The sequence below is a fragment of the Globicephala melas genome, chromosome X (genome assembly GCF_963455315.2).
Source record: "Globicephala melas chromosome X, mGloMel1.2, whole genome shotgun sequence".
NCBI lineage: Eukaryota > Metazoa > Chordata > Mammalia > Artiodactyla > Delphinidae > Globicephala > Globicephala melas.
In genome coordinates this window covers 84717112-84858317 of record NC_083335.1, presented here as the reverse complement: position 1 = coordinate 84858317, position 141206 = coordinate 84717112, and the positions used below count along the sequence as shown (strand labels likewise).

Genomic DNA, 141206 nt, shown 5'->3' with positions numbered 1-141206 from the left:
CACTCACATACTGTGATAAACACTCACAAACAGATCAGGGACCTCACAACCTGAGATAGATACCAACAACCAAATCAGAGATCTCAAATCCTGCAATATACACCCACCATCAAGTCAGAGACCTCATATGCTAGGAAAAAAAGGACCAGAAACCAATCATAGACCTGAGATCTTACAACATATGCCCATTAAAAGGTCAGAGAGCTTGTATTTTGGGACATCCTCCCAAACAGGTCAGAGGTTTCAAAACAAGGGAAATGACCCACCGGGAGCTCAGTAACCTCACAGCCTGGACATACACACCTTCAGATCAGGTAAGTATATAGATATAGACATAGATATAGATATATAGACACAGACTCACACATATATCAGCAAACAAACCAGAAATCTCATAAGCTTGGAAGTATCCTCCCCAAATATCAGAGATCTGACAACCTGGGACGTGCACACCCCAAGAGCTCAGAGAACTCACATCCTTGGGATGAACATTCATAAAGAGTTCAGAGACCGAACACTTCCTAGGACAAGCCAAAAGCAAATGGACTAGAGAACTCAGGTCCTGGGAGAATACCCTCCTACAGGTTGGAGACTTCACACTCTGGTTCACTGGCCAGTGAACACATCAGACATTTCACACCATCAGATGCTACCCACAAACAGATCAGGGCATTCACATCCTGGGACACAGACCAACAAAGGGATTACAGACCTCACCACCCGGACATGTAGCCACAAACAGATCAGAGACCTCAAACAAATAGTTCAGAGGCCTCACACCATGTGATATACACCATCAAACAGATCAGGGAGCTGAAATCCTGGGATATGCATCCACACACAGATTAGAGACCTCACAACCTGCACATGAAGTCACAAAAAGACCACAGACTTCAAACTCTGCAACGCATACCCACAAATAGATCAGAAACCTCAAGCCCTGGGTCATATATAACAAACAAATCAGAAAGTTCACATCCTGGGATATATTCCACAATGTTGAGGTCATAGATACCTGAGACCCACAAATGGATCAGAGACCTCAAGTCCTGCAACCCACAATCACAATCAAGTCAGAGATCTTTCAGGGTAAGAAAACATCAGAAACAGATCAGAGACCTCACATACTGGAATGTGCTCCCCAGATCAGCTCAGACACCTCACATCCTAGGACACGCACACACAAAGAATGTGTGGAGACCTCACATTCTGAGACATATCCCCACAAACAGCTACAAGACCACAAGTTCTGGGACACACATCCTCAAACATTCAAAGACCTTTCAATATGGTTCATACACCCGCACACAGATCAGAGACCTCCCACCATCAGACACACACTCACAAACAGATCATGGAGTTCACATCCTGGCATGTGTACCGACAACCAGATAGAGACATCACAACCCGGCACACTGTTCATTTCCTATCGCTGTTGTAACAAGTCACAATCTTAGTATCATAAAACAACACCAGTTCATTACTTTACGTTTCCACAGGTCAGAAGCCAAAAAATGGGTTTCAATGGGCTAAACTCAAGTTGTGGGCAGAGCTTCATTTCTCCTGGAGGCTCTCTGGGAGAAGCTGTTTCCTTGCCTTTTCCAGTACCTGAAGCTGCCTGCGTTTCTTAGCTCGTGGCCCCTTCCTCCAACTTTAAAGCCAGCAGCGTTTTCATCTTCAAATCTCTCTCTCTGATTTCTATTTCTGTCATCACATCTGCTTCTCTGACTGACCGCTCTGTCTCTCTCCTATAAGCACCCTTGTGATGACACTGTGCTCACCTGGAAAATTCAGGATAATCTCCTCCATCTCAAGATGATTACTTAATCACATCTACAAAGGACTTTTTAACTTGTTCCAGAGATTAGGACATGGACAGCTTTCAGGGACCTTTATTCCACCAACCCCAGATATACTTCCACAAGCAATTAAAAACACCCCATCCTGAGATGTATGCGCATAAGTAGCTCAAAGACCTCACATTCCATGCCATACAATTCCAAGTAGGTCAGACACCTCCCAACCTTGGCCATACATCCAAAAAAGAAGTGAGGCACACGTTCTGTGTCATCTACCCACAAACAGGGTAGGGACCTCACAAACTGGTACATATAACCACAAATAGAAGACATCTCACATCCTTGACAAACACACACAAAGAGATCAGAAACAAATACTGAGATAGAAAGGCAAAAACAGAACAGAGACCTCATCTGAGAAATGCGCCCACACACAGAAGAGAGACCTTGTATCCCAAGGCATACACCCACGATCAGATCAGAGATCTCAAGTCCTGCAACACACACCCACAATCAAAGAAGAGACCTCACATTCTAGGAAAAACACCTCGAGGCTGACTGTATACCTGACATCTTCACAGAACACCCACAAAGAGTTCCGAGGGTTCATGTCTTGGGACACAGACCCACAGAAAGATCAGAGACCTCAAGCCCTATGAAATACAGCCATAATGAGCTTCAAACCTCACACCTGGATATACACAGCGAAACAGATCAGAGACCGCTCATCCTGGTATGTATATATGCATATACATATGTATTTTTATATATGTATATGTATATATGTGTATCTATATATGTATATACATACATCACCAAATGAATCAGAAATCTCCTATTTCAGAAATACCTGTGAAACATCCAAGACCTACCAACCTAGACATAACTCACAGACATCTCAGAGACCTCATATACGTATACACAAAAACAGTGCAGACAGACTTAGAGAGCAAACTTATGGTTACCAGGGGGGAAGGGTGGGGGGGTGGGATAGTTAGTGAGTGTGGGATTGACATGTACACGCTACTATATTTAAAATGGATAACCAACAAAGACCTACTGTATAGCACAGGGAACTCTGCTCAATATTATGGAACAACCTAAATGGGAAAAGAATTTGGAAAATAATAGGTACATATATATGTATAACTGAATCACTTTGCTGTACATCTGAAACTAACACAACACTGTTCATCAACTATACTCCAATATAAAAGAAAAAGTTAAAAAATAATCAGTGCAGAGACCTCATATCCTGGGACATGCACTCACAAACAGACCAGAGCCCGCATGTCCTGGGATGTACACCCACAGAAATCTCAGAGCCCACAATTTTAGGGAGACAAACACTCTCAAACAGGTCAGAGATCTCTCGCCCTGGTTCACACAGCCACACACAGTTCAGAGACCCCCACCATCAGACACACACTCACAAACACTGTGGAGTTCACATCCTCGGACAGCCAGATAGAGACACTGCAACCCGGGACACCGTATTCGTTTCTTATTGCTGTTCTAACAAATCACCACAATCTTAGTATCATGAAAAAACACAAATTTACTTATTATATTACATTTGTGTAGGTCAGAAACCCCAAAATGGGTCTTACAGTCCTAAAGTAAGGTGCAAACACAGCTGTCTTCCTTCTGGAGACTCTAGGGAGAATCCATTTTCTTGCCTTTTCCAGTTTCCAGAACTGCCTGCATTCTTGGTCCCTGGCCCCTTCCTACACCTGCAAAGCCATAATCACTTCATCTTCAAATCTCACTGATCTCTGACTCTGCTTCCATCATCATATCTCCTCCCCGATTAGGGCTCCCTGGTCACATGCCCTTTGCTGGGACCTATTATTTGCCCAACTACAGACTTATATGCACAAACAATTAGAAATGTCACATCCTAGAATATACTCCCAACAACAGCTCAAGGACTTCACAAGCTGGGACACATACCCACAAACATCTCCATCATGAGATCACTGTATCTGACCTGGCCCATGTCATTACTTTGTGTTCCTGACAATAACCATCCTGTCGCCCTCATTTCATTGGATTACATTGGACCCACCTAGAAAACCTAAGAAAATCTCCCCATCTCAATATGCTTAATTTAATCACATCTGCAAAGTACCTTTTAACATGTAAGGTCACATCTTCACAGTTTCCAAGGATGAGAACATGAGACAAGGATTACGACATCTTTAGGAGGCCTTAAGTCGGCAGAGCAGAGACATACACACACAATTAGAGACCTCACATCCCAAAACACACACCTCCAAAAAGCTCGAAAAGCTAAAATCCTGGGGCATGCACCAGAAATAGCTCACATCCCTCATCCGGAGTCACACATCTAGAAAGTAATCAGAGACCTTCTACCCTCAGACATATATCTAAAGAGAGCAGAGAGATGTACATTGTGACACATACCCACAAACAGACAGACCTCACACCCTTGACTAACACGCAAAAGAGACCAGAAAAAAAAACTTTACATACTGTGATACACACACAAATGGATCAAAGACCTCATCTGAGAAATACAACCAAAAATGGCTCAGAGACCTCAAACCCAGCAATAAGAACCTACAACATGTTAGAGAGCTCATATAAAGTAATGAGCTCATATAGGTAATTAAAGATACTTGACATCTTGGAGAATATACCGACAAGGAGATGAGAGAGATCAAATCCTAGGGCACATACCTGCAAACAGATCAGAGACCTCAACCCTGAGATATACATCCAAAAAGAGCTTGGAAACCTCATACCTTGGATATACACACTTTAACACATAATAAACCTCTCATCCTGTTATATGTTTGAGCATATAAATCAGAAATCTCATACGCTTGCAAATAACACCAAAAGCATCAGAGATCTAACACCCTGCGGTATACAACCTCCAACAGCTCAGGGAACTCACGCCTGGGATGTACATCCACAAAGGGCTCCGAGACCTCACGTCCTAGGACCTGTATTCAGAAACAGATCAGAGAACTCACATCCTGGGAAAACATCCTCAAACACATCAGAGTCGTTCTAACCTGGTTCATTTACCAGAAAACAGATCTGAATCTTCACACCATTAGACATATACCACCCCGCCCCCTCCTGACACACACACAAAGATCAGAGAGTTCACATCCTGGGATACACCTCAACAAACAGATTAGAAACCTCACAACCTGGACATGTAACACAAAGAGACCACAGACCTCAAACCCTGCAACCTATGCCTTCAAAAAGATCAGAGAGCGGCTTCCCTGGTGGCACAGTGGTTGCCGATGCAGGGGACACGGGTTCGTGCCCCGGTCCAGGAAGATCCCACGTGCCGCGGAGCGGCTGGGCCCGTGAGCCATGGCCGCTGAGCCTGCGCGTCCGGAGCCTGTGCTCCGCAGCGGGAGAGGCCACAACAGTGGGAGGCCCACGTACCGCAAAAAAAAAAAAAAAAATGAGAGATCTCAAACTCTGAGAAATATACCAACAAACAGAACAGGGGACATCACGGGATATACTCCAGAACACATCAGAGACCATATACAACCAGACACCCACAACTAGATCAGAGATCTCAAATCCTGCAACGTACACTCACACAAGTACGTCAGAGACCAGACATGCTATGAAAAAGAGCCAGAAATAGATCACAGAACGAATATCTTGTGACATATACCTGCAAAGAGATCAGAGAGCTCATAGACAAGGACAAGTATTCACAAGAGATCAGAGGATTCGGGCCAAGGGACATACACTCACAGCGAGCTCTTTGAAACCTCACAACTTGGATATTCATAACTAAACAGATTAGAGACCTCATATTCTGGTAGATGTACCACCAAGGAAAGCAGAAAGTTCACTATCATCAGAAATACCTCCAAAACACACCAGAAACCTAATAACCTGGAATGCAAACCACAGACATCTTAAAGACCTCATATACTATGGGAGTTCCCCAGCAGTCCAGTGGTTAGGTCTCAGTGCTTTCACTGCCATGGACCTGGGTTCAATCCCTGATCTGGGGAACTAAGATCCCACAAGCCACAAGGCCAAAAAAAGACCTCATATACTGGACATACACCCTGAATCAGCTCAGAGACCTAGCATCCTAGGACACATACAGATTAGAGACCTCACATTCTGAGACATAAACCAACAAACAGCTCAGAGACCACAAATTTGGGGACACACACCCTCACACCATCAGACGCACATTCACAGATGATGGAGTTATCATCCTGGGATGTGCACTTACAACCAGATAGAGACATCACAACCCGGGACACTGTGCTCATTTCCTATCACTGCTGTAACAAATTACTACAATCTTAGTGTTGTAAAACAACACTAATTTATTATCTTACATTTCTATAGGTCAGAGACCCAAAACTGAGTCTTACAGAGATAAAATCAAGTTGTTGGCAGAGCTACCTTCCTCCAGGAGGCTCCAAGAGAGAATGCACTTCCTTGCATTTTCCAGTTTTAGAGGCTGTCTGCAGTCTTTGGCTCATGGCCCCTTCCTCCATCTTCAAAGCCAGCAGTGTTTCATATTCAAATGTCTCTCTTATCTCTTTGCTCTCTGCTTCAGGTGTCATATCTCCTTCTCTGACTCTGCTTCCATCATGACATCACCTTCTTTGACAGCTCGCATTGTCCCAGTGTTATTTCTGACTCTCACCATCCTGCCTCCCACACGTAAGGACCTTAGTGATTACACTGGGCCCACCTGGATAATCCAGGATAAACTCCCAGCATTAAAGTGATTAACGTAACTGCATCTGCAAAGTCCCTTCTGCCAGAAAGTTAACATAGTCACAGGCTCCAGGGATTGAGACATGGATATCGCTGAGGGCCAGTCTTCAACTGAACAGAGACATACGTGCATAGACACATATCTTGGGATACACACATCCACAAACTAATCAGGGAGCTCACACCTGAAATACACACCCACAAACAGATCAGGGACCTAAAAACCTGGAAAATATAGGCATAAAGAAATTACAGGGACTTCCCTGGTGGCGCAGTGGTTAAGAATCTGCCTGCCAATGCAGGGGACACGGGTTCGAGCCCTGGTCCGGGAAGATCCCACGTGCCGTGGAACAAGTAAGCCTGTGCACCGCAACTACTGAGCCTACGCTCTAGAGCCCATGCGCCGCAACTACTGAGCCCACGTGCTGCAACTACTGAAGCCCATGCACTACAGCCCGTGCTCTGCAACAAGAGAAGCCACCGCAATGAGAAACCCACACACCACAACGAAGAGTAGCCCCTGCTCACTGCAACTAGAGAAAGCCCACGTGCAGCAACGAAGACCCAATGCAGCCAAAAATAATAAATAAATAAGAAATCACAGACCTCAAATCCTGCAACATAAGCCTAAAAACAGTTCAGAGACCTCACGTGCGGGGTAGTACACCCAGAAATAGATTAGCATTCTCACACCAGCACATATACTAACAAACATGTGAGAGTCCTCAAAGCCTGGTACATACACTCATAAAGAGTTCAGATATATCACTTGCTGGAATTCACTTCTAAACAGATCAGAAACCTCACAATATATACCCACAAACCCATCACGGCCCTCCCTCCCTGGGACATACACACACAAAGAGCTCAGACACCTCACTCTGGGACATTCACCACCAAGCAGATGAGAGACTTCAAGTCCTGGAATATAAAACAAACAGATCAGAACACCCACAACCCCGAAAAAATTCGTGAGCAGACATCACATACTGGAACAAAGGAATGAACAGAGAAGGAACTTCATACCATGAAACACAACCACAGAGAGGTCACAAACCTTACACTCTCTGGACATACACACCCTAAGAGATCTAAGACTTCATATGCTATGGTATGTACCCAAAAACAAATCAGAAATCTCAAATCTTGGGAAATAATCCTCCTAGCAGATCAGAGAACTCACAGCGTGAGATGTACACCCATTAAAAAACAGATAGGGCTTCCCTGGTGGCGCAGTGGTTGAGAGTCCACCTGCCAATGCAGGGGACACGGGTTCGTGCCCCGGTCCGGGAAGATCCCACATGCCGCGGGGCGGCTGGGCCCGTGAGCCATGGCCGCTGAGCCTGCGCGTCCGGAGCCTGTGCTCCGCAACAGGAGAGGTCACAACAGTGAGAGGCCTGCGTACCGCAAAAAAAAAAAAAAAGTAGAGAAACACACAAATGATCAGAGACCTTAAATCCTGGGAATTAGGCCCACAATGAGATCTGAGACCTTACATCCTGGGATATGTACCCTAAAACAGATTAGAAATCTCACCCATGGACAAACATACCCAAACAGATCAGAGACCTCACATCCTGGGACAAATGCCTACAAACAGCTGGGGTTCTTACATCCTGGGACATAAATGCACAATCAGATCAGGCCTTACACCCTTGATAAACACACACAAACAATCAGAGACCCCCATTCTGTGATGTACACCCACAAAGAGATTAGGAACCTCACAACCTGGGACATACATACATAATATACCAGAGAACTCAAATCCTGCAGTATCCACCAAAAACAGATCAGAGACCCCACATACTGGGAAAAACATTCAGAAACGAAGCAGAGTCCTCTCAAATTGGAATATATCACTCAAAAGAGAGGAGACAGCTCATATCCTGGAAATACACCTACAAATAAATTAGGGGCCTCACATCACAGGACATACACCCTTACACAGGTAAGAGACCTTACCTCTCTCATTGGGGAAATACATTGAGGAATAGATGACAGCCTCACGTCAAGGGATATACACCCCTGAAAAGATAAGAGACATCACATGATGGGACATATGCTTGCGAACAAGTTGGCAATGTCAAACTCTAGGAATTAAACCCATAAATCAGCAACCTTACACCCAAGGACTCACAACCACAGATAGGTCAAAGACAACATTTTTTTACACACACCCATGTAAGAGACCTCACATATAGGAACATACAATGACAAACAGTCACAGACCTCACATCCTGGAACATACAATGACAAAAAAGGTCATAACCCTCAAAAGGTCATAAACTAGTAAATAATCCCCCAAACTGATCAGAGACCTCACACCATGGGACCTATACCCAAAAAGACCTCATAAGCCTCACACACTGAGACATAACCCACAAGAAAAAGAAACCTTACAACCAGGTTCATTCAACCCACAAACATATCAGAGGACTTACATTTTTGACATACACCCATGAACAATACCTCACATACTGGTAATTATAGTGACAAGAAGATCACAGATCTCAGATCCCAGGACCTATATGCACAAACAAATCAGTGACCTCTCACTCTGCGACAGACATCCACAAACATATCAGAGCTCTCCCATTCTGATGAATATACCCACAAATAGATCAGGACCTCACAACTGAGACCTATACACACAAAGAGATTGGAGACCTCACATCCTGGGATATTGCAGAAACAACCCAGATACCTAAAATTCCAAGACATAAAGCCACAAACACAACACAGACATCACACCTCGGAATTATAACCATAAGAGATGAAAGACTTCAAACTCTTGATACGGCTATGAAAAGATCAGAGACCTTACATACAGAGACTTATATGGACAAACAGATCAGGGACTTCTTACTGTGGGACATACACCCAGAAACAGATCAGAGTCCTCATGCTCTGGGAAATACACCCACCAACAGACCTTGACATACACCAAGGAAGACAGACTTACACAGTAGTGTACAGCAACAAAACAGATCAGAGACCTTACATTCTAGGAAATATACCACCCAACAGACCAGAGAACTCACACCTTGGGATATATACCAACAAGGAGCTCAGAGACTTTTCACCATGGGACACACATGCCCAAAGAGGTCAGACACCTACATCATAGGTCATACAGCCACAAACATACTTGAGAACTCACATTATGCAACCCTCCCAAAAAAAAACACAGGTCAGAGACCTCATTCCCTGGGACATATGAACACAAAAGTATCAGAGAGCTCATATCCTTGACATATACCCATGAAGAGAGACCTCACATACTGAGACATATACAGGGACAGAGAGATCTGAGACCTCATTCTGGGACATATACCCAGAAATAGATGACAGATTTCACATTGTGGGACATACACCCACAAAGAGTTCAAGGAACTTACATACGGGGAACTATACCCACAAACACTTTAGAGACCTCATACCCACACCCACAAACACAGCAGAGACCTCACACTCTGGGACATACACCCTCAGATAGAATAGTCCTCATATCCTGCAACACACAATTAACCAACAGATCAGAGTACTTATACCCCCAGAAAACCACAACCAAAAAAGCTCGGAAATATAACAACCAGGGAAATATATCCACAAAGAGCTCAGAGACCTCATATCTTGGGACATATACCACAAACAGATCAGAGAGCTCACACACAGGCACATATACCCACAAAGAGATCAGAGCTCTAACATCCAAGGGCATAAACCCCAAAAACAGATCAGAGACTTTATACATTTGACATACACCCAAGAAGAGAGATCTCACATCCTGTGACATACAATGACAAACAGATCAGAGTTCTCATACCCTGAGATATATACCCTCAAGCAGATCAGAAACCTTATACCATTGGACATATACCCACAACAGAGCAAAAACCTCATGCCCTGGACATATACATCCAAATAGATCAGAGAACTCACATCCTGGAATATACACCCACAACCAAATCAGAAATCTCTCATCCTGGGAAACAAACACCCAAACAGATCAGAGAGACATCATAACCTGAGACACACACTCAAAGAGCTCAGATACCTCACACCCCGGTATATATACCCATGAACAGAGACGTCATATACTGCAACATTCAGTCACAGTCATGTCTGGGATCCCACACATTTGGGACGTACATCCACAAACAGCATAGGAACCTTATAACACCCATAAACCGTTTAGAGAGCTGAAGCCCTAGGACACAGATTCCCCCTGCCCTCAAAATCAGTAATATCAATATCTGGACACAGACCCTCAAACACCACAGAAACTTCATATCCAGGAACTCAGTGGCCCAAACAGCTCTGACACCCAGTGCCCTGGATGCAGCCTCTAGTCACCTTGGTGATATTGCTTTCTAGGACATAAAAATCCATATAACTCAAAGAAGAAACAAAACCTGTACACAGTCCTTCAAAGAGTTCAAGGCTGTGAAACCTGAGACACAGACTCCCAAACACCTCAGTGCCCTCATATCCAGAACAGACTGCTAGAGGGCTCAGAGACTTCAAATCCTGGACCCAAGTACAAAGTATTTTAGAGATGTCATACCCTGGGATTAAGGATCCCAAATAGTTATGATCACATTCTAGACATGAACAGAAAAACAGCCCAGAACTCCCTTAATTTTGGACCTAGATCCTCAAATAGTTCAGAGATCTAAAACACAGAGAGAGAACCCAAAGAGATCAGAGACCTAAAAATGTGAAACACAGAATGCTTAAAACATGCAGATATGGATACAGGTTACAAAAAACTCAGGAAACTGGAACCCTGAACAGAGACTCTCAAAGAGCTCAGAAACACCACAAATTACCCCAAAATTTAGCAGCTTAAAACAATGGTAAGCATTAATTATCTCACACAGTTTTGGGGAGTCAGGAACTCAGAGCAGCTTAGCTGCATCATTCTGGCTTTGGTCTCTTGGGCTACAGTCATCTGAAGGCTGGAGTGGGGCCAGAAGCTCCACTTCCATGTTGGATCACTCACATGGCTGGTGAGTTAGTGCTGGCTTTTGGCTGAGGTACTTCAGTTTTGTGGTACAGGTGTCTCCCCAAGGGGCTGCTTGAGTGTCCTCACAACATGGTGGCTGGCTTCCACTAGAGCAAGAGATCCAAGAAAGAGCAAGGCAGAAGCCAAAATGCCTTTTAAACTTCCCTCTAAGTAAACACTGCTCTGCTGCATCCACAAATTGGTAAATTTTATTATCATTTTCATTTCATTCAAACTATTTTTAAAATTTCTCTTCAGGCTTCTTTGACTCACTGAGCCTCTGCACCCTCCCCCTCAGCCCCTGCCTCTTGAATAAATGCACAAACCTGTCTCTCTTATAATCAGACTTACAGTTTTCACAAAAGGAACAATGTTTTTTCCTCACTGTGTACCCTTGCCTCATGGTATACAGCCTATTATGTCTGTTCTCAAGAGAACAGCTGAAGTAAAATTGTGGATTTCGTAGAGATGGAGACACAATTCTGGAGAGTGTCTACTCTTTCTTGAACCCAACATACATTTATAGTAAATGATATGTGCACGTTACTCCTACATTCCAACTGAGACAATCTCAGACCCACACTGGCCCCTGGCCAGAGAGGGCACTTACCTGGATTGCATCCCTCCCCTGACCCCTGAATTCTGCTTTCAGAAGTCAGGGGACTGTAGGTGCGTGGATTGTACATTGTCCTATTGACTCAGAGAAGTCTTGTAAAACCTCAGCAAATTAAGGTTTAGAAAGATGATCCAAAAAATTAGACTCTCCTACCATCCAACCAGGACTTGGGGGTTCCAGACTCTGAAATAAGGTCTACCAGCCTCCAAAACCTATGTGTACTGGGTGTGAACTGGTAGTACTAGGTGTGAACAAGGCCTGAGGGGAGATGGACCCCAACATCCATATGAGCAATGCCCATCCTGAGAGACAGGGGTCTCCACTCTGGAGCTGATGTCAGGAGACACAACAAATACCTCCCTATAATACGATCTCCACAAAGAGTGTCAAAGGAGACCCTGTGACCTCCAGAACAAAGGGCAAGACAGGTTCTGAAGGAAGCCGACCACCTATACTTCATGATCCAGACGAGGAAGCTGGGCTTGCTATGAATCCATGTGAAGGAGTTCACAACCAATCACGTGACCCCCGCCTCTCACTGCCTTCATGAAATGGCCAGGGATGGTGGGGGTGCCACAAACACCTCATGTCTGGATTTTGGTACATGATGAGGTCACTCATTCCTGACACAGCACCCCAAAAAGCTCAGAGCTTTCAAACATTGGGGCAGAGACCCTGAGACAGACCAGAGACTTCCCATCCTGAGACACAGATCCAAACATCTCTCAGAGAACACAAACCTCAGAAAAAGACCCCTAACTGCTCAAACACGTCACACCCTAGCCCCCAGGGAATATGTGGCAATATCTAGGCACAGTTTTGGTTGTCAAGGCTGGGAGGGCAGAGGTGCTATTGGCATCTAGTGAGTGGAGATCAGGGGTGATGCTTGTCGGTGCTCTTTAGCCAAAGACCCCCACCCCCAGGAACATACCTGTAGTTAAACAAGTTGGGCTTATTACTCATTGCAGTGAAGAAGAACGTGGGGAACCATGGGACATCTTGGTAAGAGGGTGTTCGAAAGAACGGATCACAGAATCTGGGCTTCAGTTGAGTGGTTTGGGGGAGGGTCTAAGGAAGTGGGGGCTCACTCTAGATTGGAGGCTGTCAGAAAGTGAGGGAAATTTTGATTGGGTATCTCAGTAAACCTTTAAATCTATGGGGAGGGAAAACTAGAGTAAGGATAAAGCTGAAATTGATAGAGGAGTAGCAGTCACTCATTTTAACCAAAAGAGGGAAATATTTGGTATCTTGTGGGTGGCAGAGCGAACTTGTTTTTGTCTGTGCTTAGATAACATTATAAAGTGGCTTTGCTTTGTCTCATTTTAGCATGGTCTTAGAATAACCTTGTCTGAGGTTAGTATTCTGTGAGATTGTTTATGTCTAATAAGAGAATAACATAGCCTAGCTGTGAGTTCCAGGATAGCTTCTGAATGTTGGGGGCTGCTCCCTCTCTCTCTCCCTCCTTTCCTTTCTTTCTCATGCTAAACATCTGTTATGGGTTGAATTGTGTCCCCTCAAAATTCACATGTCGAAGTCCTAATCCCTAGGACCTCAGAACGTGATCTTATTTGGAAATAGGGTCATTGCAGATGTAAGACGACGTCATACCGGAGTGGGGTGAGCCCCTAATGCAGTATGACTGGTGTCTTTATAAAAAGGGAAATTTGGGCACAGAGACACACACAGGGAGAACGCCATGTGAAGATTAAGGCAGAGATCAGAGTGATGCAGCAAAAGCCAAGGAATATCAGACTGCCAGCAAACCACCAGAAGCTAGGAGAAAGGCATGGAACAGATTCTCAGCCCTCAGAAGGAACCAACGCGACTGACGCCTTGATCTCGGACTTCCAGCCTTCAGACTGTGAGAAAATAAATTTCTGTTGTTTGAGATACCTAGTTTGCGGTACTATTTTTTACAGCAGCCCTAGCAAATGAATACAACATCCTACAATGCCCTCCGTAAAGAATTTTCCAATTCAAAATGTCAGTAGTGCGTGGTGATCATTTTGTAATGTATAGAAATATCAAATCATTATGCTGTACACCTGGAACTAACATAGTGTTGTAGGTCAATTATACTTCAATTTAAAAATGTATTACTTAACTGCTTATTCTTTTTTTTTAGTGTATTCGTCTTTTTTTTGTTGTTTTTAAGTTTAACGGTTGTTTTAATTCTGCTTTTAATAACAGAAATCTATTCACACTGGCTTAAAACACAGAGGTTTTTTCTTATTCTTTCACACATCTTAGTTAGTTTTTTAATTTAATTTTTTATTTTATATTGGAGTACAGTTGATTTACAATGTTGTGTTAGTTTCAGGTGTACAGCAAAGTGATTCAGTTATACATATACATATATCCATTCTTTTTCAGATTCTTTTCCCATATAGGTTATTACAGAATACTGAGAAGAGTTCCCTGTGCTATACATATCCACTTATTCTTGATTTGGGGAAAATTCATCTAGAATACCATAATCCAAACATTCAAGGTCTGAGTTTTCACTTACATAATAAATTTCAGCAATATCCAAAAAAGAAAAACACAAAATTGTCAATAGTGCGGAGGCTGAGAAACCCTGCCTTAGATACAGAACCCGAAAGTACTTACTAACCTCAGAATCTCTGATAAAGACCAATAAAAAGTAACTGAGAGTACACACAGCTTTGGACATAGACCCCCAAAGTGCTCAAAGACCTCACACCCTGAATACAGAAGCCTAAACAGCTCAGAGAAGACATGCCCTCAAGAGACCCCTAACAAGTCAAAGACAACATTCTCTGGGGCAGAAACCACCAAGAAGATGAAAAACCTAGCATCTAGAAACAGACACCAAATGCTCAGAGATATCATAGCATGGGACACAGATCCCAAGAGAGCTCTGGGTCTAAAGAGCTCAGATATTTCACACCTTGGACACACAGCAAATAGGTGAACAACACCTCACGAACAATAGTATCATTCATTTCCTGCTTTTAAAATTGTATTATGGTTATGTAAGTTCTTTACATTAGGGGAAGCTGGGCAAAGGGTATACAAGAACTCTGCACTATTTTTGCAATTTTTCTCTAAGTCTAAAATGATTTTAAAATAAATTTTTAAAGAAAAAAAAGATCAAAGAACATAAAAGGGAATTTATAAAACTTAAATACATCGTTCCACAAGCTCAGAAAACAATATTAAGCCCCTTTAGTAGTCAGAGAAATGCCAAAAACAAAAATGAAATTCAACTTTAAGGAAAAAAAAAAACCCGGCATACCCAAGGACAAAGACCCTCAAAGAGCTTAGAGACTTCACACCCTGGGACAGAGATCCACAAACGTCTGGAAGACCTAAACCCCTGTGATGCAGACCCCCAAAACAGCTGAGAGAAATTTCGCAGTCTGCTCATAGATGTCATGCCCTGAACTGAGATTCCAAAAAATGAGATTTCACATTCTGGACACGGTCCTCCAAACTGCACACAGCATATAATAACCACCTTATGAGTTGACTGAATTGAGAACCACTCTCCTCCTACTCACACTCAGCCAAACACCTCCCCTGCCTGATGCTTAAAATCCCATCATTAAAAAGTTTACTCCTTTGACTTAAGACTTGCCTCCCTTCAAAATTCTCCTTTAACTGCCACACACCCCTCTATCCTAGAGCATGAAATCACGCATTGCTCTCTAGTCATTTATGGCCCAACCCCTCACCCTACTACACACACACCCCAGTCAGGCCTGGTCCAGAGGGGGCAGGAAACCTCCAAGTCATCCTCTCTGCGGGGAGGAGGGGATGGCTTGAAGAAGGATCATGAGATCGCCTTGAACCTTCGCTGCAGGGCTCAGACCTACAGAGGCAGCCTGATACAACGATGTCATGAACCCTGGAGAAGAATTTTTCTCAGTGCTGTTGTGAATGGTGAATGGATCCTCTAATCAATATAATGGGACGTAATAAGCATTGTTTTAAAAAGAGAAAGAACAGGTAGAAGAGAATAGAAAAGATTACCCGACACATTCTGTGCCAGCCAATAATGCCAGCTTCTTTTACAGGTGCGCAAACTGAAGTTCCTAGATAGGATTCGAACCTATAGTCTCCAGTAGCCAAAGCCCTGCCTCAGCAACCCCGAACTCCAACCCGGGAACCATAGCGCCTGCGCCGAACCAGCAGCCAATGGCAGCCCGGAGCCGGAGGACCCAGCTCGCAGCCTATACGTGATTCCGGAAAACCTCGGTACCCTGGAAGAGCTTGGGTAAACAATCTAGCGGCGGCCAGTCAGAGCCTCAGAGCAGGACTTGATCCCGCCCTACTCATTCAGGAGCCAATCACCGCTCCGCACCCTTCCACCCACTCCACACCCCCGCTGTTGATTAGAATCGGTAGAGCCAACGCAGGCGGGACCAGAAGGCGGCTTCCAGATAGGTGGGGGCTCTATGCTGAGGGTGGGGTTATCCCCACCCTGGCCCCCGGGGCCAAGGCCAGTCAGGGCATCGCCATTCTCTCCGTCTGGGGTAGGGGCCGATCCACGCGTGGGATCTTTCGTGTCCCCAAACATACAGTGGTTTCTTCCAAAATACACGACCCCTCACCCCCGTGGTACCTCCCAGAGCAGACTGTTCCATCTTCGCATCACGCAATAGTGTGTCCCGGAGCTGCAAAGTCTCATCCTTAACTCTTCATTCCCAACCCTCATGCCCTTCGTGTATGCGATCTAAGAAGGGCTGTTTCATGTCAATGTCCTGAGGGTCATTCAAACTTCGGTTCATGCCAAAACAACTAGACTCTCTCTCTTTTTCATATCTTCCTCCCCCGGCCCATGTTCCATCCCCGTCTCCCTCTTACACATCCCTCGATAGACTGTTCCAGCCCCATAATCTGATGATCTTGTTGAGAGCCATGCCAAGGGATCCGACCCCTTGCTGCAGAGCAGTGGCCTGTAAGAAGGCATTCGTTCCCCTGATGCCACTGATGGAAGTGTGAATTTGTGTGCCAGTATCTATCAAAATAAAAAAATGACACCCCCTTCCCACTAGAATGACAGTACCAGCAGGGTGTATATGGATTTCTAGTTCCCCTGTGTCTCCGCAGCACCTAAAACTGTGCCCTGTACACAGTAGTTGCTCAAAGGGGGGGGGGGGTTGTTGAATAAGTGACTCCTTTGACCCGGCAGTTCCACTTCTAAATATGTGTTCTAAGGAAATACACATGCACAGGTCTGTGTGCACAAGAATGGGAGGAGCACACAACTGGCGGGGAAGGGTGATTCATCTTATGCCATGGAGTACGGGCTGGCTGTGAGACAGAATAAGACCCCAACACTGGAAACATACCCCAAATCGCTCAGGGTTGTCACATCTTTGAACACAGAGCACAGAAGAGCTTGGAGAACTCACACGATGAGGCATAGATAACCAGTTAGTTCATAGATCTTACCCTCCAGTCACAGACTCCTACAAACATCTCAGAGACTTCACTCCCTGGGACACCAAAACACCTCAGGGACCCTCCACACCGGGACGTGAACCCCAAATAGTTCACATACCTCATACCACGGACACAGGCCCCAAAACAGCTCAGACACCTTGCCACCTGAGATTTACATTAAAAATCTGGACAGGACTTCCCTGGTGGCGCAGTGGTTTAAGAATCCGTCTGCCAATGCAGGGGACACGGGTTCGATCCCTGGTCTGCGCAGATCCCACGTGCTGCGGAGCAACTAAGCCCACAAGCCACAACTACTGAGCCTGCGTGCCACAACTACTGAAGCCCGCGTGCCTGAGCCCGTGCTCCACAACAATAGAAGCCACTGCAGTAAGAAGCCTGTGCACTGCAACGAAGAGTAGCCCCACTCACTGCAACTAGGGAAAGCCCACGTGCAGCAGTAAAGACCCAACACAGCCAAAAATAAATAAATAATAAATAAATAATTTTTTTTTAAGAATCTGGACAAAGACCTCACGCTCTTGACATACACCACAAAACAATGCAGAGGCCTGGACACAAACAGAATGAGGGTGCCACACATGTACCTGCAGGAAGGACTGTCTAAAGGACATAATGTTAATGGGCGAGCAAGTGGGAAAAAAACGCTCAGAGATATAAGATGAGCACGGCCCTGCAAAGTGCTCTGAGACCTCACACCCAAACAGCTCAGAGAGCCGTGACACAAACTTTGTGCCCCAAATCATAATCACTTCAGTGATCCCACTTGCTGTGATATTGACCCCAAACATCTCAGAAAGGTGACATCCTGCACATAAGTTCCTAAGCAACTCAGGAGCCTCACACCCTGGGACAAGACACAGAACCAAAAATAGTACAGCGACCTGAGACTCTGGAAACAGAGCTCTGAACAGCTAATGAGACTTTATACTCAGGAACGCAGACATCCAAACACTCAGAGACCCCACACCCTGGAAGAAAGTTTCCAAAACAGTGCAGAGACTTAATACCCTCTAACAAAGGCCCCTAAACATCTCAGATACCCCAAAACCCTGAGACACAAAGTTTACAACAATGTAAAGACCTCATACCTTGGACACAGACCTGGAAACATTTCAGAGACCTTACAACTTGGCACACAAGTTAGATAAATAAATAGATCAAAGATTTCAGACCCTAGAAACAAACCCCAAATAGCCTATGAGACTTTATACTTAAGCACTCAGACACTCAAAAAACACAGACACCTCACACCTGGGAAAAGGGACACTGATACAACTCAGTGACCTCACTGCCTGGACACAGACCCTAATAGATCAGACATATCACTCTCTGCAACCGAGACCACCAAAAAGTTCAGAAACCTCATGCCTGGAAACAAAACCCAAATTACTCAAAAACGCTACATCATGGAACTCAGGATGCACATGAGCTTGGAAAACTTGCACACGAAGACCAAGAATCCCAAACCACTCACAGATCTCCAGACACAGGTGCCCAGAACCTGATAGACTTTATACACTAGACACAGGCCTCTAAAACATTTCCCAGATCACACATTCTGGGAAAAAGACCTGCTGAGAGAATAGAGATGCCCTACCTAGCATGACACATCCCCATAAATAATTTTGGAAACTAACCCCAAATAGGGCAGGGATATCACAATCAAGAAAGTAATCCCTACCCTCCTACACTGTTGGTGGGAATGCAAATTGGTGCAGCCACCATGGAAAACAGTATGGAGGTTCCTCCAAAAACTAAAAGTAGAGTTGCCATATGATCCAGCAATCCCATTCCTGGGCATATATCTGGAGAAAACTCTAATTCGAAAAGATACATGCACCCTGTGTTCATAGCAGCACTATTTACAATAGCCAAGACATAGAAACAACCTAAATGTCCACTGACACGTGAATGGATAAAGAAGATGTGGAGGGAGACGCAAGAGGGAGGAGATATGAGGATATATGTATATGTATAGCTGATTCACTTTGTTATAAAGCAGAAACTAACACACCATTGTAAAGCAATTATACTCCAATAAAGATGTTAAAAAAAAGATGTGGTATATATATACAATGGAATATTACTCAGCCATAAAAAAGAATGAAATAATGCCATTTGCAGCAACATAGATGGACCTAGAGATTATCATACTAAGTGAAGTAAGTCAGAAAGAGAAAGACAAATACCATATGATATCACTTATATGTGGAATCTAAAACTTATCTACGAAACAGAAACAGACTCACAGACACAGAGAAGAGATTTGTGGTTGCCAATGTGGGGGTGGGGGAGGGGTGGATTGGGAGTTTGGGATTAGCAGATGCAAACTATTATATAGAGAATGGATAAACAAGGTCCTACTGTATAGCACAGAGAAATATATTCAATATCCTTAATAAACCATAATGGAAAAGAATATGAAAAAGAATATATATATATATATATATAAAACTGAAACTGAATCATTTTGCTGTGAAGCAGAAATTAACACTGAGAATAAACTATACTTTAATAAAATAAATTATTTTTTTAAAAAAGGAAGTAATCCCTAATAGGACAGAGAAACCACGCCCTGAGACTGACATCTCTGAAAGGAAAAGAAATTTCACATCCCAAACGAGCTCAGAATCCAAAGACCTTGGACACCTCACACCCTGGAACACAAAGGCTGAAACAGCTCTGGGGACTCACACCTTGAACACAGACCCCAAACAGCTCAGAGACCTCACACGTCAGGACACAGACCCTGAAACACCTTAAAGGCATCACACCATGGCATGACACACTCAACAACAATACAATAACAGAAACCCCAGGCTCTGGAAATATACCAGAAATAAATACAAGACCTCATTCTTGTAATTGAGACCCACACAAACATCAAAGACCTCACACGTGGAAACATCTGCCAAAAGGCTCAAAGATTTCACATGATGGGATTTAGATTCATAAGAGTTATGAGGTCTCATATCCTTGACAGAGACTTCCACAAAGTTCAGAAACCTTAAACTCTGAACCCACATCCCCCCAAAACCCAAATCCTCACAAGCATGGGGAAAAATACATCCCAACAGCTCATAAAACTTACACTGAGACAAAAAGAAATATAAACACCTCAGCAATCTCATTCTGTGGTACTAGGCTCCCAGACCACAAAGAACTCACACACTTGGACACAGAACATAAAACAATTCCAAGTCCTTGTACACTGATTCCCAAGAAGCTCAGAGATTTCATAGGCTGGGACAATGACTCAGAAACACTGCAGGGAACTCACACCCTGAGACACAGCGTCCCAAAGAGCGCAGAGATCTCACACTCAGGGCATAGCAGAAAACATTTCTGAGGCCTTAAGCTTTGGACCTGGACTCTCTCCACCCCCTACTCCCACCCAACCTCACAGACCTCGCGAGTTCACAGAAAATCCAGAACAGAGATCTCACATCTTGTCACACAGAATACTAATACCTCAGAGATCTTCAGACCTGAACACATACCCCAAAAAGGTTTGACAACTCTTACCCTAGGATACACAACCCCCCAAGGGCTCAAACAATTCACTCTGGGGCATAGATGGAAAGTACCTCAGTGATCTCATCTCCTTGAGATTCAGCTAACCCAAACAGCTCAGAGGACATGACACAAAACCCCAAACAGCTCAGAGATCTCATGCTCTGGAACCCCAATCCATGAACAGACAGTGATCCCACACAGTCACACAGATGGCTAAATAGACCCCATCCCTTGGAAACAGAATAGAGGTCAGAGACATCACACCCTTGACAGTGACTGTCAATAGGAACAGACTCTTCACACCTGGAAACATCCCAAATGGCTCAGAATTCCCATCATGTGACACAGAACCCCAAAGAACACAGAGACTTCATAGCCTGAACTCAGATCCCCAAATATTAGAAAGTTCACATCCTGGGACCCAGACCCCAAACAGCTCAGAGAACTCACACCCTTGGACACAGGCCACAAAACAATTCAGAGACCTCAGGCCATGAACACAGATGCCCATGAGTTCACAGACCTCATGTGTTGGGACCAGGATCCAAAATTTCCCAGAGATTTCACACTATGGGGTACATGCCCCCTAGAGAGTCTTTGCAGCCTAGACATAGTCACCAGTCACCCAAAGTGTTCAGACATCTCACACCTTGGACACAGACCACAAAAAAACCCACAACAAACAAACCTATTCAGAAACCTCCTACCTTTGTAACAGATTTCAAACAGGCTCCTAAATAGCTCACAAACTTCATGGAAACCAATTGGCAAAGAAATCTCCAACTTGAGACATAAACCTGATCAAATTCTAACAGACCACTTAGTAGTCAGAGGCATCACACCCTTACACAGAAACCACCAAAAATGTGAGAGACCTCACACTTTGGAACATACCCCAAGTGACACAGGGATTTCATGGCATGGTACACAGACCCAGAGGAACTCAGACACCTCATACCCTTCAGACAGTTCAGATCCCCAAACAGCTAAAAGACCTCATTTCTTGGACCCTGACTAAAAAATAATTCATAATCATCATAACATTAACAAACAACCCAGAGAAACTCAGAGACCTCATGTGTTGGGACACAGATATGCAACCACTTCCAAGACAGCACACTGTGGAACACACCCAGGGACACAGTAATTCAAACAGCTCAGAGAGCTCATATCTTGGGACAGAGTCCCCCACCCCAACGACTCAGTGGCCTCATGCTATTGGACAAAATCCTACACATGCTGTAGTTCAGAGACCTCAAACTCTTAAGAAAAAATGCACAAAATTTCAGATATCTCATACTCTGGACACACATTCCAAAAGAGTTCAGATACAACATACCATAAGGCACAGAGCATCAGCCTTGGAATTAAGATTTTCCAAAAGGAACAGAAACATCATGCCTAAAAGCATACCCCAAATGGTTCAGGAAACTCACACTATGCAAGACAGATGCCGAAGGAGTTCTGAGAATTTACATTCTAAGATCTGGACACCAAAATAGCTCAAAGACCTCACACCCAAGTATACAAATTACAAACACCTTAGAGCTGTCATTCCTTGGGATTCTGGCTCATAAATGGCTTAGAGACTTCAGTCACTAGAAACAGTACTTTAGTAACATCACACCCTGGGACTGATACCCCGAAATGGAAAAGAAACTTAACACCTGGAAATATACCCCAAACAACTTAGGGAACTCACGTCATGGGATACAGAAACCAAAGGTTCTCAGAGACCTCACCCACTGGACAGACACACACACATAGTTCAGAGTTCTCAAATTCTTTGCCACAGGTGCCCAAATAGTTGAAATAAATCCTAATTCAGATAGAAACCCCAAAAGAGTTGAGAGATCACATATTCTGGAAAATGATCTTCAAACAGTATAAGGATCTTCCACCTAGAACCATGATACCCAGAACCACAATACCCAACTGTAATCTGAAGAGTGTGGGGAGGAGTTGGGGTGGGAATCTCTGGGGACTTGTTTTTCTTTTTTCTCTCCTGGCTTTCCCCCAGTGGTGGCCCCAGTCCAGAACCATATGGCAGTAGTGTAGGCAGCTAAATCTCCAAGAGAAATGACATCATTCTGGCCAGAGGACCAGGAAAACAGGCCCCTGAAAGCTGGAGAATGTGGAGGGCAATGCCATAGAAGAGAGAGCTGGAGAAAGGAATCCCCTAATTCTGTGCATAAACTTACACAAGTCTCCAGCTTGCTCCTGAGCTGTACATGCATGAGCAGACCCAAACAGGATAGCAAAGCTTTGAAAATGGAACTGACATCAGAACTACTGTCCACAAAAGGCGAGACAAAACTTGTGGTTTGAACCCAAACAAGGGGATTGTCTGGTAAAAGAAATAAATCATTACTTTAAGGAACTTAAGAAGACCTAGGGACTACCCTCATGGTCCAGTGGTTAAGAATCCACCTTCCAATGCAGGGGACATGGGTTCGATCCCTGGTCTGGGAACGAAGATCCCACATGCAGCGGGGCAACTAAGCCCACGCGCCGCCACTACTAAGACAGCACGCCACGACTAAGACCCAATGCAGCCAAATAAATAAAAAAAATTTTTTTAAAGTGACTTCCCTAGTGGCACAGTGGTTAAGAATCTGCCTGCCAAGGTAGGGGTCATGGGTTCGATCCCTGGTCTGGGAAGATGCCACGGAGCAACTAAGCCCGTGTACCACAACTACTGAGCCTGCACTCTAGAGCCCGCGAGCCACAACTACTGAGTCCGCGCACCTAGAGCCCGTGCTCCACAACAAGAGAAACCACCGCAATGAGAAGATAGAAGAGTAGCCCCCACTCGCCGCAACTAGAGAAATCCCGCGCACAGCAACAAAGACCCAGTGCAGGCAAAAATAAATAATATAATAATAATAAAATAATTAAATTTTTGAAAAAGATTATGAAAAACCTTTATCAGATAAGATGTTTTTATCTGAAAGTAACAGAAACCAACTTGAACCAGCTTGACCAATAAGAGTCAATAAGATCAGCTCACAAAAGAGCAAGTGGGCTTTGGGCTCACTTAATGCTGACCTAGAGGCCCCAGATTCCTCTTACCTCTCTCCCCTGAAATATCCCGAGGCTAACAAGACTTCTTGGCGTCCATAATTACTAACATTTGCAAAGTACCTACTACCTTGAGTGCAGGAAAGGGAGGAGGGGACTCCAGAGTGGCTAAGCAAATTGCCCGAGGTCATCCTGCCAGGGTGTGGCAGAGCTGCGATCCCGGCCCAGGCCATCCAACGTTAGAAGCCAGGCTCTTAACCACTGTCAGTCCACACTGACCTGTGCTGGTGGGGGCACCCCGGTCCAGAGACCTGCCTTCCTGAGTGAGTGAGTGGGGGCTGGCGGACCAAGTTTCCCGGTCTGGTGAGGGGCTGCGTCTCTCAGGCACAAGCCAGCCCTCAGCCTGTCCATCACACACGACTTTGGAGCTGCACTGGGATATTGTCAGGCTGCCCATTTCCTTATCTTGCCTCTGCCTGGCTGGGCTAATCTGAGCCTCTGCAACCCGCCTATTGCTCTACGGTCCAGTCTGCTACCCTCAACTCCTTGGTTTTCCCACGTTAAAATTTTTCATTCTCATCTCCAAGAGCTTTACACGTGCCACTGGCACATTCTGTCTCCCGGTCTTCTGTTCGGTTAACTCCTTATCCTTCAGATTTCAACTGAGATGTTACCTACCCAAGGACTCCTTCCTGGCGTCCCCAACTGTAGGAGGTTAACTAATAGCCCTACAAAGTTATCCACCTCCTAATCCCTGGAACCTGTGAATGTTCACTTATACGGCAAAAAAAAAAGACTTTGCAGATGTGATTATGTGAGGGATCTGGACACAGGGAGATTATCTTGATTATCTGGTGGGCTCTAAATGTAACCACAAGTGTCCTTATAAGAGGGAGGCTGAGGGAGATTTGACATAGACAGAAGAGGAGAAGATGCACACACAGAGGAGGCGGCAGTGTGACCATGGAGGCAGAGATTGGAGTGATGGGGCCACAAGCCAAGGAATGCCAGCAGCCACCAAAAGCTAAAAGAAGCAACAAATAGATTCTCCCCTAGAGCCTCTGGAGGGAGTGCAGCCCTGCCCATACCTTGACTTAGGACTTCCGGCCTCCAGAGCTATGAGTGAATAATTTTTTATGTTTAAGCCACCATGTTTGTGGTACCTTGTTACAACATCCCTTGGACACCAGTATACCCTCTTTGGCTCTGTTGGTTGCCCCCCTTTAGAACATTCCTGATGAGGAATATTAATGCTTAGCTGCAGACTCATCCAGCAGATTCTGAGCTCCAGGAGAACAGAAGTGGGTCTGCCAAGTTCCCTGTTGTATCCCCAGCACCCAGCACCAGTGCACCCAATAAATAATAAAAAGGGAAGAAAGGAAGGAAGGGAGGCAGGCCATCCACAAAAGTTCTGGTTTTACTGAGAGGGAAGCTGTGGGGACAAAACCTCAAGACGAGAAGAACAGCTTTGACTGAGCCCTGCTCTCAGGTGGCAGTGAAACAGTGGACAGAGGGAGGCTGGAATGGGCACCAGAGAATCTGCCCTTCCCGCAAGGACTCTGAGGCACGAGTAGGAACACTGAGTGGGCATCAGCTTCAAAGCTTCAGCTGCAATCACTGGAAGTTCCTAACTCCCCCATCCCTGCCTCCAAGGGCCTCCCAAGGTCCCAGGAATGCAGACCTCATCTTTCTCTTCTGTCTTTCTTGAGCCCACTTAGCCTCAGCAGTTTAGGGCTGTAAAGTCCAGCAGAGGCCATCCTATCTAAACTCCTCACTGAACAACTGGGGAAAATGAGGGACAGAGAGGGCCAGGGACCTTTAAAGGTCACCTACTGTGACATCAGTAACAAAACTGAAGCTGGAAGCTGAAAACTGGACCCAGATGTGAGCCCCTGCTCTGCCCCAGGAGTCCCTTGTACACACTCAGAATGACCTCTTCAAGGACAACCAAAATGATCTTGATCCCAGAAGGACGAGAGATCCTTGCCCCTGCCAGGTGGAAGGAGACAAGAGCCAAGTAGCTTCTGGACCTTCCCCAATGAAGGAGTCAGTGGACCTTCGCTGTCATGTAGTGAATTCCAGAGCCCAGCCCCCATGTCCAGGTCAAGTCTACAGGGCGATCAACCCATGGTGTGCCCTTTGAAACCTTTGACCTCAACTCCCTCTGGTACAGAAGAGAAACCAAGGCCCAGAGATTGCAAGGGACAAAACAAGCCACACAGCAACTCCAATGCAGAACTAGGGCTAGAACTCTACTCACCTTGCCTCCCACTCTGTGGTTCTATGGTAGATGCTTCCCACCGCCTCCCCTACTGTCCTTACCCCATTCCCTCCCTCTCTACTACCTCGTTCCCACTCTTTTCAGATGGTAGATGGAGATCCCCAGTCCTTAAAGAGGATAAGTTCTTCCCCCAGACCAAGTGAATAGATTATGATTGATCTAAATCAGTCATAGTTATTTTGCCTCCTTTGGAGAGTTATAAATTGGGGGAGGGGGACATATGATGCTGCTTTGGCCAATGAGATATGAAGGATAATCTATAGGGAGGGTTGTCCATCTCAAATAAAAAGACAATGCGTCATTAAGAGAAAGCTTTGTCCAGATCCCTTTTTCCTGCATTGGATACAGATGTCAGGGCTGGAAGTGCAGCAGCCATCTTGTGACCACAAGGCAATAAGCATGAAGACAAAAGTCAGCATGCTTAAAGACAGTCAAGATGAAAGAGGGAAGGAAAAATTTGATGCTGCTTACAATATCATTGAGCCTGGGACTGCCCACCTCAAATTTTCTGGTAATGGGAGGACATAAACCCCTCTCACTTGAAGGCAATCTAATAGGGCTTTCTGTTACTTGCAGGGAGAATAATGCTTTACTGAGAAAGACACTTTTCACATAATCTCTTTTTTTTTTAACATCTTTATTGGAGTATAATTGCTTTACAATGGTGTGTTAGTTTCTGCTTTATAACAAAGTGAATCAGTTATACACATACATATGTTCCCATATCTCTTCCCTCTTGCGTCTCCCTCCCTCCCACCCTCCCTATCCCACCCCTCTAGGTGGTCACAAAGCACCGAGCTGATCTCCCTGTGCTATGCGGCTGCTTCCCACTAGCTAGCTATTTTACGTTTGGTAGTGTATATATGTCCATGCTACTCTCTCACCTTGTCACAGCTTACCCTTCCCCCTCCCCATATCCTCAAGTCCATGCTCTAGTAGGTCTGTGTCTTTATTCCCGTCTTACCCCTAGGTTCTTCATGACTTTTTTCTTAGATTCCATATATATGTATTAGCATACAGTATTTGTTTTTCTCCTGACTTACTTCACTCTGTATGACAGACTCTAGGTCCATCCACCTCACTACAAATAACTCAATTTCGTTTCTTTTTATGGCTGAGTAATATTCCATTGTATATATGTGCCACATCTTCTTTATCCATTCTTCTGTTGATGGACACTTAGGCTGCTTCCATGTCCTGGCTATTGTAAATAGAGCTGCAATGAACATTTTGGTACATGACTCCTGGTTTTCTCAGGGTATATGCCCAGTAGTGGGATTGCTGGGTCATATGGTAGTTCTATTTGTAGTTTTTTAAGGAACCTCCATACTGTTCTCCATAGTGGCTGTATCAGTTCACATTCCCACAAGCAGTGCAAGAGTGTTCCCTTTTCTCCACACCCTCTCCAGCATTTATTGTTTCTAGATTTTTGGATGACGGCCATTCTGACTGGTGTGAGATGATATCTCATTGTAGTTTTTATTTGCATTTCTCTAATGATTAATGATGTTGAGCATTCTTTCATGTGTTTGTTGGCAATCTGTATATCTTCTTTGGAGAAATGTCTATTTACGTCTTCTGCCCATTTTTGGACTGGGTTGTTTGTTTTTTTGTTAGTGAGCTGCATGAGCTGCTTGTAAATTTTGGAGACTAATCCTTTGTCAGTTGCTTCATTTGAAAATATTTTCTCCCATTCTGAGGGTCGTTTTTTGGTCTTGCTTATGGTTTCCTATGCTGTGCAAAAGCTTATAAGTTTAATTAGGTCCCATTTGTTTATTTTTGTTTTTATTTCCATTTCTCTAGGAGGTGGGTCAAAAAGGATCTTGCTGTGATTTATGTCATAGAGGGTTCTGCCTATGTTTTCCTCTAAGAGTTTGATAGTGTCTGGCCTTATATTTAGGTCTTTAATCCATTTTGAGTTTATTTTTGTGTATGGTGCTAGGGAGTGTTCTAATTTCATACTGTTACACATACCTGTCCAGTTTTCCAAGCACCACTTATTGAAGAGGCTGTCTTTTCTCCATTGTGTATTCTTGCCTCCTTTATCAAAGATAAGGTGACCATATGTGCATGGGTTTATCTCTGGTCTTCCTATCCTGTTCCTTTGATCTATATTTCTGTTTTTGTGCCAGTACCATACTGTCTTGATTACTGTAGCTTTGTAGTATAGTCTGAAGTCAGGGAGCCTGCTTCCTCCAGCTCCATTTTTCGTTCTCAAGATTGCTTTGGGGCTTCCCTGGTGGTGCAGTGGTTGAGAGTCCGCCTGCCAATGCAGGGGACACGGGTTCGTGCCCCCGTCCGGGAAGTTCCCACATGGTGCGGAGTGGCTGGGCCCGTGAGCCATGGCTGCTGAGCCTGCGTGTCCGGAGCCTGTGCTCCACAAAGGGAGAGGCCACAACAGTGAGAGGCCCACATACCGCAAAAAAAAATTTTTAAAAAAGATTGCTTTGGCTATTCGGGGTCTTTTGTGTTTCCATGCAAATTGTGAAATTTTTTGTTCTAGTTCTGTGAAAAATGCCAGTGGTAGTTTGACAGTGATTGCATTGAATCTGTAGATTGCTTTGGGTAGTAGAGTCATTTTCTCAATGCTGAGTCTTCCAATCCAAGAACATGGTATATCTCTCCATCTATTTGTATCATCTTTAATTTCTTTCATCAGTGTCTTATAATTTTCTGCATACAGGTCTTTTGTCTCCTTAGGTAGGTTTGTTCCTAGATATTTTATTCTTTTTGTTGCAATGGTAAATGGGAGTGTTTTCTTAATTTCACTTTCAGATTTTTCATCGTTAGTGTATAAGAATGCCAGGGATTTCTGTGCATTAATTTGGTATCTTGCTACTTTACCAAATTAATTGATTAGCTCTAGTAGTTTTCTGGTAGCATCTTTAGGATTCTCTATGTATAGTATCATGTCATCTGCAAACACCCCACTTTCACCAATGGACAGATCATCCAAAAAATAAATAAATAAGGAAACACAAGCTTTAAATAATACATTAAACAAGATGGACCTAATTGATATTTACAAGACATTCCATCCAAAAACAACAGAATACACATTTTTCTCAAGTGCTCATGGAACATTCTCCAGGATAAATCATATCTTGGGTCACAAATCTAGTCTTGGTAAATTTAAGAAAATTGAAATCGTATCAAGTATCTTTTCCGACCACAACGCTATGAGACTAGATATCAATTACAGGAAAAGATCTGTAAAAAATACAAACACATGGAGGCTAAACAATACACTATTTAATAACGAAGTAATAACTGAAGAAATCAAAGAGGAAATAAAAAAATACCTAGAAACAAATGACAATGGAGACACGATGACCCAAAACCTATGGGATGCAGCAAAAGCAGTTCTAAGAGGGAAGTTTATAGCAATACAATCCTACCTTAAGAAACAGGAAATATCTCAAATAAACAACTTAACCTTGCACCTAAAGCAATTAGAGAAAGAAGAACAAAAACCCCCAAATTTAGCAGAAGGAAAGAAATCATAAAGATCAGATCAGAAATAAATGAAAAAGAAATGAAGGAAACAATAGCTAAGATCAATAAAACTAAAAGCTGGTTCTTTGAGAAGATAAACAAAATTGATAAACCATTAGCCGGACTCATCAAGAAAAAAAGGAAGAAGACTCAAATCAATAGCATTAGAAATGAAAAAGGAGAAGTAACAACTGACACTGCAGAAATAAAAAAGATCATGAGAGATTACTACAAGCAACTCTATGCCAATAAAATGGACAACCTGGAAGAAATGGATGAATTCTTAGAAACGCACAACCTGCCGAGACTGAACCAGGAAGAAATAGAAAATATGAACAGAGCAATCACAAGCACTGAAATTGAAACTGTGATTAAAAATCTTCCAACAAACAAAAGCCCAGGACCAGATGACTTCACAGGCCAATTCTATCAAACATTTAGAGACGAGCTAATACCTATCTTTCTCAAACTCTTCCAAAATATAGCAGAGGGAGGAACACTCCCAAACTCATTCTACGAGGCCACCATCACGCTGATACCAAAACCAGACAAAGATGTCACAAAGAAAGAAAACTACAGGCCAATATCACTGATGAACATAGATGCAAAAATCCTCAACAAAATACTAGGAAACAGAATCCAACAGCACATTAAAAGGATCATACACCACGATCAAGTGTGGTTTATCCCAGGAATGCAAGGATCCTTCAATATATGCAAATCTATCAATGTGATAAACCATATCAACAAATTGAAGGAGAAAAACCATATGATCATCTCAATAGATGCAGAGAAAGCTTTCGACAAAATTCAACACCCATTTATGATAAAAACCCTGCAGAAAGTAGGCATAGAGGGAACTTTCCTCAACATAATAAAGGCCATATATGACAAACCCACAGCCAACATCATCCTCAATGGTGAAAAACTGAAACCATTTCCACTAAGATCAGGAACAAGACAAGGTTGCCCACTCTCACCACTCTTATTCAACATAGTTTTGGAAGTTCTAGCCATAGCAGTCAGAGAGGAAAAAGAAATAAAAGGAATCCAAATCACATAATCTCTTAACTACCCTTTGAGATGGCTAGGCTAGGTTCTAGCATGTCCTTTTTATGGACAAGGAAACTGAGCTACAGAGCGTATGTGGTTTAAATGTCTGGATCTGGTGGAAAGGCAGGCATTTTCTTTTCTTTTTTTTTTTTTTTGTCCGTGCCACACTGCTTGCAGGGTCTTATTTCCCCAACCAGGGACTGAACCCGTGCCCTTGGCAGTGAAAGCGCAGAGCCCTAACCACTGGACAGCTGGGGAATTCAGGCAGGCATTTTCTTTGGGGTAGAAATAACATTCCTTAAACAAGCACTGTCCCAGCACACTGTGTGGGCCTGTGTCATAGGAACATCAAATGGCCCTGAAAGTTGCATGGTTTGGGAAACCCTGGCTGCTGCCCCACTAGCCCCAGGGGCTTTGTCCAAGAAGAAGCACTGGGGCCAGCACTGGTGGGGGAAGAGCATGGTAGGTCTCGGTTACAACAGCAGAAAGTGCCTTCATTCTAAGGAGAAGAAGAAATCCACTGTTGGAGACATTTAGTGAAATCAAAGCTGTCTTTAATCCATCTATAGAAGGTTGTGGCTGAATTCTACCAACTCTAGATGTACCCCGAAGCCCATTATTAAAGCCAAACCAAGCTTCGGAGCACCAGCACTTCATTCACCTCTGGGTCTCTGAAGAACAGGGTCCCATGTCCAGGGTCCCCCCAACCCCGGCAGGGGAGCCAGTGTCCAGCTTGGAGGTTCAAATGCCCTCCCAGCCCCTCACCCTGGCCAGAGTTCTGCCTGCTGTAAAGGAAGGACAAGCAGCTCCTAGAAGCCAGTAGGACCTCCCAGAAGAAGCCTCTCCTGTCCATGGGCTCCTCAGCTTGCAGAGCCCATTTCCACAGAGGATTCGATCCACACAACACTGTGTATGTGTTCAGGAATTAATTCTCTTGCAGTAACAAACCAACACCACAATGTCAATGGTTTCACACAATAATAAACATCACAGACTACTGTGAGTGTTCCTGGTTGATAGGTGGACTTCCATGTGGTGGCTGAGAACCCCGGGGTCCTTGTACACTGTGGCTTCACTCTCTGCTGGGGCTCTAGACCTCCAAAAGATGGACAAATGCAAATGGAGAAAACACCACTGTTTGTTAAGGACACATGTCATTTTAGCTCAAGTTCCATTCAGCAGGACTGGTCATATGACCCCATCCAGGTGCAAGTGGGGGTGGGAAATGTAATTTCTGGCTGGGCAGCTGCTTTGCAACAGCTCAACATTAGGGAAGATGAAGTATGACTTTTGGGGACAGCCAACTGTCACTGTGATACCCTGTCAGATGGGTATTATCCCCAGGAATCTCAGGCTGGTGCAAGCAAGTGACTTGTTCAAGGTCACACAGTTAGATCCGTGATTACAAACTTGGTGTCCACTCTCCCAGCTCCTTGCCCCATGCCACTGCACCAGCCAGTTCACTGCTTTGAATTTTAGGAAAAGTCTTAGGCCTGGTGCTTTATTTTACAAAGCAGTTTTAACTTGAGAACTTCACTTCACCCTCAAAATGTCTTGGCAAAGGAGGTGGGAAATAAGTGATCCCCATTTCACAGATGTCGGGAGCCACATAGGAAGTGCCTTTGAGTCTCAGCACGGACGAGACCCTTAGTGTCAGCAAAGCTGGTGCTGTCAGGTATAAATATGGAGAGGCAAAGTTCTCCTCTGCAAAGCTGATGCTGTTGGACATAAAAATGGAAAAGCAAAGCTCTTGTTTGCAAAGCTTCCTGAACACAGGGTTTTCTACACTCCCCCTACCCTGTTGTTCCATGAAGAGCAGCTCCCTCCTGGTGGCTGGTGCCGTGTAATTGGTCTCTCTTGCCCAGTGCTGTAAGCTGGGCCCTCTCTGGAGGAGAAACCTGGGTTCCCGAAGACATGTGATCAGAGCCGGGGCCCCGCCAGTTGGCGAGGGAATCCCAGGGCAGGTGCTGGGCGTGGAGGCCACGGGGGCATAGGCTACCAAGGTGACAGAGAACTGACCTTCTCTGGGGGCGCTGCACCTCGCTCACTCGCACACCTCACATCTCCCTGCTTGGCCCCGGAGGATGGCTGGTTAGCCAGAGACGGGTAAGATTCCTCAGGGAAGGAACAACCTAAGACAGGCACAGTCGCAGAGGGGCCATCAGGAGAGAACTTGGGGGCCAACAGAGGTGGGGCACAGACCCTCACCCCCCCAACTTGTCCCCATGGCTGCTTCGCTTCCCACGCCCAGCTTAGATGGGAACCCAGGTGGCAGATAAGAGACCTGGCCAATGGCAACTGCTCTCCCGCCGCAGCAGGGCTTTGTTTCCCATTTTCTCCGTGGACCACAGCTTTCCTCTGTGTGGAAGCCAAGCTTTGCTCTGTGTGATTCCCCTTGTTTTCCCCTGCCTTTGCCTAAGGTGATTTTTATAGGATTGCTATTGGTGTTGGGAAAAATGTATAGTTTTAATGCAGGGGTTTAGGAAAGACCCCAATTTAGGGTAAAAACCAAGAGAAGGATTATAGCTACTTTGGCTCCTTTAATGATTATATTTGTTGGGGAAATATAATGGTGGGAACATTTTTGCAGCAGCTTTGTATTTTAAAAGAAAAATTGCAAGAGTTATGGCCTCCCAGTGGAGTTATAAACATGCTGGGAAATACCTGGGTATGGTGGCAAGGTTTTATGCAACAGTGGGTTTAATCAATGAGTTCATGGTACAATGTCCGTTTCCATGGCCTTCTAGAAGTATAAAAAATAATGTACATTGTTTGGATTATAATGATAGGGTTAGAAAATCTGTGGATGAAATGTTATATTTTTGCTTTTAATTGTTAATAGAATTATTTGCTTAAGTTTATAGCTTGATTGAGCAGAATGTGCAGGTACAAGAACACCTTAATCTTTTGAGAAGAATGAAGAAACCGTAAACAGAGTTCCTGACGTAGATGTGACCAACATGGACCTAACCACAGGAGATGAAAGAGACTCTGGGCGATGGGAAAATTACCTAATCTGTTTTGAGAGACTCTGGGCGATGGGAAAATTACCTAACCTGTTTTAATCAATCTGCTGATGTAAATTACCTTTGTTTTGTGGCCTATATGGGGGAGTTTTTGGTGTGGGAATGAGGATGTTGAATTTGAAAATGAGATCACTTTATAGTATAAATGCTTTGAAATCACGAAGAATAAATTTGTCAGAGCCTTGCATCCTTTGAGGTGTCTTGTGCTCTGTCCACGCCGACTCCGTCTCCCCTTTGGTCGAAACCTGTCCGGCTGGGGCTGGTCCCCGGCACACAGATAAAGAAACAGTAAGATAGGGGACTTCCCTAGTGGCACAGTGGTTAAGAATCTGCCTGCTAATGCAGGGGACATGGGTTCGAGCCCTGGTCCGGGAAGATCTCACATGCTGCAGAGCAACTAAGCCCATGCGCCACAACTACTGAGGCTGCGCTCTAGACCCCATGAGCCACAACTACTGAAGCCCATGTGCCACAACTACTGAAGCCCACGTGCTCTATAGCCCGTGCTCCGCAACGAGAGAAGCCACCGCAATGAGAAGCCCACGCACCACAACGAAGAGTAGTCCCAGCTCGCTGCAACTAGAGAAAGCCCGCGCGCAGCAACGAAGACCCAACACAGCACCCCCCCCCCGCAAAAAAAGTATATGTTACATTCAAAAGTCCTAAATACAGTAGATTTCAGTGTCCTTGCTCTCCTAATCTCAGTGGTGGTGTAAGACTGTACAATGAAATAAAAACATAAAAAAAAAGAAACAGTAAGATAAACTCTGAAGATAAGTGAGAAGCCCCAGGTCACAGGCACTACAGACCTTCCAAGCCATAGATTATAGATGTTTCCCTTCCTCAGGCATCACCAATATGGACCAAAAGAGGCAGTCTGTGGGTCTTACATGGTGATTAAAAGTGAAGCACACATTCTAGAGCCTGTCATGTGTGTGGCTTACGTGTGTTAAAAGATAAACTGAGGCACATTTAAATTTTCAGGAGTTTATTTGAGCAAACATTGGAACTGGGCAGTGCTTGGAAGTGGTTAGGAGTGCTCCACGACAGGAGCTCCAGGCAAGGCTTTTTTTTTTTTTTGGTACACGGGCCTCTCACTGTTGTGGCCTCTCCCGTTGCGGAGCACAGGCTCTGGACGCACAGGCTCAGCGGTCATGGCTCACGGGCCCAGCCGCTCCGCCGCATGTGGGATCTTCCCGGACCGGGGCACGAACCCGTGTCCCCTGCATTGGCAGACGGACTCTCAACCACTGTGCCACCAGGGAAGCCCCAGGCAAGGCTTTTATGGGGCAGATGTAGAAGCAAAGTGAGATTATTTGATTGGCTAGAGCTGAAGAGGGTGTTTATTTGGGAAAACCCAGTTGGCTGTTTGTGATTGGTTTTTCTTAAATTTCGATTTCTCGGATACAAGTGCATTGACTCTGGCTCATGTTGGCTGCAAGGCATCAGAGCCGCCTCAATCTAACGGGCTCCTTGTTTAACTACTTGAGCAGGTGGTATTTGAACTTTCCCTTCTTCATCAGTGGTCCCCGAATGCACACCTTCAGCATCATTCTCTCCCCAGCCTGGACCTCAGGAGAGTCCTCTCCCTATTCTGTGACACCATGAGTGTGCACACTACTGTGTGTGAGGCCAGAGGTGTCCCCACCCCAGTGTGTGACCCCAGGGTTATCCAAATGCCAATCTGTGTGACCACAGTTGTGTCCAAATATCATTATGTGTGACCCCAGGAGTGCCCACCCCCCAAGCTGTGTCACACTAGCAGTATCCACACCCCAGTCCCAGTGATCATGAGTGTTCAAACCCCCTTATGAGTGACCCCGGGAGTGTTGACTCCCCAATGTGTGTAACTCCACGAATGTCCATTCTCCAATATGTGTGACCCCCCATGAGAGTCCAAATACCCATGTGTGTGACCCCAGAGCCACCCACACCACAGCCTATCACCTCAGCAGTGTCTGCTCCCCAGTCTATACCGAGGAGTGTCCATCAACTACTCTGTGTGACCGCAGGAGTGTCCACACCTCAGTCTCTAGCCCCAGGGGTGCCGACTCATCATTTCTTTGACCACAAGAATGTCCACATCCCTTTCCTGAGATTATAGTGGTGTCTACAACACAGCCTATGTGACTGTAGGACTGTCCCCGCATCAGTCACTATGACCCCAGGAGTGTCCCGTCCTCTGTGGAACACCATGGATATTCATACCCCAGCCTGTGCAACACAAGGAGTGTCCAGTCCACAACATGTGTGATTTCAGGAGTGTCCACTTCCCAGTGTGTTTAACTTCCAGAGTGTCCCAAACTCCCTCTGTGTGACCCTGGGAATGTTTACTCTCCAGCACGTGTGACCCTTGGAGTGTTCACGCCTCTGAGTGACCTCACATCTGTCTACACTCCAACCTGAGTGACTCCAGGAGTGTCCAAACCCCCATCTTTGTAGCCCCACATCTGTCCACACCCACTCTATGTGACCTCACTGCTGCCCACACCTCAGGCTGTCTGACCCCAGAAGCACACATCCCAGTCTGAGTGACCCAAGAGGTTCTATTCTACAATCTGTGTCCATGCCCCAGGCTAACTGAGCCCTGGGGTGTCCACACCCCAGTATGTGTGACCCTACGAATATCCACTAACCACTCTGGGTGACTCAGGAGTATCCACCCCCTAGCGTGTGTGAGCCCAGAAGTGTCCACGTACAGATCTGTTTGACCCCAGGACCATCCACACCCTAGTTTGTTTGATTGTAACAGTGTTGACAACACTAACCAATCTGACCCCGGAAGCATCTACACTCCACTCTGTGTGATCACAAGAGTGTGCCGTGTCCAGTGTGTGTGACTCCAGGAGTGTCCACGCCCCAATGTGTGTGACTTCTGGAAAGCCCGACCCCCATTGTCCACTGTGTATTCTGCCTCATGTGGACGTCACACTCCTGTCTATGTGGCCCCAGGAGTGTTCACACCCCACCCTGTGTGACTCCAGGATTATCCACACCCCTGTCTCTGTGACCCCAAGGGTGTCCACAAACCAGTCTGTGTGGCCCTAGGATTGTCCACACAGCAACCACCCAATGGTATGTTCTGAGACGGTACTAGATTCCTCAGCGCTGCCATTCCTGCACACCCTGTGGGTGTGACCTGGGGGGTTGCTGCTCAGGCCTGATTCAGGGGATCGCTCTGTCCCTAGCTCCCTCCAACACCATAAAGTGGTCTCTTCTATCCCTATTTCCCCTCACGCTCTCCAAGGGACCATTCAGTTTCCAGATCCCCCTCCCCAGCCACACGCACACGTGCACACCCACATCCCCAAATAGAGAGTCCCAGCCTCAGCCCCTGCAGGTCTTGTAGAGAGCAAAGGCCAAAGCAGCCAGCCTCCTGCTGCAGACCCTGCCCCACAGAAAGCAGTGGAGAAGAAGCCAGTAAAGGCACCACGGATGAGAGTGAAACCTTCCAGGACCTTGTGAAACATCTAAAATTGGACACCCTCCTCCGCAACTAGAATGTCAGCTCCACGTGGGCAGGGACATTTGTCTGTCTTGTTCTCTGATGTCTCCCCAGCACCTAGAACAGTGCTTGGTACACAGACCTCGCTCATTAGGTGTCTGTTGAACGAATGAACCCTTTGACCCAGCAACCCCACTTCTAACTTGAAAATGTACACACATGCACAGAACTGTGTGGGCAAGGCTGGTAGGAGCAAACAACTGGGAGAACCTTGTAAATGTCCATTTCTAGCCAATGACTGTTGCAGAGTGAAATGAATGGTGGGGGTTTACGATGTACCACAGAGCCCCGCCCGATGCGCCGCAGAATGAGTGGGACCTGTGTGTGCCTCTGGGGTGGGAGTGCCTTCCACAGGACATGCTGTTGACAAGGAAAAGTAGTGGGTGGGAGATGGTTATGGTGACACTGCATGCGCGTGTGTGTCTGTGTGTGTGTGCATGTGTGCGGGCCTGTGTTTGGAAGGAAACACCAGAAACTGACAGCAGTGGTCATTTTTGGAGAGTGGAGTGGGGATCACCTGTGTAGTCCATATACTTGATGTGTTGTTGGAACCTTTTATACAAACCTCTATTCACATATTATTTGTGTAACTCTTCATAAAGGAAAATCTTATGCAAAAAACAATATGCATAGCACAGAGCATTTGTGTGTCTGTCTGAGTATCTGGGGTGTGTCTAGGTACAAGAATCTGAAACTCACATGCCCCAGGGGCTGGACAGGTCATCCTCAAAAGAGAGGGCGCTCAGCTCAAGGTAAGGCGAACAGCAATGGGGCTGATGAATGTTCCCTCTTAGCAGTGAAGGGTGAGGGTGGGGTTGAGAGAGGGGTGGGGACGGGGAGGACTCCAGGGCTCACACCCCAAAAGGATTCAGAAACACTGCACCCTGGGACAGAGAACACTTAATAGCTTCGCAATCTTGGCTTGGAAACAGACCCATTATAAGTTAGAGTGGTTATACTCTAACTTGGACTGTTCCTAACTTCATACCCTGGACACAGACTCCCAAACAGATCAAAGATCTCACATTCTGCAGACACAATCTAAATAGATCAGAGGCCTCACACCCTAGAATAAAGGTCCCCCACAAAACTTTGGGATGGGTGGTTTTTCTATGTTATTACAAAGTAATCCCTTATTATGGATTGAATGTTTGCGCCCTGCCCCCCAAATCCATGCCTTGAAGACCTAACCCCCAATGTGACGATACTAGGGGCCTTTGGGAGGTAATTAGGGTTAGATGAGGTCATTAGGGTGAAGTCCTGGTGATGGCATTAGTGCTCTTATAAGAAGACACCAGAAAGTTTCTTCTTTTTCTCTGCCATGTGAGGACATGGCAAGAAGGTGGCCACCTGCAAGCCAGGAAGAGAGATGTCACCAGAACCCAACCATGCTGGCACTCTGATCTTGGACTTCTGGCCTCCAGAATGGTAAGAAAATAAATTTCTGTTGTTTTGGCCACCCTGTCTATAGTGCTACATTATGGTGGCCTGAGCTGGCTAAAACACACCTTAAGCTTTTACTTTCGAGGCGCTGAGTTTTATGTCAGAGTCCTTATACTTGCCCCATCTACCTCGGTCAACACCAGCAGTCCCCGGTCCGTGGCCCTCCCATTCCTGCCCCTTGATCTCCAGGCACTGAGCCAGAGGGTTGTCCAGAGGCCGGGGGCAAGGAAGCCTACCATGCTGCGCCATCTGCCCTCCAGGCTGCCAGCCAGGATGTGGAGCAGGATTTCGGAGAAGCAGGTGAACAGCGTGGCCCATGGGGGTCTGGGGCACTGGTATTGGCACCAAGGCTGGGCGTTCCCAGCCGGGCCTGGTAACCTGCTTCCCTTTCATGCGGGCTATCCCGGTGTGCTTTCATCCATTTTCCCGTCCTCTCTTCCTTCCTCTTTCTAAGACAAGCAGAGGGCAGCAGAGGGACACGGAAAGTCCCTGTTCTAACACACAGTCTGCCATCAGCACGTCTGCCAGGAGTGGGCTGCTGCTTCACTCGGCTCCCGGCTCCCTCGGGGTGGTTCCGGGGAGCCAGTTCAGCCAGGGCCATCTGGATGGGGTGGGGTGAGGCGGGGAGGGGCCAGGAAACAGCGCTGACCTTGAGGTTTGCTAGAAGAATTCCAGGGGTCCCTGGCACCCTGAAGGAGACTTTGAAGAGGACTTTGTTGAAAGATAGAAGCCTTCCCTGTGGAGGAGGCAGGAGGGAGAGAATCATATTTTGGATACTCTAGTTTATATATATTTACATGTATAATATACGTATATACACATACGGTTGTTGTGAGGAATAAAGTGGATTATATTTTGTGTAGTGCTTAGAACAAGGTTTGGCACACTGTAAGCTTAAGTGATTACTATGTCTTGCTGTGGAAAGGAAAAGCTGCCTGCCATTCCAGTAAACAATGAATGTTGCCTGCCCTCAAGCCATCAGCCACTGTACCCGCAGCGGTGCGCCCTGGAGGAATTTAGGACAGAGAAAAACAGGATACTGGCCCTAGATAGTTAACATGCATATCTGAGAAATGATTTCAATGAGCCCAGACTCTTGCATCTTCTCATACATAAAGCACTAAAATCATTAACTTGGAATGTCTGCTTTTTGTGATTAGCAGCAATCTTTTGATGTTTGACTACATGGTTGTTTTGGGGTTTTTTTTTCAGCAAAAATTCTTATATATCCAGGCTCCTCCCTTACCTCTTTGGGGCAGTTCCTGAGAGCTATCTGCGAGGCTGTCTCCTGGGCTACAGTCCTCAGTCCTCAGTAAGGTCCTGAGATAAAGCATAACCCGCAACTTTTAGGCTGTGCATTTTTCTTCGGTCATCTTTTTCAAAACCAGCCTCCCTAACCTCGCCTTGAAAACCTTGCATGATCTGGCCCTGTCTTCCCCTTCTCCTCCTGTCTCACTCTTGGATTCTAAGCCACATGGGCCTTCTTCCAGTTCCTTAAGAGAGCCAGCTTTGCTTACCCTTGAACTTGCAAGGATGGAGCTCTGCATCTGCAAAGCAGAATCCGGGGAGTGAATGAGCTAGCAGGGCATTGAATAATGGGAGGAGTAGGTTGAGCTGATTTCCAAAAACTGATCAAAGTTGGGGGATGTGGCTAAAGCAGTGCTTAGGGGAAATCTGTAGCTCTAAATGCCTATAGATCAGAAAAGTTGAAAATCAAGTACCTAAGATTTCATATCAGAGTCTGGAAAATAACAGCAAATTGAACCTGAGAAAGTGGAAGGAAGGAAATTATAAAGATAAGAGCAGAAACTGGTAAATTGGAAAACAATCATACAACAGAGAAAATCAATAAAGTCAAAAATTGGTTCCTTGAACAGATTAATAACCTATTAGTAATTTCTGTTTTTTCCTCTTAATAAATTAAGAGAAAAAGTATAGAATACCAATATCAGGACTGAAAAGGGAGTGCTATTACGAATCCTACAGACATTAAAAGGTTAATAAGACTTTTTTAAACATATGACTTTATTTTCAATGAAGCCCAAACATCAGTCATTTTCTCATTCTACTGCTTCTGTGTTCATATGGATCCTCTATATCCATGAGGACAGCAGAACTCAGGAATTTTGCTAATGCCTCCTTCACTCATGAAAATAGAAAAGCACAGTACTTTTTTAAAGCTGGAGCTCAAGTGAAATCAACTGTTTAAAATGTAATGGTTTGAAATGGAATTGAACACAGTAGAATAGAACAGGATAAAATAGCATAGGGTGGAATGGTATAGCATGGTGGAATGGAATAGAATAGAATAGAACAGAATAGAAGTCAGATTTGTGCCAGGCACTGGGCCTACTTATTGTAGTAGATATTCATTAACTGAACAAATATTATTGAACATCTGCTAGTTGTCTGGGATTCAGTGGGGAACAAAACAGAAATCTCTGCTCTTACGAAGCTGATATTCTAATCAGGGAGACAGATATTAGCATGCACAAAAGGCTTTGAGGCCCACACTGGTCAGAATGGCCATCATCAAAAAATCCACAAACAATAAATGACGGAGAGGATGTGGAGAAAAGGGAACCTTCCTACACTGTTGGTGGGAATGTAAATTGGTACAGCTACTATGGAGAACAGTATGAAGGTTCCTTAAAAAACTAAAAATAGAGCTACCATATGACCTAGCAATCCCACTCTTGGACATATTCCTGGAGAAAACCATAATTCAAAAAGATACACGCACCCCAATGTTCATTGCAGCACTATTTACAACAGCCAGGACACGGAAGCAACCTAAATGTCCATCAACAGATGAATGGATAAAGAAGTGTGGTACAGGTATACAATGGAATATTACTCAGCCATAAAATGGAACGAAATTGTGCCATTTGCAGAGACATGGATGGACCTAGAGACTGTTATACAGAGTGAAGTAAGTCACAAAGAGAAAAACAAATATCATATAATATTGTTTATATGTGGGGTCTAGGAAAATGGTATAGATGAACTTACTTGCAAAGCAGAAATAGAGACACAGATGTAGAGAACAAACGTATGGATACCAAGGGGGAAAGGGAGGGTGGAATGAACTGGGAGATTGGGATTGACATATATACACTACTATGTATAAAATAGATAACTAATGGGAACCTACTGTATAGCACAGGGAACTCTATTCAGTGTTCTGTGGTGACCTAAATGGGAAGGAAATCCAGAAAAGAAGGGATATATGTGTACATATAGCTGATTAACTTTGCTGTACAGCAGAAACTAACACAACATTGTAAAGCAACTATACTCCAATAAAAATTAATTTAAAAATAAGGGCCTGGGGGCTTCCCTCGTGGCGCAGTGGTTGAGAGTCCGCCTGCTGATGCAGGGGACATGGGTTCGTGTCCCGGTCCAGGAAGATCCCACATGCCGCGGAGCAGCTGGGCCCATGAGCCATGGCCGCTGAGCCTCCGCGTCCGGAGCCTGTGCTCCACAACAGGAGAGGCCACAACAGTGAGAGGTCCGCGTACCGCAAAAAAATAAAAATAAAAATAAAATAAGGGCCTAGGACTTCCCTGGTGGTGCAGTGGTTAAGAATCCGCTTGCCAATGCAGGGGACATGGGTTCGAGGCCTGGTCCGGGAAGATCCCACATGCCGCGGAGCAACTAAGCCCATGCACCACAACTACTGAGCCTGAGCTCTAGAGCCCGCGTGCCACAACTACTGAAGCCCACGTGCCTAGAGCCTGTGCTCTGCAACAAGAGAAGCCACCACAATGAGAAGGCCGCGCACCACAACGAAGAGTAGCCCCCGCTCACCGCAACTAGAGAAAGCCTGCGCACAGCAACGAAGACCCAACGCAGCCAAAAATAAATAAATAAAATAAATAAAAAATAAGGGCCTGAGGGCTAAAGGTACAAGGATGGCCTTTATGAGGAACAGGCAAAAGAACAATGTGGCTTGGAGTTCAAGAGCAATGGATGAGGCCGTAGAGATTGTGGGTCCTGGTAGAGAGTCTGGAATTTTAACAAGATGACCATGACATCATCATCATCATTGTTAACTCTTACAGCACTTGCTATGTCAGGCATTGTCCTAAGCCCCCCCCCTTTTTTTTGGTCACCCCCCTCACACACACACACACCCACCAGCCTGTGGGATCTCAGTTCCCCGACCAGGGATTGAACCTGGGTCCCTGGCAGTGAGAGTGCTGAATCCTAACCACTGGACCACCAGGGAATTCCCCCCAACTCGTTTTTTTAAAATTGTTCACAGCAGTCCTATAAAACACATATAAAATCATGCCCACTTTCCAGAAGGGGAAACCAAGGCACAGAGAGTAAAATGTCAGTCTGGCTCCAGAATCTGTTATTTTAACCACTATACTCTGCAACTTATAGTGCACAGGCATCTTATAATCCTGTAGCAGATGAAATGTAAATATACAAATTACTAAAGAATGCGAATCAAGAGAAAGATCTGGTGGGAGGTGTGCTGAAGGCAGGAAGTGAGGGGTGGGGCGGTGTGCCCTCCCACTGGGTGTCAAGGTTGATCTGTAGGCACACATGCCCAGAAACATTTATTGCATCTGAGATGCTCCCTTCCTGTCCTGTCCTCTGTTATCGTAACTGTAGAGTGAGAAAGGAGGGGACTGGGTTAAATTGGCCAATAAAGGGCTTGTACTCATGGGGTTGGGCCTCCTCTGTGTCTTATCATTGCTTACAAAAGAGATCAATTCCAGCTCAGGGAAAACAAGGGAGAGTTTGGTTTCAGTCTCCACTCCCCTATCTTCACCTCTATCCCTCTGGAAGGAGGAAAAGAACAAGAAAACAGTGGAGAGTGGTCATGGCAGACACATGGACTCTTATGAATCTACACATGAGCAATAAGTACTGAAGATTCCTCCCAGGACTTTCCCCTTGAAACGGGGGTAGAAGGAAGTATAGTCACCGAGGAGGTGAGAGGAGGTGGGGAGAAGGAAACACAGGAAACATGGGTGTGACTAGTGGCAGTGTGGTCTCTTCTCTTTTTTCTCTTTTTTTAGTCATGGAGGGACAACAGTCAGACCCCTTCCCTGTGTCTTATCCATAAACTTGACCACATTGTGATGACAGTAAAGAGCATCAAAGACACCTCTATGTTTTATTCTAAGATCCTGGGCATGGAGGTCATGACTTTCAAGGTAATCACTTCCCCAAATGCCAAATTGCAGGTGGGGTAAAACTTGATTATACTATTTTTAAAAGTAACTTAAAACTCCAAAGCGCACACACACACACACACGAGAATCTGTGAGAAAAATTTAAAGGATCAATGGAGGAGATTCCAAACTCTGAATAGTAGGACTTCCAGAGAGAGAATGGAGAAAAAAGGAAGGGAAGAAATTATCATAGAATAATGCAAGAGAACTTTCCAGTCTTTATATGGAAAGGGTTAACTGAGTATCTGGCACACTGACACCTAGATATGTTCCTATGAAACTACAGAACATCAAAATAAAAACAAATCTCCTAGAAGCTTTCAGAGAGGTTAAAAAGAAAAGTAGTTCAACTACAAAGGAAAAGGAAATACGCAGATTTCAGATTTCCCAAGAGTCAGAGACCAGAAGACAATTGAAGAACAACTTCAAGATTCTGAGGGAAAACATTTCAACCTAGAATTCTGTGACCAAGCTATTAATCAAGGTGAGTACAGAATGAAACATTCTTAGACATAAAAAGATGCAGAAACTTTGTCTACTTGCTTTGAAAATTACTTGAGAATATGCTATATCAAAATGAGTGCTTAATCCAAGAAAAAGAAAGACATAAAAGTCAGGACACCGTGGATCCCAAGAGGAAGATCCAGAAAGATACCTAGAAAACAATCAGTCCAGTTTGGATCAGAAGGAAAGGTCTCAAGAAAAAGAGCTTCAAGGTAAAAAGGAGGTTTCCAGAGATTGACTACAATCCTTGAGAATTTGGAACTTCAAAAGTGGGAGATGCACAGACACTGAATGTGTCTTAAACTGAAGGGGCCCATGGAATGGCAAACAGGGTAAAAAATGTAAAACTAACACAGAATGCTATGCATAAAAATAGAATTATGCAGTATCAGACTGGATATATACATAGCAAGACGGACAGCTCTTAAAAGATCATGCTGAATGAAAAATGAAGAAGCCAAATCAGGTCTATAGCATGGTACCATTTATAACATACACACATAAAAAATACACTTTTTACAATAACTTATGAAAAACCAAAGGATGAACATCAAACACATTAAAATCATTGCCCAGGGTGGGGACAGGAATGAAGAATGGAGATAAAAAGATTAAACATACAAATAAAACTAGAGAAGGGTCTTGCGTGGCCCAACAATGATAGTGAGGCATATGAAGCCTCAACCCCCGTTATTTGGACACACTTGAGTGAAATTTCAGTACATCTAGGATCAAGAAAAGTCCTAAGAGCTGCAGTAGTAGGGTGGGTGCATCATCTATAAAAAGAATGAAAAACAGATTAACATCAGACTTCTTATCAGCAATACCAGATTCAGGAAGACAACGAAGCCACATATTTAAAAGGCTGTGAGGGGACTTCCCTGGTGGTCCAGCAGTTAAGACTCTGCACTCCCAATGCAGAGGGCCCGGGTTTGATCCCTGGTCAGGGAACTAGATCTCACATGCATGCCGCAACTAAGAGCCTGTATGCCACAACTGAAAAAAAAGATCCTGCACGCTGCAGCTAAGACCTGGCACAGCCAAATAAATAAATATTTTTTAAAAAAATAAAAAAATAGGGACTTCCCTGGTGGCGCAGTGGTTAAGAATCCATCTGCCAATGAAGGCAACATGGGTTCGATCCCTGGTCCAGGAAGATCCCACGTGCCGCGGAGAAACTAAGCCCGTGCACCACAACTACTGAGCTTGCGCTCTAGAGCCCGTGAGCCACAACTACTGAGCCCGAGTGCTGCAACTACTGAAGCCTGTGTGCTGCAACTACTGCATGTGCCTAGAGCCTGCGCACTGCATAGAAGAGTAGACCCCACTCAACACAACTAGAGAAAGCCCCAACACAGCAATGAAGACCCAAAATAAATAAATAAAATACATTTATTTTAAAAAGTAAAATATTAAAATTTTTAAATAAAAAATAAAAGGCTGCAGGAAAATAACCTACAACCTCAAATTCTATACTCAGCCGAACTATCATTCAAGTGAAATAAAGTCATTTTCTGATAGAATGGATGTAGTATCCATCATGGTGAGATGAAAGGGACATAAAATGATTTTTTAAAAAATGGCAGAAGTTGAGAGGCACAGGAGAGGGAGGCAGGATGAAGAGGATAGTCGGGCCAATGAGATACTATGTTCGTCCATCAAAACATAAAGACGAAAGTGGGTTATTTTAAAATTGTAAAGGAACCAAAAGACGAGCTAAAACCGATGACAGAATTTCGTTGGGAGGGGTAGTAATGTGGATGAGCTAAATTCTCATTTATCTTAACAGGGAAAGGATAGAAAATGTCTGAAGTTGCTAAATCAAGACATAGTGGCACATCAGTTAGGGATTGTTTGGAGGCATGTGGGAGAAAATTTAACTACCAGCGGGTTAAATAAAATAGAGTTTTCTTTTTCTCTCATTCAACAATCAGTCCAGAGGTAGGCAGGAAGGGCTCGGGCAGTGGCTGGAAGGAGGAAGTGAGTGGGCAAAAAGCATCAGCTTAGTGGGGTGGGGAGGTTCCCAGATGCACTGCTCACAGCCTCTGCGGACATCTCATCGTCTCGTCTTACATGGTCACCCAGCAAGGAATGCTGGGAAATGCAGGTTTTTAAAGCTGGGTGTACAATAAACCCCACTGAAACTTGGGTTGTGTTTAAAAGAAAAGGGGAGAAATGTATATTAAGTAGACAGATTGCAGTCTCTGCCATGGGTAGTATAAACATATTATTTGGAGGTATGGAAATAATTTCCAGAAGAAACATATACACACGTTGAAAGCAGTTTGCCTCTAGGGAATGAGACAAGTGTGGGACAACGGGCTGCTGTTTTTCATCAAAAAAGTTCTACTTTTTATTTTTTAACCTTGTTGGGGTAGGTAGGGGGCTTTGCCTCACACTCATCTTGGAGGTTTAGTTCCAGGTTGTTTTCTCTCCCCAAATAGGGAGACCGGAAAGCATTGTGTTTTGGAGACCAGAAATTTAACCTCCATGAGGCGGGAAAGGAATTTGAACCCAAAGCCGCTCACCCAGTCCCTGGCTCCCTGGATATATGCTTGATCACAGCCTTTGAAGGAAATGGTCCAGCACCTCGCGGTGAGTCAGACTTCCATCCTCTTTTGAGAAAGCTGCTGCAGATGCAGTGAAAACAGAAGCATGACTCAAACTTCAGACATAACAGGTTTCATCACATCCAGATAAGATCTATGCACAATTGTTTATTCACTATTTTTATTGACATCATTTTTCCCTGTAAGCAAATGTATTTTTTTAAAATAAACTTATTTTATTTATTTTTGGCTGTGTTGGGTCTTCGTTGCAGCGCGCGGGCTTCTCATTGTGGTGGCTTCTCTTGTTGCGGAGCACGGGCTCTAGGCATGCAGGCTTCAGTAGTTGCAGCATGCGGGCTCAGTCGTTGTGGCTCGTGGACTCTAGAGCACAGCCTCAGTAGTTGTGGAGCACAGGCTTAGGAGGATCTTCCCAGACCAGAGGTCGAACCCATGTCCCCTGCATTGGCAGGCGGATTCTCAACCACTGCGACACCAGGGAAGCCCACAAATGTATTTTAAAAGAAAACCTTACATCACCCTTGTGAAAAAAATTATACCTAAACTCTATTTATATAAATACATTTATGTAAAAAGAAAATGTTCAACCAAGTAAATGAAAACCCATTATATCTTGGCATAAAGGGGAGGTAACTGTAAAAACAAACAGCTATAAAAGCATCACAATGCCATTAGATTATAGCCACTTCCATTGCCCCACTCTCTGGGCTGACAAATTTAGATGTGGCAAGTGGTTAAGGACTTCGCATCCACCAGAGACTTTCCTCTTTGTATAATCAGAGAAAGAGGGTTGAAGAGGGAATAATTTCTGACTCACTGTTATTTAATTTAGTGTCCTTGTAATACTTAAAATGATTTCATTTGAAGGGGTCATTTGTTCTCCTTTTGGGGAACACAGATTGAGGTATTAAATACACTTCATGCAAATTGACCTGGACTGCTTTGGAAAATATCAGTGAAAAAGTCTGGTTTGGAAGGAAAGTGGGTAAAGCATCAGGATTAAGGGTATGGACTTTGGCCCAGACTTGCCTGGGTTTGAATTCTGACTCTGCAACTTACTAGATAACACTAGGTACATTATCATCCCCATTTGACAGATGAGGAAACTGAGGTACAGAGCAGTTAGGTACTCTTCTTGAGGTCATAAAGCTAGTAAGTAGCTGGAGCAGGGTGAGGGAGGGAAGAATGGTAGGAGATGAAGTGAGAAAGATACAGGGGTCTTCTAGGCCACTGTAAAGAATGAAATTTTGGTCCCACACATGGACTGTGATGAATGACTTTTGTTCTCTCCTCCCATTTCAGGCTTGTGATGTCCCCATTGAGGAGGGTCCAGTCCCCAGCATGGGGGAAAAAGGGGGCAAAAGTATGTCCATCTACTTCCAAGACCCTGACAGAAACCTCACTGAGGTGTCCAACTACATCTCCTTGTGATGGAGGCTAGCTCTCTGCCATCTTGTCCCCTGCTATGTCGCCCTTTCCCTTCCTTCCTGCAAACCCTCACCCAGGCCCAGAAACCTCTAAGAACTGAGGACTTAGGCACTTCACACATCCTGCTGGAAGATCTGAGGCAGGTTTGGGACCAACATGTCTGAGTGTCCTCCATCCAAGCTGCCCGAATAAATTAATAACTTTCAATTAATATGAACTCTTCATTAATTACTGTTTCAGCTTTATGTATGGGTGTTTGTCTAGGACGTGAGGTCTCTGAGCTGTTTGGGGGTCAGTGACCAGGGTATGACATCGTTGAGGACCAAATTTAGGGTCATCGCCTTCGGATTCAAGGCCCCTGACAGATTTCTCCTTGTCAGTGAGCCCATCCTTTTTCACCCTTTTTGATTCCTCTCACTCCTTCCAAGTGCTGCCTGCTGTTTCCTCCACCACATTGGCTTGACTGAACCCCAAGATCTCTGTGATTCCCATGGGGCCTTCACAGCCCAGATGATACTACCTCGTCCTGGAGCGCCTTAGCTGGTCTCATCCCCGGGGAATGTGGCACTTTCTACCTTTGGATCTGGTACATTCAGACTCATCTCAACTGAGGCTCAGCTCCTGACAGAGTAGACAGATGGGACAAGAACAAATTTCCTCTGTTTCTGTTCCCTTCCCCCACCATTTACTCAGTCAACCAACCAATAAACATACATTGAGCACCTACTGCGTGCTTGGCCCTGTTCCAGGCATTGGAGACACAGTGTTGAACAGAAGAGATAAGCACATCTATGTTTGTGGAGCTGCCATTCTAGTGGGAGAGACAGAAAAGAAATAATATTAAGTAAGGAAAATATCAAGGGTGTTAGAGGATAAGTGCTTTGGAGAAAAAGAAAATATGGAAAAGTGGTGACACAGATAAAAATCACTGGGGCAGTTTCCAACGTGTAATGGGATGGTCAGGGGAAACCTCACTAAGGAGACATTTGAGCACAGACCTGAAGAGATGAGGGAGGGAGCCGCGCCAATAGCTGGAGGAAGAGCATACCAGGCAGAGAGTACAGCCAGTACAAAGGCCCTGAGGCATGAAGGGGCCGTGGCTAATATGTGTGAGGAACAGCGAGGAGGAGGCCGTTCAGCGGAGCAGAGTGAGTGAGGGGGAGCGGCAGGAGGTGAGGTGGGAGAAGTGGAAGCACAGATCACGTGGGGCCTCACGGGCCATGGAGAGGACTCTGGGTTTTACTCTGAATGACAGGGGAGCCGCAGGAGGGTCTTGAGCAGAGGAGGTCCATGATCTGACTTAGGATTTAACAGGCTTCCTCTGGCTGCTGTGAGGAAAATAGACTGCAGGGTTGAGGGTGGAAGCTGGGGGACCCTGAGGAGGAGGCCACTGCAGTGGTCCAGGTGAGCGATCCTGGTGCTGGCAGGGGAGGTGATAAAAAAAAAAAATGGTTAGATTCTGGAGATACTCTGAAGACGGAGACTGGATGAGTTCACCAAGAGAGAAAATGTCAACTAGAGAAGAGGCCCAGGGACATTTAGAGTTCTGGAACAAGAGGAGGAAACAGCAAATGAGGCCGGAAAAGAGGAAAGGGGAGAGTACGGTCCCTGAGCAAATAAGAGATGGATGAAGGAGTACATATGAGGATCTCCTGGAGGTGAGGGAGCCCCTAGTCCTGTGGACTCTGGTCTCTAAACAGTCTCCAGGTGGTAGTTCAGCCATGCCCTCTGAGTAAACTCCCAGGGAGCCCCCAAAATGTTGGGAATAGAGGATGGTTAAGGATGTGAGTTTCAGCACACGAAAGGCTTTGCCAAAGGCTGCAGCAGGTTTCCTGCCTATTTTTACAAAACAGCTTGTCTTGGACCCAGATGTTATATGCCTAGAGATAGATGATTTATGGAAGGAAGGAAGGAAAGAATGGAAGGGAGGAAAGAAGGAAGGAAGGGCAGCAAATGGGTGGATAAATGAATGGGTAGGTGGATGGGTGGATGGATAGATGGTTGGGTAGGTGGATGGATGGATAGACTGGTATCCCCTGCCCCAGGAAAAAACTCTTCCACGTGTGTGTGCACAGAGAAAGACATATGAGTTTGTAAGTTACAGGTTTGCTGTAATAAGAAAAAGACTGAAAACAACCCAGATGTCCATCAGCAGATGAATGGGTAACCAGACTATAGTATATCGATTCCATGGACTATTACTTGGCAATAAAAGGGAATGAACTTATGAGGCCATCATTACTTCATACCAAAACCAAAGACATAATTAGAAAAGACAACTATAGACCAGTATCTCTTTTGAATATAGATACAAAAATCTTCAACAAAATACTAGTAAATAGAATTCAGTAACATATAAAAGGATTATACACCATGACCAAGTAGGATTTAGACAAGAATAATCCAAATGCCATGGGCTTGGACCAAGCTCTGGAGCCCCAGAAGATGCCAGGAGGGAGGGAACAAGTCAGGGAAGGCTTCCGGGAAGAGAGGGGAAGAAAGGCCGTTGGGGCTGAGTCTCAAATGGAGGCCTGATGGAAAGGATGCTTGGCCCAAACACCCACCCCCACCCCTGCCCCCACCCTCGTCGGTCTCCCCCAAAGCCTGGCCTGGCCCTGCCGATTCCCTTATCTGCCCACTCCCAGCTGCCTCCCTGCTGGCTGAACTGCCGCCACAGGCTTCTGGGCCTATGCCCCCTCCACAGGGATGGGGGAGGGAATGGGGTGAGGCCTGGCCTCAGAGCCACAGGGTTTTGGCCCTTGATGGAGGCAGAGCCCTGAGGCCCCCACTCCCCACCCTTTACTTCCCTTCCTGAGCCCTTTCTCTGCTCCAGTTATGAAGAAATGGACTGTAGGTCCAGCAGCCAAACCCTTGTCTGAGACATGCCTCCAGCCTGCCCTTCCCAAGGGGGGGCAGCTTTCCCTACCTCATCCCAACATTGCAACCGCTATTTCTAGTAATAGTAACAATGAGGAGAGTTACCACTACAGAGCTCACCATTTATGGCGTGCAGGCAGGCCCTGTGTTGAGTGGCCTTTCAACAACATTTGAGGTGGATTCTATGATTATACCCATTTTCCAGGCAAAGAAACTAAGGCTCAGAGGGTGGCCTCCCCAGGAATCATGCAACAAATCAGTCAGAGCTGAGACAAGAACCCAGGGCCTTAGACGAACATCATTTCTCTGCACCTACTCCCAGTCTAGAAGATGGGGGCAATTATATGCACTTATACCACAAGGACCTGGTGAGAATAGGATAAAATTATGCATGAAGAACATTTAGTACAGTGCCTGGGGTGGCAGGGCAAAATAATGCTGCTGTTGTTATTATATTAATGCTAGGAAAAGTATTAGTATCAGAATTATTATTATTATTACCATTAGCGTTGTTGATAGAATTAAAATGAATATTAGTTCTAGAATTAGTATTAATATTCATAAAGTACTCATGTTAGATTACAGTTAGTATTATTATTACTGTCACTATGAAAACTAGCATTAGTGCTCATATCAATATTAGAATAGTAGTAATTAGAATTAGTACTGGTATTGGTGTCAGCATATTATTAGCATTAGTACTAGAATTAGTAGTAGTGCTGATAAAAAAGGGCCAAATACTATCCTTCGTATACAGTAGGTACTCAATGAATAAATAAGAATACTTAATATTTATTGAGATTTCAGAATCAAATGAGTTAAAATCACTTAATGGATTAAATCTCATTTAGTCACCCTCATCACCCTATGGAGTAGCCGCTATTATTACCCCATCTCTTCAGATGAGGAACTGAGGTCCAGAGGGGACAGTAACTCACCCAAGGCCACACGCCAGTCGTTGATAAGGGCAGCCTATAAATGAGGGTGGACTGGCTCCAGAGTGGATGTCCTGAAACCATCGCCACTTGAGTCAGAGGAGTCTTTGTCCTTGTTCTTACTGACAAGGGCTTGGCACAGAGTGGGGCACAGAGCAGGAGCTCAATAAATGGCCTTGCTCTCTTTCCTCCTCAAATCTCCCATTTTGCATATGAGGACACTGAGGCCCAGAGAGGTAAGATGAGGATGGTAAACTCCCTCTGGGGTGGGCCAGTGACTGAGCAGACCCTACTGACCCAGGGCTCCATCCTTGCCCTCTGCCCTTGGTGGGTCTCAGTTTCCTCATCTACAGAATGGGTGGTCAGGGGAGCTCCCTGTCCCATGGAGTCCCAGGGCCATTGACTGGTTAGTCTTACCCACTACAGGGACCCAAGTTGGACACCTACTGCATACATGTGTGTTCAATGATTTTACATGGGGAAAGTGCCCAGAACAGGCCAGGCACAGGTCTGTGTCAGCAATGAGACACTGGTCCTTGTCACCGTTGTTACTATTTGGGGGAGGCAGGACAGGGCAACAAGGTGGGGACTGAGGCGCAGGGGTCCAGTGACTCTCTGGAGGTCCCTCTCATCAAGTTGAGGGCAGAGCCACAGGCCACATGGGTCCACATCAATCCACACCCCCTCCCACCCCACCCTGGCACCACCTGCCCAGGGCATACCCCAGGCTGCTACCTGGGGTCTCATGGACTTCCTCTCAGACTCTCTGTTTCTGAATCTCTGTCTCTGTCCCCCTCTCTACATCATCTTTTGCTCCCTTCTCAGTTTCTCCACCTGTATCCTTGGCCTCTGTCACTTTCAGGCTTTATCTTTCCCCTTCTGTCCATCTCTACCTGCCTCCCGCTCTCTTTGCCCCTCTTTCTATCTGTCCGTAACTGTCTCCGGCTCTCTCTGTGCATCTCTCACCCTTCTGTCTCTCATTCCTTTCCGTGCCCTCTGTCTCCTCCCAGCTCTAGGTCTCTTTCTCTCTGTTTATCTGCATCTCCCCATTCCCATCTCTCTGTCTCTCTGCCTCTCTCCCTTCTCTATCCCTTCAATCCTCCTTCCCTTCCCCCACCCTATCCTACTCAAGGGTCCACAGAGGAACCAGCCCCAAGTCCCACCTGTTTCCCGCCTCCAACGCCGCATGGCGGGCAAGAAGTTGAGGCCGCTGTCCCTGGGTGTCCCCCACCGAGCCCCGCCCCCCATCCCAAGACAGCCTGTTACCACCGCGGAGCCAACAGCCACACTGGCCTCCATCTGATAAGACTTATCTGCTGCCCCAGGGCAGGCCGGAGCTGGCGTAAGCCCCAAGTGGGGCGCTGAGTGAATGTGCCTCTGCCTCCCGCCAGTCCTGGCCTGGTCCCCAGGGTGGGCCTGGGTCCTGAAGATGTCCCACGGACATCTTGATTCAAATTCCCACCAAACCTCTTTGAGCCTCATTCTTGTCACCTGCAAAATGGGTACAGTCACATACCTCCTCTCCCTTTGGCCAGGAAGACACATACATAAGGGCCCAGCCCACACTTGGCTAAGCACACAGTAGGGGCTTTACAAACACTCACTGAAAAGCCGAGAGGTCATGAAACCACATCTGCTATTTTCATTTTATCTTGGCTTCAGCCCATTTTGTTTGGCTGGACACTGAAATCCACAGAAGCCCAAGTCAAACAGGGTCCAAGAATCCATGAGGTGGGCAGGTGGGGTGGAGGAAGGCCCCCACTGCCCAAGAGGTGCCCCACCAGGAGGGGGGCCCGCCCCCTCCCCTGGCCCGCCCCACCCACTGGGGCACCAGCCACTCCCTGGGGAGGAGGGAGGAGGGAGAGGGGAGGGAGGGAGGGAAGGAGGAAGGGAGCCTCAAAGGCCAAGGCCAGCCAGGACACCCCCTGGGATCACACTGAGCTCGCCACATCCCCAAAGCAGCTGAACCCTCCGCACCAACCAGCCCAGGTCAGTCTCAGCCCTTCAAGAGCCCCCAGCAAGGCAAAGCCTGGGCCTGCTGCCCCTTACTTCAAGGCTATTCCCCCAGCTTGCTCTAGGCTCCCCAACCCACCACTGGTCCCCAAAGTGTCTACCACCCCTGAATCCCCTGACAGCTCCTCCAGACCACCTCTGTCTTTCCAATCCCCATCTCTACCCCAAATCTACTCCCCAAACCCCACCTCTCTCTGCCCTGCCTCCCATCCACTCCTTCCAAGGTATCTATGCTCCCCCGATCCCTTAACTCTGCCCACCATACCCCACCTCTGACCCCTGAAACATGCTTTCATCCTGCCAAATCCTACCTCTGCCCCAAATCTGACTTTCACTCGCCCAAACTTGTCTCTGTCTCTGAATTCTCCACAAAGGCTCACTCTTGTCCCCCCATACATATTTCTGCTCCCCAAGCCCTTGTCTACTCCACAACATCCTTGTCTCTGCCCCCAATCCTCTCTCTGACCCCCCAAACCTGTCTCTGGCCTGCCAAACCCTAGCTCCACGCTCTTACCCCCATCTCCACCTCTCAAACCCCATATTTGTTCCCTGTGACTTCTCTCTGATCCCCTAAAACCATCTCTGCCCCAACCCTTTGTCACTCCAAACACCAAGTCTACCCCCCCAAAATCTGTTCTGTCACATGAATCCTCATGTCTGCCTTCCCTAAACCCCATCTTAGCCCCCAAATATTTTTGTGTCTCCCCCAGGTGTCCTCTCTGGCCCCAACTCTTTCTGTACTCCAATTTTATCTCTGTTCTCAAACTCCTCCTGTGCTCCCATAAGCCATCTCTAATCATCAGACACATTTCTGCCTGCCTGTCCAAATTCTACCTCCGCTCCCCTCAGACTTGGACCCTCAGACTTTTCCATGACTCTTGGAATCCACCCCGACCCCTAAACTACATCTCCAGCTTCTCAACTTTCTCTCAAACTTTGGCTCTGATCCCCAACCCTGTCTCTGCTTTCCCAACTTATTTCTGATCCCCAAATGGGACCTTTCAAGCAGATCCTTCTCTGCTCCTCAAACCCATATCTGCTTACCCCAAACTCCACAGCTGTTCTCCAAACTCTGACTCCTCACCCCCATACCTAATCCTCAAACTCCACCTCAAACTCTCCCAAGAGTTATCTGCCCCCATATCCCAGCTCTGCTCCCTTCAGTCCCGAGGGACCCTCCCTTGAGGGCTGGGATAGGGACGTTACCTGGGGTGAGGGGCTGGGCGGAAGGAGAGTTGAGGGTGCCGGCCTGCTGCCTGCTGCCCGTTGGGGCAGCACTTACTCTAGTGGGGCAGCTGATAAGGAGCTTTCATATCCCCCAGCCTCGAGATAAACTTTATCTCTGTCTGGAGAGTGATAACTGGGGGTGGCGGGGCTGGGCCCCTGCCATGGGAGGGGTGGGCAGTCCTGGACCCACCAAGGTACAAGGTGCAGGGACGGGGGGCAGTGGGGCTGGAGGGAGATTGGGGGTGGTGGTGAGGTGAGAATGAGGGTATAAAGGAAGAGTGGTGATAGAGACAAAAAGAGTAAGAGACAAACAGAGACAGAGAGAAGGGAGGAAAGAACAAAGAGAGATGGAGAGAGAGAAAAGAAGCAAAAGACAGAGACATGAAGAGAAAGAAGAAAAACAGAGACTCAAAGAAAGAGTAAGAGAGACAGAGAGACAAGAAAGAGGGGGAGACCCAGGAACAGAAAAGGAGAGCGAGACAGGAACTCAGAGAGAGATACAGATAGAATCATGGCGAGACAGAGAGGAAAGAGATGGATGAGGAGATGAGGAGGCAAGACACTCTCCCTAGGGAGAGACAGCAGGTGCCCTGGACCCTAGAGGAGGTTGGTGGTGGGCACACTGACAGATCCATCTCTAGCCCAGCACAACCCCTAATCCCGGGCCCAACTCTTAGCCTGTCTATACAATGGGTCACATAAGCAGAGGAAGATGGTCTTCTCTATATTTGTCACTCCACCCTACAGACAGGGAGACCAAGGCCTTCAGATTCACTGGGCAAGTCAGGGGCAGGGGTAGGTTTCTTGCCTCTTCATATGGGGCTGTGTGCAGGAGGGTGTGTTCATGGGTACGTGAGTAGTCAGACAGACATGGAAATAAGGCCAGAGGAGCCAGAGAGAGAGACTAAGGAAGAGACAAACAAGCAGAAAGAAACAGAGTGGGAGAGATGTACAGACACTCAGAGAGATGAATGGAGAGGGAAAAAGAGAAACAGAAAAAGATACAGAGAGCAAAGAAAGAGATAGAGAAACAAAGAGATAAAAAGAGAGATAAAGAAGGAGAGAGACAATCAGACAGAGACATGGGAGGACAGAGAAAGTGAGGAGGAAAAACATTAAACATTTATAAAAGCACAGAAAGAGAGAGCAAGATGTATCATGGTAGCATAGAAAAATGGGAGGGAAATACAGAGAGTCAGACTTGAGAAGAAACAGGGTCAGGAAAAAAGAGACACAGGGAGACAGAGATACACACAGGGAAGGACAGAGGCAAATGGGCAGAGAGACCAAGCTGCCTTCTCCTAAGTCTTAGCTCGAGCCCTGTCACCACCTCCTATCCGGCAGATAGGGAAACTGAGGCCTGAGGATGGTGGGGACTGAAGGAACTTGAAAGCAGAACTATGGCAGACCTCCCCAGGGGACAGGGTATGGGTAGAGGGAACACCTCCCACCTGTCCCCCTCCTCAGAGGAAGCCAGTGGCCTTGGGGTGATTTCAAAAGTTGGGCGGGGATGGCAGAGATAAGCAGTGGGGGTACTGACCCCCCCATGGAGCAGGGAGGAACTGAGGGGCCCTCCGTCTGCAGACCCAACGGAGGTGGGGGAGGGGAGAGTCAAGCCGGAAACCATGGGGTTTCTGAGAAAGTCAGAAGGCAAGATGCAACAGATAGGGATGAAGTTGGGGAGCACAGGAGGGTGAACCCCAAGGTCCAGGGGGGTGACCAAGGAGTTCAAGGGACTCTGGCTCCACACCCCAGCCTACCCCACCTCGATTCTTTTAGAGGCATAGGGGAGAAAGTGTGGGGGCAGAGGGGAGAAGAGGAAGCGGAGGAGGAGGAGGAGGAGGAGGAGGAGGAGAGGAGAAAATGAGGAGAGGGAGAAAGAGATGAGCAGAAGGGGAGGGAGAGAAGAAGGATGAAGACAAAAGATGGGAGGGGAGGGAAAGGGAGGAGAAGGAGAGAGGAGTGGAGCAGATATAGAAAGGGGAAGGGGAGAGGTGGCTGAGCAAAGGGGAGGTGGAGGAGGAAGAGATGGAGGGAGAGAAGGGGGACCAGGGAGAAGAGGAGGAGGGGGAGAGGAAGATGGGAAGAAGAGAGAAGAGGGAGGGAGGCAGGAGTAGAAAGAGAAGGAAGAAGGGGAAGAGGAGGAGAAAGAAGGGCAGCTGAGAGGAGGGAGGAGGGAGAGACGGGGGAGGGAGGAGGGCGAGGAGAAGAAAGGGAAGAGGAGGAAGAGGAGGGTACAGAAGAGGGAGAGGAGGAGAGGAAAGATAAATGAGGAAGAAGGGGAAAGGAGCAGGATGGGAGTGAGAGGATGGAGTGGAAGATAAGGGAGAGATGAGGGAGGGGAGAGAGGAAGAGGAGGGGGAGAGGAGGCAAGAGGAGGGTACTAGGGAGATGGAAAGGGGGGATAAGAGGATTGAGGGGATGGAGTGGGAAGAGGGAGAAAGGAGGGAAGAAGGGGTGGAGAGGGGAGAGGAGGGCTTCTGTGTTGAGGACCCCTCCTGTTCTCACAGGTCAAACCCCAGAGGCCCCATGGAGTTCCCTGGCCTTGGGGCCCTGGGGACCTCCGAGCCCCTGCCCCAGTTTATGGACCCTGCCTTGGTGTCCTCACCACCAGAATCGGGGGTCTTCTTCCCCTCTGGGCCTGAGGGCTTGGATACAGCAGCCTCCTCCACCACCCCCAGCACCGCCACGGCTGCAGCTGCTGCACTGGCCTACTACAGGGATGCTGAGGCCTACAGACACTCCCCAGGTAACTTCTTTGGGTAGCTGTCTTGGCACTGGCTCTGTGTTATTGGGGTTGCCATGGAGACCCTTAGCTAAGGCAGAATCCTACTAAGAAGTCATCCTGAAAATGGCCGGAAGCCTTCACGTGGCTGTGCTGACCCCTAGTTAAGTCCAGACCTGGGAATGCCAATGCTCCCCAGCCTGCCATCTTGGGATAGCCATACTGGGAAGCAATGATGGAAGTAGGTGGTGGCCCGAGTTGCCAACTGATCTATGGGCTCCAAATCCCAACAAGTCATCCTCAAAGCCCACTTGGAAATGGCTGGAGGTTATTTCAGTTGCCAGAGTGACCAGTGGGGCTCAGGACCCAGGAGTCACCCAATGGCCAGTAGCTATTCTGGTCACCTGCAGAAAGGTTGGAAACTTGGCCACCATGTTGGGGCTCTTGGGCATCATTAGACCCTGAAAGCAAGATGACTTTAGACTGATTGCTCTTCTTCTTTCCTCCTCCTTTTCCATACCCCCCAATAGTCTTTCAGGTGTACCCACTGCTCAACTGTATGGAAGGCATCCCAGGGAGCTCACCATATGCTGGCTGGGCCTATGGCAAGACCGGGCTCTACCCTGCCTCGACTGCATGCCCCACCCGCGAGGACTCCCCTCCCCAGGCCCCAGAAGATCTGGATGGGAAAGGCGGCGGCAGTTTCCTGGAGACCTTAAAGACAGAGCGGCTGAGTCCAGACCTCTTGACACTGGGGCCTGCACTGCCTTCATCAATTCCGGTCCCCAGCAGTGCCTATGGGGGCCCTGACTTTTCCAGTACCTTCTTTTCTCCCACTGGGAGCCCCCTCAATCCAGCAGCCTATTCCTCCCCCAAGCTTCGTGGAACTCTGCCCCTAACCCCCTGTGGTGAGGTTCTCTAAAAGGGACTGGGAGGTGGAGGTTGGTGGGGGGGTGGTGGTCTAGGGCGAAGCTGGACTGAGCCTGGCTCCCTCTTCCCCTCTGTCCACCCCACCAGAGGCCAGAGAGTGTGTGAACTGCGGAGCAACGGCCACCCCACTGTGGCGGCGGGACAGGACGGGCCATTACCTGTGCAACGCCTGTGGCCTCTATCACAAGATGAACGGGCAGAACAGGCCCCTCATCCGGCCCAAGAAGCGCCTGGTAAGACCCAGGCCTGCCTCCACCGCTGTGCTCACCCTGTGCAGGGATTCCAGTCCTCACGCTCTACAAGAACCCACATCCCCCACCCCTTCCCCATCCACAAAGGAAGCCAGCTTTGTATGGGACCGCCTATCCTCAACCTATCCTCACAGTCTGCAAGCAGGAACCCCATCCTCTCCCTGCACTGCAGTTTTCATCCTCGGCTTCACACTGGGATCACCTTGGGGCACTTCGAAACCACTAGGGCCTGGGGCCCTCCCCACATGTATTGGTTTAATTGGTCTGGGATGCCGTCTGGGCAACAGGACTGTTTCTAACTCCCCAAGTGATTCCAGTGGATGGCCAAAGTTGGGTACTACTGGTGTATTCCCCCATATAATACCCAAAATCCCTATCCCGGCCAGGAAGTCCTGTCCTCACCCACACAGAACCCCCAGCCTTCGCCCTGTCAGAAACCCTGCCTTAACCTGACCCTCACCTCTTTTAGTCCTCCACCCACCAGTGTGCTCATCCTCACATTCTCTCTCCCCCAGATTGTCAGCAAACGGGCAGGTACCCAGTGCACCAACTGCCAGACAACCACCACCACACTGTGGCGGAGAAACGCCAGTGGCGACCCTGTGTGCAATGCCTGCGGCCTCTACTACAAGCTACACCAGGTGCCCCGGGGCCCCTCGGAGCCTCCCTCCTCTCCTCCCGCTTCCCTTCCTTCTGCTCCTCCCTTCTCCCTTCCCTTCTCCGTTTGTTATTCTCCTCCCTCTTCCTCCATGCCCCCTCCACCTTCCCCACCCCTCTCTCCTCCACTCCTTCATCTCCTTTCTTCCTCCTGCTCCCTCCTCCCTCCTCCTCCCTTGGCCATCAGCTAACTTCCACTCCCCCGTCCTAGACCAGGGGCAGCTCCCATTAGCCTGAAAGGCTTTGCCAAGCTCAGGGCCTCACAACCTCGGGATTCTTGAGGACGATACCTGTGCCACACCAGGGGCGCACTCCCTAGTCCTTGAACCAATTCCCTATTCTTAAGAAGTGGGGTGGAGAGAGCATCCCTGGAGGAGACGTAGAGGCAAGATGTGGAGTTGGGAAACACCCATGGCCTCCCTCTTGGCAGGTGAACCGACCACTGACCATGCGGAAGGATGGTATCCAGACTCGAAACCGCAAGGCATCTGGAAAAGGAAAAAAGAAACGGGGATCGAGTCTAGGAGGTACAGGAGCAGCTGAAGGGCCAGCTGGCAGCTTCATGGTGGTGGCTGGGGGCAGCAGTAGTGGGAATTGTGGGGAGGTGGCCTCAGGCTTGACATTGGGCCCACCTGGCACTGCCCACCTCTACCAAGGCCTGGGCCCCGTGGTGCTGTCAGGGCCTGTTAGCCACCTCATGCCTTTCCCAGGGCCCCTGTTGGGCTCACCCACAGGCTCCTTCCCCACAGGCCCCATGCCTCCCACCACCACCACTGTGGTGGCCCCACTCAGCTCATGAGGGCACAGAGCATGGCCTCAGGGCAGGGGTTGGTGTCCCTCCCCTCTTGTAGCCAGATGTCTGTCCAACCCAACCCTCTGGGCCCCAGACAAGCCTTGGCGTGGACATTCAAAGCTTTTGTAAAATAAAACCACCAGAGTCCTGAAACTGAATGTGTGAGTCTGTGTGGGACTAAATAAAGAACAGTGGTGGGGGGTTGTGTATCAGTGTCCGTGATTCTTTGATGACAGTGTGTGGCTGCCGTGTATGACCATGTGAGATGGCACGCAACGCTTCACGATTGTGACAGAATATGTGACACCGCGTGTGACGGCGTCCAGGTTGTATGAGACAGCACATGCAGCCACACGTCGTGGTGAGAGCTGGTGTGCAGCGGGCAGTAGGGATGAGGCTGTATGAGACGATGTGCGTGACTCCAGATGCCTGCAAGAGGCCAGGCACGGGTGACTGTGTGAGCAGACGTGGAGGTGTGCCCGTGACAGCATGTGCTGAGGAAACACATGGGGTTGTGCACCACTCGGGGTGACCTTTGAGACAGCACGACAGCATATGCACTGGGCACAGAAGTGGATCCATACACATTTTGGAAAGTTGAACAAGAACTACTGTGTGACAGTGTGTGAGGCATAACAGTGTGACCGTGAGGGTCTGCGTGTCAGGATGTCTCTGTGGGTCTGGTGATGAAAGTATTTCTGTGCAAGTCTGTGTGTGTATGTGAGCGTATTGTGTGGTGTGGGCCATGTCAGTGTCTCTAAGTGGCTGACAATGGGAGCAGCCCTGTGTACACATATTTATTGAAGTGTTAACATGTATAGTTTCAGTTGGTGTAAGCTAGGGACCCTCTTCCAAGGGACATTAGACATGCTGAGGACAGGAAAGGGAGGAAGGGGTGGGGCAGGAATGGTAGCTGTCAAGAAGGTCAGAAGGCCAGTATGGGACCATGAGGTTGTCCATGGGCCTTCCTGTCACTCATCTCTTATCTCTTTCAGCCCAGCTCAGCCTGCAGCCCTGTGGGAAATGGTAGAGAACGAGAGGGGTAGATTAGGAGGACAAAATAGCCTCTGGGGGTGATATTTAGACCCTGGAGGTCGGGGAGCTCCCCACAGTACCATCTCCCTCCCCAACGCACCTACTCACCTGGGTAAACTGCTCCCCCCAGAGTGGCATCTGTACTTCCATTTAACAAACGCTTCCACAGAAACAGTCACCCAGTCAGGTGACATCCTAAGCCAGACAGGTTAAGTGGTTCACCCGAGGCCACACAGCTGATGGCACAGGGTTAGCCAGGCTCCATGGCTCAGGCTTCCCAACGGCTCCTAACAGCAAGCAGCGCCTTTAACTGAGTGCTCACTGTGGGTCGGCAATGCTGAGAGGCTTCAGTTGCTTTAGTTCATGAATACCTGAAAAAAAAAAAAGACTAAGGAAAGTACACTCATGCTCCTTTTACTAATGAAAAACTGAGGCTCAGAACTTGCCCTGACCACGCTGAGTTTAAGAAGTGGATTTTAGATGGGCGACCCTCCCCTACCAAAGTGAGCCTTGCTCACACTTAACTGGGCTGCTTCTCTTTACAGCTTCTCCCCCCTGAAGCCCCAGAGGTGGGGACTGTGGGCCGGCACATCCTGAACACAGTATGCGTGAGCAGCTGTCCTCAACAGAACAGCATCCCTTCAGCAAGTCACCACACTAGCCCACTCGAGAATCACAGTAGTCCACACTCCTTACAGGAGCGTGCCCTGGCCCTGTAAAAGCCTCCTGCCTGGCTGCCCCATGGAATCCCAGCCCTCTTACCCTGGAGGAGCCCCTGTCTTCGTCTTGAACAGAAACCCCTCTCAGGGCACTTCCCTGGTGGTCCAGTGGCTAAGACTTCATGCTATCAATGCAGGGGGCCCGGGTTCGATCCCTGGTCAGGGAACTAGATCCCACATGCATGCTGCAACTAAGAGTTCGCATGCCACAACTAAAGAGCCTGCATGCTGCAACTAAGGAGCCCACCTGCCGCAACTAAGACCCGGTGCAACCAAATATAATAAATAAATATTTTTAAAAAAGAAACCCCTCTCAGAACCTGTGTGGAAATGTGCCTGGCCCCGCCTTGTTCAGGAACCCCAGTCCTCACTCCCTATAAGAATGGGTGCCCTAGCCTGGTACAGGAATCTGGTTCTGGAATTCTAAGGGAAACCTTTCTCTAATTATCAACAGGAAACCCATCCTGAGTCCAGACAGGAACACCAGCCCTCACCTTGCACAGGAGTAACCCCAGTCCTCCCATATGGCACAGGAACCTCTGCCTTACTCTGGTTAGGAATCTCTGAGCTCACACTGTAAGGAAGTCCCTGTACCACCCCTAACAGAAATGCCTGTCTTGACCCTTTCCCCAAGCCTCAATCTCTTTATAGGAATCCTGTCTTGACCTTGGACAGGACACCTCGTCCTCACACTGTACTGGAGCCGTGCCCTCCAGGTAGCATTTTTAAAATACTTTGCTCACAAGAAAATCTAGTGAGTGTAGAAAATCTAGACTGAGTGTAGAAGCCCTTGCCTCCACGGTTGACGACTCCCGATGATGTCACTCTGCACAACAATCCTGATCTCATGACCCACCCCGTAGAGTACGAAGGAACCCATGGACTAACTCTCAACATGAACCTCAGTCTTGAACTTACACAGAAAACCCTTTCCTGACCCTGTGTCAGGGACGCCCGTCCTGACCCTCTACTTTAAGCCCATATCTCATCCGATACAGGCACCTATGGCCTGATCTGGCACAGGACTTCCTTCCCAGACACTGTACAGGGCTTCTCATCCTCATCCTGTGTTAGCTCCATGGCCCTGACCCTCTACAAGAAGCCTTGAATACAACTGTACTGGAACTTCTGATCAGACTCTCTGCAGAAAACCTTTTCCTGACTCTCAACAGAAATCCTTAACTTGACTCATTTATAGGAAACTCTTACCTGATCCTTTACAGGAACTCCTAACCTTCCCCTCTGGAAATACTCTCCTGACCCTGCACAGGAAGCCCTGTGACTCTCTATGACAGCCCCTGCCCTGGGCTTGTCCCAGAAGCCCCACACTCGCCTTGCATAGGAGCTACTGTCCTGAGCCAACAGTAGAAACACTAACCTGAATCTCTGAAGGTGACAGTGTCCTACCTCTGCACAGGATCTCTGTCCTGACCCTGCGTGGGACCGCCCTCTGAGTCCCAGCAGGAACTTGTGTCCTGAGCTGGTACAGAAAACCCCGCTCTCACCCTCCACAGGAACCTCTGACTTGAGAGACATCCAAGAAATGAACCAGTATAAAAACACCTGGAGCTTCCCTGTGTGTGGGAGTGACATATCACACTTCCAGGCCTGGCCCCTAGAAGTCTCTCACACAGTCCCCCACTTTCTCTTTCCCCATCTACCTGCTGAATAGTGAGAACTCCAAGGGCTCAGAGGAGAGCAGAACTGCAAAATGGAAGTTGCCTGGGTCCATGAATGACCAGTAATAAATATTCACAGTGGATTCTGTATGAGTAAGAAACATGTATTGGGGCTTCCCTGGTGGCGCAGTGGTTAAGAATCCGCCTGCCAATGCAGGGGACATGGGTTCGAGCCCTGGTCCGGGAAGATCCCACATGCCGCGGAGCAACTAAGCCCATGTGCCACAACTACTGAGCCTGCGCTCTAGAGCCTGTGAGCCACAACTACTGAGCCTGAGTGTCACAACTACTGAAGCCTGCGCGCCTAGAGCCCGTGCTCCACAACAAGAGAAACCACTGCAATGAGAAGCCCGTGCACCACAATGAAGAGTAGCCCCCACTCAACACAACTAGAGAAAGCCTGTGCACAGCAATGAAAACCCAACGCAGCCAAAAATAAAATAAATAAATTTATAAAAAAAAAAAGAAACATGTATTTGTGAAGCCCGAGATTCTGGGTTTTACAGCAGCTAACATAATTTAGCCCAATTAATAACAACCTCTTGACTGAACTGGACATGAACACCTAATCCTAATATCTATATGAACACAGATCTGAACCTGTACAGAAACACCTGTGCTGACCCTGAATTGGGCTGCCTAATTCTTCATAGGAATCTGTCATGATGCAGTCTAAGGAGCCCCATCCTGAATTTGTATGGGAACCCCTAGTCTGGAGCTCCCTAGAAACAACTGGTCTGCCCTGTATAGAAACCCCTGCTTAGTTCAGTAGAGGAACAACACTATAGAAACTATAGGAATCCCTATCCTCACTCTGTCCAGGAACATTTGCTTGACCCAGTACAAGAACACCAGAAATGACCTGACCCTGTCCATGAACCCCTGTCCTCACACCTCACACAAAAGGAATACCTCTCCTCAGGAAACATGTAACCTCTGCACTCAACCTGTAAAAGAATCCCAGCCAGAAAAAGGAAACCAAAGACTGACACCCTACAGCAGGGATCATCAAACTATGGCCTTCAGGCCAAAGCTAGACTACAGCCTGTTTTTACATTTTTTAAGGGAAAGAAAGAAAATAAAGGAGACAAAGGGGAAGGAAAGGGAGGGGAGGGAAGGGGAGGGAGAGAAGAAGGAAAAGAAAGAAAGGAAAGCAAAGAAAGAAAGGGAGGGAGGAGGGGAGGGGAGGGAAGAAAGAAAATGTCACAGCAGCAGTACGTGGCTTGCAAAGCCTAAAATATTTACTATCTGGCCCTTTATAGAAAAAGTTTGCCAACCTCGGCTCTACAGGAACCTCTCTTCTGACTATACAGAAAAAATAGGCCTTGGCCTTTACAAGACCTCAGTGTGTATCATTGTATATATGTTTTCTTTGGTGTATCTGGAGGTTTAAAAGTCTTAGGGCTGTGACCCTCTTCCACTGGGACAAAAAGACACGTTCAGGTAGAAAAAGAGTGGAAGGGAAGAGAAGGCTGGAACTGGGGTTTGCAAGAGGGTAAGAGGGCCCGGCTACTGGGCGGCGGGGCTGTCAATCTGTTAGTTAGTCAGCGATGCTGAACCCCAGACCGCTTATCTCTCCCGCCCCAGCCTACAGCCCGGTAGGAAATGGTGAAGAATGAGAGAGGGAGATTAGGAGGACAAACCGGCCTCCTACGGGTCTGACATTTAGGCATTTAGACACAGTGTGGGGGGGAGTTCGGGGGTGGTGCACAGTGGCAACTCCCCCTACCCTCTAGGCACACACTTTCTATTACAGCTTGGGGGCAGAGGTGACCCAGTGGAGGGAGCCGACAGGGCGAGCCGCCGCCCAAAGAAAAACTCCCCTCCTGAGGTCCATTCTGGCTCCGGCACTATAATTACCACAATTTTCCAGATGAGGAAACTGCAGCCTAGAGACGCTCAGTAACTTGCTCAAGGTCACATGGCTAAGTCGCATAACCTCAGTTTCCTTATCTTCAAAACAGCTTTAAGGAACTACCTCATAGAATTGTGGCCTGCGACAATGCCTGTCACATATTACTTGCTATCATCACAGTTATTTGCCTCTACTAAGACTCCTTCCGCTCCACCATTCATTTTCCCGGCAGAATATTAATAGCTAACATTTGGTGAGTGCTTCCTGTGTACCACCTTAGCGAATATGAACTCAGAAAATCCTCACATTTATTAACATCACCACTCCCATTTTGGCCGCCACCAGCCTTGTCCACTTCCCACCGCGCTCCAGGCCCACCAGCCCGCCCTCACTACGTCATCACGGCGCGTCCCGCGGGAAGCCACTGGGAGGAGAGAAGACGCCCCTTTCTAACGGCCTTGCTTGCTTGCACTCTTGAGTTAATCGCACGGTACAGTTGGCGCCGGTCCGGAGGGCTCCTAAGGTAACACTTGACAGGGACGGAGGGACGGCGGCCATGGCCGCCAGAACGACAGCGGCGGTGGCTGGGGGAGGGGCGAGGTTGACCCCGAGCGCATCGTCCAGCCGCTGGCGCGCGCTTCATACAGACGCAGCACGGCCTGCGACGCCAGCTCTCGCGCAGACCCGCAGTTTGTGAGTTCGCGGGAGGTGTGGCCCGCACGAGGGGCGCGGCCTTGCGGCAAGACCCCCAGTGTGGGAGGGATTGGGGCGGGCTGTAGAGAGCCCCGGCCCAACGGAAAAGAGGGTGCTCAGGGAATTTTGAGGCGTAAGCCAAAGGCGGAGTTTGAAAAAGGGGCTGCGCCCGCGTCGACGGCGGGGGCGGGAAGGGGGAGGGGCTAGCGGGAGGTGGCTCGGAACTGGCTGAAGGGGCTTGGTGAGGCGTTAGGGATTGGGCCTGGGTAGGGGGTGGGGCCTGGTGGAAGGAAAGGGGCAGTCCCCTGAGGAGCTGGGCTTGTTGAAACGTTAGGGGCGGGATCTAGCCAAGTGGAAGGTGCCGGTCGGGCCGAAAAGGGGTGGAGTTAAGTGGATCGTTAAGGGTGGAGTCGGGGCCCTGGCTGGGTCTGGCTGAGTGAAAGAGTGGGTGATTATCCCGGGAGATTGGCTGGAATGGGCAGGTTTGAGAAGGGGTGGGGTCTGGGCGAGGCTTTGAGGAATGAAAGGGTCTGGGAATGGGGCTTGACAGAGCGGAAGGGGCGGTGATTAGCTGAAAAGGGAAGGCTCTAGAACGGACTGAGCCAGGGGGTTAATTGCTCTGTGAAAGGGCAAGACTTTGAAAGGAGAAAGAATAGTGTTAAAGGGGTGGAGCCTAGTGGAATGGGCGGGACCAGGTAGAATGGACACCCTGCTGGAGGGAGAGAGCCTTCAGAGGCAGAGTTTAGAAGGTGGTGTGGAATAGATAGCAAAAGGGATAGAGACTAGCGTAGGGGGCGGGGCCTGGGAAGGGCTGGGATGTAGGGTTTTCAGGGCGTTGGGCCCTTTCAGAGTCACCTCCACCACACCCCCAAGAAACGCGTGAGGGGTGAAGTCTCCCCAGCCATGACCTCCACCGGCCAGGATTCCACCACAACCAGACAGCGAAGGAGTAGGCACAATCCCCATCCCCCCGCCCACGACTCCAGCGTCACCTCGGTGAGACCCCAGACCTCGGTGAGGCCCCAGACCTGCCCTGATGAGGGGGAGGGGGAGCAGCGGACCGTGCGTTGGACTCTGACCCTTCTCTCTGTTTGGCAGAAGCGAGGTGTTAAAAAGGGTGCCGTACTCCGCTCCAGCCCCAATCTAGCGGAGGTAAAGAAGAAAGGCAGAATGAAGAAGCTTAGTCAAGCAGCCGAGCAAGACCTAGTCGTGGGGCTGCAAGGGCTGGTGAGAGGGGCCTGGCCGCAATTTAACCTCCTGTGACAATCAAAACCCTGAGCTTCTCCATCCTGGACAGTGTGGGATGCTCCCTCTGACTCAGACCCTCAGTGCATCAGTCTCTCCCATTTTTTTTCCTTGCAGGATCTGAACCGGGAGGCCAGGACACTGTCTGGCACTGGCTTGGTGTTCGATGAGCAGCTAAATGAATTCCACTGCCTCTGGGATGACAGGTGAGGCTGGCTCCTCCAGGCCATACCCAAGCCATACAAAGACAAACACTTAGAGCACATTAGAAGAACGAATCCTGTCTTAATCTAGCCTAGAGAATGGAAGCAGATGATTTAGGGAGATGGGGCTCAGCCTTGAATGGGTTGTTTTCATTTAGCCAACAAACATTTATTGAGTGCCTTCTGTGTGCCGGAGATGGTGATACAAATGTGTCAGACAAGACCGACAGGGAGCTGACAGATGAGTAGGAGAGCAGGTCACTAAACCGCCATCAGCAGTGTGAGGTGTTTAATGAAGGAGGACCTAAGACCAGAGCTTTCAAGAGTGTTTAATAGAGGACCCTAGACTAGCATCCAGGGTTCCCAGAAGGATTCCTTGAAGAAGGGATGTTTGTGCTGAAATGGAAGAATTACACTTCCCATTCAGTCACACATTACAATCCATCAGCAAATTCTTTTGGCTCTGTGTTTGAAATGTATTCAGTATCTGACCTTTCCTCACCGCCTCCACTGCCACCACCATCATCACTCACCTAGACTTGCAGAGGCCTCCCTGTTTCCACCCTCACCCCTGCTTCCTGTTCTTCACACAACAGCCTAAAAAAATATGTACGAGATGATATTCTCTCTCTTAAAGTCCTTCAAAGGCAGGGTGTTACCCTGAAGGTAAAGTTCAAATTCTTCATCCTGGCCTCTAAGGTTCCATGTGATCTGGCTCCATATCACCACGGTGACCTCGTCAGCCAATCCTCCCCCTCATTCGCTTTGCTTCACTTCACACACACTGATCCCCTTGCTGTTCTTCCAACATGCGAGGCACTCTCTCATCTCAGGCCTTTACCCTGGCCAATCCCTTTTCCAGAGATTCATTTCCACCTACTTGTCTCCTAGTTAACATTCACATCTCAAGGAGACCCTCCGAGAGGACTTTGCCTAGCCACTCCCCTTCCCCCACACCTGAGCATCAAGATATTCCTAGCCCATGCCATTGTTTGTCCATTATTATACTTATATGTTTACTAGTTTAGTATCTATCTCCCCTATCCCAGTGGAAGACTCAGGATGGCAAAAGACTTCATTATTGAATACATATCTACCGTCTCCTGAGGCGCTAGGGACAGGCAGTGCACAAAACAAACAAAACTCCTGCCTTTGTGGAGATTACATTTTAGAGGAGGGAGACAGATAGTAAACAAGGAAAAAGCAAGTGATAAAGTGTGTTAGAAAGAGAAGTGCTGTGGAGAAACACTGAAGCGGGAGGGAGAGTAGCAGAAAGTGCAGTGGAGGGGACTCTTCAGTTTTAAATACGATGATCAAGGAAGGCCTTACTATCTGAGCAGGGATCTGAAGGAGGTGAGGGAGTGAGCTATGGAGGCATCTGGGGGAAGATTGTCCTGGGCAGGAAGAAGAGCTAGTGGAAACGTACTTGGTTTGACTGAGGAACAGGGAGGAGCCCAGTGTAGGAGAAGCAGTGAGTGATGGAGAGAGCAGTAGGAGATAGGGGTCAAAGAGGGGATGGGGCAGGTCGTCAAGGGCCTTCTGGGGCATGGGGAGGACATTGGCTTTTACCCTGAGTGAGCTGGGAGCCAGGAGAATTTTTTTTTTTTTTTTGCGATACGCGGGCCTCTCACTGATGTGGCCTCTCCCACTGCGGAGCACAGGCTCCGGACGCGCAGGCTCAGCGGCCATGGCTCAGGGGCCCAGCCACTCCACGGCATGTGGGATCTTCCCGGACTGGGGCACGAACCCCTGTCCCCTGCATCGGCAGGCAGACTCTCAACCACTGCGCCAGCAGGGAAGCCCCAGGAGAAGTTTTTGAGTAGAGGAGGGATGTGACCTGATTTGAGTTTTAACCAGTGTCTGGGCTGCTGTGCAGAGAAAGGACTGTTGGGGGAGCAAGGGCAGAAGCTGGGAGGCCAGCTGAGTGCAATAGCCCAGGCGAGAGATTATGGTAGCAGCAGTGGGGGTGATAGGAGAGGGCCAGGCTCTGCATATATCATGAGAACAGAGACCAACAGACGCCAGGGATGACTCCAAAGTTTCATGCGTCAGCAGCTGTGGAAGGGCAGATGGGGAAGATGTGCAGAAACAGATGTGGTGCTCACCAGTGTCATATATATCTGTATCTATATCTGTATTTGTATCTCTGTCAACCCAGCTTCCCTGAAGGCCCTGAGCGGCTCCATGCCATCAAGGAGCATCTGATCCAGGAGGGCCTCCTGGATCGCTGTGTGTCCTTTCAGGTGAGTCCCCCAGCCGACATCCTGGGCAGAGGGCAGCAGCTGGTGGGACAGCCTGAGCCTTAGCACTTTATTCCTCATGTCTCCCCAGGCCCGATTTGCCGAAAAGGAGGAGCTGATGTTGGTTCACAGGTGAAGGCTTAGGGGCCTTGTAGGGATGGGGAGGAGGCTGCCCTGGGCCAACCAGGGCAGGCCAGATGCTTTGGGAAGGAATGTCATGGGCTCTGTGGTCTTGGGCAAGTCACTGAGCCTTTCTGAATCTCAGTGTCATCACCTGTAACTTGGGGGCTAGTAAACATGAGCTCCTCAGGAGGGCTTGATATGTGTCGGGTGCTTAGAATGGTGCCTGACATATCATCAGTCCCTGATGAGCTCTTTTTGTTATTATAATCTGATGTGTAAACAGATGATGGATATGTGGACAGAGTGATCAGGGGGTTCCCCCAGGGGGCTGAAGGAACCCAGAGTAAGAGTCCTGATGTGGTATGGCTCAAGGAAAGTTAGTGTGGCAGAGGGGGTATCTTAGCTGAGCTTTAAGAGGAGAAAAAGAATGAGTCCCATGAAACAGAAGGCTGAGGAAAGGGAGATGCAGACAGCTGGAACTGTCTGGTCAAAGACCTGGAGGTACTGGGCTTCCCTGGTGGCGCAGTGGTTGAGAGTCCGCCTGCCGATGCAGGGGACACGGGTTCGTGCCCCAATCCGGGAAGACCCCACATGCCGCGGAGCGGCTGGGCCCGTGAGCCATGGCCGCTGAGCCTGCGCGTCCGGAGCCTGTGCTCCGCAACGGGAGAGGCCACAACAGTGAGAGGCCCACGTACCGCAAAAAAAAAAAAAAAGACCTGGAGGTAGGATTTGATGTGGCCAGAGTAGAGGGCAAGGGTTGTTACTGGAAATGAGGCAGGCTGGGGAAGAAGCAGGGAAGGTATCCTACATCCCAGCTATTCCCTGGATTGACAGTTGAGGAGGCCTGACTTGTCCAGGGGTTTGGTGCATGGAGGACTCAGCTGGGAAGGGGATAGGGCCCTGATTCAGGGCCAGGGAGGGAGGCGGGCCCCTGAATCCCATCCCCCATCTATGTACCCAGTCTAGAATACATTGATCTGATGGAGACGACCCAGTACATGAATGAGGGGGAACTCCGTGTCCTAGCAGATACCTATGACTCAGTTTATCTGCATCCGGTATGGATGAGAACTGTGAGGGCAGAGGGTGGTGGCAATCCCGGGGTCCCCCATCCCTACATCCACCCCACCTTGGAGCGGGGCAGCTGAGTGGACAGGGCTGCTATCTCCCTCACTCCCTCTCTGGCTCCCCACTGTCTCTCCAGAACTCATACACCTGCGCCTGCCTGGCCTCAGGCTCCGTCCTCAGGCTGGTGGATGCAGTCCTGAGGGCTGAGATCCGGAATGGCATGGCGATCATCAGGTAGGACCCACTAGCATAAGGCTTTTTTACTTTACAAAAAATTCCTTTCTCAAATGTAAAAGGTAATGGTATGGGAAGTATATTCACATGGTTCAAGAATCAAATGTTAAAAAAGGTTGGGGGTCCGGTACAAGTAAAAGTCCTCCCCACCCCCGTCTCCAGACACCTGCTTCCTCTCCTGGAGGCAGTCGCTGTCACCAACGACTCTTGTGTCCTCCCAGAAATATTCTGTGCCTTTCATGGAATAAATACCATATTTTGTTGATTCTAAGATGTATATTTTTTTCATATTTGAAACATCTTGAAATCCAGATGCATCTTATAAACAACGGTGTCTCAGAATTCCTTTGGCAGCATTTTCTGCTTTGTTATTGGCATGTAAAATCACAGTACATCTTCTCATCATTGGCATCTCAGAAGTGATGAAATGCAGAAGACGTAGCTTTTCTCCTACCTCCCCTTTTTTAGCCACAAATTATGGTAGCACTCGACACACTCCCTGTATCATGCGTTTTTCACTTATATATCTTGGAAAGCTTTTCTCTTAACAATGTATAGCCTAGACCCATGTAGAACGCCATTATACAAATGCACAGTAAGTTAACCTGCCTGCTACCACTGGGCATTTTGGTTCTCTCCAATCATTTGCTGTTTCCAAAAAATGCTGCACCAAATATCATCCATTTATAAACATGTTATTTCACCCTTTTTGTTATATAGGTTGTGGACTAAGTCCCCAGGAGCAGAAGGACTTGGTATGAGGGTGTATGCATTGATAATTTTAATGAGCATTATCAAATTCCTTCAGAGAGAGAAGAGTAGACTGGGGGTGAGGATCTGAGGGACCCAATTACTCAGTTCCTGGCAGATGTGCAGGCATCGGCACTGGGGGAGTTGGTGGTCCAGGATTAGAGAGCAGGGAAGAGTCCATCTCTGAAGAGGAGGACCCCTCACCACCATCAATCTGTGGCCTTCCCTGCCCTTCCCAGGCCTCCTGGACACCATGCCCAGCACAGTCTCATGGACGGGTATTGCATGTTCAACCACGTGGCTGTGGCTGCCCGCTATGCTCAACAGAAGCATGACATTCAGAGGTCAGCAGCAAGCAGCAGGGCGGGTGTAATGAGGGTGGCACAGGGTTGGGTATCTTGGTCTAGGCACTTCCCCTAGATGCTCCTTGATCTTCTTACATAGTGCCCCCCTCTCTCTCACTCACAGGGTCCTTATCGTGGATTGGGATGTGCACCACGGTCAAGGAACACAGTTCACCTTTGACCAAGACCCCAGGTATGCCCGGAGTACCACCCTAGATGCTAGACTCCCAGCCACCCGCCACCTTTACAGGCGCAGCCAGAGGGGGCCCAGGAGGGAAGGGGAAGCATTCACATTTGTTGGGCCTGCCCTGGCAACAGGCTTGGTACTGCCCTCTGTGTGTCTGCTGTCTCTTAATTTCACTCTGAGACAGGGACTGTTGGGTTCCCCATTTTACAGATCAGGGAACTGAGGCTTACAGGTTAAGAGGTCATAGAGAGAAGAAGTTGAAGAGACGAGATTTGAGCCTACAAATGCTTGGAGATCTCGTTCACCAATTTATCCTGGAGCTGGAGTGAACCTCAAATTACTACTTTATGTTTTCCGATTATGACAATACTGCAAATTTTATTTCTTTAAAAAATTAAAGGGAGTTAGTTCCCTGGTGTCCTAGTGGTTAGTATTCCGGGCTTTAACTGCCTCTGCTGGGGTTCAACCCCTGGTCGGGGAACTGCGATCCTATAAGCCACATGGCATGGCCATAAATCAAACAAAAAAATTAAATATCAAAACGTCTAAAGCAGTGAGTCTCCTGTAATTCTTATCACGTCAAAAGTAACTGTTGATAGTTACAGAATTTTTCCTGTAGATGTACGAATATTCATCATTATCATTATTATTATTAACATACTACCACTACATTTTCTTCAACAACTTGCTTTTTGCATTTAACAGCATGGTTTGGACACCTCTCCATGTTAGTTCCTCTGAAAAGCATCTCGTTCTTTGTAAGAGCTGTACAGTGTTCCATTGTATGGCTATACCTTTGGCCATTTAACCCCAGGACGTTTATAGGTCTTCCTAGTCTTTGCTCTACAGATAATTCTACAGTGAATAGTCTGGTAAATGTATAATTTTATACTCCTCTGAGTATATCTGTAGGATGAATTTCCAATTCGTCAGAGGGTCACTGTGCTTGAAAGTCTAGAATCTAGTGCCAGACTTCCCTCCAGAAAGAGAACCACCTTACCCTTCCTGCAGAAAGTGATTGAGCCCATCCTTGTCAGTAGGGGACACTACTAAATAGTTGCTGTTTTATCCAGCCTTTTATTGAATTGACTGCATAAATTCCACTTATTCTCATGGTTCCTGAGCTCCTGTGGCCCATTATCTAATCTAGGTTGGTTGTTCTCCAGACATTGCTTTATTATTTTCCACCATTCAGTGTTGCTGACAGATGTCTAGATGTCAGTCTGATTTTCATTCCTTTCCGATATATTTTCCTCTCTGGGAGGTTTTAGGTTCTATTATCCCTGGTGTTGTGAATTTTCACCCTGCCCCTCATTCTGCTTACCAGTGGTAGATATTTTACATCTGAAGACTCATGCCTTTCTTAAATCCTCAGAAGTTTTCTTCTATTAGATTGTTGATGATTTCTTCTACTGTGTCCTCTCTGGTCTCTCTGTTAGTCAGATGTTAGACTTCCTGGGTTGATCCTCTGTGTCTCTTATTTTTTATCTCATGTCTTCTGTCTCTTTTTTCCTTTTGCTCAGTGTCCTGGGAGATTTCCTCAACTTTACCTTCCATTCCTTCTTTTAAGCTTCAAGAGCACTTTCTTCCTCTCTGTGTTTATGCTCTACTAAGCTTTAGTTTAGTTGTTTTCCTTGTCTTCATAATAGTATTTTAAGGGCTATCCAATTTGTCTCCAGCCAGGACCCTCCTGATGGAGTTAAGAGATTGAGAGATGGGGAGCTGGGAGATTGAAGGTCATGGATAGATTTTTTTCATTTATACATTCTTATTCATAAAGAATGCATTGAATATATTCACAGTTCTTCATATCTATGCATATAGTCATATATCCACAAAATAACACAGCTATTGCCTCCAATGCACTTTTAAAACGAAAAAGAATGATTAATGATATTAAGGAATTCTTGTTATTATGCCTAAGAAAATTAACAAGAATTCATTTAGTAAACTAAAGCTTAGTAGTTAAAAGAAACAAGTAAATTTAGTGAATTGGTTATTCAGTGAATTGGCTATTCAGAATTGATTTTGTGAGCATTGACCTGGATCTGTGCTTGACTTCTCCAGAAGGGAAACCTCAGATTGTCTTGGGTGACTTCCCAACCTGTTCAGCATGGGAGAGGGCCTTCTGTGGCCCCTGGAGCCTCAGACTACTTTCCAGAGATGTGTTGAAGTCTCTAATTGTCTGACATCCTTTCTCCCACTTTCTGTCTTCCTGGGTTGATATTTGTTTAAAATTCCTTTACTATCTTTTGACTAGGATTGTAGGATAATGAGGAGGTATACCTGTGCTATCAGTCCACCATTCTTTTACTGGAAGTCAGTTGAACTTATTTTAAAATCTCCTTCTATTTGCTTTATAAACTTAATTTCCTTGGGTGTTAGTTCTTCTGTTTGTTGGCTTTGGTGGCTCTCTTGTGGGGTGGACTTTCTTCAAATCTTTTCTTTATTCCTATCTTTCCTGATGATAATATTTATGTTCTACTGTATGTTTATCTGTTAGAGTCAAAAGTAAAACAGTCAAAAAAAAAAAAAAGTAAAACAGTCATCTCCCATCTCCTCAAGACCAGAGCTTTCACATGGTCTTTATCCCCCAATTCCAAAAATCCTTGTATACCAATTGCATTTAATTTCACAACTATATTATCAACATTTATTAAAATGTGACTGTTAAGTTTGTCTAGATTTATTGCTTACCACTATTTCTTGCATTTCCCTAAAAAAGGAAGAAAATGCCGCCTTAAGTCCTTTCTGGAACAAGGCAGGGGGTGGATGAACAGATGGATGGAAGGATGGATGAGAGATATTCATTTTGATCGCCTCAGTCAGAATCAAGCCCTCCTACTTGGCTTACTATCAGAACATATACCATTGTGTCTTTTCAGTATCTGTTCTGTGTCAGCCCCCCTCACTGCTCTGAGTGCTCAGTTTCTCACCTAGAAAATAGAAGAAATAGTAGAGGTAGCCTGTAAGGTATTGGAGACAAGGAATTGCCCCCTCACTGGCCTCATGGATCCCCAGCCAGCATCCCCACTCCAGCTCCATGTACAGAACCAAGTCCCACCCCTCCTAACCCCTAGGCCCTGAGTCTCCCCACTTCCTTCAGGGAAAATACTAAGCTCCCTAGCCTTGCCTGGCGTTCTTTTCAGCCTTAGCCGGCTCCCGCCAACTAAGAGCCTCATGCCTCTGTGGGCCTCCAGTGTCACAGGGTTTGTCCTGCTGGTGGGTGGGCAAGCATGATCTAGAGTCCCCCACAGGGTCAGGAGCCCTAGGGGGTGGGATAGACTTGATAGCTCTCAGGGTGTCAGAGCTAGAACTGGGTGGGCACTGAGAGGGGCAGCAGTGTTTGCTGAGGGAGCAATTTCAGTAAGAGAGCAAATGAATGAGTGAGTGAGGTAATGGATAAATAAATGGAAGAATTAATGCATGAGAGGATGAATAAGCTGGCAACTGAATGGAAGAATGAATGAATGTATGAATTAAAGAATTCATGGAGAAATTAATGAGAGAATGAATGAATGGTTGAGTCAACTGTGGTAGCTGTGGGTTGGGGGTTTCTGGGGGGACCGATTCCTCAACCCCCACCTCTTTTTTTTCTCTGCCTCTAGTGTCCTCTATTTCTCCATCCACCGCTACGAGCAGGGTCGGTTCTGGCCCCACCTTACAGCCTCCAACTGGTCCACCACAGGTTTTGGCCAAGGCCAGGGATACACCATCAATGTGCCTTGGAACCAGGTCAGTATCTGCCCACCCTTTGCCCCCAAAATGAGGCCCACCCCTGCCCTTCAGGGCAGATGGCAGGACGTCCCCATCATGCCTCCCTGTCTGCAGGTGGGGATGCGAGATGCCGACTACATCGCCGCTTTCCTGCACGTCCTGCTGCCAGTTTCCCTTGAGGTCCTGGGGGTCTGGGGTGTGTTGGGGCAGAGGCGATGTTGAGGGAAGGGCCGTGAGGGCAGGTGGCCTCATGTAGTTCCTTCCCTCTCAGTTCCAGCCCCAGCTGGTCCTGGTAGCTGCTGGATTTGATGCCCTCCAAGGGGACCTCAAGGTAAGGCAGGTGCACTGGGATGGCAGGAGGGCAGAAGGGGGCCGCACAGAGCAGGGCTGACCCTCCTCGTCCCTCCAGGGCGAGATGGCCGCCACTCCGGCAGGGTTCGCCCAGCTAACCCACCTGCTCATGGGTCTGGCAGGAGGCAAGCTGATCCTCTCACTGGAGGTGAGTGACTCACTTCGTCTCTCAGCCCGTGGATCCTGGAAGACATAAGAACAACTTTCAGTCCTGTCCCAGCAATTCCACTTACTGGCTGAACAACCTCTCCTAAGTCACTCAGCTTCCCTGTGCCTCTGCTTTCCTTATGTAAAATGGTCGTTAGAATACTAGTAATCATCCCATAATACTGTCCAGCACATGAAATGAAGTCAGCCTTCAAATGCCCTGTTGCTTGGGCTTCCCTGGTGGCGCAGTGGTTGAGAGTCCGCCTGCAGATGCAGGAGACGTGGCTTCGTGCCCTGGTCCGGGAGGATCCCACATGCCGCGGAGCGGCTGGGCCCGTGAGCCATGGCCGCTGAGCCTGCACGTCCGGAGCCTGTGCTCCGCGGCGGGAGAGGCCACAGCAGTGAGAGGCCCGTGTACAGCCAAAAAAAAAAAAAAAAATGCCCTGTTGCTTGACAACACCCTACTCTTCTCTGGTAACATCTGGTTCTTTCCTGCCCTCCCTCATGTGAACTCCTTCTCCCAGGGTGGCTACAACCTCCGCTCCCTGGCTGAGGGCGTCAGCGCCTCGCTCCACACCCTTCTGGGAGACCCTTGCCCCGTGCTGGAGTTCCCTGGCGCCCCTTGCCCGAGGTGAGCCCAGGTGGAGGAGGGGAGAAGTAGGCCCCTCATTACCCACTCAGGGGCCAGTTGGTCACATTTTCCTCTCCCTTGCCCTCCAGTGCCCAGGCGTCTATATCCTGTGCTCTGGAAGCCCTTGAGCCCTTCTGGGAGGTCTTCGTGAGATCAGGTAGTTGTCAGGGAGTGCGCTGGGTGGGGGGTTGGGCAGGGAAGGAGCTGTGGGAGGAGACTCCTCCAGACCCCACTCTGACTTTCCTCGATGCCTTGGTGGGGGAGGGTCAGGCCCTCTCTCACTGGGCCCTGGTTTCAGGCCTCCCACCCCTTTTTAGGTTTGGGTAAACTGAGTTCCAGAGTATTAAGGGGATCCAGGGTGGGGGAGTAGGAGTAGGGTGAATGTGGCCTCCCCATGCAGCTGAGACCCTGGAGGAGGAGGACACTGTGGAGGGGGACGATGTGGAGGAGAAGGAGGCGGAGGGACCATGGCAGCCCCCTGAGCTCCCAATCCTGACGTGGCCGGTGCTGCAGGCTCGCACAGGGCTGGTCTATGACCCACAGATGATGGATCACTACAACTTGTGGGACAAGTATGCAGTCAGAGAGCCGGGCTAAGTGGGAGGAGGGGAGGGAGCCCCCACTTCAAGCGCACTAAGCCCTGCCTCCGACTCCCCCACTCCTAGCCACCACCCCGAGACGCCTCAGCGCATCAAGCGTATCATGCACCACCTGGAGGAGTTGGGTCTTGCCGGGCGCTGTCTCGCCCTGCCCGCACGTCCAGCCACGGACGCTGAGCTGCTCACCTGCCACAGGTCAGACCCCTGTGGCCCGGTTGGGGTGGGGCCTCAGAGCACGCAAGCCACCCTGGGGGCTGGAGCCTGGGCTTGCCTCTGTTACGTGGAGCTGCTGCGAGACACAGGAGAGGACGTGGAGGGGACAGAGTTACCTGGCTGTCCCCTTGAGTGCCCCCTCTGTGCCTCCAGTGCTGAGCACGTGGATCGTCTGCGGGCCACGGAGAAGATGAAGACCCGGGAGCTGCACCGCGAGGGCGCCAGCTATGACTCCATCTACATCTGCCCCAGCACCTTCACCTGTGCGCAGCTGGCTGCTGGCGCCGCCTGCCGCCTGGTGGAGGCTGTGCTGGCAGGAGAGGTGCCTGCACTTTGGGGAGGGGACCTTGGGCTCCAGGAGAGGAAGTCCTGGGGGTGGAGGGTGGGGAAAGAGGCGGCTCTGAGAGGTGGGCCAGGCCTGAAGAAAGGGGGCATGTAATGGGAGGAGATCCCAGCTCACCAGAGGCCTGGCTCCTGGGGAAGTGCACCCAGTGGGATGGGGGCTACAGGCTTGGGGGCCCCTAGCAGCTGGTGGAATAGTAGAGGGACAGGAGAGATGGAAGAGGAGAGGAAAGGGAAGGGAAAGCGGGGAGGGTGGGTGGTCTAATCTTTGTTCCCTGCCCCTACCCCAGGTTTTGAATGGCATTGCTGTGGTGCGTCCCCCCGGCCACCATGCAGAGCGGGATGCCGCTTGCGGTTTCTGCTTCTTCAACTCTGTGGCTGTGGCTGCTCGCCATGCCCAGGCCGTCAGTGGGCGTGCGCTGCGGTAAGTGCTCCCTGCCCCCACCGCCTGGTGCTTACGCAGCAGGCCCTGTAGTACAGCCCCCAAAGTTACCCTGAACCACCCAAGGGTCCAATTGCCCAGCACTTCCAGAAAAGGACCAAGGATCTAGCCTTTCAGTGCTTACCCAGATCGGATCCCCAGATTGCGGCAACCACGTGCTTATAAAACAGCATCTAGGGTCCCCTTCCCAGAATTTCTGGCCCTGATGACTATCCCAACAGAAGCCAGGGTCCGGCCTCTGGTGCTTCCTTCAAAAGACCCACAATCTAGCCCCTGGCACTTACCCATACCACGCCCGGGATCTGGCCCTGAGCACTTGCTCGGGCCCACAGTGAAGCCCTTAGGACTCTGATAGGACCCACAAGCCTGCTACCCAGTGCTTTCCCCAGGGACCCAGGGTCCTCCCATCCACAATAAATGCCCCTGCATACAGACTCCAGGGGTCTAGTCCCTGCCCTCCCCCAGGGGGCAAGTGTCCTGGGGTAACTGAGAAGCTGTCCCCTCCCTCCTCAGGATCCTGATCGTGGACTGGGACGTCCATCATGGTAATGGAACTCAGCACATATTTGAGGAGGACCCCAGGTGAGGGGCTGCAGCAGGGGGTGGGGTGTGGTCAGGGAGGTGGGCGGGCCATGCCTCATGGGTGCCTCGCTAACCAGGCACATCCCTCCTTCCCACCGTGTTCCTGCAGCGTGCTGTACATTTCTCTGCACCGCTATGATCATGGCGCCTTCTTTCCTATGGGGGACGAGGGCGCCAGCAGCCAGATAGGTCAGGCTGCAGGCACGGGCTACACCGTCAACGTGGCCTGGAATGGGCCCCGCTTGGGTGACGCCGACTACCTGGTTGCCTGGCATCGTCTGGTGCTTCCCATTGCCTATGAGGTACGATTTAGGACGCACGTGACAAGACTGTGTGGGTGGCAGCAGGCGTGCATGTGTCCGATGTCTCAGTGACTGATCCTGTGAGAGGACCTGCAGGTGGCTGCTGTGATGGCTTTGGGGGAGGGGATGTGACTGATGGCCTTTGGGTATGTTTGTGCAGTGGCTGTATGTGACTGCCTTCTGTGTGTAACTGTGAGGACTTGGGAGTGTGCGGGGGTGGTCTTGCCTGGGGGCGTGCCTGGCTGTGCACCTGTCCTGTGTGTACACCATCACTAGTGCCTATCTGTGTGTGACTGCCCATGTGACTGCCATCTCTGTGGAACTGCACGTGCCAGGTGGAGAGGGGTTCGAGCACGTGTGAAACTCTGCACGGGGAGCTATTTGTCACTACCGCTGCTCTGTGTGGTGGATGTGATATTGTACGTCATTGACATTGCTCTCTCTGACAGCCAGTGTGTGACTTTCTGCATGTGGAAGGCTGTGTGTGACAGTCATCTCTCTCTCCTATGGCCTATATACATTTCCCTGACTCTGTGTGAGTGGCTGTAGGTAACTGCCTCCTCCGTGTGTAAACTGTGTGTATGTGTGGCAAATCATGTGTACATGACTAACTCTGAGGGTAGATGAAAGTGAGCGCCATCTCTGTGACCTCTGTGCAGACATGCGTGTTCAGATGTGTATGTGTGTCTGTGCACAGTTGGCTGTGACTATCTCTGTGTGTGTGTAACTCTATGAAATAGTGTGTGTGACCATGTGCAAGCGACCACCTCCTGTGGGTGCAACAGCACATGTGACTATTGTGACTGTGGTGGTGGCATGTGTATGATTGTGTTTGTGCAGGGGTAGCTGTGGATTACTGTTCCCTCTGAGAAACTGTGTGTGCGTGTGTGACTAGTACTATGTATAGTCTGGTCTGTGTGAGACTGTCTGATTGTGTGTGGGTGTATGTGACTATATGTGACCATCTTCTGTGTGTGGCACCTGTGTTGTCATCTTCTGTGATGGAAACGTGTGCACCTTTCTTTGGTACCATGTGTGTAAAACCCTGTGTTGTGCCCATGTGTCCCATGTTTGACCCAGGGAGGGGAGTGTGTGCCTCTTGGTCTCACCCTTGGGTGTGTATGTGAGGACATATCTCTCCGTCTCATGTCACTATCTCTTGACATGAGTCTCCACATCTCACAACTCTGCTTCATGACCCTGTCCGTCTGTTTCTCACATCTCCATATCTCTGTATCTCGGGTCTCTAAATCTGTGTCTGATGTGTCCACGTCTCTGAATCTCTCTTGTGTCTCCATGTCCTCCCCTCCCTATTTTCAGGGCTCTGGTCTTGTGTCTCCCGGGCTCCAGGTCCCATGTCTCCATCTCTCTGACTTGCATTGCCATGTCTTCGTTTGTCCTTGTCTGTGTCTCTAGGTCTCCCTGAACTGCTGCCTCCCCACGCCCCCACCCTCATGCTCATGTGTCTCTTCTCTCCCTGCCTCAGTTTAACCCAGAACTGGTGCTGGTCTCAGCTGGCTTCGATGCTGCCCGGGGGGACCCACTGGGCAGCTGCCAGGTGTCGCCTGAGGGCTATGCCCACCTCACCCACCTGCTGATGGGCCTGGCCAATGGCCGCATTATCCTTATCCTAGAGGTAGCTGTCTCGGTCCCTCTTCCTGCGGTGGGAGGGCGGTCGGGAAGACTTGGATGTCCCCACCTGGGGTTGTGGGCACACAGTGGGCATTAGTAATAACACCAGCATTAGCAACTTTAATTGAGCACTCACTATGTACAAGACACTCTTCTTGGCACTTTACGTGCATTATTAATGCATTTACTTAACAAAGCAGCCTTGTGAGGTAAGGTCTACTGACCTCATCATTTTCCTCTCTCAAGATCAGGGAAACTGAGGTACAGAGAGCTGCGGTGACTAGCTGGAGGTCACACATTTAATAATGACGGAGCCAGGCCTTGAACCCAGGCAGCCTGGCTCCAGAGTCTTTACTTTTTACCTCTACTTGAACTACCTCCAACAAAATCCTGAGACAAAGGAAATTCACTGACCTTTTGTAAAGTACTCAGTGCCCCCACCTCCTGTGCCTCAGTTTCCTTGTCTGTAAGGTGTGGATGGCCAATCGTGGAGGGGTGCCTGGCACATGGTAAGCCCTGTGCAAGAGCTGTGGCTTCTTATGGTTATGCGTTGTTCGTACATTAGTTTAACCCACTCAGCAACCTTCTGTGCTGTCATTTGTACTCCTTCACAGATGAGGACAATAAGTCACAGAGAGATTAATTGGCTGGTAAGATGTCCCACTGTGTGCCCAGGCCTGCCTGTGGCAGGGCAGGGTGGTGGACCCTTTCCTCAGGTAGCCCAGGTTCCAACCTCAGTGCTGCCTCTTACCAGCTGTTAAGACCTCAGACAAGTCATCTAACCACTGTGAGCCGCAGTTACTTTATCTGGAAAAAGAGCAGAGACTGGGGTTCCTGTAGAGTGTGAGAAAAGAGGGTTCCCATACCAGGTCAGGATACAGATTCACATAGAGAGAAAGACCAGTTGTTCCTGTACCAGGGCAGGGCAGCGCCTTCTGTGGGTAGAGCCAGGGGTTCCCATACTGTGAAGGCAGGTTCCTGCACGGATTCAGCACATGCGGTTGTGAGGATTCAGTGCTTAGAATAGGGTCTAGCACACAGCAAGCACTTAATGAACGTCAGCGCTTACTAATGTTGCCATCAGTACTGTCATTCTTGTGGTTATTATTATCTTGCACTTTATGTCACAATTCTGTCCCCCTCAACAACCACCTCACATAGTGGGCGCTGTCCATCTGACAGATGTGGGTTCTACTTACTTGTCCCCAGTACCTACCCTCCAGACTTGCAGGACCCCAAGGGGAGACTGGGAGGCAGGACATCTCATCTCCCAAATTCTCTGAGGACCCCCCTCATCATACCTTTCCCTCCTCTTTTCCTTAACAAAGGGTGGTTATAACCTGACATCCATCTCGGAGTCCATGGCCGCCTGCACCCACTCCCTCCTTGGGGACCCGCCACCCCTGCTGACCCTGCTGCGGCCCCCACTGTCAGGGGCCCTGGCCTCGATCTCCGAGACCATCCAAGTCCATCGCAGATACTGGTGCAGTTTGCGGGTCACAAGTGAGTGGGTGAGGGGAACTGCGGGCAGTGGGGGCTCAGGGGAGGGCAGGGATTAGAGGTGGGAGAAGGGATAGCACCCACACTCAAGGATCTCCCTTCCATGGTTCCAGAGGTCAAAGATAAAGAGGGACCCTCCAGTTCTAAGTTGATCACCAAGAAGGCACCCCAGGCAGCCAATCCTTTGTCAGCCAAGGGGATGACCATGCCAGAAGGGAACATTCTGGAGGCAGGCACAGGGAAGGCCACCTCAGCAACATCTGTGAAAGAGTCCACTCCAGGCCAGACTACGTCAGAGACAGCTGTGATGGAGTTCACTCAGGACCAGTCATCAGAGACAGCCATGGGAGGAGCTGCTGCGCTGAACCAGGCCACCTCAGAGGCAGCCACGGGGGATGCCACGCTGGACCAGACCACCTCGGAGGAGGCTGTGGGGGGAGCTGAGCTGATCCAAAGCCCTCCAGCCTCATGCACTGACAATCAGACTCCTCCAGCGTCACCCATGCGAGGAGCCACAACCCAGATATCCCCCAGTAAACTGACTGGAAATCTCAGGACCTTGGAACTAGACAAGGCACAGGTAAGGCCCACCACACCCAGGTAGGGGGAAGAAGGGACAAGAATCAGGCCTCCCGGATTCATTTCTTATCTCTGTGTGTATAGGAACCCCCAGAAGAGGAGGAGCTACTAGGAGAGGCAGCTGGAGGTCAGGACATGAATGAGTCAGTACTGATGCATGTCACTGGAGACCATGCTGACACTGACCAAGTGAGCTCTGGGAGAGGCTAGAACAGTGGTTTCCTTCTCATGCCCATTTGTGCCTCCACGTAGGATCATGGGCTATAGGGACATATAATGGGGAGGTGGAGTCCCTACCTTACTCAGTTTCACCCACCCCCAGGCCATGTTTTATGCTGTAACACCACTGCCCTGGTGTCCCCATTTGGTGGCAGTATGCCCTGTACCTGAAGCAGGCCTGGATGTGACCCAACCTTGTCAGGACTGTGGAGCCCTCCAGGAGAACTGGGTGTGTCTGTCTTGCTACCAGGTATGCAGCCGAGGAAAGGGATAGGGTGGAGGTTGGCCCAGGAGCAAACCACAGGTGGGTGCTGATTCCCCACCCAATGCTCGCTCCCCAACCTCAGGTCTACTGCAGTCGTTACATCAATGCCCATATGCTCCAACACCATGAAGGCTCGGGACACCCGCTGGTACTCAGCTACGCCGACCTGTCTACCTGGTGTTACCACTGTCAGGCCTACATTCATCACAAGGTGGGCCCTGGGCAGACCCTCTAATGTGTGCACACTCACTCACACTCCCCCCTGCCCCCCCACACCTTTTGTGATTGCATAAGGGGCGAATGGAGACCCTTCTGCATGTGGGATAGGCCAAGAGACAGGGCGGTTGAGGGCTGGAGTGGGGGTAGCCTCCTGGCTGAGGTAGAGGGGTGCTCACTCTTACCTCCCCTCTCTTGCCTCCTCCTCAGGCTCTCCTAGCTGTGAAGAACATCGCCCACCAGAACAAGTTTGGGGAGAACATGCTCCACTCACACTAAATCCCAGAGTGTGCTCCTCTTCTTCACCTTCTGAGACCCAAGATAGACCAGCCTTAGTTCATTCCAAGCTATACCTTTGATGAGGGGTAGCCTCACTCCATCCCATCCTGAAGACCCTTTACAACTCCCCCAGGGTGCTGATTTAAGTGTATATATTTGTAAGAGGACTGTGATCAATTATAGATCTCCCACTGCCTGCTCAAGGGACTCCATCTACTCTGCTCCAGAAGGCAAGAGGAGCAGCTCAGTGACCCCAAGAGGGGGCTGATATAAAGATGATACTTTGGAGGGGAGGGGGATCAACTGGCAGGTATGGCGGGGTTGCATATGTAATAAAGTACAAGCTATTACAAAACTTGGAGAAAGCTTTTAATCTTGAGTGGGTAAAGAAGCTCACCCTCCTGGCCAACAGGGCTGATGAGTAATGAAGGAATGAGGGTGTGGGTCTTTATCAGGTCAACCCCCTGCTCATCCAAAAACTAACTGGAAATAGAGCAAGCAGCTTGGCTGGCTCCATAAGAGATTAAATGGTGGGAATCTGTGAGAAAATGAGCTCCTGCCTTAGAAATAGGAGCCTCACAGCCAGTCCCAGCTACACCCTGGGCTGGGAAGGCAAGAAAACTATCATGAAGTGTCTTCATTAGGCCTCCGTGTCTTCATCTGTCTTTGTCTTGATTGGGGGTTGGGGGGTCCAGGTTTAACATACTTGGATTTGGTCGTCATGGGTAGCTTCCTGGGGGAAGGAGTGTCTACCACTGACCAAGGGTGGGGAATTGTGGGATAATTTTAGGGTTTTATTTCTCCCACATAATGAGAATTGCTTTGGCAACTCAAAGGAGTCTGGGCTGAGGTTTCCTGGACTTTTCTTCATGGCCACCCTCTGACCCCAAGATGACCACCAGAGCCCCACCCAATCAAGAAGAGGAGAATGGGACGGGGAAGGGTCAGCTCAGTCATCCATTTTGAAGGAGCATTGTGGTTGCCCCTGCCCTCACAACTCCTGCTTACATTTTATTGGTCAGAATTGTGTCACATGACTGCCATAGCTGCAAGGGAGTCTACAAAATGGTGTAGCTTGGAACACGTCCATCTCAAATCAGGTTCTTTCTGCCTTTACAAAATAACCCCTCCTCTGCAACTCTCTCCCTCCAGGACCGGACGCAACTCTCTCCCACGCTACCAAAAAGCCCACTTGAGGCAGCACAAGCTCCAGGGCCTTAGGCCCTCACAAAACATTTGGCAAAGTCTGGACATTCAGGTCAAAAATCTGACACATCCCCCACGCAGTAAAAACACAAAATCACGTCCCAGGTGGGGATAAGGTAAGGAAGAGGTGCAGCAGGATGCATGGGGCACACAGCGGGGGTCAGCGCTCACAGCGCACCCCAAGAAGACCTCCTTTGCGCACACTTGCCTGGCGGGCAGTGACCCAGCACTCACCCCGGGGCGGGGGACAGGGGTGAGCCGGCGGAGGGGTCCAAGGGCGGCTGGCTGCGCATGCGCACTCCCTCCCCGCCCATCCCCACCTCGCCCCATACCCCCAGCTGGGACCAACGTCTCATTCCCTGTCAGTCCTGTCAGAGCAGCAGAGGGTTCGGGTCCCAGCGCCACCGGCCTTCCCGGGACACAGGTGAGCCGGGCCGCCCAGGCCCCCCAGCACCGACCTGAGAGGTCCTTCCACTTAGGGCTGTGGGGGTATGGCCGAGGTCGGGTGTTGGGGACCCTCCCCTGTCTCCTCCCATCCTCAGGGGCCAGCAACCCTGGACCGCCTTTGTAAGGACGGGTCTGGGTGAGGGTGTGGGCGCCGAGCGGGGAGCCGGGAGCTGAGCGGGGAGGTCCAGGCCGAGCACGGGGTCACGGCTTTGGGGTGAAACTGGGGGTCCCCCCTCCCAGCCCCACGCTGGCCAGCCACCCGGGCTTAGGGGATACGTGTATGGGGCCCGGGCCAGCCTGGAATGAGGTGGGACTGTGCTTGGGGGGGCGCCCCCTGCTCCCCTCAGGTCAGGGAGGTGACACAAAGGAAGGCGTACGGGTGTGGGGGAGAGGCCCCCGACAGTACTCCACTGGCACTTGGCACTGCGCTGCTTCCGTATTCCCGTGTCGCCCTGCCATGGGCTGTGTGACCTCGGGCCAGTCACCGCGGCTCACTTCCCCGAGCCTCACGGCTCCTTGTTGACGAAGCGGCCATGGCACCGTCGGCCTAGCGCCCCGCCAGGTGTCGGGAGGTCGGCCGGCGCTCCGCTGCCAGTGTCCGGTGCTCTCGGTGTCAGCCCCAGCGACCCCCCGCCCAGAGCGAGGGCCCCCTCACCAGGCCCTGCCTCGGGTGACGGCACCCACCTCTCCAGTCGCCCGGACTCCCTCCCCTTCTTCCCAGTCCCTCAGCAAATCTTGTCAGGCCTGCCTTCGGAACATCTCTGAATCCCGCCCGGCTTGTCCAGATCCCCCACTGCTGGCCCGCACTACTGCCCTGGCCTCCTTGCTGCCCCCCTCCCCTCAGCTCTGTCCTCTGCTTACATCTCCTCATCATGGCCCCCTTCTTCCTGGGCGAGCACATTCCACAACTCTTTTCAGGGATCCTCTCTGGGCTGAGGGCCCCACAGCTAGATCCCCACCTGGGACCTAGCCCCCCAGCCCTGACCCCCGGATCCCAAACTCCACAGAACTCCCCCTCCACCCCTACCCCCTGTGGATCCCTCAAACCCACCACCTGCCCCCCAGCAGCCACTGTCCCAGGGCTTCCTGGGATACTTGGGGCCGCAGCCATTATGATGCATTTCCTGAGGCCACACACCGAACCAAGACCAGGATGTGTATTGAATGGGTTAATGGTGACTTAGTATTAATAGTGAACGCTAATTGAGTACCTGCTGTGTGCCCATCCTCTTCTAACTACATGGTAATTTACTTGCTTATCTTGTTTATTGTCTCTTTCTCGCTTTCAGAATCTAACCCTCCCAAGGGCAGGGACTTTATTTTGTTCTCAGCCATATCCCCGCCCCCCACCCCACCCCCCATCCCCGCACCCATCACAATGCCTGGCACGCAGGAATGTCCTCGAATTAATGAATGAAAATTAAGTTATAATAGAAATACCTAACATTAACCAAGCACCTTCTGCCTGCTTATCACCTATTGCTGAAACATTTTTTACTGATTTATCTTTGTTGTTGTCTGTCTTCCTGACTAGAATGTCACGTTCATGAGGGCCAGGGGTTTCTTAATCTGTTTTTTCCCCACCTCTTTGTCCTTGCCCCACAGTAGGTTCTCAACAGCTGTATGTTGAATAAGTAATAAAGACTAAATTCCAATGACAATGGCTAACAGACCTCATCATTTGCTTACCTATTTGGTTTATTGTCTCCATCTTTTAAAACGTAAACTCCTGGGGGCAGGAATGTTGCTCGGCACAAACTATGACTAGCAGTGTGCCAGGTTGGGGTCCAATGGTGACACAATCCGAAACCAAAACCGACGAAATCCCTGCCCTCCCTCCGGAATGGGGAGGGACTGCTAATGGGCAGGGGGTGTCTTTTCCGGGTGACTGGAAATGTTCTAAAATTAGACTATGGCGATGGTCACACAACTCTGTGAATGTACTAAAAAACATTGAATTGTACACTTTAGCTAGGTTAACTTTACGGTATATAAATTAATTAAGCTGTTTTTAAAATCTCACAGCGTTTATGTTGTAAAAGGGAGTGAGAGAGAATAAACAACATAAATAATGTATTATAGTATATTAGGTGATTAGCACACACTAGGCACTCAATAAATGTTGATTCGATGACACCCAGCTGTCCCCTTGCCCCTAAATGGTCTCACCTAACCTCCAAACCCCCCACCCCCATTGTCTTTCTTCTCTTTCCACCTGCAGGGCCTGCTGTCCACATCTCTTCCCTGAGCTGCCCACTTGGGGCCATGGCGCTGCCAACAAAGCCTAGCATGATTGATCTGGGCCTGGGCACCTGGAGCCCTAGCTCCCAGGAGCAGAGCCACAGGGCTCGGGCACCCTCCAGGGGTGTTGGCAAGCAGCTGCCTGAGTACAAGGCCGTGGTAGTGGGCGCGAGTGGCGTGGGAAAGAGCGCGCTGACCATCCAGCTGAACCACCAGTGCTTCGTGGAAGACCACGACCCTACCATCCAGGATTCCTACTGGAAGGAGATGGCCCTGGACCACGGAGGCTGCATTCTGAATGTGCTGGACACGGCGGGGCAGGCCACTCATCGGGCCCTGCGTGACCAGTGTGTGGCGATTGGGGATGGTGTGCTGGGTGTCTTCGCCCTCGATGACCCCTCGTCTCTAGCCCAGCTGCAGCAGATGCGGGCCACCTGGGGCCCGCACCACACCCAGCCCCTCGTCCTTGTGGGCAACAAGTGTGACCTTGTGACCACCACCGGAGATGCTCGTGCTGCTGCTGCAGCCCTCGCAAAGAGCTGGGGGGCCCCTTTTGTGGAGACCTCAGCCAAGACACGCCAAGGTGTGGAGGAGGCCTTTTCCCTGCTCATCCATGAGATCCAAAGAGTCCGGGAGGCCATGGCAAAGGAGGCCATGGCAGGGCCAGGTGGGGATAAAGGCCGGCACCAGAAGGCCATGTGCCGCTGTGGCTGCTCCGTGGCCTGAAGTTCTTGGTCTAGAAAAGTGGACCCTCCCCCAGACCAGGGTGGTGGTTCCTTCACTTGAGACCCGCCCCCCCCGCCCGCCCCCCCCACCCCGCTCCCCGACCCCAGCAACTAGCTGTGTGGGACACTGTCGGTGTACTGGGGATAGATGGACCCTTCTCCTGGGGAGGTTTTCTTTTGGTGATGGGCTTTTTGGCAATGTGGGGCCGTAGCGTTGGTTATATATTATGTCAAGTTGATTTTGTGCAAAATTAAATAGTGTTCTTAGGTTTCAAACCTGCCTCCATGCCAAGTGTTATGTGGGTGGGAATGAGACTGGGGAGAATGTTACTTGAATTGTGAGAATTATTTCATTCAAGAAATGTGGGGGAGACCCCTGTGTACCAGGCCCTGCTTTGGGTACAAAAGATATAGAGGCAAGCAAGACACTAAAAATCCCTGCACTTGTAGATATAACATAAGGCTATGTATTAAAGGCGGGCAAAGGAATAGAGTGACAGGGAGGTCAAGGAAAGCCTTACTGAGTAGGTGACATTTGGGCAAAAACTTGTGGATAACTAGGGACAGAGGGAATAGCCAGTGCACAGGCCATGACCACAAACCAGTTACCACGCCAACTCCCAATACCTTCAGGGCTGGGGTAAGAGTACAGATAGAGTGGCTTCTATACTATATAACTAAACATCACATATCAAACTAACAAAATACATCCTATCCTCCTACCTTGACTAATACACTTTCTCAAGGCCCAGAGAGTTCCATGCCAGGAGGTGATGGTGTTGGGAGGGCTGACCCCTGGCCGGGAGTGGCAGCCCACTCTGGTTCTCTTCCTGCTGGTAGCCCCTCCCCGTATCAGGAGGCAGGGGCTCATGTGTGCAAGTGGCTGTGCCAGCACCGCCCAAGCTCTACTCACATGCCGCACAAACAGCCACCCCTTGACCACCACTTGGTCCCCAGGAGGATGGACCCCCAGAAGATGCCGCTGAAAGTGGCTTCAAAGCCTTCTGGGCTCCCCATTCCCAAGCGAGGCCTAGAAACGGCACAGAATCTGGGTGGGCACTGCCATTGTCCATATGGATATCTCCCCAGTGAGGAGAAGCGAAGACTGAGGCAGGGGTTGTCTCAAAAGTGCAGGATGGAGGGCAGGGGCCCCTTTTCCCTCGTCTGAGGGCAGCAATCTCCACCCAGTCCACCGTCCCCCTAGACACTGCCACTCAAACAAGCACATAGTTGCTTCAGATCATATTTATTGTGGGGTCAGGGGTGGGGATCTTGGGGTTCCAGGGCAGCAACAGTGGCTGTCGGGGTGTCAGGGGCGGGGCGGTCCTGGGCCGCCGGAGTACGCGCAGGATACAGGCGGTGCTCAGGGCAGGAGGCGGCGCGCTGGGGCCTGGGGTGCGGGGGTCTCCAGACGCTTTACGCGCAGCAGGGCCCCCAGTACGCCCTCAGGGGGGACCTCAGGGCCCAGGTCCTGGTCAGCGGCTCGGCGGAGGCGACGCGGGGCAGCCACAGCTTCGGGGTCTGCGCTTCCCGCGAGGATCCGCCCCAACAAATACCTGAAGGGGAGCAGAGCGGAATGCAGTGAGGACGTGTCCGTGCGTCAACGCCCCGGCCCTAGGACCTGGACAGCGCCGCTACCCCGGACCGCCTGGGGACCTGGCAGCCTCCTCCCACCCAGGCATCCCACTGCTTCCTGGAGACAGTTGTCTCCGCCTTCCATCCCTGAAACTATAGTTTCCCCCCCTCCCATTCGGACGAAGGAAGCCGGCCAGGCATCTCTGCCTCCACACCCTAGGTCCAGGACTAGAAAATTCCCTCCCAGGCTTCCAGGACCTAGGTGTTCGCACCTCCACCCCGTGAAGCAGGCCCCCGCCGCTCCTCGCCCTCCTCCTCCCGGGTTATAGGCGCCCTCCCCCGCCCCGACCACCCCTTGTTGGGGGGGACCTCAGCAGCTCCGGATCCAGGTCCGGCGTCTCGTCGCCGGCGTCCTCGGCATCTGGGCCCGTGGGGCCGTCGTCGTAGACTGGGGGCCGGGGTCTGAGTGCCGGGGCGGGGGCAGGGGCGGGAACAAGCTGGGCTGCGAGGGCGGCGGGGTCCAGGCGGGCGCGGAGCAGGGCTCGGGCGAGCTGCGCGGCTGGCGCGTCGGGGTCGTCCTCCAGGCCCAGCGCCGGGTCGTTGGTGCGGGGTGCGCCCCAGACGCGCAGCAGCTGCGCCAGGGCGCGCGCTTGCTGATCCTCAGCCTCTTGCGCCTCAGCCCGCGCCCGCTCCTGCCGTTCGGCCTCCAGCAGGTGCGCCAGCGCCCGCGCCAGCTCCTGCACAGCCCCCGCCGCCTCTCCTCGAGTCGCTGCCCGCCGGAAGCGGCGGGGAGCGCTGGCCTCAGCCTTGGGGGGAGAGGCTGCGCCCAGGCTGCGGGGCTCCTGCGGGAAGACAGGTGGGGAGCGAGAGGTCGTCAGCGCCCGTCAGGCCAGGGACCCCCAACCCGGGGGACTTCGTGGATCTCAAATATCCCTAGATGCCAACATGCCAACAAAGGCGCTGTGGCCCCTCAAATATGAGTAGACACCCCTAAGGTCAATGGAGACCCCCAAATATCTCTGGACACTCTTAGGACCACCAAAGACCCCTAGATTCACCACCCCTAACGATTTCCTAGTGACTCAGAACTTGCCCCAGGGCTGTTGAAGACCAGGGTTGTTTTTTTTTTTTTTTTCCGGTACGCGGGCCTCTCGCTGTTGTGGCCTCTCCCGTTGCGGAGCACAGGCTCCGAACGCGCAGGCTCAGCTGCCATGGCTCACGGGCCCAGCCGCTCCGAGGCATGTGGGATCTTCCCGGACTGGGGCACGAACCCGTGTCCCCTGCATCGGCAGGCGGACGCTCAACCGCTGCACCACCAGGGAAGCCCAAGACCAGGGTTTTTTTGTTTGTTTGTTTCATAGGAGTAGCGATGGTAGATATGACAGCTATGGATTTTTCTATATCAATGCTGTGGACAACAGGAACCTGTATTTGCATTTTATAGATTCCTATTGTCCACTTGTTTTACCCAAAAGGTAGCAGACTGTTCTGCACCTTGCTTTTTGGAATCTATATTTAGATCAGTACCTTAAGAGCATCCTTTCTCTCTTCCTTCCTTTCTTCTGTATTGATTCTCTTTTGTATGGATGTATAATAGTTTATTTAACCACCCCAATTGATGAACATTTAGGGTGTTTCCAATCTTTTGCTATTCTCATAAATAATGTTGGGATGAATAACCGTGTCCATATATCATTTGGCATGTGTGCAAGTCTATCTGTAAAATAAATTACCCAGTGACTAATTTTCAGTTCAGGCAGTTTTGAAACAATTTCAATAAGTTTAAAGAAATAAAAGACTATCAAAAGTATGAGAGAGAGGGCTTCCCTGGTGGTGCAGTGGTTGAGAGTCCGCCTGCCAATGCAGGGGACACGGGTTCGTGCCCTGGTCCGGGAAGATCCCACATGCGGCGGAGCGGCTGGGCCCGTGAGCCATGGCCGCTGAGCATGCGCGTCCGGAGCCTGTGCTCCACAACGGGAGAGGCCACAACAGTGAGAGGCCCGCGTACCGCAAAAAAAAAAAAAAAAAAAAAAAGTATGAGAGAGGAACTAATGACCATTAAAATAACCATGAAGATTTGAAAAAGAAACATCTAGAACATCTAGAAAAACACTTTTAATGAAATCAAAAATTAAATGGGCAAGTTAAACCGCAGATTCGATTGCAGCGGAAGGAATAGGATTGAACAGAGCTTGGAAACAGATCCACACACACTGACACTTGCTACGACAGAGGAGACACTGCAGAGCAGTGGGTACAGGACCAACTCCTTCAATAAACTGTGCAGGAAGAACAAGTGATCCAAATTTGGGAACAATGGAAAGGAAAAGACAAATAAACTTAACTACATTCAAATTAAGGATTTCTTTTTATCCCAAGACATCCTAAAAAGAACGAAAAGTAAAACCAGAGTGGGAGAAGATGCTTGTAGCACAGTCAATAAAGGATTAATGTCCAATAAACAGAGAATGCCTAAAAAGCAGTAGGAGAAAAGCAAACTAATATAAAAATAGGCAAAATTGATGATCAAGTATTTCACAAAAGAGGAACCAAAAACAGTTACTAGGGCTTCCCTGGTGACGCAGTGGTTGAGAATCTGCCTGCCAATGCAGGGGACACGGGTTCGAGCCTTGGTCTGGGAGGATCCCACATGCCGCGGAGCAACTGGGCCTGTGAGCCACAACTACTGAGCCTGCGTGTCTGGAGCCTGTGCTCCGCAACAAGAGAGGCCGCGATAGTGAGAGGCCCACGCACCGCGATGAAGAGTGGCCCCTGCTCACCGCAAATAGCGAAAGCCCTCGCACAGAAACGAAGACCCAACACAGCCAAAAATAAATAAATAAATAAATAAATTTTAAAGAGAAAAAAACAAAAAAGTTACTAAACAAATGAAAAATAGTGAACCTCATTAGTAATCAGGAAAAATGCAAATTAAAACACCAGTGAGATACACTATGCAGAATACGTCCAAAAGATTGCCAAAATTAAAGTCTGATAATGTCAAATGTTGACATGGATATAGAAAAAATGGAAGCTCTTATACATTGCTGCTGGGAACTCAATGGTTAAGATAACTTTGAGGAACAATTTGGCAATGTCTTAAAAGATACACATATCCTACGCCCCACTCCTGGGTGTTACACCTCAGACTAGCTTTTGCACATATACTGCTGGACACAAGTGTATGAAGAACTATAGCAGCACTGTTTGTAATAACATAAAAGTGAAGGGAGGGAAAAAAAGAAAGAAAAGCTGGAAACAACCCAAATGTTGTTGCTGACGTATTGAGAATGTATCTATAAACCATGATATACTCATGGGATAAAATATTATGCAGCATGGGCTTCCCTGGTGGCGCAGCGGTTGAGAGTCCGCCTGCCGATGCAGGGGACACGGGTTCGTGCCCTGGTCAGGGAAGATCCCACATGCGGCGGAGCGGCTGGGCCCGTGAGCCATGGCCGCTGAGCCTGCGCGTCCGGAGCCTGTGCTCCGCAATGGGAGAGGCCACAACAGTGAGAGGCCTGCGTACCGCAAAAAAAAAAAAAAAAATATGCAGCAATAAAAATAAATGAATTATAGCCACATACTTCAATGCGATGAATCTCACAACCAATGTAGAGGAAAAAAAAAAAAAGCAAGTTACAGAATTCCACTGCAGACTGCCTGCGACTACTAGACACCCTGATGACTTCCTAGTGACCTCTAGTGACTACCAGGAGCCACACACCCAGTATGATTCCATTTCTGTGAGGAAAAACTAGACAAGATATTGTTTAGCGATACATACATATGTGATAAGCTGCAAACAAAAGTAAGGGATCAATTAACAGAAAATACAGGATAATTATGGAGGAGAGGGGCTGCCTTAGGGAGAGGCACCCAGGGGCTTCTAACAATTGGTCATGCTCGATTTCTTAAGCTGAGTAATGGGTACACAAGAGGGTTATCATTATTTCTTACATTGTATATACATATGTTTAAATGTATTATGTCATATATAAAAAATATTTAATTAAGAAAAACACCATCCTTGACACAGACAGCCTTGAACTCTTCATGAAGAGGATGTACTCCAAGTGCCCTTGATGCCCACCACCCCTCAGACACCCCGGGGAATCACACACAGTCATGGCCTCACACACACTCATTTGGACTGACAGGCCTTGAGATGTCACATATGCAACTCAACACTGCCACATCCACACGCAAGGAACTGCACATGTTCATGCACACTGATGCTCACGCGGTTACAATCGCCAAGCCATCCAGATGCAAGAACAAGCACCACCCTTAAAGACATAACGCAGCACTGAAAGAGACATCATGGCTCCTCTCCCCACAATGACACAGCTCCACAAAGAAGCAGGGAGGAACAGCCTCGTGAACACACATACAAAATCCTAGTCACTCAGTTCAACAGAACCAAAATGGGATATGCACTCAGGGGTGCAAAGACCACTCTCTCCCAAACAAAAACAAGATCACACAGACACACAGAAAGACACGCCCATAAGTCACGCCATTACCATAGAATTCACAAGCACAGTGTCACTGAGAAAAGTCACACGCAGAAGCATCACACACTGCACACCCAGACCCACACTAGCACCTTTGTATGGACGCTCGGAAGCCCTTACATGAAAAGACGCACACAGGGAGAGCACACCCTCACGTCCCTATCATCACATCATGCGCACACAAACCATGCGCACACAAACCGATGCCCCTGCCTTAAATCGCGCTAGTCCCATGGACAGCGCCACAGGCGGCGGGCGGGCCGAGCCCGGGCGGACCAGCAGAGTGCGGTGGCCCGACTAGCCCCGCACACTGCCACCCGCACACCCAAGAGACCAACCCCGGCATGGCCTGGGTACAGACTGGCGTCTGGACCCCCGGCCACCCGGGCCGATCTCTCCGCACGTCCCGGGAGCAGGACCAGCGAGAAGAGGAGCCAGAGGCAGGGCACCGACCCTCGCTGGTAGCATCCTCCACCCCACCGCCACCCCGCGCCCGACCCGCGTCGCACCTTTACCGGCCTTGCGCAGAGCGCGGGGGGCGGCTCGAGTAAGCCCAAAAGCAGCAGCACCAAAAGGCCGACGCCCCCGGCCCGCGGCCCGCGGAGCAGCGGCGACCCCGCCATGCTGCCCCAGCGAGCCGGGCTCCGGACGGGCGGACTAGCTGGCAAGTGCGCAGCGCCTGGGCTAGCGGGACACGGATGCGGTGCTCTGCGGCTGCGCACGCCGGGGAACCCTGCCCACCCCCTCTCGCCACCCTACGCAGGCGCAGCCTAGGAGCTCCCGCAGCCCCTCCATCCCGCCCGTTGCCATGGAGATGCCCAAGGGGCAAGGTGGCGAGCTGGAGACTGCGATGGCGGTTACCATGGCGGTCGGAGGGCAGTTGCCAGGGCAACAGACCTTGCTGTCGCCTCAGCAGACAGGCAGGAAAAAATGACGCAGTGGAGGGGAATGAGGGTCTGGTGTTCGCCTCTCCCTCCTTGGGGAGAAGATATATGACTTTGTTCATTGGATAAACAGTTACGGATGCCCTATGGACCAGGGCCTTTACAGGGTGATGAGTTCATTCCAGGTGATGTGACCATACATAGGTCAGTTCACCATTCTAATGTGCAGCCCCTTACCTGCATAAAGGGGTTACTGGTAGCTGCTTCCCAGAGTGGCTTTGAAGGTTTAATGACATTCAGCAGGAGCTCAATAAAAGTTCCTTTCTATCCTCTCCTTGTCTGTTTGCCAGTATCTTCATCTCTCCATGGCTTTGTGTTTCTCTTTCTGACCCTATGTGTCCATAGCTCTCTCTGTCTTCCCCTCCCATCTGTCTCTCCCTGCCTCTTATTCTTTCTCTCCCTTCATCTCCACAACACTCCTCCCGTCTGTCTTTATTTTGTTGTATCTACTTGCTTTTCCGTAGATATATAGATAGATACATTGATAGATTTTACTCATATATTGTTCCAAAAGGATTTCAAGCATCAAAAGGATTCGAAGTATTTCTTTGCATTCCTTCATCAAAGGAAACAAAACTTCGGTAAAATTTGTGTATCCATAGGGGGAAAAATGTTAGGAAGGGCATGTCAGTGGTATGGAAGGGCATGTCACTGGGGGCAGGGAGAGATAACTGATGGTTTGTCACGTTCTCCTTTACACTTTTCTCAGTTGTCTGGGAAAAAAAGATTCAATGAATAGGTATTACTATTATAATCAGATAAAAATAAAGATATTTTCATTTTGGTTGGAATTAAAACAAAGTATGGTAACATGACATAAATCAAAAGTGAGGAAAAGAAAGATCCATTTATGTTGTGAATATATCTAATCCATTTATTCTAACTGCCTCTATCTCCTCAGTGTTACAAACAACTTTACAGTGAAAATCCTTATACATATCCCCTTTGGACCTGAAGAGTATATACCCAGGGATGATGTATTGGACATGCAATTAAGATGACTCCCATGATCCTTGCCTTCTGATGTTCACATCCTTGGGTAATCCCCTCCCTTTGAGTGTGTGTGTGTGTGTGTGTGTGTGTCCAAAGGTGACCAGATGTACATGATTACATGTAGATAATTATGTTAAAAATGAGGTTGAAATGATCAACTTGTGAGGCAACTCCCACTCCCTTGCTGGCTTTAATGAAACAAGTGGCCACTTTGGGGAACCTCACATAGCAAGAAACAGAGGGTGGCCTTTAGGAGCCTAGGGTGGCCTCCAGCTGACTGCCAGCAAGAAATTGAAGCCTTCAGTCCTATGACTTCAAGGAATTGAATTCTGCCAACAACCTGAGTGAGCTTGGAAACAGATCCTTCCCCAGTCGAGCATCAGATGAGATTGCAGCCCTGGTAAACATCTTCATTTCAATCTTGTGAGACCCTAAGCAGAGAAACAAGTTAAGCCACACCCTGACTCCTGACCCACAGAAACTGTGAGTTAATGTTTTTTCAAGTTAAGAAGCTTATGGTAATATTGTTACACAGCAATAGAAAACTAGTATAAATGGGATAATAAGACTTCTATAGAGGGCCTTCCCTAGCGGTCCAGTGGTTAAGACTCCATGCTTCCAATGCAGGGGGCACGGGTTCGATCCCTGGTTGGGGAAATAAGATCCCACATGCTGCACAATGTGGCCAAAACAAAAAGACTTCTATAGAGAAAACGTTAAACTTCACTAATAGTTATAAAAGATGATCTGAATAAATGAAGACACATGAAGACACATTTCATGCTCTTGGATGAGACTATTTCATATTATAAATATTTCAATTATATCCAAATTAATATATAATTTCAATATAATCTTAATTTAAATCCCAGCTGAATATTTTAAAGAAAATCAATAAAACATTTCAAAATGTATATAAAGAGTCCACACAAAGCTTATACATGAATGTTCAAAGCAGCATTTTTCACAATAGCCCCCAAATAGAAACAACTCAAATGTCTACCAACTGATGAATGGACAGACAAAATGAGGTACATCCATACAATGGAATATTACTTGTCCATAAAAAGAAATGAAGTACTGATACGTGCTACAATATGGATGAAACTTGAAAATATGCCAAGTGAAAAAAGCCAGACACAAAAAGCCACATATTGCATGATTCCGTTTATGTGAAATGCCCAGAATAGGCAAATCCATGGAGATAGAAAGTTAATTCGTGGTTGCCAGGGGTTGAGGGGAGAAGAGAACGGAATGGCAGTGGGTGCAGGGGGTAGTTACTGCAAATAAGTACAGCGTGTCTTTTTGAGGTGATGAAAATGTTTTGGTGTTAAATAGTGGTGATGGCTGAATATACTAAAAACCATGGAATTGTACACTTTTATTTTTTTTAGGGCAATATATGACTTATCTTCATTTCAAGTAAAGATATCTTTATCTAACAATTAACAATGTCCTTTTATTCAAAAGTACCTTTAAAATACCATTTAGTCCCAACGACAATTTCTTGAGATGGAATTGTTCTCTTTACAGATGAAGACATTAATGCTCTGAGAGAATATGTTGAATTGTACACTTTCAAATGATGAACTTTATGGTATGTGAATTATATGTCAATAAATAAGTATCTATATAAAAGAATAAAGGTCTGTGAAGAGCTAAATTAATTCTGAAAAAGAGAAGTAAAGAAGGTAGACTTTACTTACCAGGTATTAGGATGTGTTCTAAGGCCAGAAAGGTAGATGGTGCTTGGAAAACTGGAAGAAAATAAGCTGGAGTCCTACCTCACACCATATACAAACAGTAACTCCAGACGGGTTAAAGACCTTCATGTAAAAGGAAACACTATAAATTAATAGAAAAAAATAGCCTATGTGACCTTGATATGGGGAGGGACTTCCTGAACAAAACTTCCAAAGCACAAACCACAAGGAAGAATGTTAATGACAGTATACACATCAAAATTTACAATTTCTGGGGAATTTCCTGGTGGTCCAGTGGTTAGGACTCCCTGCTTCCACTGCAGGGGGCATGAGTTCAATCCCTGGTCAGTGAACTAAGATCCCACAAGCCACACGGCACGGCCAAAAAAAATTTACAATTTCTGTTTAATGAAAGATCCTATACACAAAGTTAACAGACATAACAGCAAATATCTACTTGCTATGGCTGAAATTACCAGAGGTTAAACATCTGGAATATAAAGGTGCTTTGGGAAATCATCAAGAAAAAGACAGGAACCCCAAAGAAAAATGGACAAAGGATAGGAACAGACAGATCACAAAAGAGGAAACCCATGGGGTTATCAGGCATATGAAGACATGCTCAATTTTACTAATGATTAGAGAAGTGCAAATTTTAGAAAAAACAGTGAAATATTACTTTACACCCATCATATTTGCAAAAATTAGAAAACCGAGTCACACGAAGTGCTGGCAGTCATGTGGGGATACAAGAACCTTCACGTACTGTTGGTGAGAGTCTGGGCTTGAGCAGCCATTCTGGACAGTTGTCTGGAGCACTCAACCAAATTTAGCCTCTACACCAGAGCTGTCAAGTACCCAAGAGGGTCTACCACCCATAGTGAAGGGGGGCTGGGAAAATTCCCCCTGAGAAAGGGTATCTATGCTGAGAACTAAAGGTCCAGGAGGAGTTACCCAGGAAGTTGGGTATAAGGGAAAAGCATTTCAGGCAGAGGGAACTGCACAAGAAAAGGATCTAAGGTGAGAAGCAGCATGGCACATTCATGGCACATAAAGTAAGGCCAGTGAGCCTGAAGCACAGCAGGGACATGTTCTGATTTGCTGTATTTCGAAGCCTTCTGGGAGAGTGTAGCAAATTGGTCTAATGAGCACACACATCTGTTGATACCTCCCTTCCTTCCCCAAATTCTCCCAAAGCAACCCCAAAAATACCCTGAAAAGAAAATCTTCAGTGGTGCCTTTCTTTCTTTCCTTCTTTCTCTGTTTCATTCATTCTTTCTTTAATTTTTAGTTTATATTGAACTATAGTTGATTTACAATGCTGTTTTAGTTTCTGGTGTACAGCAAAGTGATTCAGTCATATATATATATATATATGTATGTATGTGTATATATATATATATATATATATTCTTTTTCCAATTCTTTTCCCATTTAGGTTATTACAGAATATTGAGCAGAGTTCCCTGTGCTATACAGTAGGTTCTTGTCGATTACCTATTTAAAATATAGTAGTGTGTATATGTCAATCCCAAACTCCCAATTTATCCCTCCTCCCCCTAACCTTTCCCCTTTGGTAACCATAAGTTTGTTTTCTAAGTCTGTGAGTCTATTTCTGTTTTGTAAATAAGTTCATTTGTATCATTTTTTTTAGATTCCACATATAAGCGATATCATATGATATTTGTCTTTCTCTGTCTGACTTACTTCACTTGTATAATAATCTCCAGGTCCATCCATGTTGCCAGTGGTGCTTTTCAAGGGAGCCATCAGGGGACCGAATATTCTCTAGGAGACTACAGATGGAGTCAAGCCATATGGAAAAGAGAGCTAAGGGAACCACAATCTAAATACAAGGGGCAAGGATGGACTTTTGCAGAAGTCCACCCTGAGTGGAAGCAGACTGTGTGGCTTCAGGCTGGAGCACTTAATTGCCAGTATGAGCTCCTCCAGAGCTCTGCCATTCTAATTCCTTTATTTAAAAAATATGTATATTTATTTATTTAGGCTGTGCCGGGTCTTAGTTGCAGCATGCATGCAGGACGTAGTTCCCTGACCAGGGATCAAACCCAGGGCCCCTGCATTGGAAGCATGGAGTCTTACCCACTGGACCACCAGGGAAGTCCCTCTAATTCCTTTAAATAGCCTGTATTCACTGTAAGTCCCAAATTCACATCTCTAGCCTGGGCCTCTCCAGATTCAAAATCCAACTGCCTCCTCAATATTTCCACTTTGGTGTTTCATAGGCATCTCAATGCTAACTTCCCCAAAATCGAACTATTGAGTCACTGCCTCCAAGGCCTGCCCTTCCATGACAAAGACAAAAACAAAACAAACAAAAACTCTATTCCTCTCTCAGTCTCCCTTATCTCTGTAAATGGTCCCTCATTCACCCAGCTTCTCAGGTCAAAAACCATAAAGCATCCTTCTTTTTTATACTTTTATTGGAGTATAGTTGATTTACAGTGTTGTGTTAGTTTCAAGTGTACAGCAAAGTGAATCAGTATATATGTATATATTTTATATATAGTAATGTGTATATGTTAATCCCAATATCCTAATTTATCACCTCCCTCCATGTTTCCCCTTTGGTAACCGTAAGTTTGATTTTGAGATCTGTGAGTCGGTTTCTGTTTTGTAAAACGTTCATTTGTATCATTTTTAAATTAGATTCCACATAAAAGTGGTATCAGGGGCTTCCCTGGTGGTGCAGTGGTTAAGAATCCACCTGCCAATGCAGGGAACATGGGTTCGAGCCCTGGTCTGGGAAGATCCCACATGCCACAGAGCAACTAAGCCCGTGCGCCACAACTACTGAAGCCCACGTGCCTAGAGCCCATGCTCCGCAACAAGAGAAGCCACCGCAATGAGAAGCCCGCGCACCGCAATGAAGAGTAGCCCCCGCTCGCAACTAGAGAAAGCCCGTGCGCAGCAATGAAGACCCAACACAGCCAAAAATAAATGAATATTTTTTAAAAAGTGATATCATATGATATTTGTCTTTGACTTACTTCACTTAGTATGATAATCTCTAGGTCCATCCATGTCGCTGCAAATGGCATTATTTCATTCTTTTAAAAACCATAAAGCATCCTTGATGCCTCTTTTTCTCACCCCCACATCTAGTCTCTGAGGAAGTCCTTTTGGCTCCACCTTCAAAATAGATCCATAATCCAATCCCTTCTCATTCCCTCCACTGCCAGCACTGTCATCAGTCATTTGGACCCTTGCAGTAGCTCCCTCACTAGTCTCCCTGCTTCTTTCCTTGCCTCCTTATGGTTTCTTTTCCTCATAGCAGCCAGAGGTATCCTACTCTAACTCAAGTAATTTCTCTTATGTACTCAGAATTCCCTCCTGGCTCCCATCAGAATAAAAGCTAAAGTCCACGGTCCCACATAAAGCCTATGGTCCACAAGGCCCTGTGAGATCTAGTCCTTGTTACCTCTCTGACCTCCCATCCTACCACTGTCCCCCTCACTCTCTCTGCACCTGCACTGGTCTCCTTTCTGCTCTTCATACATGCTGAGTGTGCTCACAACTTCAGGCTCTTCACTATTTGCTATTCTCTTTGCATGTGCCTTGTTCCCTCATTTCATCCTGGTCTGTTTAGATATCGCCCCTTCAGAGAGGCCTTCCTTGATATTTCTACCTCAAGTTTTCTGTCTCTAGAGTCTGCTTTATTTTACACTGTAGCACTTAACACTTCCCTTCATCATATTACCTCTATAATGCTTTATATATACCGTCTCCCCAACTACAGTGCAAGTTTCATGGGGATAGAGTCTTCAATCTCTTCACCATTGCATCCCCACACCTGGAATATAGTAAGAATTCAATAAGTATGTTTAAAGCATTGAGTTAATTTAAGAATAACCAATAATACAAAACGTAAGGACTAAGAACAAATGGAACAGGAAAAGAATGAGAGGAAACAAAAGTAATCAAAGGAGTATGGAATCTTCTTAAATATTGATGATACTACACTCGCAAAATAAGAATGGACCATGTGAGGGGGCAAGGAGCATTGGAAATCTTTGTATCTTTCTCTCAATTTTTCTGTGAACCTAAAGCTGCTCTAAAAAAGTATAGTCTTGGACTTCCCTGGTGGCATAATGGTTAAGAATCCTCCTGCCAGGACACGGGTTCGAGCCCTGGTCTGGGAAGATCCCACATGACGCGGAGCAACTAGGCCCGTGAGCCACAACTACTGACCCTGCGCGTCTGGAGCCTGTGCTCCACAACAAGAGAGGCCGCGACAGTGAGAGGCCCGCGCACTGCGATGAAGAGTGGCCACCACTCGCCGCAACTAGAGAAAGCCCTTGCACAGAAACGAAGACCCAACACAGCCAAAAATAAATAAATAAATAAATAAATTTATTTTTTAAAAAAGAATCCTCCTGACAACGCAGGGGACACGGGTTCCAGCCCTGGTCCAGGAAGATCCCACATGCTGCGGAGCAACTAAGCCCGTGCACCACAACTACGGAGCCTGCGCTCTACAGCCCGCGAACCACAACTACTGAGCCTGCGTGCCACTACTGAAGCCCGCGCGCCTAGAGCCCGTGCTCCGCGACAAGAGAAGCCACTGCAATGAGAAGCCCACGCACCGCAACGAAGAGTGGCCCCCACTCGCCGCAACTACAGCAAAGCCCGCGTGCAGCAACGAAGACCCAACGCAGCAAAAAAAAAAAAAAAAAGTATAGTCTTGGGACTTCCCTGGTGGTCCAGTGGCTAAGACTTTGCGCTCCCAATGTAGGGGGCCTAGGTTCAATCTCTGGTCAGGGAACTAGATCCCACATGCCGCAACTAAGAGTTTGCATGCTGCAAGGAAGATCCCGCACACAGCAACCAAGATCCGTGCCACAACTAAGACCCGGCACAGCCAAATAAATAAATAAATATTAAAAATTTTAAAAGTATAGTCTTTTTTTTTCTTTGCTGCACCACAGGGCTTGCGGGATTTTAATTTCCCGACCAGGGTTTGAACCTGGGCCCTGGCAGTGAAAGAGCCGAGTCCCAATCACTGGACCACCAGGGAATTCCCAAAAGTATAGTCTTTAAAAAGAAAAAAAGAGGCTGCTATGAAAAGAGCAATCGGCAGACACAGGGCTGAATAAATAGAATGGCCATAACTGAAAACAGAATTAGTAATTCGAAAAATAATTTTGAAAAAGTCTTTCAAGTATGAGGATCCAAAAAGACCAAGAGATAGACAATGGAAAAGGGAAGTTAAGGGCTATGAAATATTGATGCTGAAAATTCAACATGCATCCTCCTTTCCTCAGTGCATTTGCAAATGCTATACTTATTTAGAATCAGCTGCTCCCTTGAGCACCTTGTATAAATATCAGCCTTGTCCTCCAGACATTACTCTCTAACATTACACCCTGTTCATTCCCTTTATTGCATTTAGTGCAACCTGTATTTATATATTTGTGGGTTGTTTACCTCCTTCCCCCATTAGAATGAAAGTTCTATAAATAAGAGCAGGGGGAATTCCCTGGTAGTCCAGTGGTTAGGACTCAGCTCTCTCACTGCTGTGGCCCGGGTTCAACCCCTGGTTAGGGAAATAAGATCCCAAAAGCCATGCAGCTCAGCCATAAATAATAAATAAATAAATAAATAAATAAATAGCAGGTATGCCATCTGTAATGGTCATGGCTGCATCCCCCTGTCACTATGTCCAACATAAAGTATGCATGTTGTATCTGATTAATTAATTGATTGATTGATCCTGGAGAAATTTAGAACTCCAAAGGTAAAGAAGAAGCTTCAAAAGATGTAAAATAGGTCACATAAAATATTACAGGAGTATCGGAGTTTTCTCAGTCAGCATAGTACTCTAACACAATGGTGCAATATCTTAAAAGCTATGAGAGGCAATTTTTAAGCTAAAACTCTTTACTCAGTCAACCTAGTATTCAAGTATGAGGGCAAAATAAAGATCTTTTAGGGTATCTACAATTTTGATTATTATGTACAAACCATCTCTGAAAGAATTGCAAAAGCGTGAACTGAAAGAAAAAAAAACAAACAATGACAAGAAACTTCCCAATTTGGTGAAAAACAGGAATCTATACATCTAAGAGCTCAACAAACACCAAGTAGGATAAACTAAAGGAGATCCATATCTATACGCATAGTAGTCAAACTGTTGAAAGCTAAAGACAGAGAAAATCTTGAAAGCAACATGAGAAAAATGACTCATCATGTACAAGTGTATCACAAGAAGATTAACATCTGACTTCTCAACAGAAACCATAGAGACCAGGAGGCAGGGAGGTGACATATTCAAAGTGCTTAAAGAGGGAATTCCCTGGTGATCCAGTGGTTAGGACTCTGTGCTTTCACTGGCAAGGCCCCGGGTCCAATCCCTGGAATGACTGTCAACCACGAATTCTATATCCAGAAAAGATACCCTTTAAAAATAAAGGAGTAGATTTATGTTATATGTATTTTACCACAAGTTAAAAATTTTTTAAATAAATTTATTTATTTTGGCTGCGTTGGGTTTTCATTGCTGGGCGCGGGCTTTCTCTAGTTGTGGCGAGCGGGGGCTACTCTTCGTTGCGGTGCACAGGCTTCTTATTGCGGTGGCTTCTTTTGTTGCAGAGCGCGGGCTCTAGGCACACGGGCTTCAGCAGTTGTGGCACGCAGGCTCAGTAGTTGTGGCTTTTGGGCTCTAGAGCACAGGCTCAGTAGTTGTGACGCATGGGCTTAGTTGCTCCGTGGCATGTTGCATCTTCCCGGACCAGGGCTCGAACCCATGTTCCCTGCATTGGCAGGCAGATTCTTAACCACTGCGCCACCAGGGAAGTCCCAATTTTTAAAAAAAATTTTAAATGAGGGAGAAAGTGACAACATTTTGTTTAGTAAACAAAAACATCACTAAACAGACCCACAAGAAATACTAAAGAGAGTCCTTCAAGCTGAATTGAAAGGACACCAGGGGACTTCCCTGGTGGTCCAGTGGTTAGGACTCTGCCCTTCCACTGCAGGGGACACGGTTCAATCCCTGGTTGGGGAACTAAGATCCTGCAGGCACTGGCGCGGCAAAAAAAAAGAAAGGACACCAGGTAGTCACTCGAATCTGCATGAAGAAAAAACAAAGAACACTGCTAAAGGTAACTACAGAGGTAAATATAAAAGACAGTATAAATATGTATTTTTTAACTCTTTTCTTCTGTTATCTGATTTAGATGACAAATACATAAAGCAATAATTATAAAACTGTTGATGGACTTATAATGTATAAAGATGTAATTTACCTAATGATAATAGGGCAAAGGAGGAGAAAAGGAACAGAGCTATATTGGAGCAAAGTCTCTGTATGTTATTGAAATTAATGAATAATAATTTAAATTAATTATTAATTACTCAATAATTTGAAAACTTCCAACAGAGATGCCCAGATCAAGATGACTTCACTGGCGAATTCTACCAAGCATTTAAAGAAGAATTAATAGCAAATTTTCACAAACTCTTCCCCAAAATTGAAGAGGAGAGAACATTTTTCAAGTCATTCTATGAGGCCAAAAGCAAAACCAGACAAAGGCAACCCTACAAAAGTACAGACCAATATCTCTTATGAATGTAAACTCAAAACTCCTCTTCAAAATTCTAGCAAACTAGGGGTGGTGGTGTGATGAATTGCGAGATTGGGATTGACATGTATATACTGATGTGTATAAAATGGATGACTAATAAGAACCTGCTGTATAAAAAAATAAATAAAATTAAATTCAAGAAAAACATTCTAGCAAACTAAAGCCAACAACATATAAAAAGGATTATACACCATGACCAAGTGGGATTTATCCTGGGAATGTAAGGTTGCTTAATATCTGAAATCAATTAATGTAGTAGGCCATAACAATAGAATAAAGTACAAGAACCACACGATCAACTCAACAGAAGCAGGAAAAGCATCTGACAAAATTCAACACCCCTTCATATGTTTTTATCGTGAATCAACATATCATCAACAACCTAGGAGTAGAAGAAAACTTCCTCGACATGATAAAGGACAAAAATCCCACAGCTAATATCACACTTCTTTTTTTTTGTCACAAGAAACTGATCTTTACTCAACAAAGTTCTACACAAGTGGAATCTCATGCCACCTCGGTGCCAATCCCCAGCACAACACAGTGACAAGTGGACAGACCCTGGAGGAAGTGGGGGGAGGGACGTGGGAATGAGAAGGACTACAGATCCAGGCCAGTCTGGGTCCGCAGCCCTGGGCAGGGGAAAAGGTTGAGAAGCTGAAACTTCATTGTGCAAAAATCAACCAAAAATATTTTTAAAATTAAATAGTTTCTTAAAAAAAGAAAGAAGAAAAGGAAAGATAACTAGAACGCCTTTCCTGAAGGTGGTTGGAGCCACCCATCCTGGATGGAAAAGGGGTTACCAATCCCATCAGACAGCCAATCCATCCACATACCCCAAGACCCAGCAGAGAATGCTCCAAAGAACCTAACGTCATACTTAATGGTGAAAGACTGAAAGCTTTTCCCCCAAGGATCAGGATTAAGACAGATGTTCGCTTTACCACTTCTATTTAACATTGTGCTGAAGGTGCTAGCCAGGGCAATTAGGCAAGAAAGGGAGATAAAAGGGATTCATATTGGAAAGGCAGAAGTGAAATCACTTCTGTTCGCAAATGACATGATCTTGTACATGGATAATCTTAAAGAATCCACAAGAGGGCTTCCCTGGTGGCGCAGTGGTTGAGAGTCCGCCTACTGATGCAGGGGACATGGGTTCGTGTCCTGGTCCGGGAAGATCCCACATGCCGCGCAGCGGCTGGGCCCATGAGCCATGGCCACTGAGCCTGCGCGTCTGGAGCCTGTGCTCCGCAATGGAAGAGGCCACAGCAGTGAGAGGCCTGCGAACTGCAAAAAAAAAAAAAAAAAAAAGGGTTGAGGTAAACTTAACGTTATGTGTACCTCAGTCTGGTCTTTGTGTCCCTGAGAATTGCTTTGTTTAGTTTCATCTGCCCAGAATCAGGAGGGTTTTATTCCTGGCCCAATAGCAGTGATGACTGGCCTTTGGCCAAAATCTGGAGACACCAAGTCACACAAGCACCACCCTTCTGAAACACTGCAGTTCTCAGGAGGACTTCTCAGTCTAAAACCGTGCCCCTTGCAGGCCAAGCACTTGCTTCCTTCATGTTTTCTCACTGTAATGTCAACACATTATCTCTCTAAGTGGCAATTTTCACCAGGGAAATTTTGGAATTGAAATAACCACTTTGAGAAACTTTTGCCATGAACAAGATTGTCCATTTGAGAGATTCCTTACAACAAAAAGGGCAGAAAAACCACACGAAGAGCTTGTTTTATTTTTTTTTAATATTTATTTATTTATTTATTTGGCTGCACCAGGTCTTAGTTGCGGTACTCAGGATCTTTGTTGAGGCCTGCAGGATCTTTAGTTGCGGCATGTGGGATCTAGTTCCCTGACCAGGGATGGAACCCCGGCCCCCTGCATTGAGAGCCCTGAGTCTTAACCGCTGGTCCACCAGAGGAGTCCCGAGCTTGCTTGTTTTATCTGTCTCAAGGAGAGAGATCATTTTGTTTAACATAGGAGACACCCTCCTCTTCATTTCTGTATTTGGGGATTAAGAAGTGCTGATTTTTTAATAGTATGCCTTGATAAAACTGTCAAGGGCCTGAATTATTGTTTAAATCAGCTGTAATAACTCTCTTTTGAGTATGTTTATGTCAAATCGCATTTTCCTGCAGCCAAAATTCTTCCCTTCTCCTTTCATAGGGAAATGTAACTAGCCTTTTACAGTGATAATTTCATATTCATCTGAAGCCACTATAAAACCCTTATCAAAATGGACAACAAATGAAGGAATTTCTATATAGCTTTCCATTACTTGTGTAAACAAAGAATGCTGCCTACCATTCCAGTTCTACGAGGATTAAGTCATTAGCCGTTGCAATCACTCACCTACGAGTATACCCTGAAAGGAATTCAGGGGGAAACATTCTATGTTTTGGATATATGGGCCCCTAGGTAGTTAAGATGCATATCTAAAGAAGAATTTCAATGACCCCAGATTCTTGCATCTTCCCATATATAGATAAGCACTAAAATCCTTAACTGAGATATGGGGTATGTATGTGTGTGTGTGTGTGTGTGTGTGTGTGTGTGTGTGAGAGAGAGAGAGAGAGATATGGGGTGTGTGTGTGTGTGTGTGTGTGTGATTAGCAGTAATCTCTTGCCAAGATGCATGCTTGAGTACATGTATTTCCCAGCCAAAAAAATTATACATTTACTAGTCCCTCCCCTACCTCTTTGAAGCAGTTCCCAGTTCTCGGAAACACTGAATAAAACTCAACTGACAGCTCTTATGTTGTGTGTTTTTTCTCCAATTGACACTTGAGATCACTATAAGAAGAGTGGAGGTTAACAAAAATGCTTCATGATAATAGCCACAATAGCAGAGAAAAATTGGCCTTGACACTGAACCAACATTGATGGGGTAACTTTAAGGGTCTTGCTGAGATGGTTCCCTTGCATGTCACACCCCATAACAATCATGACAAAGACTGAAAAGGTAGGGTGTGGATAGAAACCAATAGCTCGAGGCCCTTTTGAACACCTCCAAAGGGCTATGAGCAAGTTCTGGCTGTGGTTTATTTTCCAGGTGAACTGAGTTTTTCCTACTGGTCAGAGAGTTATCACTGTAAAGGTAGGGAAACTGCTTGCCTTTGTATTCCCGACTCAACTTACCTCTCCAGTAGCAGGGACAGGCATTGCACTTATTTAAAGAACTCTGTTATTTAAAAACTCTGTAAAGTTTTAACTTCCTCAGAAACTCTACAGCCATTATCACCTATAATCTTCAGAAAAAGTGGAGAGACCTAATGGAATTTGGAAAGTAAAATCAACAAACTTCTAACCCTAACCCTCAAACTTCCAGGGACTAAAGTATTGCCATTAGCCTTGATGGCAATAAGCTCTAACCCCTCTGGGGACCACCTATAGTTAGCTACTTCTGAGTTAATAACAGACTACCCTAAGTGTTTTGTAATTGCACCTCAAATCCTAGATTCTACCCTCTTACAGGCCAATATGACTTCATACTACTAGAGACTCGTGTGATGCCTCCAGATGTCCCCATAACAGGTTCAAGCTGCATTTCCAAAAAAGTCTGTATGATCAAAGGGAAAGCTGCCCTTGAGCCTCAGCGGAAAAGACCTTATTAATAGGCTTCAAACTGAGGATTCTTAGGAATTCTCCAGAAGCTGATGACTGCAGACTTGGATGGCTTCTGCTCAAGGTGACAGAACAAGATTAATTTTCTGATTCTTCAGCACCTTTTTTTCTTTTTACTTCACTATTAATCTTGACTATTACTGTACCTTGACACCTTCTAGTAACCAAGTAAAATATCTCTCACCCTGTTACTTTTGACCCGCTATGGATTCCCTCTGTCACTTAGGGGAAAAACGAAACTATCTTGTGTGTTTTCTCAGACTACAGCTACTATGAATTTGATTGCTGGATCTCGATCTCTCTCTCTCACTCTCTCTCTCATGCAGACTCACACGCCTACCTCAAACTGACAAAAATGCAATAGCTCTTCTTTTAAATACCTCAGAAGGTAGCTTTCTTTCTATAGGTCCTCTCACATTTCCCTTAAAAAAAAAATCCCAAACCTCGATCTTGTAAAAATTGGCTGTTGGCCTCAGAGAATGCTTCTGCTGAAGTCACTGCAACCCTATCAGCAAGACCCAGCCCATCAGGAATGGGAGCTAACAGTTGGGGCAGTTTGTTCTCTTCAAACACACTTTAGCCTGTTTTGCTGCTACTGTTTAACTCCACTCAAGAAATCCACTCTAGAGGACTTCCTTGGTGGTGCAATGGTTAAGAATCCGCCTTCCAATGCAGGGGACACAGGTTCGAGCCCTGGTCCGGGAAGATCTCACATGTCGAGGAGCAACTAAGCCTGTGCGCCACAACTACTGAGCCTGCACTCCAGAGCCTGCAAGCCATAACTACTGAAGCCTACGTGCCACAACTACTGAAGCCCGTGCACCTAGAGCCCATGCTCCACAACAAGAGAAGCCACCGCAATGAGAAGCCCACGCACTGCAATAAAAAGTAGACCCCGCTCGCCGCAAATAGAGAAAGCCTGCACACAGCAACAAAGACCCAACACAGCCAAAAATAAATAAATAAAAATAAATAAATTTATAAAAAAAATAGTTCACACCATCCATGAAAACCTTCAAGTAACACCCATAATTAGGATGGATAATGTGTTGTCCCGGAAATCATGTTCCAAGTGACCTCTGAAACTCTATACACCGTAAATAAGACTATAAATCCCAGCTTTGCCATTTTCAGGCAGTATAACCATGGGCAAGTTGCTTTACCTTTTTGTGCTTTCAGTTTCCTCATATGTATAATGAGCGTAAGGAAAGGAAGGTTCCTCTGTCACCTCCGAAGTGATCACTGGCATATCCGAAGTGATCACAGGCTTGCAGGTAATCTGATGACACTGCAGATCCCCTGGAGATGGCCCCGATCGGTCAGTTCCAGAGGTTGGCCCTAAATGGGCTCCTTGAGATGGTTGCCAGGTCCCAACATCGGAGCGTAGATCTCTAAAGGTGTATCCCTGGGGAAGGCAGCCCTCCCACCCCCCTGGAGGACCTGGGATGGTAGGGGTGGAGCTATGAGGGCTGTCCTGCCCAGCCAGGTCCTGTTATCCAACTGCCACTAAGAGAACAGGGGAAATGAGAACACTCAGACCAGCAACTCAGAGTAAGGTATGCACCCAACTCTTCTGTCTTACTTTCTCTCTCTCTCCCACTTCTCTTTTTCTTTCTCTGCCCCTCAGCTTCTCTCTTTTTTTCTTTGCTATCTCTGTCTCTCCCAATATGTCTCTATCTCCTCACTTTCATTCCCTCTTTTCCCTTTTTTTTAATGTGTACTGCTTTTTCTCTTGGTATCTGTTTCTCTGCATCTCCATTTCTCCTTTGATGTCTCTGTAAACTGGCTATCTGTCTCTTTCCCTATCTTTTCTCTCTGTCTTTGATTTCCCCTTGTCTCTCTCCCCAGCCTCTCAGGGTCTCTGCCTGAGGAAGTGGACAAAGGGGTTTCCCCACTCCACTGTCAGGGCTGGAACCTCTTGCTCTTCTCTGATTCTGTCCACCTCTCTAACCCTCCTCATCCACCAAATATCTTCCCTTCCCCACCGCGTGCAGACAGGTGGATGGCAAACTCCAGGACTCAGGGAGGGTGAGAGTCACCAGCCAGAGAAATCAAAGCAGAGAGATGAGGAAGAAGAGCTGAGAGACAGATCAAGACATAGAGGCAGAGTTGGGGCTCAGGCGAGGAGGGAGACCGGAAGGAAGAACCTGAGGGAGAGCCACTGAAATCCTTATGAGAGAGAAAGAGAGAGAATGCAGTTTGGGCATCTCTCTGCCTCTCTGAGGCCAGTGAGCTGGAGGGTAAGTGGGCAGGCAGCCTGAGGAGGCCTGGCCTGACAACCCTTGTCGGTTCAGCCCCTCAAACCAGCTCAGAACTCTACACCGCCACCTCACCTTCTCTCCCGCCTTGGCCTCCACTTTGACGCTGAGGGTCTTCCCACCTGCATTTCTGACCCTCAAACAGCTCCTTCTTGCTCCTTTTCCTGTCTCTGCCCTTTCTCCTCGTCTCTGTCTCTTTTCCTTTATTTCTTATATGTCTCTCTGCCTCTCTATGTGTCCATTAGTGTCTCTATGTCCCTGTGTATGTCCCTCAATTCCTATTTCTCTCGCCATCTGTTTGTTTCACTCTTGCCTTCTCCGTCTCCTGCCTTTTCTGGGTCTCCGCAATCCCCCCCCACCCCCGGTGGAAACCATCCGGGGTCTGACCCCACATTCCCTTCTTCTGGGAAGAGCAGCAGGCCCGCGGTCAGGTCAGGGGGCGGGGCCTGAGGACTCGCCCTGGACCCAACTCCCCCCAACTCCGGAGACCTGCACGACACCGGACGCCCCAGCCCCACCTAGGAGCCGGGTGACGCCGCGGCAGCTAGGCTCCCACGAAGCCCCACCACCACTCGATGCCGCTCTACAACTCTCAGCCGAAGCCCAGTCCTCCGCTACTAAACCCAGTACTGGTCCCGCCCGGCCCAGCCAGCAGCCCCAGGAGCCAGAGCACAAGGCCCTGAACTTCACCATGAACCGTTCCACGGCCCCACGGCTCCAACAGCCTTCCAGACCCGGAGACCTCGAGCGGGGTCCCAAAGGTGGGAGGAGGGCGGGGCGCCCGAGCATTTGAGGTTCCCGAAGCGGCGGGACCTTAAGGAGCAGGAGAGGGCGGGGTCTGAAGACGGTAAAAGGTAGGGTCTAGAGGCTTCTGAGGGCGGGAAACCTGAGCCTGCAGGAGGCTTAGAGGGCAGGGCTGAAAGATAGGGAGGGGGTGGACCTGGGGGCGGGGCCTGGAGACAAAGGGTCTGTGAACAGCACAGCAGCCTGAGGTGGGCAGAACCTGAGGGCTCAAGGAAGGAAAAGGCTCAGGAGAGCTAGCGGGCCTATGTTTGATAGGAGCAGGGTGGGGTCTGGAAACGCAGCGGGGATGGGGCCTGGAGGTGAGGAAGGGCGCGGCCTAGGTGTACCGAATGGGCGGGACCAAAGGAAGTGGCCTGGAAATACAAGGGTTGCAGCCTGGGATACCCAGGGTCTGACTGGCATCCCGGTCCTACCCAGGCAAGTGTGTTGCTGCTGCTGGCGTGGCCATGGAGTCGGCAAGTTCGAGGCAGGGCCCTGCTGGGGCACTGAGAGAGCTGTGTGCACGGGGCCTGCTACGTGCGCCTGGCACTGAGTCCATCAAGCAGCGTTGCAGTTCTACTACCTCCGAGGACCACTAGGACCTCGTTGGGGCCTTCGGAGGCCTGAGAACTCCGCATTTGCACCCCCAGGGAGCGAGTTTGTATGAGACGGCATTTCCACCTCTTTGCAATGGCTTGCATAAAAGGGACAGTTGGTGTGTCTCCCATGAGGCCACCTGCACCCCCGTGGAGGCGTCTGCCCCACACATGTAGGTGTTTGCATGCAAGAGACAGTGTTTGGAGCCGATGTCCGTCCGAGAAAATCTCTCTCCCATAACCCCCACTCCACCCCCAAAACGAAACCTCATCCGGTACCCTTAAATACTGACAACCCTGAGCATCGCAGAGCAGAAATCTCTCTGTAGTGCAGAAGAGAAGATTAAGGGTACCGTCTTCAAGGAAGCTGGGTCTCCCCGACCCCTACTTCCATCCCAGGTCCCTGGTGAGGCCACATGGAGGGGGAATTATCTTCACAAACGGGGTGACTGGTATTCAGAAAGACAGAGTTCACTGTGAGGTCAGACTTCCCAGTCTTTGCAATGGGGACATGGGGGAGAGGGGTCAGAGGTGCCGCATGCTGAACCACCCCTCTACCCCAGCAATCCTGTGTTCACTCATTTCTTTCCCAAGCCTGTTCCTCTTCCGTCTGCTTGTGATTCAACACTTGGCCCCCTTATTCATGTACTATTCACATCTGGATTCATTACCCCTCCTACACATTCATCCCACAAACCTTTACTAGAGCCCACTCTCTGTGGGACTCCAAATCCTAGGGCTCCCAAGTCTCTGAAGAGGGCTCTACCCCTTGTCCTAGTGAGCAGCTCCAATGGGTGGCTCAAGGAGTACATACATAGGCATTTCAAAACTGGCTTTAAATACTGATCAGGGCGCCATGCAAAGGGACTGGGGTGAGAGCTTGTTACATATGAGTGGGGGCTGGGGTGCCTGAGAGAGAAGGGACCCACCCATCAGGGCAGCTGGGGTGCCCCACCCCCAACCTGGGATAAGGGAACAGAGTAGAGGCCCTCTCTGGAGGGTCCCAGGGCCAACCAGGAGCCAGCCCTCCCTTCGAGGTAGATCATCGCGGAGGGAACCAAGGAGGAGCTCCCACGGTGGCGATGACAGGCGGTCACTTCCTCAGTGGTATTGCTGATAGCTGGGGTAGCCTGGGGCTGGGGTACCCTCCTTAGGGGGCAGCTGGCTGGGGTCCTCCAGGAATGGGGGTGCTGGAGCAGGGAGAATTGGATAAAGATGAGTGGAGGAGGCAAGGCAGAGCATTTCCCACCTCTCCCTGGCCAGCTTCACCAGGAACTCACCATTGCGGAACTGCTGGGCAGTGTAGCGAGTGAGGAGGATGCCAACACCCTCGATGAGGGCCAACAGAATGCCTCCCATCATTGCTGAGCCCACCATGGCCAATGGGCCACCTGGAGGAATGAGGAGGCACAGGGAGACAGGTGAGAGCAGGCAGAACAGGGTGGAAGGGGCTGGGGCCTGGGGATGGGGCACTCACTGCGGGCAGCCAGCACAGCCCCGGTCAATGCTCCACTGGTGATGGAGTTCCAGGGATCTTCCTTGCCCCGCAGCCGCACCAGACCGCAGTCGATGGTGGAGAACAGGCCCCCCCACACTGCGAAGCTACCTGTTGAGGGACCACAGCCTAATTAGTGTTTGTGGGGAATCCCCAGAATATACGGCTCAGGGTCCAGGGACTCCCAAGGCTTGAATGCTCTGGCAAAGAACGGGGGGAAAAACCCAGAGGCAAAGGCAGATGGCAAACTCCTAGGGGAGAGCCCCCATCTGTCTCTGTGGTAGCTCCTTCAATCTGTCTGTAATTGCCATCGGCACTCCTTTCACCTTCACAGGGGGCTGACAAGTATTTTACGGGCAGATTTATCTGCTTCTATATGGCTTTTTTCTTGGCCCCGCCATGCACTCATTCCTCTCAGTTCTCTGACCAGGGATTGAACCTGGGTGACGGCAATGAAAGCCCGGAATCCTAACCACCAGGCAACCAGGGAACTCCCTTCTATATGGCTTTTAACAGAGCAACTTTGATCTTTGTAACTACCACACAGAACTGGAATTCTGACCTTGGTTTCAGGGAGAAGGAAAGGGGTTAGCAAAGCCAGTTAACAATACAATAGTTAAAATGTTTACTCAAGTCTTACTGTGTGCCAGGACCTGATCTACACACTGCATGTTACTTGACTTCTGAAAATTTATATTAGTTAATACTATCAAAGCGCTTAACAGAGCAACCAGCACTTAGTAAGTACTACCTAAGTTACATAAATTACAGAACTTATTGTTTTGTCATCCCCATGTTGCAGATGAGGTTCAGAGAGGTAAAGCCACTAGCCCAAGATCACACAGCAGGGAAGAGCCAGGGCCTGGATTTAAACTCCAGAACTCACCCATATGAAATTGCTGGGAAACATCACTCCCCCAGGAAGTCCCAGGCAGAGGTGGGACTAGAATCTGGACCCCCAACTTGCAGTCTAGACTCAAAGGAGCAACCAGCTCAACTCTGTTATCACATCTGTCTCCCCAAACCTCTCACCTCCAATCTGAGGGGCTCGGATCCTCACAGCGTTGACACTGCCTCTCATTCGGTGCCGAATTCCCTGGAGGAAAGTGAGGAGGAAGGGAATCAGAGCCCGGTTGAGGCCACTGGCAGACAAGGTTTCTAGCTTTTAAGAGAGGGATGGGGGCAGGAAACCTGGAGGGGTAGCAGGGGTAGAGATGTGGGGAAGGGGCCAAGAACTAGGGGGCTGGGGAGCACCCCAATATAGGTGCTCTAAGAGCTGGGATGAGAAATCATTCATTCATTCATTACTTAGCACCTATGTGCCAGGCACCATGCTGTGTGCAGGGATACAGCAGTAAACAAGGTAGACCTGGCCCCTACGCTCTCAGAGCTCACATTATAGTGGGGGAGACAGATCCTAAATAAGCGTACAGATAAGACAGCTTCAGACAGCAATAAGAACGCTAGAGGAAATAGGAAAAAGAGCTATGACAGTGGCTGAAGGGTCAGGAAAGACCTCTTTAAGGAGGGGGGCATTTATGCTGAGACCTTGAGGATAAGAGGGAGAAACCTGGACAAAGATCCAGGAAAGAGAGCTCCAGGAGATGAGGGGAGGGACAGGGCTAGACAGAGAAATTACAGAGACCTTGACAAATGCATGGCATTTAAAGTCATGACATTTGATGAGGTCTCCCAGGAAGGGGAGGGGGGTTGTCAGAGATAGAGAGTGAGAGAGAGAGGGAATAGATTACGTTAAATTAAAAGCATTTTCTCAGCTTTAAGGCTGTCCTCCTCCTGCCAATTAAACTCCTGTCACTTCCCTCTATCCAGGCTTCCAACCCAGAATCTGCCTCTAGGTAAAATCTGACTGGCTTTGCACACACACATTTAGGTTTTGGTGATGACCCTTTTGACATCACAGCATTTCCACAGAGGAGCTCCAGTTGGGTGGGGGGTGAGGGGCAGAGGTCATGTTTGCAGTTCCTCCAAACTTCCAGATCCTGGAGCCAGGCCTGGCATATAGTAGGTGAGCAGGCACCAGAATGAATAAGTGCATGTGACTAGCAGCTCCAAGCAGTTTTCAGAACAGTATCCCATGTGGGCAGGGCAGGACCCCCGCGCCACCCAGGGAAGGCCAGGACTCACGACAGGGGCATTGCGGAAGCCCTTAATGGCCTGGAAGACTCCACCGCCGATAACACCCATAGTGAAGGCGCCACCGCAATCATCCACAATTCGCCATGGGCTGCAAGCGGGAAGGGGAGGATGGGGTTAATGTGAGCCCTCCCTCTTGCCATGTCACAATGACTCTTTCCAACTGGGAGAGACTAAGTCACCCAAATGGGAAGCAGAATTTCAGATAATAGATTATTCTCCCCCTCATTTAAGCAAGAAATAGTGCGAAGGAGGGAAAATATTAGTCTTTGCCCTGTCCGCCCCTCCCCTTCGCAGCCAACCAAGAAATCAACCGCTTTACTACTATCAATGATTAAATGAATTGATAACAAGCAAAGAGTTGGCAAGTTTAAATAAGCGCTACAGAAGTGTTAAGCTAGCACTGTTACTAAAGCAGAACGGGCTCGCACCCCCCTTTCCCACAATGAGCACGTCCAACCAAGCCACGCCCTCTTTTTTTTTTTTTTAAAACCCGTACAACTGGGAAAAACCAATCGCAGACCGGGGGGATGATCCAGCACCGCTCAATACCGCACCACCCCCTCGGCTGGAATGGATTCGACCAGCGTGTCTTTTCGTTAACAAAGAGAGACTGGGAGGTACGAAGGCAAGGGAAACGTGGAGTGGTTCGTCCTTGCACCGCACCTTCTCCTTTAGGCACACAGTTGTGGCCCCTCTTAACGGAGCCCGAGTAGGAGGAAGGGGAGGGGAGCAGAAGGAGACAACAAATGTCTAAGAGTCTCCCGAGTCTGGGACGTGGCGCTGTGTGGCCGATGCCTCCCCCGCCCGCCTCCCACCGCTGGCCGTGGCGCCCCAGCAACAGTCCCGAGGCCTGCGCCCCTCGCCGTACCAAGGCTCCCGAGCGTACTCCTCCATGGCGCCGGCGTCCGGCCGCGCAGTCTGACTAAACCGCGGGCGGGCCACGCCCCCACCGTAAATGCACACAGGCGTTCGAGCTTTCCACCTATTCCAGGGCAATGATTGGGTCGTTTCACCAGAAGAAGTCAGACCAAGGGGCACTCTCATTGGCCAGCCAAGTTTGTGTCATCCTTTCGCCGCAGCCTGAGCTTAGCCCAGTTTCCTCCAGGCTCGGAGGGAGAGGACCTCGTTCTGGGGTTTGGGAGAAGAGAGTCGTGTAGTCCTGGCACTCATAGAAGCGACGAGAGAGAGACGGCCAGTCTGTCAGCTTTCCACTACCCGCGTGACTGTATTGGTAATGTCGGGGTGGGCGCATTTTTTGGAGCTGGAGGTGTTGCACTCTGCTCCCCCATCCCAGCGCCTTGGTTCCTTCCACCCGGTAGTCTTCGGGGGAAGTTGGGTGAGCCCATTTCTGGGGCGAGGGGCAGCCGCGTTTGGCCCCTGTGGCAGTGGGCGGAGCCTGGGCCTGGGAGAGGAACCCGGTCCTGGAGCACCCGGCCCGGGAGAGGAGGGTTGGTGAGAGTTTTGGTGATATTGCCATTTATCCCTTCCACCTTTTAGCGTAGGGTCTGTCGCCCAGCTCCTAGTGTAGGTGGGGGTCCAGATGAGTACTTGCTGAGGGGAGGCGCTTGGTTACAAGATCAGATTCAGTCCTCCTCTGAGCTGTTTTTTGGTCTGTCTGTTCTTCCCTAGGTCTGTCTGCTATCCGCTATGCCGCTGCCCGTTGCGCTGCAGACCCGCTTGGCCAAGAGAGGCATTCTCAAACATCTGGAGCCCGGTGAGAGAGCTAAGAGCAGATAGGCCTACCAATGTGGCAGGCTTGACAGGCACTTTGTTGTTGATACTGCCACTTGATACCTAGCATGGACCTACTTCGCACCAAGCAGTGGGGTGGCAGGCATTTCATTGTTAACAATGCGTATTCCTGACACCCATTCCTACCATATGAGGAGGCGGGTGGGGACGGGGAATAGACATTTCATCCTTAATAATACTGACAGTTGACGTGTATTTTTGGGTCTTCTATATCCCAAGTTTAATCCATCCATCAATCCCTGGAAGTGGTTACAAATTATCTAATAGTAAGGATAGTAACAGTTGACAGAAGCTGACATCTACCGCAGCCTCCTGTGGGCCAAGCACAGTGGCAGGATGCTAATACTTTGCTCTTTACCATACTAATAGATAACATTATTTTAGACCTACTGTGGAGCCAGGCACTGTGCTGGTGATATATACCTTATTGTTCACCGTATCAATAGCTGACATGTATTTTGGGTCTACTTGAAGTGTCATACACATTATGGTGAACAGTATATAAAATAATGATAGGATCTATCATTTCAGCCTACTGTGCTGCTGTTGCTAGTATTTCTACCTTATTGTAAGTAATAGCAAAAGCTGGCATCTAGTTTGGGCTAGGGTGTTCCAGGTACTGGAAAACTCATCTTATTTTCACTTTATTGATAAGTGACATCTATTACAAGCCTGTTGTGTGCCAAGCATAGATCTTTGGTTAATAATACTGATAATGATCATTGATATGACATTTACTTTAAGGCTGTTGGTACCAGGCCCTGTGCTGATTGTATATATCTTACTAACAATACCGATGATTATAGCTGACATCTATTTTGGGCCTGTTGTGTGACAGGCACTCTGCTGTTGCTGACATATACATTTCATTGTTAGCTATAGGTGAAATCTATGATAGACCTATGGAGGTCCAGGTACTTATACACCTTTTTCATTCTGTTGATAGTAACTGACAACAGTTGTAGGCCTCAGGAACTGAATAGATTCAGAGAAGCGTTTGGATAAATCCCTTGCTATCCAAACTTGCTAGTCAATATACCGGAGTCAGAAACCTCATATTCGCCAAGCCAGATAAGTTCAGGTAACATTATGTCATATCTGAACCCAGAAACAGAACAGATTTGGGTAAATTTTTTGGTAAATCCTAATATTCAGATACTTGGATTTGGAATGTGAGCAATATTTTTTAGGGCACTTGAGACCTGGCACACACACGTGGTCCATGTGAATGTGAGTGTGTCTCCCCAGGCCCTGACTGCAGGATGGGGATCCCTCTGGTCCTTACTGCTGTCCTCCTTTCCTCCTTGTCCTGCCAGAACCGGAGGAAGAGATCATTGCCGAGGACTATGATGATGATCCTGTGGACTATGAGGCTACCCGGTTGGAGGGCCTGCCACCAAGCTGGTACAAGGTGTTTGACCCTTCCTGGTGAGTCTGGGGATGCAGCGGGGTGGGCTGGGGGCAAATGGGGGCCACAAAGGAAGACATCTGGGGGTCCCTCCCTGTAGGGTCCTGGCATGGGGCAGGTACAGGCAGAGATCGGGGAGACAAGAGTTGAGGCTACAAGGAGAGGATATCTGTGCTGACATTCCTTCTCTCCCTCCCTCCCTCCACTGCCCTGCAGCGGGCTCCCTTACTACTGGAATGTGGACACAGACCTTGTGTCCTGGCTGTCCCCACATGATCCCAACTCCGTTGTTTCCAAATCTGCCAAGAAGCTCAGGAGCAGTAATGCAGGTGAGTTGGCAGATACAAGGGTGCCTCGAGTGTTCTTGCAGTTCTCCAGGAGGGGTCAGGTAAAAGACCAGGGCGGGTAAGACCAGGCAGACCCAGCCCCAGGCAAAGGAGGCTGTTGAAGGCAGAGGCTGCTGGGTCCTGAGGTGGCAGGAGGAAGGTCACAAGGCTTTCGTGTCCCCAGATGCTGAGGAGAAGTTGGATCGGAGCCATGAGAAATCGGACCGGGGCCACGAGAAATCGGACCGAGGTCACGAGAAGTCGGAACGCGGCCATGAGAAGTCAGAACGGAGCCATGAGAAGTCTGACAGAGACCGGGAGCGTGGTTATGACAAGGTGGACAGAGAGAGAGAGCGGGACAGGGATCGGGACCGGGACCGCGGGTATGACAAGGTGGACCGGGAAGAGGGCAAAGAACGGCGCCACCATCGCCGGGAGGAGCTGGCTCCCTACCCCAAGAGCAAGAAGGGTAAGCTGGGGTGAGGCAACGGGGGCACCAGGGGGGCACAGTGTAAGGAAGCCCTCGCTTGGCTTCACACGAGTGCCTGAGCCTGGGGCCTGGCAGCCTCAGGCTCCATTTCTTCTGGGGATGGGAGAGCTCGGTGATCGGGGACTCCTTGTGCCCCCGTCGAAGACCCCACTCTGCCACCTACTTCCGCAGTGGCAAGCCGGAAGGATGAAGAATTAGACCCCATGGACCCCAGTTCGTACTCAGATGCACCCCGGTAATTGACCACCCCTCGAGAGCCCTTCCTTTTTCCCCTTGACTCACTGCACCGCTGACTGTTCCTTTCTTCCTGTCTCCTTTCCCCCTTTGTCAGTTGTGGGTGGGTGGGAGGTGCCTGCCACAGTACACATATTATACATTCCCGCCCCCGCCCCTTGTCACCCCCAGGGGCACGTGGTCAACAGGACTCCCCAAGCGGAATGAGGCCAAGACGGGTGCAGACACGACAGCAGCCGGGCCCCTCTTCCAGCAGCGCCCTTACCCATCCCCGGGGGCTGTGCTCCGGGCCAATGCCGAGGCCTCCCGAACCAAGCAGCAGGACTGAACCTTCCCCAGCCCGGCCCACCCTGGGGTTCTTAATAAAAGCTTTTCGGTGGATCATGCCCACGAGACCTGAGTGCTTCCTTCTCTCACACTTTTGAGACTTCCCAACCCAAGTCAGCAAGATGCAAAACACATTTTATTTACAAAAACTCACCTAAGAAATAGTGTAGGGGTAGCAGGGGCATGGGGGTGGTTGGGTCCTGTCTGGGCCAGAGTTTAGTCATGTCAGCCCTGCGTGGGAGAGGGGGTGTGGGGACAGGGGGTTCGGCGTCTACCCCCCCCCCAGTACTGATCAGAGCGTTTGGTCCTGGCTGGACCAGGGCAAGAAGGGAGAGTGAGGCCAGGCCAGCGTCTTCAATCCCAGCGGCTAGGAACCCTTCACCTTGGTGAGCAACCTGTGGTGGGAACGGGGAGGAAAGAAAAACACAGAAAACTGGGGTGGGCTGGCAGGTGGACGTCCTGAGCAAGCAAGGATGACTAGGGAGGCTGGTAGTCCCCAGGGTTAGTAACAGAGCCCATGTGGAGAGAGCGGGTACCCTGGGTCAGAAAGCTACACGTGGACTAAATAAATACAATATCTTTATTTGGCATTGGGTATCCTGACATTTGTTCATTACAGTTCCTTAAAAAAACAAACCAAAAAATCAGAACAAATTAATCAAAAATAAAGATCCAACGGCCCTATGTACATATAGCAAAGACAGCCCAGGCATTGTGCGTGCACGCATGCGCGCGCGCACACACACACACACACACACACACACACACACACACACCCATATACACCCTGGGAGACAGTTAAGGGGTCAATAAGCTTTGGGGAGTGCAGGGGGCAGGTTCCACATTTCAGCAATTTAAAGACACCCCTCCCCATGAAGGGTGCCTCGTACAGCCAGTGGGGTATCATGAGTGTGGCTGGCAGCTTTATTTTTCCTCTCAGGGTATCTTAGAAAAAAACCCTGCATCCAGCAACTGACAGTGTCTTAGATTCCATGAGATTAGGCCACTTCAAGGACCTCCCTTCTCCATTTTTCCCACACCCTGGATCATTCATCTGATTACACCACAAACCCCCAAATCGCAAACAAATGGCCCCTACTGCACCCTCCCCTTGAATGGGCTGATGCAAAAATCTCAGCTGTCGCCCCCCTTCCTCTCTCTCTGGGTGCTCACAAGAGGCCCATTTTCAAGTCCCTGTGTTAGGGAAGCTGCCCCAAGGCCACAAAAAGAGCTACTAATATGATCCAGTGTGGTTGTCAGGGAGGAGAGAAGGCCTCAAGCTATCAGAATCGGAACCCCACACATAGGCATCAGTCATTACTAAGGAGTTGTAGGATTTTTGTCCAATTTGTCCCTACAAAGGTGGAGGGATTGCTGGGAGGGACTCTCCCAGGCATGAGACACAGGACGCCTCTGGCTGAGGGGGGCAGACGAAAAAAGCCTTGAATAACAACACCCCCAACCCGGTCCCCAAAGAGGTTAGACTGAGACAGAGGAGGCAGCTCTAAAAACCCCTGGCTACAAGGAAGGGTTCACGTGATGCCCTGCCCTAGTCCCACAGGCTTCCAGAATTCTCGAGAACCTGGAAGAAAAGACCCTTCCAACCCCATGGGAGCCAGGCCCCGGTGGCAACTTGGGTCCTGCAGATGCCCAACACCCTCCACCCAGTGTCCCTCCCTGTCTCCCCCCACCGCCACCGCCAGCCCTCACTTCACCAGCACTGACTTTGGCAGAAAGGGCTCCGTGCTGACGTCTCCACGGTGGGAAGACAGCTGCGGTGGCGGTGGCTGCCCCGGAGGCTGCTGGTGAGTGCAGGGCCCAGAGGTGGAGGCAGACGCGGAAGCTATGGCTTTGGCTGCACCTCGGGGCAGGCTGTAGAGGTAGACGGCACCGATGACCAGCCCTGCACCAAGGGCAAACAAAGGGTCCACGTGGAAGCCAAAGAGGCGGATGGAGGCAACAGTGGACAGCACAATGGACAAGGAGGTGGCAAAGCCCTTGAGGATATTGTCGGCATACTTGACGACAACAGCCACCAGTAGCCCGCCGAAGGCCTGGTTGAGCACCACGCCCCAGACAGCAGGCGTGTACCCGAAAAAGAAGCCGCGGTGGGCTACAGCGGTGCCCTCGGCCCACCAGAGCCCCACCAGGCCCAGGGCTGTGCCGAAGAGGCCCAGCTGCAGGTTGCGCAGCCACACGGAGCCTGAGCTGCCTTTGAGGATCTTCTCAAAGTAGACACCTGCAAATCCCGAGGACAGACAGGACGCCACGACAGCTGCTAGGCCCGCCCCAGGGTTCTGATCCAGAGGCCGCGGGCTCCCACCGCCGGCTTGCTGTGCCTGGACAATGGCGACTCCGGTGAAGAGGAGCAGCAGGGAGGCCCACTGCAGCCGGGAAAGGCTGCGGTTCAGCATAAGCACGGAGAACAGTGCCGTGGTCAGGATCTTCAGCTGGTACGTGACCTGCGAGTGGCATGTGGAAGACACTGAGGGCTGCTTCCGACCCCCAACATGTACATGTGGGGGACGGCACCCACTGTGGGCCCCCAGGCACAATGGAGGGACAGGGTGGGGTAGATAACCATAAAAACAGCAAAAATATCCAGCCACTGGCCACTGACTGAGATGCGGCTAAATAGCTCTGAGGCGCCTCCCAGAAAGCACACAGGAGGATGGCTGTGCAAGGACGTCCTGGGCCACACCCAGGTCCACATCCCAACCCCATGTCCTAGCTGTGTGACGAGGGACAAAGCACTTGCCCTGTCTGAGCCCTGACATACCATCTGTAAATACAACTGATGTATGTGAAGCACCTCACACAGCAGGTAATGAATGAATGGTAAACATCCTGATGAGGGAGGTCTTGATAAGGATGTGTTGATACAAATGAATCAGCCATGAAATGACGTCAGTAAACATTTACATAGAGCTTACTATGTGCCAGGTGTGGGTCTAAGCACTTCACATGAATTCGTTTAATCCTCACATATGAAGTGTGTTATTGTAATGTCCAATTTAAAGATGAGATGGAGAGGTTACGTGACTTGCCCAATATCACACAGCTGGAAAGTAGCAGAGCTGGGATTTGAACCCAGGCAGCCTGGCCCCAGAATCCAGGCTCTTTAACCATCTTAAAGGTTGCTTGTAAATAGCCTAAAGCTTATCCATCACCAACCAAGGGCTCTTCCCAGATATTACTTCTTTTAGTCATCTCAGTGAGTAGCTACTATTACCATTTCCATTCCCAGTTCTCACAGATGAGGAAACCGAGGTTGAGGAAGATCCAAGGACATTCTGGAGGAAACACAGCCCCCGCTCTCTGCAGCCCTCCCTCCCCAACATCCTATATCCCCCACCCCAGCCAGTTCCTGGGCTTGGGGCTCACCTGGAAAGTGGCAGCTGGCAGGTTGGAGATGGCAACATACTGGAGGTTATTCTGCAAGGTGTAGATGAGAGAGGGCACTGCAAGCTTGAGTGTGTCCACATACTGCACCAGGACAGCCTCGTGGAGGAAAAGAACCAGGTGCTTCACGTTACCTAGGTGGAGGGAGGAGAGCCCTGTTTAGCGCTGACTTCCAAAGATGGGGATCCTCTAAAGGACAGGACTGGGCCTGGTCCTGTGTCTCCCCACCACACTCCGACTCCCTGAGGGCTAGAATGAGGTCTGCACTCTCGGTTTCTCTAGAGTACAAACATGTCTCCAGCAAGCCTTTCGGATACTCAGTCTGAGAATCACAGACCATATTTCACTCATCTTAGAGCCCACTTCCCTGGCACAAAGTCCCAGGGCAAGCACTCAGTACAGTTTGTGCAATGAAATAATCAGCACTAACTAGGAGCTTGTGAAGTAGAAGCTCTAGGAGTGTGGGTGGAAAGCTATTTACCAAGCAGAGGGAAAGTTTTAGACTCAGCTTTTATTTTTTTTAAAGATTTTTTTGATGTGGACCATTTTTAAAGTCTTCATTGAATTTGTACAATATTGCTTCTGTTTTACATTTTGGTTTTTTGGCCGCGAGCCATGTGTGATCTTAGCTCCCTGACCAGGGATCGAACGAACCCACACCCCCTGCATTGGAAGGCGAAGCCTTAACTACTGGACTGCCAGGGAAGTTCCTTAGACTCAACTTTTAGACTTTTCCTAGTTCCTTCCTAGCCTGAGAGCTGCCTGAGGGCAGGGGCCATCTTCCACTTGGCCGCCTCCTTCTGTCAGCCCCACACACACCAAGCATTTGCCCCTGTCACATGGAAGAATGCAGGCTTGACTCTAAAGCAGAAAGTCTGGTTGGGACCTGCTCCAATCAATAAATGAGAATAATTTCCTATATAATAAGACCTTTGCAAATCTCACCCCACTTTTTTGCAGTTCATCTTTTAAGACTCATCTGAGTGTCCCTCCTCAGGGAAAACCCCACAACCACTGCACAAGGTTACTGCAGGAACTCCTGCTGATGCTCATTCACAAAACCCTGCCCTTTCCCTTCATGGCATTAATCCCAGGAGTAACTATCAACCTCTAACCCTTTACCCAAATTCCCTGGGCCCAGGGGTTTGGGTGTTCAAGAATGTCCAGGTGTTAGAAAGGTAACACGGCATATATACTATACATTTCACATAACACACACAACGTATATGGCGCTGCACACCGTAATCAAGCACATTCATATTTCTGCAGTGACCCGTGGACACATTCACACCAAATGAGAAAACTAAAAAAATAAAACGGGGGGGGGGGTTGCTGAAATTGTAGATAAGAGATGAAAGCTGTGATTAACCTGTAGCTATTTGTTTCTCCCCATCTAAAATATCAGCCCCCTGAGGGCAAGATGCACGTCTGCATCGCTAACATGTCCACCTCCACAGCCAGAACATGGCCTGCCACACAGTGTTCACTCGAACCGTCTCAGACTCAATCTAGAACAGAGCAGATGAGTTCCTAAACTGCTGCCTCCCAGGGCCCTGGAGCTAATGAGTGGGTGAGAATGCTTTCTTCAGTGTAAATACCTAGGGCAGAGCTGCATGCGAGGCCTTTATAGAGAAATGACTGGGCAACATTTTAAAGAAGGCCTTTGGGGAGGTGTTTAAGTTAGTAAATAAATTCAACTTATAGGAAATATAGAGGACAGAAGAACATGTTAAATGAGACCAGTGGGAGGCACTCAGCAAAATCCAGGCTACCCGAAGTCTACAAGACAAACAACCTTATGTCTTCGAGAAATTAACTGCAGAGAGAAAAAAAAACAGTTGGAGGGGAAACTAGAGGCTAGCCGACCTAGAAGACACCAACCAATTACAAAGCACTGACTTTATATAAACCTGATTCAAACAAAATTTTTAAAACTTTTATGACATTTGAGAAATCATTACGAATTTGAACACTGACTGGATATTTGATTATTTGATTAACTTAAAAAATTATTGTTAATTTTTTGATGTATGATTTCTAGCAGTCATGACTGATTGAAGTCATTATTTTAAATGTACCGAAATATTTACTCAAGATAATAAGAGGGAATTTACTTCAAAATAATACTTCATGTGGGACATACTTCAATATAACAAGGTGGGGCTTCCCCGGTGGCGTAGTGGTTGAGAGCCCGCCTGCCGATGCAGGGGACACGGGTTCGTGCCCCGGTCCGGGAAGATCCCACATGCCGCGGAGCGGCTGGACCCGTGAGCAATGGCCGCTGAGCCTGCGCGTCCGGAGGCTGTGCTCCGCAACGGGAGAGGCCACAACAGTGAGAGGCCTGCGTACCGCAAAAAAAAAAAAAATTAAAAAAAAATATATATCAAGGTGCAGAGTAGGTAAACAGACACATAGATTGGTAGTGAGTGGATAATCACTGATGCTGTTTAATGGCAGAGTGGCCACGAGTTGATCATTGTTGAATCTCGGTGATGGGACATGGATATTTTACCATTTTATTATTTTCTCTGATTTTGTGTTTGAAATTCTCCATAATGAAAAGTTAGAGAGAAATCAATAAATCATCATGTAAGGGTCACCTGCTACCTTATGGGCACAGACTGTCTCATTCCTTCAGTGTTTACTGGCCAGCTCCTGGGGAGTTAGGGGTATAAACATGTGGATGCAGCTACTCATAGCTGGAGGTACAAGGCAGCCAAGCCACACTTACACAGTCCCCAGGCATTTTCATAGACACAGAGATAATCCCCCAACCAAATCCTCCACGTGGGAGCGGGTACGTACACACACACACACACACACACACACACACACACACACACACACACACACACACACACACACACTGCCACCCACCGACTCCAATGCAGCCCCCCTCCCTGCAGCCCCTCTCCCTGGCTCATACCCCTCTTCTGTGCGAAGAGCAGCAGCAGGCAAGTGAGACCTTTGAGCACTTCAGCCATGACCACAGCAGTGGTGGCAAAGAAGCGGTCCCCAGGCAATGTGCGGGCATAGCGGATGCTGAGGATGAGGGAGGCATTCTGGACCACCAGCACAGCTAGGGATATGTATTTGAGGCGCCGGTGAGCTGTGGGGAATGGAAGGAGTAAGGGGGAAGAAGGGGTCAAAAGCTGCTGTGGCATAACCACACTACCACCCTCCCCTCTCCTTTCTCAACCAGGATCCTCCTAGCCACCGCTACTTCCTCCTTCTGCCTGCCTATCCTGACCCAACGTGAGTCTCATCCCTGCCAGCTTCCACTGCCTCAGCCACAGGCAGGAAGAGCCAGAAAGGGAGAAGTGGGCCTCTCCCTGTCCAGCCCATACCTGGAATCCTTGCTGAGGTGTCAGGAAATGGGTGGGGCAGGTCCTGGACACCCACCTCAGCCCTCTCTCCCTCCCCTGAGTGAGAAGCAACCCTGCCCTGGGCAGAATACCAACTGCATCCTCGACATTTATTGAGTGCTTACTGCGTGCCTATCATTGGGATAAGGGATTTATATGGATCACCTCAACAGACCCCTACATGGCTCTGATCTCTGAATGAACTATCAGTGTTCCCATTTTATGGATGAACAACCAAATATTTATATGAAATGATGGTTCTATTTAGTGAATGATTGTCTCATGTGAAAAACGATACCCTAATACAAGGAATGAGACCACTGTATATAAGGCATGTCCATCCCTTAAGGAACGTTCTGTCATCTAAATTATTCCATTCCCTTACACTCAGAATGGTCTCTCCAACCCCTCCCGCCTATGATGACTGATTCCTCCCTGCCCCAGAATGGTCTAACAAATATAAGAAATGATTCCCTCACTGTCCAAAGGATTGAACCCCATGTAGTAAATGGTTACTCCACTAAGAATGGTCTGGGTCCCTTAACGATATAAGGAAATATTTCCCTATACACCAATCATCCTCCCACCACCGCATACCCCCACCCAAGGAATTATCCCTTGTCCTGCTCACACTCACAATGAACTCTCCCCGTTATAAGGAATGGCCTGGCACCCTCAGAACGTCCTTTCTCCGCCATATAAGGAAGGCCCCTCCCACTGCAACATACAATGAACTATCTCCATCAGGAAGGGACCCCTAGAATGGTCTTCTCCCCATATAATGGACATCCCTATCCTCAAAACATTCTAAGTCATATAAGGAAGAACCTGCCCCACCCTAACTCACAATACCCCTGTCCCTTTACAAGGAAGAAACCACCTCCCTCAGAACAGCTCCTCCCTTCTGTAAGGAAGAACTCTCCCGCTCTCAGAATGGTCTCTCCCTTGTATAAGGACGGACCCCCACACACACTCAGAATGGTCTTAGTGGTCTTAGCCTCCCCAAAAGGAAACACCCGCCTCCAACTCAGAATGGTCTCTACTCCCCATTTGCAGAAGGGACCTCCCCATCACCCTCAGAATGGTCTCTTCCGCGCCCCCAAAACACACGTCCTCCTCCCACCCTCCCACTCCCCACACATAGGTTGGTCCGTACGGGATGCTCCCTCTCGCCTCAGTGAGGAACCTTTCTGACCCCCCCGCGATCCCACCCCCCGGCCCGCCGCCGACTGCTCAGCCACAGCCTGTCTCACCCGCAGTCGTGGTCCCAGGCTCCAACATCCCTGCAGAGACCACCCCTGGCCCGGCCGCCGCGGGGGAACCGCCGGACCCCACCGCTGCCATGTTGGCATCTGCCTGGCCCGTCCCCTCGGCAACAGTAAGCCACTTCCGTGTCCGTTACTTCCGCTTCCGGGACCCCGGGGTGGGGATGGGGCGAGCGAGAAGCTTCCCAGAGCGGTGGCTCTCCTCGTTCGCTCCTGAACGCTAGTTTAAGAGCGGTCTCAGGATTTCCAAATTCCGTTGAGATCCGGAGGCAGGGCACGCAGCCGGCTCAGTCTCCCACCGTCTTTACAGAGCCTCTTTAGCCCACTCCCGTTACTAAACCCGCCCTCATCTTCTTTGACCCCGCTTTCCATATCGCCCGCCCATTCTGTCTCGTCTCTTTGGTTCCGGTGTCTGTCTCCTGTCTCGGCTCTTTATTGCCACCTTCTGATGGCACCGCCCTTTCTGCATCAAAACTCCTGGGTCCTTCCGGGTTGGACTGAAGTTCTTTTCCCTTCTGCCGGCGAGGCCAACCTCCGCCCCCTGGAGAGACAGCGGGCATCTGGGAGGGAAGTGAGACTTTGAGGGAACAGGGCAGGTGAGGGTCAGGCAGGTAAGCGAGCAGATAAAGGCAGGGCAGTTAAGGATATACTAGTGAAATGGCACAGGAGAGTTCAGACTGAGAAGGGAGGACAAGTGAGTCACCATTAAGAATGGAAAAGTGAGAAGTGGGTAGGTAAGCCAGTAGGTGAGAGGTTTACAGGTTAGTTGTTTTTTGTTGTTTTTTGCCACGCTGCCTGGTTTGCATGATCTTAGTTCCTCGACCAGGGATTGAACCTGGGCCACCGCAGTTAGGACTAGCACCTAGTCCTAACCACTGGACCGCCAGGAAATTCCCTAGGTTAGCTGTTGAAAGCAGGGCAAGAGAAGGTACAACTGAGGTCGGGACAAGTGCAACTATGATAAAATAGGGCAGGGCAGGTAAGTCAAGAGTTGAGGAAGTTGAAGTGAGCGGGATGAACAGGTAAGAAGACAAGGAAGAGGTGAAAAAGGTAGAGGCAAAACAGGTGACTCCACCTTGGACGTTATTAGAAAACAAGGAAGGGCTAGGAAGATTCCTGTCAGCGCTCAACCCCCACCCTGCCCTCACCAAGCCCCAGAAAGGGCTTTTCTTCTCCCATGGGGAAGGTATTTCCTCCCCTGGGGTTGGGGGAAAGGAGTTTTTTCTGCCTCTGAGCTGACCATCTTTGATTCGGGAGTGTGTCCCAGACATCTTCAATGTCTATGGTATCTCCAAAGCAGCCCTTCTGCACATACGGGGTGCTACATAAGAGCTGAGGGGAAAATCAAGTTTTTCTTTCACCTTAAATGAACCCATAAAAGATCTTCAGGATGGCACCACAAGACTGAGGCTTCCCGTGGGCAGAGAGGTCCAATCCATCTCCCTCTTGGCTCAGCATTCAGTAGATGCTCCACGAATGCCTCACCACATCTACAAATGGCCAGTCGCTTCTGATTCTATTACATTTATTAAATAGTGGGTTTCCACACATGGCTTTTTAAATAATCCAGGCGGGGGAGAAGGAAGAGGAAGATACAGTTGGAGCTCTCCTTCCCCAATACATAAGTATTTACATTTCAGCAACTGGACAACCCTGGCTCAGAAGGAGGCAGCAAGAATCAAAAAAAGGTGGAGGGTGGGGCCCTAGGAGAACAAACAACAAGACATTTCCCTCACTCCATCCCCCCAAAAACCATCCACCCCATCCTAGTGGACTCTAGTAGTGTCCATCTCCCATCCCCTCCCAAATCATGAAAGTGGGGTTTCTCCTCACCAGAATAAGAGCACTTGGGATAACAGAGTAGGGTCCCCTCACACACACACACAAAAGCCCTGGGACAACAATAGGGCTTACCTCCCCCAGAATAAACAACCCTGGGCTGAGGTAGGCAAGCAGCTTGACTGAATATGGGACCCTAGGCTAGGGGAAAGTGTCCCTTTGCTAAAATAAGAGCCGCTGGGGTATTGGAAGGAAAGCACCCTTGCCCAAGTCAGAGCATTTAAACTAAGTTTGTGTGGTGGTAGCAGGAGGTGCCAGTGTAGGGGTTACTGCTCATCAGAATAAGAGCCCTGCAGGCTCAGAATGTAATTTCAACCAAATAAACACCCTTAGCAAAACAAGAAGCAAAGAAGGACCCCCTCCAGAATAACAGAGCATACGTTCTGGGAGGAAGGCTCCTTAGCAGGATTGGGATAGGGACTAGGTAAACTTGGCTTATGTCTTCTGACACCTGATCCCCAATCTCTGACCCTAGTAACACTGGATTTTTAATGACCTGTAAAACCAGATCAACAGATGTCCATCTATCCCTGTGGCGTGGCCATGGGATGGCTATTCCAACTAATGGGGGCCCTGGCCAGGACTAGGGCAGTAGGGACCAGGCCAAAGGGGTGGAACTCCCTTTGGGAGTGTTGAGGGATGCATCCTCAGCTGGTGTCTGCATCCAGGGGTCCAGCAGGATCTCCTCCAGTGTGGGTCGGGCAGAGGGTTTGGGGGCCAGGCACCGGCGGATTAGGGCACAACAGTCTGCAGATCAGAAGCACACAGGAGATTAGCAGTGAGTTGGGGGCACCAATCCCTGGGAGGGATGAAGTCTGGTGGGCTAGGGTGGGTGGGGCCTCACCTGGGGAGACGTGGGCAGGGAAGTGGAGCTCAGCCTCCAGAATCTCCTGGTCTCTCTCAAAGGGAATGTCCCCACATACCATGTCATAGAGGAGGATACCCAGTGACCAGACAGTGGCTGGGAGTGCGTGGTACTGATGACGAGAGATCCACTCCGGGGGGCTGTACACCCTTGTCCCTGTACATAAGCCACAGGTTAGACCATTCTCTGATAATGCCCTTCTCCCATCCCACCCTCCCCAGGAAGTATGGTTGCTTCACTAGAATTAAGAGAACTCACTGTATGAGCAGGGTCCCCTCACCAGAATAGAAGCTCAATGGAATAAAAGCACTTAAAAGGTACAGTAGGACCTCCTTACCAGAAAAAGAAGACTCAGGATAATAGCAGGATCCCATCATCAGAATAAGAGCCCAGAACAAGATCAGGGCACTGTCAGAAGATGGACTTATTAGAGAGCAAGGCTTGAAAGCCCCTAAAATTAAAACTCAAGAACCTTATAAAGGTGTACTATAGATCAAGGGTTACAGGATACCCCAGCACTGGAGGTCAAATGTCAAGAGGCCAAAAAGATAAAAGGTGAAAACTCCCCCCACAGAGATTTAGGGAAGCCTTACCATCAAAGTCAGTGTAGGGTTCATCATGAAGCAGGGCGCCAGAACCAAAATCAATGAGTTTGGCACAGCCCCGGCGGAGGTCCATCAGGATGTTCTCATCCTTGATGTCACGATGGACAACTCCACGGGCATGGCAGTGCCGAACAGCTGCCACTACCTGGGCAAAGAGACAGCGGCTTCGGCCTTCACCCAACGGGCCCTGCTCTGTGATGTAGTCAAAGAGATCCTGGGCAGGCAGAGGCCGCTCAAGGACCAGCATGAAGCCCTCTGGTGTCTCGAACCAGTCAAGCAGGCGGATCACACCAGGGTGTCCACCACCTGCACCCACCTTCCATAGCAGTGCCACTTCCAGTGGGCATGTGACTGAGTCTGACTGGGGGGGGGGAAGCAGGGAGAGAAAAGAGAATACAGACATCAGGCTAGCAGCTTTGAGGCTGACTTCTCGCCTGAACTTAAATCATAGCTCCTCAGCCTCCTGACTGTGTGGCCTTGAGCAACCTGCTTCCTTCCCTGGGCCTCAGTTCTCTCATCTTAAGGGCTTAAACTCACATAGCCATTGGGAAGGTGATTCAAGCTTAAGGCTATGGGGTGGGGAGGGATAAATTGGGAGATTGGGATTGACATGTTAGCACTACTATATGTAAAATAGATAACTAATACGGACCTACTGTGTAGCACAGGGAACTCTACTCAATACTCTGTAATGACCTATATTGGGAAAGAATCTAAAAAAAGTAAAAGTGGATATATGTATATTTATAACTGATTCACTTTGCTGTACAGCAGAAACTAACACAATATTGTGAATCAACTATATTCCAATAAAATTTAATTTTAAAAAAGCCAAAGCCTTTGCACATCTGGCATGTAATAGGAGCTCAGTTCATTTTTGTTTTTGTTTTTGGCTGTGCCACTTGCAGGATCCTAGTTCCCCAACCAGGGACTGAACCTGGGCCACAGCAGTGAAAATGCCAAATCTCAACCAGTGGACCACCAGGGAATTCCCTCAGGAAATGTTTGAGGAATAAATGAAGGTGGTTCTTAACAAAAGGCCTTCAGCAGAAGCAAGTGATAAACACTATTATGTAGTAATTTATCTGTTTTGTCCACTGACATCTGTAAAGAGACTAGAATAGTACCTTACACACAGTGTTGCTTGATAAATGTTAAAAATGTTTTAAATAGATAAAAGCACTTTATAGCAGAGAATCTGACGCAGTTAGCACTCAATAAATACTATTATTGTGTGATGGTTTGTCTGCTTTGTTCATTGCCATAGCTCAAACACTAGAACAATGCTTGGTAACAGGGCAGAGCTCAATACATAGTTGTTAAATAGGTGAAAGCAATTAGTAGAAAAGGACTAGCACAAAAAGAGCTCTCAATAAATGTAATATTTTGCCAAGTGCCTAGAATTGTACCTGGCACGTTCTAGGTGCTAATATACAGTTGTTAAATAGCTAAAAGTGATTAACTGCAAAGGAACTGGCACAAAGTAAGAACTCAATAGTGTCATTATGTGATATTTTGTCACTGTCACCAAGCATCTAGAACCGTGTTGAATGAAAATACTTAGTGGAAATTGGAACACAGTAAGCTTTTATGATGAAGCAAAGTCTGAGGCATACAGTCGGTACTCAATAAAAGGCATACATGTTACTGGTCACAAAACCCGCCCCACTCTCGAAGCCCTGCGCGGGCACACGGACTGCCAGAAGCAGCCTTCCTGCCTGAGCTGGGGCCCTCTGCCGGCCAGTGCACTGACTTGCACAGCCGCAGACAGGTTTTCTCACGGTGATGAAAATTCCGCTACTGCGCAGGGGCACCTTCTCCCTCTGGGTCCCACAGCCTGCTCAGGCGCAGTTTCCCCAGAGCCCGCCAGGCGGCGCTCCCGCCCCTACAACTTGCCCAGACCCGCCCTGTTGTCCATTAGCGCTCTAAAGGCAGAAGAGAAGCAGCCACCGTCACCATGGCAACCAATGACCTCTGCCCCTCTTTCCTCACCAGCATGCCCTGCGGGCAGCCCCTGAGGCAATGTTTAGAGGCTGAGAAAGGAGGGTGGGAGGGGAGAATCCAGGGCTCTAGGGGAACTGGGGTGAGTCAGAACTGTATGGAGGTGTGGATATCACCACAGGGGAGTAAACATGGGCTGGTAGGAGTGTTCTCACCGTTACAGGGCCCAAGGAGTTATACAAACCATAGAAAGGCGAAATCCATCGTCAGAGATGGCGTCGCCAGGTCAAAAAGGACTGCAAAGATACTCACCCAGGGGGACCAGCCCAGCACGCGATTCCGGGGGATCACTTTGATGGCCACCTGAAGAAGCGGGCTGAGGTGAGGGAGCCAGCACATGACCCTCAGACCTCTCCCGGTCTGGACCCTCACCCTAGTCTTTCTGGTCCCAACCAACCACTCCACACCACAACCCCAAATGAGCTGGTGCTTCTCCCCTGCCCTCCAAGTCTCCAAAACCAAGTACACCTCTCCCACCATCTTTGGCCCTGGGCTCTTCCTTCTCAAGGCTTCAGGACCCCTCACTCCACGTGACGAGTTCTGAATTTCCTAACACCCCAAGCCCTCGATCTTCCCATCCAGCCCCAGGACACCCCAACCCGGTAGGGGGGGTCCTGGTCCTCACGGCTCCACCCTGGACACCTGCCTCCAAAATCCCAAAAATCTCAACTCTAGGTCCCCACCTCCCCACATATATACACCTCTCCTGGATCGCAAGGTCTAGAGTCCTCACGACCCGCCACTCTCCAGTCTCACTCCCTGGACTTCCAGAATCCTTGCCCTGAAACACCCCCTTCCCACACATACCCACCTGGACCGCCACACACACACACACACAGGCGCGCGCGCGCGCGCGCACACACACACACACACACACACACACACACAGGCGCGCACTCAAGACACCCTCAGCAACCCGGATCCCGGCCCTCATGACCCTACCACTCGCACACTGTAGGCTCATTCCCTACTCAATTAGCATCCCAGCCCCGGGGCTCCCGCCGCTGCCACACACACCTGGCCCTCCCAAGACCCTCGTGGTGGATACCTGGAGTCGGTCTGTGACGCGATGTCCTGCGAAGACGGTGCCAAAGCCCCCCTTACCCAGGAGGGGGCCGAGTCGGTACTCGGCCTCGAACGCTTCCCGATCCTTGCCTCCTACGCAGGCGGAGGCGAGGAAGTCAGGGTGGCGGCGTGCTGAGGCCGGCCGCGACCCTCTCCCCCTCCCCCCGCGCCGCCCTCAACCACTTCAGCCCGCCCGGCCTGGTCGCGCGGTAGGGGAGCCCCTCTCACCTGGCGGCGGCGTGGGGGTCATGGGGGCCACCGGGAGCCCCTGCAGAGGCTTAGTCAACATGGAGGAGGAGCTGCGCAGATTGAGCCCGCTGAGCCCGCAAGGCGTGGACGCCCGGGGCAGCGAGGCCGGGGAACCAGGACTGGGGGGCGCCAGGATGGAAGGTAAGGAAACTGGTGGCCCAGAAGAGCCGGCAAACAGAGCAACCTTAAGATTCGCCGCGCGCGCCAGCCCCGAAGCTACTGAGACAGGGCACTAGCTTCCCGAGAGAGTCGCCCCGGGCGACGGCCCCGCCCACTTGGCTTTGATCAATCCGGACGCAGCACCTGCTGTACCCCAGCCAATCGGAGCCAGCCCTTATTTGCATGCCACCCTAACGTTTCAAGTACCCCCTTATGCAAATACATGCCCGGATCTTCCGCGGGGGCGGGGTCTGCATGCAAATGAGGGGGCGCGTGCGAAGAGGAAACTGGTTTTGGGAATCCCTTTTGCAGCAAGCGCGTTTGTTTTGGTTGTTGCGCGGAGTTGTTTTTATATATGTGTCTGTATGTGTATATATAAACTTAAAAAAAAACCTGCACCGCCTCCTTTCCTAGGAAGTTGGTTGGCCGCCGCTGCCTCGAGATTAGCGCGGAGATAACGCCAGGCCTTCTAAGGGTTCTAAGAATCCCGGCCTGTGGTTATCCAGGACCCTGTCTCCGGAAGGGTGCTCCTCAAACCAGGACCAGAGCCCTCTAGGCGCCCGGCGGCCTCCGCCCGGAAACTGAAGCCGGGGATCCTGGAAGAACCTGTTCAGCCGTCAGGGAGGGCTAACCTCCCTGACAACCACCTCAGGGGAAGCGCTGGTCCAAGGCACCGTTCCCATGCCCGGAGGCCACGGCCTGTGGGGTGTTTGTGGAACCCTTAACGTAGACAGACCTGGCTAGACCCAGCCATGAACCCAGTCAGCAGGTCTAGAATCTGGAATGGCGGGGGGGGGGGTTCTTGGGGTTGGGAGCAAGCCAGAGTAGTGGTGGCTTGGGGTGTGCTTCTGGATGAGAGAGACAGGGGCTACGAGGGCTCGGGGAGGTAGTAAAATACCCTCAGTCACAAATTTGGGAAAAATAGGCCTCATGCTGCAAATGGACAGACATGCACTCCAAAGACACACACACAGAAGCAGCATGTGAGAAATACACAAACACATACGGCCAGACACATTCACATGAACTTGTCCTAGACACACATGTACATATGTACTGTCACACAGAGGCTGAAATCTACTGTCAGGCAGGCATGCTGCCAGAAAATTATGTCCCAGAATGACACCAGAGATGCACTGTTACAGAAAGGCACTCCAGATAGATTCACATAGACCTACACTGCCATGTGACAAAGACACAGAAATGTCCTGTCAGACATACCGCCAGAACTTGTCACAAAGATACTGGCACCATCGGACATACAGTGTCACAGAAAGACTTGTACTGTCCCAGAAATGAGACCCAGAGTCTGTCACAGGAAGACACACAGATGCTCAAGACACACATGCACTGCTCCAAAGGCAGACATATACTTATGTGATAGAGCCACAGATAGGCAGTGTCACAAAAACAGACATGGATTGACCCAGTCACAGTCACAGACACACACACACACACACACACACCAGCAGACATGCAGTGTTGTCACTGAAACTGTCCAGAAATAGCTACCCAGAATCTGTCACAGGAATACAAACGGACATCCACCCTATCAGAAAGAAACCACAGATGCCCTGTCACAGACAGACCCACACAGACATGCACTTGTCTCAGAAACAGACACAAACTGTCAGAGATAGAGTCCCACACTCAGTCACCATCTGACACACCTGGAACTAAGCCCTTGTCACACACACTAGAGAAAGACACTGTGAGATGCACAGAGACTTGGACTCACCACAGTCTCACACACACACACAAACACCCAAAAAGCAAATACACACATGTACTCTCCCTTATTCATCCAACATTTATTAGGGGTCTACTTAAGCCTGCAAGGCCCTAGAGGGGGTGCAGATATTAAGAGATACACAGATAAGTCAGGCATCATAGCCCTTGCCCAGGAAGTTGACAGTACAGTTACTGGGAAAGGAGTAAAGACATATTTGTAGATAGAGGTGAGAATGTGGACAGGGTCACACAGGACTTCTCAGGAGACCCTCTACCCATCTTGAAAGACAAGGTTGGAGGCTTGGGACAGAGGAAAGGCAAATTCCAGGCAGAGGCCAAGGAAAACTGGACAGAGCGGCAAGATGAAGTAGGCAGGGGCCAAATGGTGCAGAAATTTCAACATTAGGATAATAAATAATACCTGCTAACATTTGAGCTCTCAGAACGTGGCAGGCACTGCGCCGTCGTACATTATGTTGACCATAAACACTCTCTCAATGCTCACAACCAGAGAGAGCATGAGGTAGTAGACATTAATCACCCCTGTCCCACACATGGGACACTTGAAACTCAGAGAGCCTGTGATTTGACCAAGGCCACATAGTTAGAAAAAGCCGAGGTTTCAAACCAACTCTCCACACATGTGCTTAACCAGTGGATTCCACAGAGACACCCTGCAGACAGCCATACCCTCACCTGCAGAACTGGACACACATCCTTCCACAAGAACCCCATTATTGAGGGACATCAAAGACAACTGACAAAACCTGAGGGCCAGCCATCCTTCTCTGCCTTGGCTTCACCTAGTCTAGGAAGGGCAAGGACAGAAGTGTCCAGAGAACTGGGGAACATGAACAAAAAAAGGTTTAGCTATTCCTCGGTTTCTAAAACCAAGTGTGGGGAGGTCCCCTCTGGTCGCTTCCACTAAACTCATGTTGCTATGAAGCAACCGTTGTGGCTGACCAAAGCATTTCCTAATCAAACAATCACAAGGAAAGAGCAAACATATTGGGGCGAGAGGCAGGCAGAGAAGTTGGAAGTTCAGTCCCTGCCTTTAAGCTCACAGTTCTCTGCTCCCATCACACTCCAGGAAATAGAGTGGGCAGGCTACATCCTGTGCCAATAGTGAGGCAAGGACGATGGGCAAAGACAGAGCTTTCTTGGTGGTAACAGGTCCAAAAGCTGGTTTAGTAACCAGTGAATCAAATATGAACAAACTCTGGGCCCCCAGAGAGACCCCAAGGGAGAGCATACGGCCCTTAGAGGTCAAGCCAAGGTCTGTGCCATCACCGCCTCTGATCAGAGGCTCACCCACCCCCTGTCCCACACAGAACAGAGGCGCTCAGGGGAAACTGACATTTGGTTTTATTGTGCCAAGGACATTACAGATGGCGGATCTTGCTGACACCTGCAGGGCATGGGTGCCCCATCTGCCAAGGCTGCTCCCACCCCCCACACTCAAATCCTGGGCGGTGGCCATGATCCTCAAAGGTGCCCCCCACCCCGAGATTCCAAAATGACTGGTGGTGGTGGTGGAAGCATAAGGAATGCAGCAAGGTCAGAGTCTCATTGTCCAAAGCCCACTTGACACCTGCCCCCCCTTGCCCTCCCACCCCACCCTGGCTCACACTAGACCCTGCCCGCCTCCACAGAGCTGGAGGCCAGGGACATCAATCACATCTTCGTGCCCCGTGGCCTGCCTGCCCCCAAACCAGAGAGATGCCACTTTCATAGAGCCAGTGCTGTTGTCTACATCACTTTTTGATTGGTTGATTTTATAAGATAAAAGTAACGTTTTAATAAAGAAAAAGTT

The 141206-nt window shown here is 48.8% G+C and overlaps 9 protein-coding genes across 22 annotated transcripts; 5 read left to right on the top strand and 4 right to left on the bottom strand.

The window, feature by feature from the left end:
• The first annotated feature begins 39185 nt into the window (after positions 1–39185).
• GLOD5 (glyoxalase domain containing 5) lies at positions 39186–48642 on the top strand. The gene is given in 5 exon segments (XM_030846768.2): positions 39186–39248; positions 43985–44122; positions 47089–47207; positions 47209–47239; positions 48514–48642. Coding segments are annotated over 5 exon segments (480 nt in total).
• A 9578-nt stretch (positions 48643–58220) lies between these two features.
• Positions 58221–61179, top strand: GATA1 (GATA binding protein 1). The gene is made up of 5 exons (XM_030846767.2): positions 58221–58440; positions 58947–59324; positions 59434–59579; positions 60113–60238; positions 60685–61179. Exons 1-5 carry the CDS (start codon positions 58221–58223, stop codon positions 61051–61053), a joined length of 1239 nt encoding a protein of 412 aa, XP_030702627.1. The 3' UTR covers positions 61054–61179.
• Positions 61180–66680: 5501 nt separating this feature from the next.
• HDAC6 (histone deacetylase 6) lies at positions 66681–85758 on the top strand. Of its 12 annotated transcripts, none has more exons than XM_030846761.3 (29): positions 66685–66858; positions 67902–68042; positions 68127–68255; positions 68391–68479; positions 70635–70719; positions 70808–70848; positions 71801–71897; positions 72044–72141; positions 73131–73235; positions 73360–73428; positions 77031–77157; positions 77254–77319; positions 77411–77470; positions 77549–77638; positions 78162–78268; positions 78358–78425; positions 78669–78840; positions 78934–79062; positions 79234–79402; positions 79713–79846; positions 80378–80446; positions 80556–80748; positions 82235–82384; positions 83709–83883; positions 83994–84460; positions 84544–84648; positions 84782–84928; positions 85026–85154; positions 85370–85758. In XM_030846761.3, the coding sequence occupies exons 2-29, from the start codon at positions 67932–67934 to the stop codon at positions 85436–85438; spliced, it is 3450 nt and encodes a 1149-aa protein (XP_030702621.2). In that variant the 5' UTR covers positions 66685–66858; positions 67902–67931; the 3' UTR covers positions 85439–85758. The 12 variants fall into 12 exon arrangements, 11 of the variants coding, with proteins under 11 accessions (XP_030702621.2, XP_069900840.1, XP_069900839.1 ...); XM_070044738.1 differs by having other exon boundaries at positions 66711–66858; positions 67878–68024; XM_030846760.3 differs by having other exon boundaries at positions 66711–66858; positions 67878–68042.
• Positions 85759–85964: 206 nt separating this feature from the next.
• Positions 85965–90058, top strand: ERAS (ES cell expressed Ras). The gene is made up of 2 exons (XM_060292979.1): positions 85965–86760; positions 89313–90058. Exon 2 carries the CDS (start codon positions 89357–89359, stop codon positions 90056–90058), a length of 702 nt encoding a protein of 233 aa, XP_060148962.1. The 5' UTR covers positions 85965–86760; positions 89313–89356.
• Positions 90059–91284: 1226 nt separating this feature from the next.
• PCSK1N (proprotein convertase subtilisin/kexin type 1 inhibitor) lies at positions 91285–96888 on the bottom strand. The gene is made up of 3 exons (XM_030846709.3): positions 96659–96888; positions 92002–92474; positions 91285–91613 (listed from the first exon to the last, which is right to left on the bottom strand). The coding sequence occupies exons 1-3, from the start codon at positions 96770–96772 to the stop codon at positions 91421–91423; spliced, it is 780 nt and encodes a 259-aa protein (XP_030702569.1). The 5' UTR covers positions 96773–96888; the 3' UTR covers positions 91285–91420.
• Positions 96889–115475: 18587 nt separating this feature from the next.
• Positions 115476–119322, bottom strand: TIMM17B (translocase of inner mitochondrial membrane 17B). Its single transcript, XM_030846681.2, has 6 exons — positions 119179–119322; positions 118299–118398; positions 117186–117249; positions 116136–116264; positions 115939–116049; positions 115476–115848 (listed from the first exon to the last, which is right to left on the bottom strand). Exons 1-6 carry the CDS (start codon positions 119202–119204, stop codon positions 115760–115762), a joined length of 519 nt encoding a protein of 172 aa, XP_030702541.1. The 5' UTR covers positions 119205–119322; the 3' UTR covers positions 115476–115759.
• Positions 119323–119390: 68 nt separating this feature from the next.
• Positions 119391–122906, top strand: PQBP1 (polyglutamine binding protein 1). The gene is made up of 7 exons (XM_030846680.3): positions 119391–119541; positions 119940–120024; positions 121379–121490; positions 121687–121799; positions 121981–122265; positions 122458–122521; positions 122692–122906. Exons 2-7 carry the CDS (start codon positions 119958–119960, stop codon positions 122846–122848), a joined length of 798 nt encoding a protein of 265 aa, XP_030702540.1. The 5' UTR covers positions 119391–119541; positions 119940–119957; the 3' UTR covers positions 122849–122906.
• Positions 122907–122964: 58 nt separating this feature from the next.
• On the bottom strand, positions 122965–131668 carry SLC35A2 (solute carrier family 35 member A2). 3 transcript variants are annotated; one of them, XM_060292579.2, is made up of 6 exons: positions 130868–131620; positions 130631–130653; positions 129597–129666; positions 129176–129358; positions 126232–126383; positions 123440–125309 (listed from the first exon to the last, which is right to left on the bottom strand). In XM_060292579.2, the coding sequence occupies exons 1-6, from the start codon at positions 130956–130958 to the stop codon at positions 124554–124556; spliced, it is 1275 nt and encodes a 424-aa protein (XP_060148562.1). In that variant the 5' UTR covers positions 130959–131620; the 3' UTR covers positions 123440–124553. The 3 variants fall into 3 exon arrangements, with proteins under 3 accessions (XP_030702538.2, XP_030702534.1, XP_060148562.1); XM_030846678.3 differs by lacking the exons at positions 129597–129666; positions 130631–130653 and adding an exon at positions 122965–123242 and having other exon boundaries at positions 124573–124719; positions 130868–131668; XM_030846674.3 differs by lacking the exons at positions 129597–129666; positions 130631–130653 and adding an exon at positions 123089–123242 and having other exon boundaries at positions 124573–125309; positions 130868–131195.
• Positions 131669–132368: 700 nt separating this feature from the next.
• PIM2 (Pim-2 proto-oncogene, serine/threonine kinase) lies at positions 132369–137969 on the bottom strand. The gene is made up of 6 exons (XM_030846679.3): positions 137483–137969; positions 137238–137347; positions 136442–136492; positions 134177–134549; positions 133563–133739; positions 132369–133465 (listed from the first exon to the last, which is right to left on the bottom strand). Exons 1-6 carry the CDS (start codon positions 137541–137543, stop codon positions 133302–133304), a joined length of 936 nt encoding a protein of 311 aa, XP_030702539.1. The 5' UTR covers positions 137544–137969; the 3' UTR covers positions 132369–133301.
• Positions 137970–141206: the final 3237 nt, after the last annotated feature.

Bases quoted from the DNA above. Each gene is read 5' to 3' on its own strand.
- PIM2 (XM_030846679.3), bottom strand. From the start codon at position 137,543: ATGTTGACTAAGCCTCTGCAGGGGCTCCCGGTGGCCCCCATGACCCCC. The intron at 136,493-137,237 runs GTATCCACCACG...CCGCTTCTTCAG, and splicing joins GCGTCACAGACCGACTCCAG to GTGGCCATCAAAGTGATCCC. The intron at 133,466-133,562 runs GTGAGGCCCCAC...TCTGATCTGCAG, and splicing joins CCCTGCCCACGTCTCCCCAG to ACTGTTGTGCCCTAATCCGC.
- HDAC6 (XM_030846761.3), top strand. From the start codon at position 67,932: ATGACCTCCACCGGCCAGGATTCCACCACAACCAGACAGCGAAGGAGT. The intron at 84,649-84,781 runs GTGAGCTCTGGG...ACCCACCCCCAG, and splicing joins ACCATGCTGACACTGACCAA to GCCATGTTTTATGCTGTAAC. The intron at 84,929-85,025 runs GTATGCAGCCGA...CCCCAACCTCAG, and splicing joins TGTGTCTGTCTTGCTACCAG to GTCTACTGCAGTCGTTACAT.
- GATA1 (XM_030846767.2), top strand. From the start codon at position 58,221: ATGGAGTTCCCTGGCCTTGGGGCCCTGGGGACCTCCGAGCCCCTGCCC. The intron at 59,325-59,433 runs GTGAGGTTCTCT...CCACCCCACCAG, and splicing joins TCTGCCCCTAACCCCCTGTG to AGGCCAGAGAGTGTGTGAAC. The intron at 60,239-60,684 runs GTGCCCCGGGGC...CCCTCTTGGCAG, and splicing joins TCTACTACAAGCTACACCAG to GTGAACCGACCACTGACCAT.
- TIMM17B (XM_030846681.2), bottom strand. From the start codon at position 119,204: ATGGAGGAGTACGCTCGGGAGCCTTG. The intron at 118,399-119,178 runs GTACGGCGAGGG...TCCCGCTTGCAG, and splicing joins GAGTACGCTCGGGAGCCTTG to CCCATGGCGAATTGTGGATG. The intron at 116,050-116,135 runs GTGAGTGCCCCA...TCATTCCTCCAG, and splicing joins GGCTGTGCTGGCTGCCCGCA to GTGGCCCATTGGCCATGGTG.
- PCSK1N (XM_030846709.3), bottom strand. From the start codon at position 96,772: ATGGCGGGGTCGCCGCTGCTCCGCGGGCCGCGGGCCGGGGGCGTCGGC. The intron at 92,475-96,658 runs GTGCGACGCGGG...GTCTTCCCGCAG, and splicing joins TCTGCGCAAGGCCGGTAAAG to GAGCCCCGCAGCCTGGGCGC. The intron at 91,614-92,001 runs GTCCCCCCCAAC...GCTCCCCTTCAG, and splicing joins CTGGATCCGGAGCTGCTGAG to GTATTTGTTGGGGCGGATCC.
- SLC35A2 (XM_060292579.2), bottom strand. From the start codon at position 130,958: ATGGCAGCGGTGGGGTCCGGCGGTTCCCCCGCGGCGGCCGGGCCAGGG. The intron at 130,654-130,867 runs GTGAGACAGGCT...AATGGGGAGTAG, and splicing joins GCCTGGGACCACGACTGCGG to AGACCATTCTGAGTTGGAGG. The intron at 125,310-126,231 runs GTGAGCCCCAAG...TGCCACTCGCAG, and splicing joins TGCCAGCTGCCACTTTCCAG to GTCACGTACCAGCTGAAGAT.
- ERAS (XM_060292979.1), top strand. From the start codon at position 89,357: ATGGCGCTGCCAACAAAGCCTAGCATGATTGATCTGGGCCTGGGCACC.
- PQBP1 (XM_030846680.3), top strand. From the start codon at position 119,958: ATGCCGCTGCCCGTTGCGCTGCAGACCCGCTTGGCCAAGAGAGGCATT. The intron at 122,266-122,457 runs GTAAGCTGGGGT...CTACTTCCGCAG, and splicing joins CTACCCCAAGAGCAAGAAGG to TGGCAAGCCGGAAGGATGAA. The intron at 122,522-122,691 runs GTAATTGACCAC...TGTCACCCCCAG, and splicing joins TCGTACTCAGATGCACCCCG to GGGCACGTGGTCAACAGGAC.